Source organism: Acomys minous (genome assembly GCF_964271855.1).
Source record: "Acomys minous genome assembly, chromosome: 11".
In the NCBI taxonomy this organism is placed as follows: Eukaryota; Metazoa; Chordata; class Mammalia; order Rodentia; family Muridae; genus Acomys; species Acomys minous.
In genome coordinates, this window is record NC_140492.1 from 68,904,445 (window position 1) to 69,047,737 (window position 143,293).

The window sequence follows — 143,293 nt, forward strand, 5'->3', positions numbered from 1 at the left end:
CATAAGATCTAAGAGCAGAGCATTGGCAGGAGGGAAAGTGTCTTGGCAAACAAGCCAGGAGAGGGATATGCCTCACCCCCCAGCACCCTAGGCAGAGGGTCAGGAAGATGCATTCAACCTGACCTGCTGCTTCATAAGAAACCTCAGACATCCGTGTGTGTGTGTGTCTGTGTGTGTGCGCGCGCGCGCTCATGCATGTATGGCACCTAGAGGACATTCTTCAGTGTCATTCCTTGGGCATGATATTCCTTCTATTTTCGCTCTTTTTTTTTTTGTTTGTTTTTTATTGTTGTTTGTTTGTTTAAGACATGGTCTCTGGTCTGGAACTCAGCAAGCAGGCTAAGCTAACCTGCCAGAGAGCCCCCAGGGGTCCCTGTTTCACCTCCTCATCACTAGGAAGACGGGTTTGCACCTCACTGCCCAGATTTCAGGCATGTTTCCAGACATCTCACATGGAACCCCAGTTTCCCCCACAGCAAGCTCTGCATTCGCGCTGCCCGTGAGAGGGTTTGGGGGACATTCAACGTGACTCACTGTATGTGAGGCATCTACATGGAGGATGCTCAGGAAATACAATTTCTTTTCCTGACGTGGGTCTCATGAAGGCGTATGCTGCCGGCCCAGGGTAGGTCAGAAGTCTAGGCGCAATCTCTGGAACAAGTTCCCAGAGAACTAGTCTTGTGAGAGTGGCAGATGGAGAGCCAGGAGCCCAAAGGCAACCTGGGACACAACAACACACAGAGAGGCAGCAGTAAGGCCGTAGAGTGCTGGAGGAGAACAGGACCCACTCAGGATCTACAGTTGGCTCCTGACTGCGACTCCTACCTGCTACGTGTCCTTGGAAAACATTTCCCTAACCTTTGTGCCTTGCTCTTCCCATCTAGAAAATGGGAGAATAATGGGATACATCCCATAGCACTGACAGAAGGATCAAGCGGGTTATTTTAGGTCAAGCCTTCGAGCGGAGCCTGGGTCTCCCAGCGCTGGCTGCTGTCTCTAAGCACACAGCTTCTAGGGGCCTGGGCTGCACAGCTTAGTGATTACCTAGCAGGCTCTGGGGGGACCCCTGTGTGTTACACTCTCTGTACTGTTATTTCTGGGTCCCTGTGACCAAAATACCTCAGTGAAACAATGGAAAGGAAGGAGGATTCATTTTGGCCTTCAGTTAGTGAGTTCCAGCCTGGCAGAGCAGGATGGGCAGCTCTGTCCATGGCTGCCAAGAAGCAGTGAGGGCACCTGAAGCCAGGGGCTATGCTGTAACCCCTAAAAGCCTGTGCCCTGGAACCAACTTCCACCACCTCCTAAAGATTTTGCAGCCCTCAAAGTAGTACCACTAGCCGGGGACCACTTGCTGAAGACAAGAGTCACTTGAACTGTACCACTGTCCTGCTCTGTGCTGGCCCCGTGATCTTTTTCTCTGTGTCTCAGCTGCCTCACCTCCAGAAAGTGGAGATGGTCATTATAGTGCAGGCCCTCAGAGGCAGTGTAGGTTGAAACGCTGGTGATTATGTGGCCCTGAACAGAGGAAGCTTCTAGTAACTGTTGGATCCCACTCTCCCCTGGCTGTAAGTGTTAGGTTTCTGCTTCAGTGTCTCTACCTGTGATGTCATTGCCTCCCCGTCACAGGGGCGTGGGCCTGCCCAGGGCTGTGTAAAAGGATAGTCCTACCTTGTCCCTCCCTCTCACACTTCTTCTTCCCCCTGTACCCCCTTTCTCTCTTCCTCGGCTCTCTCTCTCTCTACTCTCCCTCTCTACTCTCTCTCCCTTCTCTTCTTCTGTCTCTGTCTGTCTCTCTCTCTGGGGTACCCCTCTCCTCTGTCTGTCTCTCTCTCTGGGGTACCCCTCTCCTCTTTCCTTCTCTCCCTCATGATCACTTAATAAACCTCACATAATCTAATATCTGGTATCTTCTTATCATTTTCTTATATAGTAAACATAATTGGTACCTTTTCTCTTATTGCCTTATATCTTATATATTAAACATAAAAGTAAGGAGCCCTAAAAGCAACAGGATACCTATTAATTTAAAGAAACATAGACCATGGAATATTTTCTCTCTCTCTCTCTCTCTCTCTCTCTCTCTCTCTCTCTCTCTCTCTCTCTCTCTCTTTCTTCTGCATAGCCTTAGCTATCCTAGACTTGTAGGCCAGGCTGGCTTCAAATTCACAGAGATCCCCCTGCCTCTGCCTCCCGAGTACTGTGATACAGGCGTGCCCCACCATGCCCAGTGGAAGACTGAACTCCTGATCTTGCCTTCAAAGAAAACATCTCTGTACCATTTAGTCTTTGTCTTTAAATCCTTTTCTCCACACTATAAAAGAAGAAAGAAACTTGGGTTTATGTGGCTGCACCCCAGGGCCGTACTGAACACAGTGCTTCTAACTGGGACAGGAGACACAGGAGACATGGGGACAACATGGCCACTTCCATCAGTTCGGATACCAGCTTAAAGCTTGCTTTTGGGAGACCATGTAGAAAGCAGATCTCTGAAAGGAAGCAAGCACCCAGGCTTGGGCTTCCTCTCCTCCCATCCCCCACTCGTCATTGTTTTCTTCAACTGACACTAAACTGAATGCGAAGAACAAGAATTTAGTTTCTCATTGTGACAAGTTTTGCTACTGCCCAAGGACAAAGGCTAGATTGACACAAGATGAATGTGTGTGTGGGGGGGGGGGGGTTGCGGCAGGTCTATTTTGTTTTCTTTTCCAGTTCTGCTTCTCTCCTGGAGGAGAAGGAGTGCTAATTAGAGCGCTTGTTCTACAAATCCCTCTATGTAAATATGTTCTTAGGAGCGAAGATCCAATGTACCAGACAAGAAACGTCTTGGTACTGACCTTAACTCTCATATCTGCAAAGATAACAGGAGAAAGAGAACGGGGTGGGGACGGCGATGGGAAAGCCAGAGAGGAGTCAGAACCCCTTTTTGGCCCCTGGACTCTGTGTAGGCAGATGTTCTCGCTATGTGACTTGCTTAGCCCAGTCACGGGTGGGACTCGTGGGGGGGGGGGCGGGGGTGTGTGTGTGTGGGTGGGGGTGGCTCTGGAGTGTGACCTCTTCTTATCTACTTTCAACACTGGGAGGACTAGTGCTGCCGCCTTAGCTTCTAATCTGTAGAACGGGGATATTAATACTTCCCAATGCCTCGCTAACTGTGAGGATCGTCTGTCTGTCTGTGGAGAACCATGTGACTCTGGGCCATCCAAGGCAACCTCTGGGCCATCCAAGGCAACCCCTGGGCCATCCAAGGGAACCTCTGGGCTATCCAAGGCAACCTCTGGGCCATCCAAGGCAACCTCTGGATCTCATCCATCCCCATAACACTATTTATTTATTTATTTATTTATGACCTAGCACAGGATCTGGCTGAGTATTTGGTACAAACTAAATGTTTGCTGTATGACTACATTGTTCATTGTTAATTACCAATAGCTTTAATGAAGCATAATTACTGACGTATGGTACTGTAGCTGTCACCTTTCCTCTCTTCTATAGTGCTGGGACTATAACCCAGGACCTTGTGCCTTCTAGGCAAGTTCTTCTTCTCCTTCATCATCATCATCATCATCTTCTTCTTCTTCTTCTTCTTCTTAATTAATTAATTTTTGTTTTACGTGCATAGGTGTTTTACCTGCGCATATGTCTGTGTGAGGGTGTCAGATTCCCTGAAGAACTGGAGTGGCAGACAGTTATAAGCTGCCATGTGTAGGTGCTGGGAACCGAGCTCAAGTCCTCTGGAAGAGCATCCAGTGCTCGTAACCACTGAGCCATCTCTCCAGCCCCTCTAGGCAAGTTCTTAATGATGAGCTATCTTCCCAAACTATGACAACCACCCAGGACTGGTGGCACATGACTGCACTCCCAACAGTTAGGAGGAAGGGAAGAGCAGGGAATTGGAGGTGACTCTGGGCTACGTAGTGAGTTCCAGGCCAAGCTGGCTGCATATCAAGAATCAATCAAGTAGGACTTATAAAACCTTCCCTCATCTCAGGAAGCCCCTGTTTGTTGCCACACAACCTATCCATTTCCAATTTATCTGTCCATGGAGAGGAATGGAGAGCTTTGGTCTGAAGCAAAGGTCACAAGCACCACACTCCAGGCATGGAGCATAGGAACGGGGCAGAATTACTATGAAGTGACCTGCACTGTTTTCCTGTAGCTTTTACAGCGAGCCACGAACTTTCAGAGGGCTGCGGCCTGAGACAATTAAGCAAAAGGGACTAGTTAACTCTTGAAGAAAGTCAACCAGAGAGGAGGCTGGCCTGGTGTGGGAACAGGGCGGGATGGGGGTGGGGTGGGGTGGGGTAGACCAAGCTGGCTAGGGAGAGTCTGCGAACTAGTGTTGCAACTTGCAAGAAGCTGGGTTCAGAGCCTCCGGGGAGTCAGAAACAAGCTGGGAGCACAAATACGAGAGGGCAAAACCTCCAGCCACTAACTGGAATCGTTAAGCCACTAACTTGACCAGTGCTCAAGCAGGAAATGAAATATCAAGGAACTGCTCGTCAAAAGTTCAAAGCACCTTCCCACAACATCAAACTGTGGTACCCTTGCCAGTCTCCTGCAAACCCGATAGATAACTCGGCCCGCTGAGCCTGGGTCCAGGTCTCTTCCCCCCAGCATTCAAACTGGTCAAGGACTGTAATCAACACACCAAGTGCGAGCTCTGATACATAAGCGGGGGCGAGGTGGGGGTGGGGGTAAAAAAACCGCTGAGACTGGAAATCCACGCCGCATGTTCCACCCGTGGTATAACAACTTGGAATTCCCTTAGCTGAGGCTCTCTAAAACTTTGGCACCCTGCTCTCCGGCTTGCAGAGACTAGAACTCGCTCACAAGCGCCCTAGCATCCCTGGGAAGAGAAGAGAACGGCCAGTGTCCTTAGCAGGAGCGGGACGAGGAGGTGGAGCGGGTAGAGGATGTTTATTTGTTTCCTGGAACAGCCTGTTAAGAATCTCAGCAGTAGCTGTCAGTGCCCGATCCTTTGGCAAGCAAGGCTGCTTCTCCCAGGTCCCAGCCACACGCGATCTAATTCGCAAACACACCATCTTGCATTCAACACTTAAATGGAAAACAAGCAGCCCGGGAGGGAAGGAAGCGGTCTCACTCTACACGCACGTTTCACAGGGATTTGTGTTTCCAAGGCCCTCTACCGGTCCGGTGCGGTCCGCGAACCGGGATTTCTGGCTGGAGCCTCTTGCCTACAGGGCTCAGAACCATCGGGCCTTCGGCTTTGCCGACATGAAACAGCAACTAAAATCTGGAAGAGCTCAGGTTTTTAAAAAGGAAGATAAAATGCTTATTCTTTCCACTGGAAACCTGGTTGAAAGAAATTAAGGCCTCTCTCTTCAAGGTAGCTAAGATTAGAGGGCTCGGTTTCCGTTTTCTGTGTTTCTATGGGCCGAACGCCCAGGCGGGTCAGCGAGTTTCTGTGTGTGGAATGACGAATTCCTCTCGCCTGAGTTCTAAAATGATAACTTAGCCCGCTGCTGCAGCTGCGAACGCCTGGCGCCAAGCGGCCCCGCGCGGGGGTGGCGGGAGGAGCGGCGCAGGCGGAGGCCAGGGGAACTTCGCGAGTGGCCCCTTTAAGAGCTTCACTGACTCAGCTAAGCTCCCCCTCAGGTCGCGTTTTTTATGAATGAAAAACGTCCTTACATTCATTATATAAACAAGCCGGTGCTGATTGGTCAATGGCGCCCAGCGCATAAATTATGTAAAACAGACCTCTGAGGGCGTTGAGAGAGGCTGACCGTTAGCCAATGGGCGCCGCAGTTGATGGGGCGGCCCGGCTGGATTTGCCTGAAGACAGGGTAAACAAGAGGTGATGGGCAGGAGCGGGGGCCGCAGCCGACCAATGGGAACGTGTCTACTCTGGGCCGCGGGCCAATGGCGGCGGGCGGAGCCCACGGGGGGCCGGGCCAGTGCTGCAGCGGGTTGCAGGGCGGCGCAGAGTCCGGAGGCCGGCGCGCGGAGCGGTCCTCATCCCCGATCGCTGCGGCCCAGCCCGCCACCGAGGCGCGCAGGCGGGCGCGCGGAGTGGCCGCTCAGGTGCGGGCTGGTTCCGAGTCCTCAGTTGGACGCGCTTCGGGTGACTCCCGGAGCTCTCCGCCCCCCTCCCCCTCCCCCAGGCCCGGTTCGGTTCGGTTCGGTGTCTGGGAGGCATCGGGCGGGGGCGGCTAGCGGTTCCGGAGCGAGCGGAGAGCTGCTTTCCGCACGTCGCCGAGGAGGCACCCGGGGGGTGCTGGAGCGGGTTGCAGGGAGCGGGGTGCGGGGCGCGCAGGTTGCGGGAGCGGGGTGCAAGCACGGGGTGCGGGGCGCGGAGTTGTGGGCCCCCGAGGGCCCTGGGAGGCTCGCGAGAAGAAACGCTCCGCGACTCTTATGTGGGAGGGGGGCGGGCAGCAGTTTCAGGGGTGCTGCCTCAGATCCCCGAGAGTTAAATGACACGGACATGTGAAGCCTGCGGGATCTGCCCGAACTTCTGCAGGCCTGGCAAGTTGGAGACTGGGCAGCGGGTCCTCGGTCCCCAACTCCCTCCTCTAAGGCTTGAGGGTACCGGGGTCACCGGAGCTGTGGCCTGGGGAGGAGAGAGAACCGGGGCCGAGCCGGCCGAGAGTGATGCTGGGGCCTCATGCTTGATTCGTGGTCTGGCTTGCTTGCATGGGGTAGAGTGTTTGAGTAGTGGGGGATGATGGGGGGGGGGAGGGCGTGTGGGGTCGGGAGTAAATTAGAGGCGGCTGGTAGCGTCCAGCGCTGCACTTCGTTTTCTGTATGTGGGTGACTTTATGAATGAAGCAGGTTTCTTTCGTGGGCTCCGAGCTCCCTGCGGCTTTTTTTTTCCTCCTTTTTTTGTGAATGAAGCATTGAGCTTTCTTTCTAAAACGCTGGGGTGAGGGGCCTGCGTCGGAGCCTAGGCGTGCGTTGGGAGTGGGGGCGGGGGCGCAGCTGAAGGAGTTTTCATGAATGGAAAGGCTGGGAATTGGGTGGAAGTGTGTCTTGTTTTGTGAATGGGGCCCGGCGCGAGGGATCTAGTTACAGCCTCTACCTGCGGTGGCGGCCGCGGCTCGTTCTCCCATTCATAAAACCAGGCCCGCTGCGCGCCACGGGGAGGGGCCTCGATTCGGTTGCTGCGCCCAGTTAAAGTTTTCCTGGGGGCACCCGGGATTTGGGGAGAGGGGGGGTGAGCACGACTTCGACACAAAGGAAGTGGTTTAAACTCCAGGATGAACCCGAGCCTTCCCTGCAGGCTTTAAAAAGATACTTTGAACACACTGTTTCCAGCCCTTGAACTCTTCAGGGCTGCTTAGAAGATCGTCGACGCTACTTTTGGATTCTCTTAGGGCAGTTTCTTTTACCGATTTTTTTTTTCAAAAAGGTATTTTTTTGCGGATCATGAGGTTCTAAAAATATTTTACCCTCTGGTTTCCTACACGTAGTCCTCTTAGCCACAACAGACATTTAAGAATTTCTGAGGCCACAATTTAATCAGGTTTTTTAATACAACACAATTCTTTCATGCTTCTTGACGCTGTACTAAGGTTTCTTAGATTTGGGTGCTGTTGGTGACATTCAGGAGAAAGAGGCCTTATTCTGAACGATGTTTGCACTGTGTGGAAGGCAAGCTGGCAGGGGCGTTTTTCTAGGAAGTTGTGAACTCTCTTTCCTTTGACTTTGAAAATATCTGATTACTTGGGCCAAGTGCTGGCTGTGAAGGGTTTTCATGTACCCTGCTCACTTAAGAAAATTTGATATGGTGTTCACAGCGTGAAAAACAAGGCAGATGGAAATGGCTACTGTGAAAAGAAAAAGTCCCCTAGTTTCTGTACAAGTTAAAAGAAAATGCCATTTAGGCATTTCTATTATTTAAAACTTGGGTGAATGAATTCTTGTAACTCTGCCATTGTTTTGACCTAAGTTTTTAGTTGGAAAATTCAGTGTTTAGGAAGGTGATACCTCCTAAACTTGCTAGTTAATTCCTCCCACATTAGAAGTGCCTCCTCTCTTGATTTTGTTGCCCTCTCCCAAGCCCAGTTCTTTACTAGTGTTCTTTACCACTATTTGTGTTGGAAATTTGATGTAACTGTTAGAAAAGGGAGCATTTTCCCCCATAGATCTTTTTGCTTTGAAAAGTGTGTGTGTGTGTGTGTGTGTGTGTGTGTGTGTGTGTGTGTGTGTTAATTGTTTTTGCTTTTGGTAGAGATGCTTAAATACGTGCAGTGGAATGGAGTTTTCTTTATCTTTTATAGATGTTTTATTTTAGAAGTGAGTAGATGGCAGATCATCTTTGTAAGTTGCCATGGAGACGCTTACATCATTTCAGGTGTACACACCTGTTTGGACAGAAGGTTTAGATTTTAAATAAAAAGGAGTGTGTGAAGAAAGTCTACTTTTGATCAGTTTGTTCCTGGAACTGTACTTCTTGTTTTTACCATAGACCTATAAATAGACCTACAAAATACTTTGAGAAACACCATGCATCCTAGTTTCTTTTCTTTCTTTTTTTCATTTTTGAGACAGGGTTTCTCTGTGTAGTTTTGACTGTCCTGGAACTCACTCTGTAGACCTGGCTGGCCTGGAGCATGCAGAAATCTGCCTGTCTCTGCCTCCTAAGTGCTGGAATTAATAGGCGTGCGCCACCCACAGCCCAGCCGCATGCTAGTTTCTTAATTGCCAATAATTTAGAATAGTTTACCCAATTTCTCTAGTTTTGTCACATATAGTAACAAAACTTAGTTTAAAACTTATGCTTGCCAGGCATGGTAGTGCACGCCTTTATTCCCAGCACACAGATCGCTGTAAGTTCAAGGCCAGCCTGGTCTACCGAAGCCAGTCGAGGACAGCCAAGGCTACACAGAGAAACTGTCTTGAAAACAAAAACAAAAACAAAAACAAAAGGGGGGGGAGTGGCCTAGGAGGGCACCACAATGAAAGTAAAGTTGAGGGATTTGCTTGCTTGGTTGGTTTTGATTTTTGTGGGGTAGAGAGGTAGGCAGGCAATACTAAATTGTGTGTGTCCATCCTTGAGTAGGCTTTAGGGAGCTCAACGAGGGGAGGTGACTGCAGAGGCAAGAAGGGAAGAATAGTATAAAACTACTCCATCCGCCCAACCACACTGCACACTCTTCTTACAGGAGGATCTTCACCACTCCCAAGAAACTGCTCAATGCTGACGCCTCTCAAAGCGGCATCAGAGACTTTGGAAGCACCATGGATGGGTTTTGTGATCAGCAGGTCCCTTTTATGGTCCCAGGGGTGAGTTGGTGGAGTCTGTGCAGTTTGGTCCTTGGTTCTCTTCTGGGGAGTCCTCCTCTTCTTCCTGGAGAAGTGGGTGGACCCCCTTTGCCCCTCTTGCCCGCCTTTGAGTCTTCATTTGTTGTGCCTCTTTCAGAAATCTCGGTCAGAGGACTGTCGGGGGCGACCTGTGATTGACAGAAAGAGGAAGTTTTTGGACACAGACCTGGCTCATGATTCTGAAGGTAGCCTAGCCCTCCCTGCATGCTGGCGGTCCCTCAGCTCACGGTGTGCATATTTCTGTGCTTCCCCTTAGCACAAGAAATGGCCCCCTCCTGTTTTGAGTTTTTTCTTTCTTTCTTTCTTTTTTTTACAGAGTTGTTTCAGGATCTTAGCCAACTTCAAGAGGCTTGGTTAGCTGAAGGCAAGTTCCTTGACTGTCATGTTTTCCATGTTAAAAACATTCTACCATGCCTTTTAGTAAGATGCAACGATCTAAACCAGAACTCTTTCCACAGCTCAAGTCCCCGATGATGAACAGTTTGTCCCAGATTTCCCGTCTGATAACTGTAAGTACCTTTCTGTTGGTGACACATTTGTTCTGAGATGGCTTGGTTTAGGATCAGTCGCATCTCGAATACATTCTTTAGCTATAGCCAGAAGATTTGAACAGTGGTATTCATGCATTTTAATAATTCTGGGTTAGTTCTGAAGACTTTCATTTCTTTTTTTTTAGTGAAATAATTTCTTGCTCCGTTGAAGGCAAGGTTTACCCATCATAATTTCAGTTTAAAAAAAAATTTTTTTTGTTTTAACCTTAACAGCTTGAACTCCAGAATTTTAAGTTTGTGTCTTAGCTAAGATCTCATGTCAAACATCTGCTTGTTTTTAGATTTGTCTGGGGTGGGCACATGTGCTTGCACACACGCACACACCTGTGGAGCTGTGGGTACTTATAGAGGCCAAAAAAGGGTGTCGGCTCCCCAGAAACTTGAGTTACAGGTGGTCATAAATGGCTTTTAGTGGGTGCTGGGAACTGAACTCAGGTCCTCTGGAAGAGCAGTAAGTGCTCTGAACCGCTAAGCCATCTCTCCGGCCCCCAACTGCTTATTAATCATATTTTTTTCAAACTCTCTTTTGTTTGTTTCTTTTTTTTTTTTTTATGTATACAGTGCACATTATATCACATTACAGATGGTTGTGAACCACCATGTGATTGCTGGGAATTGAACTCAGGACCTCTGGAAGAGCAGTCAGTGCTCTTAACCACTGAGCTATCTGTCCAGCCCTCTTGTTTCTCGTTTTTATAAACTGAGACTTTGGGCTGAGGACATAGCTCACTGATACAGAACTTGCCTACCATGTACAGGGCTCCAGGCTCAGTCACTAGCATCACAAAAAGGTGGGGGGGGGGGTTATAAAATAAGGCAAGGCCAGTGATGAATCTGACATTTCTCTTCCTTTGAAAGATACAGCACAAACTGAGTGGAAAATTCCTGTTGACTGTGGCTCCACCTAACATGTCAGTTTGTTTCTTCTATGTTAATGAAGGGTGGTCACAGAGTAACTTGATTCACACTTACTTTTCATGTCGTTATTAGGCCCTGACTGTTGAGTAGAGCGAAGCCTTTTTCTTAATCGTCTTTGGGTACTTGGTCCTTAAGATAATAAATGCAGCTATGAGTCCCACAAATGGCTCCTTATGCTGGCAGGGCATGGGTAGCTTTGTCCTGATCTTCCTGGCCTGTCCTCAGCGCACGTTTGGGAGCTTTATGGTCCAGGCAGAGCTACCAAGGACAAAGCTGGCTGATGAAATCGGAGCAGCACAGGGCCGCTCTAGAGAGCATTAGTCACTGGCGAGTGAGCAGGTTTAAGAGAGGTCTGGAGAATGCTGCCTCTCTGGAGAGTTGCATCATAGAGAAATTCATGCGTCTTAGTCATAGTTTATAATAGCAAGCACCTGAGCCAGGCTGGGATTTGATTTTCTCGCTTTGCACCAACAGATGATTCTTCTCAGCTTCGTTTTATCTCTGGGGTGTATGTGTGCATGTGTGTATAAAAATGCCACTGGGGGAGGTGGGGGGGGGGGGAGAGAGAGAGAGAGAGAGAGAGAGAGAGAGAGAGAGAGAGAGAGAAGAGTGAAGAGGAGAGGAGAGAGAGAGAGAGTGTGTGTGTGTGTGTGTGCTTTTAAAAGCAAGATTTTCTAAAACTATTAGATAAAAGAACAGAGGTCCCAGCAGCTAAAGCGAGCATTCTGTAAGGATAGGCCTTGTGTTCAAGGCACAGTGCCATGAGGCTTGAAAGGGAATAGGCTGCAGCCCATAGATGAATGGCTGGCTACCTTAGCCGCCTGTGAAGATTGTCTGTGCAAAAGGAGATGCTTGCTACTGCCCTTCTGGGTGCTCCCAAGTGATTGAGAAGCTTGCCGCTTAAGGGCCAAGTAGAGAGAACCTGTGCGGCAGGGGTGAGGGTGAGGGGGTGGGGGTCGGGGGTGGGGGTGGTTTTGCCTGATGAGGGACAGAATCTGCCCCCAAACCTCTTTCTGTCTTGGTAATTTGGCTCCACCTTCTCAGTTCTTACCCAGAGTAGCTTAAGCTGCAGTCTCTTCCGGAGGTGGCTTTCATGGCAGAGGTTCTTTGAAAAACAACAACAACAACAACAACAAAAAGCTTTTATTACACTTGTTTGTTTCTCAGTAGCCCCAAAAAGAGTTAAAAAGGGAGGTGAGACAGCTGGGCTTAGATTGATTGCATGCATTGCCTGTGTTGGTGTGAGTGTGGGGGGTGGGGTGGGGGGGTTTCCGTCAAGCACGATTTCTATCTGAGCAGATTCTTATCTTTGGGCATGGGCAAAGAAATCAATCAATGTGTGTCTGTGCTCTAGAAAGAATTCCTGCTCAGCAAATAGAACGCGCACTAGGTTCTCTAATTAAGATACCATGCCTTAAATAAGGCAGGTGCTTTGGGAGTTCCCTCTGCCCACCAAATAGGATGGGGGGGGGGGAGGAGGTTTGCTTATTTGTTTGGTCTGCTTGCTTTTTTGTTATAACTGCTTAAAATTTGAGCTTGTCTGTATTTTATGGATAAAATGAGTGGTTGAGTGCCTTTAAAAAAGCCTCTTGAGCCAGGTGGTGGTGGCACATACCTTTAACCCCAGCACTCAGTGAGGCAAAGGCAGGCGGATCTCTGTGAGTTCATGGACAGCCAGGGTTACACAGAGAAACCCTGTCTTGAGTGGGGGTGGGGGTGGGGGGTGGGATGGGGCGGGGTGGCAAGCCTCTTAATTCCCTCATGAGCCAGAGCTTGGGGAAGGGTGGAGTCAGGTAGGCTGACCAGCCTGGAGAGTTGAGGCTGGAGCCCAGCATGGTTCTGGAAGCCTGGAACCCTTCTTTCAGGCTATTATGTTTGGTTGTAGTTCAGGTTCAGACTGACGGGGGACGGGGTCTCTGAAGGAGCTGGTGGAGCCCACAAGTGTCAGACTGCATACCTTGCTTCCCTGTGAGCACGCTCCCTCCAAAGGCCTTGTGTGGAGGACCAGCTCCTCTGACTGTCTTCTGGAAGAACCGTGTGTGTGAGGGGCACAGAATGGGCTGGATTTCTGAAGGAGACTATGTAACTCTTCCAGACTTGGGTACCTTGCCTTAAAAATCTACCCAGAAATGAGATTTAAGGAAATGAATCCACTATTAAGTTTAACAGAAGCACTTAGCTTACCTCTAGCTATGCAGAATTTGCCTCTCTCATGGATGCCTTATGTAGAAGCACATTTTAAAAATTATATTTTATTTATTCATTGTGTGTGTGTGTGTGGATGTGTACATTGGAACAGCTTGCTTTCTATCTATCTATTTATTTATTTTTGGTTTTTCAAGACACGGTTTCTCTGTGTAATAGCCCTGGCTGTCCTGGAACTCTATTTGTAGACCAGGCTGGCCTTGAACTCACAGTGATCCACCTGCCTCTGCCTCCCAAGTGCTGGGATTAAAGACGTGTGCTAGAACAGCTTTTTTTATGGTGGCTGGAGAATAAAGTTTGGGAGTGGTTCTCTGCACTATGTGTGTGGGTCGTCAGGCTTGGGTTACAAGCACTTTTATCCTCTGAGCTATCTTGCTAGTTCCTTGTTGGAAACTTTAAAAATTAAAATCAAGAGAACAGAAAGTGCATCCTCTAGACCAGTGGTTTCTTATTTTGTTGCTGCTACTTAACTTTAATTTTGCTATGTAAATACCTGATATACAGGATATCTGATATTCGATCCTAAAGGGCTTGCAAACCACAGGAGCTCTCAGCCTCACCGCTTCCCCCACCCGCACCCCAAATAATCCATTGTTTCTGAGGAGTGACTTGAAGATTGTCTGAGCTAGAAATCCCTTGTGGAGATAGTCTGGAAAAAGTCAACATGCAGTTTGAGGGTAGCTAGGAAGAAATGTATGAAATAAACAGAAACGGCTTTTACAATAATCCAGTCCTCAAGAAAAGCTGTAGTCCTGTTACCAGCCTGCTCAGGTGAGTCAGGGCTCTCATTTCAGGTCATTTAGGGTCCGGAAGGTGACTTTTAGAAAAGTGCTAAGGAAGCGGCTAGCCACCCTGTCCACACTTCATTGTTGCACAGTTGAGTGTGTAGAGTGCTCCCATTTAGGGCTTGGAAGAGATAAAAAACTGATGTAGTTCCATAAAGAAGATGAGTTCCTATATGGAAAGTTGTAAAACTGCACGTCATGCATCGTGTGTGTGTGTGTGTGTGTGTGTGTGTGTGTGTGTGTGTGTGTGTAGGTGTGTGTGTGTAGGTGTGTAGAATTAGTGTTATAGACTGCATTACACCACACCATGAGCAAGCGCGCGTGTGTATAGGTAGGTAGGTGTGTAAAATAACTCATAGACCACATGTTATCCCATGAGCGTGCGTGTGTGTGTGTGCGCGCGCGCGCGCGCGCGCGTGCGTGTGTGTGTATAGGTAGGTAGGTGTGTAAAATAACTGTCAGAGAGCACATGTTACACCATGAGTGCACATGTGTGTGTGTGTGTGTGTGTGTGTAGATGTGTAGAATAACTATGTCGTAGAACATATGTTACACCACACCATGCACTCTGGAGTCTCTAGATCTTTCCACCCGTATCCTATGTATTGTCACAGACTCCAGTGAAAGCCACGGACAAGACTGGAACCCTGACAACATTGGGGCTTTGATATCAGCATGAGGAAGCCGGCACCTACATTTCTCTGAGCTGACTTCCTTCACTAATGAGTGTTTTTTTAAATGTAGCTTTCAATTCTGACTTTTTTTTTAAACATCTCATTTGTTCAGTGGTGGCATTGTGAATAATTACCAGCATATTTCAGTACCGTAGCTGGTTTATGCTAAGTATTGGGAAGGATAAATCTCATTGTAGAGTCATAACTCTGTACCAAACGTACAAAATTTATCTTAAAATCCAAATGACCCCATTTCTCCTTGAATTCTTTTAAGGTCTGTGTTTAAAAAAAAAAAAAAGGCAGAGATGACTGGAGAAATACAAGTAATTTCCCAAGGACCAGCTAATTAACTGTTAAATATCAGCTTTTCCTGAGTACAGTGCAGTGGATGGTCAGGAAGCAGTCTTGACGGCTGTGTTACCCTAGGAGCCTCAAGCAGCAGATTAAGGTAGTGACACTGGGGTCGATCTGGAGAGAACACAGTGGTCTAGCCATGGGCTGTGGGGAGGGGGCGCTGGGGGCACCCCTTCCTCTGTGGAATGAGGCCACTTGGAGGTATAAGAAACCTAAATAATAATAATTATTATTATTATTTCATTTTTTATTTTTTTGGTTGTTGTTGTAGTAAGGCAGGAAAGAAAACTCAAGGTGGCTTGAAAGAGGTAGCTTGGGTGAGTCGAGGCTGTCAGTATGTTTTGCTTTTTGTTTTTTGAGACAGGGTTTCTCTGTGTAACCTTAGCTCTCCTGGACTCCTTTTGTAGACCAGGCTGGCCTCGAACTCACAGAGATCTGCCTGCCTCTGCTCTCTAAGTGCTGGGATTACAGATGTGCGCCATCACGCCCGGCTTTAGTGGTATGTTTTTCAGGAGGCAATAGTACTGAAAAGTGAGGGAGAGGAAAGCTGATGGAAGAGTAAGGGGAACCATGGACACACGATTGACTCCCCCAGGCGGTTAGAGGTTTTCCGAGGGGCCTCTACCTTGCTGCAGAATGGCCCTGAGTGGTCACTGGGCATCCCTGGCTGCGGAGCCTCTAGCATCCGTATAACTGTCAGTGACCTAAGACCAGTGAGCTACAGGAGAGCCATATGGTCAAGTTAGGCTGATTAAAAACAGGGTTTTTTTCTCTTACTCTTCTGGAAGCCTTTCCAACCCTTTGTATTTGATGAAAAAAAGGCCCTGAGAGGGGGAATTAGTCAGTCTGCCAGGCAGATCAGTCCTGTAGGTGCCAAAAGTAACAAAAGTCCTGGCATCCATCAAGAAACCATTTAGTCTCTCTTCTCCAGCCTCCTTCAGTTTTATAAGATGAAGATACAGGGACTGTGTAGCTGCGAGCTGGTGCTGTCTGCTGTGTCTTCTGTCTTACAGTATTGTTATTGGTGTTACCAGCCCCAGAAAAGAATATTCCTGTGGGTGAGGGAGGTTTGGGTGTGTGCGAGACTGACTGTACTGCATTCGGTTCTTGAGTTTCAGTGGTGGTGGGGAACTAGCCTGCCTTAGGCTGACATCCCCCTCTTGGGCACACGCTGCCCTTGAGCAGCTTGCGCCCCATCTGTGCCCTGGCACTCACTGCTTCTCCATTTGGAATCCAGGGAGCTCAGAGTCTCGTCATGTTGCGGCTCCCGGCTCTTGGATGGATGCCAGGCTTGCTGATGCCATTACCGGATTAGGTTGCTTTTTAAAAAATTCATTTTGTGAACTCATCAAGCGCATTTAACAGGCTTTGGTCGTCAGTTCCTACTGTAGTCCTTTCTCTAGCCTTCTTTTGAAAGAATGGCCAGAAATTAGGGTCCCTGGTGTGGGGTACACACGTGTGTGTGGGCATGAGTCAGAACTTTTAAGTCCATTTGGGGGCTTGGTACATATGAGAGTGGGCTGGCGCTCAGGCCTTACTTGGAGAAGAGGCCCCACCCCCACCCCACCCCACCCCTCAAAAAACAAAACAAAACAAAACAAAAAACCCTGCCCAGCAAAATAACTGAGCTTCTCCTTAGAAAGGGGAAGCGAGAGAGTTGCAGAGGGTGGAGGATCTCTACAGCAGGCTGAGAGCTGGGCCAGGAGTTCCAGGCTCACCTAAACAGACCAGGTATAGTTTGTGAATTTGATACCACGAAAGATCTCAGAGAAACGGGGACAGGCAGTGAAAAGCAGTATACAATAAGACATTGGAAAGTAAGCATGCGTGCCCAGCATCATGGCACAAGCCTTCGTTCCAGCACTCAAGAGGTGTATAGGCGGCAGATCTCCGAGTTTGAGGCAAGTGATAGCCAGGGCTACGCAGAGAAACCCTGTCTCAAAAAACCAAACCAAACAAAAAAACACACACACAAAAACAAAAACAAGCTGGGCGGCGGTGGTGTACGCCTTCAATCCCAGCACTTGGGAGGCAGAGGCAGGCCGACAACTGTGAGTTTGAGGCCAGCCTGGCCTACAAAGCGAGTCCAAGATAGTCAAGGCTACACAGAGAAAGCCTGTCTTGAAAAACCAAAACAAACAACAACAACAAAACCCAGAGGAAAGTATGCTTTGAAGAAAACAGCTTATGAGCTCAAAATTATCTCGTTTGATTTACCTGAAAAAAAAGAAAATTACTTTTCCAACTGAGCAGTGGTGGCACCACGACTTGAATCAATCCCAGCACTTGGGAGGCAGAGGCAGGCGGATCTCTGTGAGTTCGAGGCCAGCCTGGTGGTCTACAGAGCGGGTCCAGGACAATCCAGGCTACACAGAAACCCTGTCTCCAAAAACCAAAAAGAAAAATACATTTCCTTAAAATCAGGCTTGGTTGTCAGACAGGCTCCCACTCACCCTCGGTGGTAATTACTGAACATTTGGGGGGGGGGGACCAACATACCAAACCAGTTTTTAGCCTTGTACACTGTGAGGTCTTGGGGGAGAGATTTTATCCTCCCACTTCAGATCTGCACATTTGTCCCTTTTGCTGCCTGGACATCTAGGAGGGTATGCTTGGGGGTCACTCAGAAGCCAAGAAACAAAATTCCTAGTACCTCCCAAGTGCCTCTGCCTTGGGCTCCTCACGTTGGCTACTAGGGATAAATGGGGGGAAAGAAATCTGGCAGGGCAAGCTCTTGGGGAGGGGGTGCGCCCCTTAGGTTACCAGGGCAATAGAGTTCTCCTTGGAAGCTCTGGTGAGGTGATTTTTTAAACCGCAGCTCCAGTAGTCCAATTTATTCCCTTACCCTTTCGCCTGAGGGCGCTTGCCCACACCTCTTCTTCTAGCCTTGCAGATTTCAGCAATAATCCTAGCCATTTTGGATCCCAGGGGAGGGGGCAGACCCAGCCAGCGCCCCCTGCTGCGGCTGAATTTCTTACATAAACACAGCACACTGGGCGAGCTAGCTTCTCTGCAGGCCGGCCGCAGCTGAGCCTGGGGCACAAATTGTAGGTCTGTCCCAGTTAGCTGAGCTGCAGACTGACTCCCCCCCCCCCCTGCCTGAATGGAGCATTCCAAATTGGTTGTGAATGGAGGGCGGGGCCTACTGGCAGACTTTTTCAATGAATAACCAGACCCCATTGTGCAGCCTGTGGAAAAACAACCAACTCCAACAACGCCGGGACTGTTAGAAATATGCCTGTGATTGGCAGCTTGGAGGGCCTCCAGAATTAGTTTCCTTTGGCCTCCTAACTGTTCCCTGCTCTCCAAGCCTGAGCTTAATGGGGTATGAGTTTTCTTTTAAGGGCTGTCTTTTAACTCTCTCCCTACCAGGCTGATGACCTGGCCTGAGAGGGAACAAGCTACAGAGGCTCCGCGAAGTCCTGAGCCCTCTCTCCTTGCTTCGCCAGCCCTCTTTTTTTTTTTTTTTTTTTTTTTTTTACTGCCACTGTCTAAAGGAAGTGGTGGTAGACTTGAGGGTGAGCTGGCATCTCCAGAGAGACATCTGAGGATGTCATCCTTTTATCTCCTCTGGGGCTATGGCATCAAGTCGTGGGGTCCAGTCCCCCCTCCCCACATGGCTGTCAGCTCTTCTAAACTACTTTTTATTCCAGGTCTGAAGGATAAGGTGTTGGCAGGCCACATGCACGTATCTTGCTAAGTCTTTCACGGGAGCCAATAAAAATGTACTTCTTCCTACCCCTTGGCCTCCCTCTTTGAATTTTTTCCCCCTTATGCTCGGAAAGTGGTACTTTAAAATGATGTTTCTCAAAGTTTAGTCCTTGATGACAGGCTACCCTCGCTATGGTGTGCCTGCTTCCCAGACACCAAAGGAAGGGATGGCCTCCCCAAATAAATATCCAGGAAGTACCAAAAAGAACTCTGCCTTCGAACAGCTCCAAAGCCAGAGGAACCTCCTCATGCAGGAAGTACTCTGGGCTTTTAGGAGTACGGAGCTCAATAAATACGCAGCCTTAAACATCTTTCAACTGCGTGGCTAACGGCCAGCTCCCAGGACACTCCCAAAGAGGGAACTAGGCTAGCTCAGCATTCATTGTAGGACACATAGTTAAAGGGCACAGCTTACCTAGTAATGACCAATGTGGTTTCCTCGGGATTTAGTAATAAAGTTATTTTTGTTTTGTCTTAAGGGTTCTTCACCCCAGGTACGTCCCTGACAGTTGGCCCTGCCTGGATAACCTCCTTTTTCCTTGAAGAACACACCAGGGTAGATTGTCATTTTTCAGTACTGTCAGTACTGGTGGGAGCTTTCCCTGCTGGCTTCTCGTGGACATGAGCCATTCAGCTGTAGGCCTGGAAATACACAGTTGCCTGTGCTGAAGACCAGGGTCTGGATCCTGCCCTGGTTCCCTAATCTTAATCTTTTTGGGTTTTGGCGGGTTTTTTTGTTTTTTTTGTTTTGTTTTGTTTTTTGTTTTTTTGTTTTTTTGTTTTGTTTTTTGAGACAGGGTTTCTCTGTGTAGCCCTGGCAGTCCTGGAACTCTCTGGGTAGACCAAGCGAGCCTCCTCTGCCTCTGAGTGCTGGGATTAAAGGCAGGAGCCACCATAACCCACCTTCCTGATCTGAATTTTAATGGAGAACGGTGAGTGGAGATAATTGCCCGCTGTTACCTGAATAGCCTCAGTTTCTACCTTGTCCTCAGGCCTTTGTCATTCAACCCTTTCCTCTATCACCAGCCTAGAATTTTCTATAGAGATGTTGAGAAAAAAGTTTGTGTGTGTGTGGGGGGGGGGGAGGCTTAACGTCTTTTTAATTTTAATTTTTTTGGTTTTTTGAGACAGGATATCTCTTGTGTAGCCCTGGCTGTCCTGTGTAGCCTCGCTTTGTAGACCCGGCTGGTCTCAAACAGTAAGAACACAGAATCGTGTAACACAACCTCCACACAAACCGAAGTTAGAACTGCTGTCCCCAGCCCGTGTGCATGCTGCAGCCTCTTGTCCCCAAAGCTTAGCTCCATGTCCCCAGAGGAGACATGTCCTACCAAGCCCCATACGTGCTGTAGCACACACACGGTACAGCTCAGCACCACTGTGGTGTTGCCTTGAGTCCACAGCCTAAAGGTAAGGTCATCAGAGAGAAACAGGCAACGGGAGGACAGTTCACGCAGCATCGCGGCGCCGTCTTAGCTTATCTGTGGTATCGGTTGACTGTTGAGCCGAATGGAGGAGGAAGGCCCAACAGCTGTTAGTTCCTGTGTCTTCGAAGAGAGACCCTACCTCAGACGGCTTCATGGGACTGCCTCAGACGGTCTGCTGACTCAGTTTCAGAGTTGGCTCAGTTCTTTTTTATCAGCTCATTTTTTCATCTTCAAAACTCTTTTAACTCTTTCCGTATGGAGACGCCAGGTGTCCGTGTTGAGAATTCTAGAGCAGCCTTGCACTGTCCTCACACTCCTGTGTTTCTGCCACATCCCACATGCAATCAGGGTGACCTCTGCCCCCTCCCCATACCCAAGGCGTCTTTCAAGGTGCCTAGCATTTATAGGTAGTTCATCAATGAGCTTCCTAGGCTTGTACCCCCCAAAACACTGCCCCCAAAAAGGTCCTGGCTCTTCAATTTCTAAAAATTTGGTATAGCCCTGTATGTTCTTAGGGACAGAGTCTGTGTTCTTCCCTCACTCAGTTCTTGCTGCAGCAAGATCTGGCTCTTGTGGCTTTGATTATTTCCTTCTGTTTGACCCCCCACCCCCACCCCAACTAATTTCTTTCCTTTTTTTTTTTCTTTTTTTCTTCCTCTTTTTCAAAACCTTGAACCTCAGTTAGCCCAGGCTCTCTTTGTTGCCTTTTCCCATAGTCCATGCCCTGGCTTTACATTCAAAGCCTTCCTTCAGCTAATTATGTTACTGGTTTCTGTGTCTGAATCCTAACATTTTTGGACTTCCATTGTCTTGTTTTGTTTTGTTTTGTTTTCAAGACAGGGTTTCTGTTTTGGTTCTGTGTGGTTCTGGCTGTTCAGGAACTTGTCTGTAGACCAGGCTGGCCTGGAACTCGGAGATCTGCCTGTCTCTGCTTCCCTGGGAATTGAAAGGGTGCGCCACCAACCTCACATTTTCTCTCCATACACTCATTTCTGAAGCTGCCGCTGCTGACTTGTAGCATTTGCCTTGGTGCAGAGAAATCTGACTCCTGGAGTCTAGTGTTCCAAAAAATAGCTTTATTGGTTCTTTTTTGATTTTTCGAGACAGGGTTTCTCTGTGTAGCCTTGGCTGTCCTGGACTCACTTTGTAGACCAGGCTGGCCTCAAACTCACAGCAATCCACCTGCCTCTGCCTCCTGAGTGCTGGGATTAAAGGCGTGTGTCACCACGCCCGGCCCACTTTATTGGTTCTTGATTTGGCTATTTTGTTTATTGTACAGAGCGTGGTACGGGCCATGTTACAAGGGCTTCTGCAGTTGTTGGTTGGAGTGTTCTGCTTCCTTGTGATTGAGTCGACATCCGTAGCTAGCAGCACCTGGGTGACAGTGACTTCAGAGGTCCTTGTTGAGATGGCATATAGGACAGATAACTCACGTAGGCATGGTGGGAGGAACCTTTGACCTCAGCACTGAGGAGGCTGATGCCGGAGGATCACAGAAAACTGGCTATAGGGTCCCAGGCCAACCGAGATTACATAGACTCTTGTTTTGGGAAGAAAGGAAGAAAACCATCAGAGAATATGAATATCCAATAGTATTCGATGCTAAGACCCCCTCATGCCTCCATGGTTGATGAAGTCCTGAAGCAGCCTTTCCCAGTGCACATAGGGAGCAAATTCTGCCCCAGAGCAGAAACTGCTTTCTCCAAGTAAGACTTTGTATGGGCTGGGTGTGATCAGTCCCAGTACTCACTGAGGCAGAGGCAGGGGGATCTCTGTGAGTGAGGTTGAGGCCAGGACAGCCAAAGCTACACAGAGAAACCCTGTCTGGAAAAACCTAAATAAATAAAGGCTTCAAGTGGGACAGATACAGCTGGCCTTGTAGTTTCAGACCACAGAATGAGCCTCCGTAAACTTTCAGCCTTTCTGTGACGTACACCCACCTCTGTACTTACGGTACCGGTTGATTGTGCTGTCTGCTGTTTGTTGTCTGGAGAGCCTTGGTGTCGTACCAGGACTCTACCGCTATCCTTGTTTCCTAAGGTGACTATCTCACTATGTAGAGGTGCCTGGCTTGGAACTTTCTATGTAGCCCAGGCTGTCCCCAATTTGCATTTAACTTTCTTAGAGGCGTAAGTCACTGCACACAGCTCAGCACAGCATTTTTGTTTTTAAATGACATTTAGATCTTTGGCTTCACATCTTTTTCCAATCCTGCTGGGTCCCTAGGATAAGCTAGCCAGGGTCCTCAGTAATACTTACCTCACGACTCAGGCTCCCTCTCCTTGCTCTTCTCCTGGTCTTTATGAGCAGAGGGGGCCAAGCCAGGTCCTCAGGAAGAGACTGAGGAGAATGTCAAGGAAGAGATTGTGAATTTTTGAAGTCTTCAGTTAGGCTAGGCTGGCACTGGCTGCTTTGTGCTCTCTTGGGCTGTGGGCGTGAAATCTAATGAGCTGTCCAGCTGGGCTAGTGGTGCTGGAGGTCGGATATATATGGTGTGTGTGCGTATATATGCATACATATGTATGTAGACACACACATATATAGACACGCGCAAGGAGAGGAAATTCTTGTGACTGCTTGTGGTTCTGAGTTGGACATATGCTTTAGTTCCTGCTCTATCTTGTTCCATATGTGTATGAAGTTACTAAAAGGTTTTATTTCAGTCATTCTGTACTTTGCACCAGGGCAGCAAGAGTTGTGACAGTGGCCATTCTCATCTTGCCCTAGCTAGAATATTTTCCCCAGGTTTGTTTTTTTTTCTCCTTCTCTTGAGCAAGGGTCTCTCTATGTAGCCTTGGCTGTCCAAGTGCTGGGATTAAAGGTGAGCACCACCACCGCCACCACCACCACCACCACCATCACCATCATCACCATCACCATCACCACCACCACCACCACCGCCACCACCACCGGGCCTCCTTATTTTTTCTAAGTGAGTCAGAGCCAACAAAATATTTGAGAACCGCAGTCTTAAGCAGTAGAGTACGGTCAATATTTGTTCTTGTGTGACTTGAGATTTCCAAGGTTACCCTGCACGTCTGGTTTGGTAGCACGCCAGGGTTGGCTTTCCTCATGGGTAAAGTGCATGGGATTCGAGATTGTTTTGTTTCCATCTCCCTGTGTGGACAATGTGTTGTGTGTGCAGGTGTACATGGCCGCACATGGATTGATGGAAAAACCAAGAAGAGCTCAGCCTGGGGTACCGTCCTCTTCTGCTCCCCACTTTATTTATTTGTTTTTCTTGAGACAGTCTCTTGCTGAAGAACCCTGTCCTCCTCTGTTGGCTAGAGCTGGGGTTACAGGTGCATGCTGCCATGCCTGGCTCTTTAAATGGGTACAGTGGTACAGCAAGCGTTTTGTACTTAGTATATGTCTTCCCTGTGTTCAGGTGTGATGTTCTTAACTCTTGACCACAGATAAAAGATGGGGTGGGAGGGAGATACTTGTTTTCCTGATTTGTTTTTAAAAGCAGGTCGCTACGTTTTATATTTGTTTCATTGCATGTTCTCCCCCCCCCCACCCCATTGAATCATTTAGAAGTAGGTTGTAAAAATAGGGACATTTCCTCCTCCAAGTACTTCAGTGCATATTTCCAAAAATTAAGGAAATTCTTTGCTAAATTCCATGTAAAGTAACATGATCCTATTCCAAACTCCCCGGCAATTGTCCCCAAGAATTTTTTCTTGTAAGTTAATATTTGACACTGCTTGTGATTTAGGATTAAGAGTCACCCACCCATTGCATGTGTATGCCTCATTGGGCTTTTTGTTTGTTTGTTTGTTTTGTTTTTTGAGACGGTTTCTCTGTGTAATAGCCCTGGCTGTCCTGGAACTCTCTTTGTAGGCCAAGCTGGCCGTGAACTCACAGAGATCCGCTTTTCTCTGCCTCCCGAGGGCTGGGATTGAAGGCTCGTGTACACATGCCCGGCTGACTATTTCATCTATAACCGTCTCCCTGGTGTTTTGTTTTGTTTTGCAGCATGGCCTCATGCATCTCAGTCCTGCTCCCCCCCCCCCCCACTCCACTCACCCATATTTTCCCCAAGAACACCGGCTTTCTTTATTAAGACATGGTCTTGCTATGTACCCTGTGTTTGCCTCAAGTTCATAATCTTGTCTCAGTCTCCCAAGGGCTAGGAGTGCAGGAGTGTGCCATCAGAGTGATTTAAGGAAGTTGGTAGTTGCTGACCCATTTAAGGGGTGCATTTAAAAAGAGCGTCTAGAAGTGAAAACAACATGTGAAAAATGCTAATCTCGGGGTTGGAGATCTCTTGCACTGTTGATCCTTTCACTTGGTGTTCCTGTTTCTCTGCTGAACTTAGAATAGCACCACCAGACTATCAGAAAGAGCTTGTACATGCTTGAGGAGGGGGTTTTGGGAAACTTTGCTACAGATTCTAACGTAAGGCTGAGGACATGCCCAGCTTGCTGTGCAAGCACAAGGACCTGAGTTCGAATCTCCAGCAGCCAAGTGAAAAGCCAGGTGTGACTATGCATGCCTGTAACCCCAGTGTCCAGGGCATGGGGAAGGGAGAATGGCTGGGTTTGTTGATAGCCTAGCTCCTGATTCAGTGAGAGTCTTATCTCAAAGGAATAAGGCGGAGAGCACTACAACAGGACCCCCAGTGCCCATCTCTGGCCTCCCCATTGGTGATGCTGTACATGCACCTGCGTGGGTACCATGCATACATAATAAATTAATAAAGTCAATTTTTAAGAACTTTGCTGAGCTCATCCAATAATTGATTCCAGTGTTATGAAACTTGAGAGTTTATGCTTATAGAGGTTAGCAAATTAGGTATGAAAATGGTTCCAACTACTTCTTCCAGTTCTTCCTTTAAAAAAATTTTTTTTAAAATTTTAATTTATGTGCATTGGTGTGAGGGTGTCAGATCTTGGAGTTACAGACAGTTGTGAGCTGCCATGTGGGTGTTGGGAATTGAACCAGGGTCCTTTGAAAGAGCAGACGGTGCTCTTAAGCACTGCGCCATCTCTCCAGCCCCAGTTCTTGCTTTTTTGTTGTTGTTTTTTCTTGTGTTTTTTGGTTTGTGAGATGGAGTTACTCTGTGTAGACTTGGCTGTCCTGGATTCGCTTTGTAGACCAGGCTGGCCTCGAACTCACAGAGATCCATCTGCCTCTGCCTCCGGAGTGCTGGGATTAAAGGCGTGCGCCACCTCGCCCAGGCCAGTCCTTCTCTTGGAACTTGTGCTCCCTACCCCTATCCATGGTAATGTTCCCAGCTTTTCTACTTTTGAGATAGTTGCCAGACAGTGGAAATTAGCCATTCTGCCCATCTGAACGTACCTCTTGCTGGGTTTGGGAATCTTAGATAACGTCCTTTTCCAACTATCCCCTTCAAGGGACAGAACCTGTCTGCTTAGCTCGTCTTCCCGGGTGGGTGTTGCCTACTGCCACTCTGTCCCTGCCATGTACTGGTGCTGCTGCTACAGCTGCTACCACTGGTGCTGCTGCTACTGAAAGGATGTATGTGGAGGGTGTGATCATGTGTGTGGCGCCTAGCTGGTGCACTCAGGCTCTCCCAGCAGCTTTGGCCGTCTGCCTGAGACCTGCCCAAGATCACGCCAAGTCAGTAACCTTGGAGGTATAGCTGCTTAGTAGGTTATGGATCCTCACACAGGAAGCACTACCTGGATTTAGCGGGTTATTTAAATAAAAAGAATAAAAGCATGAGGATGTGAGAAGCGTGTGCGTGCGTACGAGCGATATGTGTGTGTGTGTATGTGTGTGATGTGGGTGTGTGTGTCTGGGATAGTGGGAGGGATGGCAGGGAAAGTTAAAGGTATGTATGATTGTGATGCATTGTATGTATGAAATTCTCAGAGAAAGTGTGTGTGTGTGTGTGTGTGTGTGTTGCCTGAGAGAAGTTTGTAATTCTGGTAACATAGCTAAGAGACAAGCCTCTTCCTAATCCTTCTCTGTTAATGAGCAATGCGACCTGAGCCTCCTTTCTGACAGTATGCTCCGCTCCGCCCCATAGGTTAGCTTTGTCTCGGGAAAAAAAAAAAAGCCTTTGTTTGGAGATTGATACAGCGTGTCTGCCTTTATGCCAGGCTCATTATGTTTAGCATATTTGTGAGACTCAGCTCTGTAAGTAAATGCAATTGTAATTTATTCATTCTAACCTCTGTACAGTGCTGAGGTTTTGCCTGGTGCTACATTGAACCCTTAGGTAAATCTGAGGAGAATTGATGTCTTTACGATACTAAGCTTTCCAGTCCGTGATACAGCCTTTCCTTTATTCTTTAATTTTTCATAGCGCTTTGGGGGAATCTTTGATTAGATTGTTTTTAAGTAAATGATATTTCTGTTACTATTACAATTCCTGTTGCATTTTCATTGTCGGGGGTGGGGGCCACATGTGCTATAACATGTATATGGCAGGCAGACAGCTTCTGGGAGTGGGGTCTCCCCTGTCGTATGGCTGTCAGGTCAGGTTGAGGGGTTCATGCTAGTTGGCAGGCACTTTTAGCCAGTGATCCCCTTCAGTGCCCCTAGATGTATTTTCTTCAACTTTTATTAAATTTATTCATTTTTAAGTGTGCTCTGGCTGCATGTATGTGTGCATCCATACTACATATGTGCTTGGTGCCCTCGGACGGTAGAAGAAGGTATTGGATCCCCTGAAACTGGAGTTTCAGAGGATTGTGACCACCATATATATGTATGCTGGGAATCAAACTCAGGCCCTCTGCAAGAAGAACAGTTGCTCGTCACAGCAGAGCCATCTCTCTCTCTTTCCACCCCCCTAAATGTCTTTTCTTATTTCATATTGCTTTGGTTATGGGATGTAGAGACAGTTCTTTTTGTATATTGACCTTGTAGCACACAGCCATGCCAGATGAGCCCGTTGCGTTTCGTTCTCTGTGGATTTATATTTATATTTTCTGTGTTCTCCTCCACCCACCTGTGAAGAATGGCAGTTTGGTTCTTTTCTGACCCCTCTGTATGTGTGGGTTTTGCTGTTTTCTCTTCCTCCTCTTGTTGAGGACAGGCATGTTGGTTAATCCTGTGTCTCTTGCAAGGCTTTTCCTAGTCTGATAGGACAAAAAGCTATGAGGTTAAGTTGTTTGGTAGGTAAACGCAGTATCTAAAATTTAAAGTGCTGTTATGGTGGGCTCGGAGACAGTGCTGTACTTGGTAATGAATGCCCAGATGTGGGCTTAATTCAGTGTTACCATCTAATTTTGTGTTTTGGGCATGGATCTTTTGTTAGAGTTCTTGTAGTCACATAGGAACCTGGAGAGTGGATTCAGTCACTGTTCTTGGCCTCAGAGGTGGCTTTAAGAGAAGGTTGTCAAGATATGCAGGCCTTCCAGGGTGTTGGCAGTTGGCTAAGTGAGCAGACGGCTTTGGCCAACTGGACTGGAGGAGGAAGAATGAGAGAGACCTCGTAGGAGGAACACTGACTGGAACAGAAGGCACGGATCGCAAAGAGTGGAGCTGTAGGAGTGGGGAAGCTTGGCTGCCAATAGACGCGAAGGAGGATCGGGTGGCAGGGACAGGGAAAGGCGTCTGTTTCCCAGTGGGTTAGGAGTCAGGTGTGCCCCACCTGGACGGCCCACCGTGAGAGCACGCGGCTTCAGCCTTGTGATACGGCAAAAAACATTTATTTTCATGTTTTTTTGATTTGACTTCCTTCTCCATCCCTTTTTTTGCTAGTTTCTTAATCTGCCTCTCCGGAAATAGGAGCTTGCTTTTCAGCCTATGGTGACCTTGGACTCTGTCCTCCTGGCTTTCGAGTGCTGGGACTATAGGCACATCCCACCAGGCCTGCCACCGTGGCTTGCATGACTGGCTTTCTCCACATCTCCCCACCCCCCTTAATACATGCTTTCATATAGTCCGGGCTGGTCTCAAACTTGCTATGTAGCTAAGGATGGCCTTGATGCTCCCAGCTCCCAGTTGCTGGTAAGCTACTCCACACATGAGCTGCAGTGCCCAGCTCCATCCATATTTCTAAACAGTCTTTTCTCAGACTACCTTCCGAGACTATAATAGGATGCCGAAGAACCGTTTGGGTGGAAATCCTGGCAGCTTACTAGTGGAGAGACCGAAGCTGGCTCCTTAGGCTTTGTTTTCCTATCCGCAAACCGGAAAGAGTGCAAGTAATATTTTCCATTAGGTTGGAGGGACACCTGGCGCACAGGGAGTCCTGAGGGGGTCCGCCTGTTGTCTCTCTCCCAGACTGTCTCTTTCCTCCTTCCCAGAATTGTTGGTCCTTGTTCATTCTCCTTTGTTCAAGAGTACATTTTAGGGGAGGGGAGATGGCTGGGCAGGTGAGAGCGCTTGCTGAGCAAGCATGAGGCGACATGAGAGCCAAGAGTGACTGTGTGTGCCTGTAACCCTGGTGTTGGGGGGGTGGGGTGAAGGGGTGGGGGCTGTGTGTGCCTGTAACCTCACTGTTGTGTATGTGTGGGGCGGGGTGCGGTAGTGACTGTGTGCCTGTAACCTCCTTGTTGTGCATGTGTGGGGCGGGGTGGGGTAGTGACTGCATGTAACCTCACTGTTGTGTATGTGTCGGGTGGGGTGGTTACTGTGTGCCTGTAACCCCGGTGTTGTATATGTGTGGGGTGGGGTGGGGGAGTGACTGAGCCTGTAACCTCACTGTTGTGTACGTGTGGGGCAGGTAGGGAGGGGCTTCCTGACTGCTAGGCTAGCCTCAGGTTCAGTGAGAAATTCTGTCTCAAAGGACCTCAGAAAAGTAAGACAGTGATTTAGCAGGATACCTAATGTCCTTTCCCCTGCTCTCCACATGCACTCACGCACACATGCATGCATCACACCCACACCCACACAGTACTTTCAGCTTGTCATATTTTTATTGTTTTAGGTTGGAAAATTTTTTTGTCTTCTATTTCTTTTCTTTTTTTTTTTTTTGTTTTTTGTTTTTTGTGGTTTTTGTTTTTGTTTTTGTTTTTCAAGACAGGGTTTCTCTGTGTAGCCTTGACTGTCCTGGATTCGTTTTGTAGACCAGGCTGGCCTCGAACTCACAGCTCCATCTGCCTGCCTCTGCCTCTGCCTCTCAAGGGCTGGGATTAATGGTGTATGCCACCACCGCCCGGCTTTGTCTTCTATTTCTTTCTAATAGACAAAGTAGGTGATTGGTAGAAGGCTGAAAGAATGACAGTGTGGAGAGACTGACTCTATTTCCCAGTAGCCCCAAGGCTCTGAACAAATTTTTCAACTCCTTGGGCCTTGGGGTTCTTCCTCCTCCTCCTCTTCCTCTTTTTTTTCCCCCTTTCTTCAAGACAGGGTTGTGTGTGTGTGTGTGTGTGTGTGTGTGTGTGTGTGTAGCCTTGGCTGTCCTGGACTCGCTCTGTAGACCAGGCTGGCCTCGAACTCACAGAGTTCCGCCTGCCTCTGCCTCCCAAGTGCTGGGATTACAGGTGTGCGCCACCACACCTGGCTCTCCCGTTCTTGTGTGTAGGAGACTGAACAAGTGGACCAAGGCCCAGCAACCTCTCAACAGCTTCTATGAGAAAAACACTATTAAAAAAAAAAACCAAGTGTGAACTAACGTGCATATGCCAGGAGAGGATCTCTCTGTTTTGCTCACTCTCCTATTGTCAGCATTTCAGGAATATGGTCTCATTAAATTTCCAAGAAGGGAAGTCAGGAATGAAATCTTCATAACCCTGAAGGCGGTTCATCAGGAATTATGGTTGAGGCAGCTGACCTTGCGAGGCCATTTTCCGTACGCTGAGCACAAGCGTTTCTGACTAGAGGTGTTTATCAGCTCAAATAGCCAACACTGAACATTTCAGGATTCTCTGGAGTTTGTAATCCTTCCCAAGCTAAGCCCGTTCCACCCTTTACAGTCACAGATGTCTGTCATTGTTTAGTAAGCCCGCTGTGGAAAGGCAAGCACTTTTCTTCGCCCCATCCAAGAGGTTCTGCGCCATTTTCTTTACTCTTGAGGGCAGCTTCATCTTACATATGAGGGCACACAAAAGCAAGGTGCATTCCTTGGCTTTGGAACTCCTGGCTTAAGTTGACTGGTCTGTGACAGACAAATGCCAGAGGTGGACCCCTGCACACAACCCCCACCCAGCAGAACTGTGGGGAGCTGGGCCTTCCTCTGAATGCTCTCAGGCCCCACTGGCTCTCCTGTCAGCAGAGATCTGTGAAACTAGCCACTGTGTTTCTGCCATGCCTTTTCTCTCAAGATCATTGATTGGGAGTGGAAGGGACCATTCATTTATAGCTAACCTGTGCCTAGAAGCACAGAGTAAATGTGGACCCTGCCTGCAGTGTTAAAAGTAATATGATCAATTCATAATTTGTAACGGAGAGTGAGTTGGAGTGGTTTGGTTTGGTTTGAAGAGGTTTTGTCATGTAGCCCAGGCTGGCCACAAACTGATCCTCCAACTTCCTGAGTGCTGGGGATTGTGGGAGTGCCACCGTGCCTGGTGTTACCCTGCCTGGCTATTCACTCAGATTTTTTGAACTCCCCGTTTCTGTATAGAAAAAGTGTCATTACCTAACAGGCTGTGGTAGAAGACACTGAGGTGGAGACAGCAAGCAGCACAGGTTCCCTTTTAAAAATGGATTGTGCTTTTCCTGAAATTACAATGGAGTTTTCTCCCTGGACAGCTTCATTTTTTCATTCTAGAGTTTGCCTTGTCAGGAAACCTGGTAATTGTAATAAGATTGGAAAAGTGGAGACATTTCTAAAACCTGACAGGAGAAAATCAAATATCGCTATAATAATTTACTTTCCAAATTTAGGTAAAGCAATGATTATAAACTGACAATTTTTAGACGAAGAAAGGTTAGACTTTTAAGCCTATACATAATTTTTCTTTAAATTGGAGTGTTGCTACTGTTCTGACTTTTTACCAAAACTTTTGACAATAAGAAAGTACAAAAGAAGAGATCGTGACCAACGGGGTCACTCTGCAGGCTGCCATAGTTTCCTTTTTGTGTCTGAGTATCTGAAAACATTTGATAACAATCGACTCTTGGCTGCCATGATGTCACCATCAAAAACTCATGATGAGATTCTAATATTAGACTTCTAAATATAATCTGCTAGTTCTTAACTTATTTCATGGATTCTGGAAAACACAGTTTGGCATTATGTAAGAAAGGAATTATGAAAACTTCTCTCCAGTCTGTTAGCAAGACGTGTGTGTGTGTGTATTGCACACACATGTTAGAGGTGTGTGTACATGTGAGTATGAATGCGTGTGTGTGCCTGTGCATTTGTATGGAGATCAGAAGACTTTTCGAAGTCAGTTCTCTGTCCACCTGTTTTGGGGGTCGAATTCAGGTTGTCAGATTTGAAGTTATAAGGGAAACCAGTGTAGTCTGGAAGATTGTTGGGGTCTTAGCAGATAGAAAAGGACAATTACGCAGCCAATCATTAGATTTTAGCCAGAATCCTAACAGCAGCATTTTAGGAGTAGACATTGAGTCAAGGAAGAGTTTGGTGGGTCACAGAGCACTGTGGTTTGCTGCTCGTGAGCCTTGTAATGGAATGGCTGAATAGTCCTCAGGGAATGTTACCCCAAGCCCTGCAGCCAGGTAGCTAGGCAGAGAGTAGCCATTTAAAAATCCTTGCTGGAAGGGACAGGTCTTGTGGTACAGTTATTTGTGTTAAGGTTTGTCCTACTCTGGGGAAAAGGGCCTCCCAGAAGCAATTTAGTTTGTAGGTAAGAAAGAAAGGACAGACTTAGTTTTCTGTACTCGGGAGTGTGGACCACTCTAAATAAGGTGCCTTCATTTCGGAAAGTCTTGGTTTTTCGAGCTGGGCATGGTGGCGCACGCCTTTAATCCCAGCACAATCTTGGTTTTTTTGCCCTCTCAGAATCCTATGTGGTGCTGGATGTGGTGGTGCACGCCTGTAATCCCAGCACTCTGGGAGGCAGAGGCAGCCAGCCTGGTCTACAAAGTGAGTCCGACAGCCAGGGCTACACAGAGAAGAAATCCTGTCCTGCCCATCCCCACCCATGTGGAATCTGTAGGCTTCCAAACACAGCCCCGGTCACGTGTGCTTGTCCTATAAATTCAGGAGACGCCACTTATCAGTGTTAGTCCATTTTCTGCTCCTGTAACAGAAAAATACAGACTGGGTGGGTTGTTTTGTTTTGTTTTTATGAGACAGGGTTTCTCTGTGCAGCCTTGGCTGTTAATGGATCCACTTTGTAAACCAGGCTGGCCTCAAACTCACGGAGATCCGCCTGCATCTGCCTCCGGAATGCTGGTATTGAAGGTGTGCACCATCACTGTTTGGCAGGCCTGGGTTATTTATTAAGAGTACATAAAAAATATGTGTGTGTGACTGGTGTAACTGTATGTATATACATACATAGTTTATAAAGTTAATTTGGGTTACGGTTCTGAACACTGAGAAGGATCAGGTGAGGTCTGTGGAGAGCAGAGGGAAGGGGGGGAGTGCATGGGAGGAGACGAGACTAGGAAGCACGCTGCAGCGTGGAGGAGATGCTCCATCCCTTCTCCCGGGTGGAACAAACCCTCAGCGGCCCAAGCACCTCCCTTCAGCACCATTACACTGGGAAATGATTACATTGCAACATGGGTTGCGGGGTGGGGTGGGGGGGCGATGGACGGACGACGACGAGACAAAGCAAATCCAAACTATCACTGGGTACCATGAAGGACTTGGGAAAGGCTAGGAGCAGATACTGTGGGCACACAGGCCTCCACAGATTTATTGGTCGTTAGCTTCTGCCTAGAGGGTTGCTAAGTTGTTTTGTTTTACTCCTTCATTCTTTTTTTTTTTTTAATATTTATTTATTTATTATTTATACAGTGTTCTGCCTGCATGCCAGAAGAAGGCATCAGATCTCAGTGTAGATGGTTGTGAGCCACCATGTGGGTGCTGGGAATTGAACTCAGGACCTTTGGAAGAGTAGTCAGTGCCTTAACCTCTGAGCCATCTCTCCAGCCCCTACTTCTTCATTTTTAAGAGCTTTATAATTCCCCTAAACCTGAGTGTTTCTTTTTTTTTTTTTGGTGTGGGTTTGGTTTTTTGTTTTTTTGTTTTTTTTCAAGACAGGGTTTCTCTGTGTTAGTCTTGGCTGCCCGATCTCATTTTGTAGACCAGGCTGGCCTTGAACTCACAAATCTGCCCTCCTTTGCTTTCTGAGTGCTAGGATTACAGGTGTTTGCTACCGCGCTTGGCAAGTGTTTCTTAAAACTCACAACTGGTATTTAGAGTTACTTGAAAAAGACTTCAGAAATCATATTTATTTTGGAAAGATGCTTGTGACTAAGAGCCCTAGTGGTGGTAGTGGTTGGTGGCGCATACCTTTAGTCCCAGCGCTTGGAAGGCAGAGGCAGGAAGATACTGGTCTACAGAGGAGTGAGTTCCAGGACAGCCAGGGCTACACAGAGGAACCCTGTCTTTGGGGGTGGGGTGGAGGGAGGAGCAAAAAGCAAGCAAGCAAGCAATGTATTGCCACAGCCTTTTAATGTCTTAGAGAAGCTAATGTGTGGTGGCTACCACCACAGCTTATAGGCTGTTTTCTCCATTTTTCAAGAAAGAATTCTTGGGGTCCACCTATATTTTCTTCATTATTACCACTAGGAATTTTTTAAGGACTTCAGAAATTGGGAAACAAGACCCATGACTAAAGAAATGGGAACAGGGATTGCTCATTTAAAATGTCAGGTGGTGATTTCTGGTTTTGTGTTTTGTTTTGTTTTTGAGAAGTCTCACTCCGTATCCCAGGCTAGCCACAGACCCGCCCTAAGCACTGAGGTCCCAGGTGTGCCCCAGCGAGCCTCACTAAGGAACTTTTAATTGTTTTCTTGACAAAAGGTTGCATATTTAGGTGGGGCGGCTTTCGTTGACCTTGAGTTCTAAGAGCGATCAGCACCAGCCTTTCGCATGAAAGAAGCGATGTATTAAATACTGTCCTCTTGTCTCCCGCCCTTCAGTGGTGCTTCACGCTCCACCCCCCACCAAGATCAAGCGGGAGCTGCACAGCCCCTCCTCTGAGCTGTCATCCTGTAGCCATGAGCAGGCTCTTGGTGCTAAGTACGGAGAAAAGTGCCTCTACAACTATTGGTAAGTGTTGGAGGCGGGCCGCATAGGTTGGCAGGAGGGTGGAAAGGCTGAAGAGCTGCACAGAAGGTTCTGGAAGCCTCAGCAGGTGTTACCTAGCATGGGGGCGGAGGAGGTCAGGGAAAGCACGCCTGCCTTGCGCTGTGATCTTCATGGTGTAGCTCATCCCACTGGGGCCATTGTACGTTATGCATGAAAGGCAAAACTTTCATTAAAATGCCGTGGCTCGACAGGGAACCAGGGCCAGCTAGGGCAAGAGCCTGGGATACTGGGCCTTTTGATCTGTACCTTTGGGGCAGGTAGTATATACACTTCCTGTCTATCCTATGTTAATGTGAACTTTAAGCACCATGGAAGTAATCTTCAGATGAGAATAAACAAAAAAAAAAAAAGCCCCCACGCTTGTGCCCTTTACTTAAGAATATCCAGGCCCTAGGAATGAGACTTGAATTTTAATCATTCTTTGCACTTCCAGGTAAACACAGATCTGCCTGGAACCAGCAAACGCTTGTTTAATTCAAGCGCTGTGGCCTTCCGCAAAGATTCTGACCAATTCCTGGGAGCCCTGGAATACCTTAGAGAGGGGACCAGAGAAGGCCCATACATTTCCAGCCTCACCCACCCGCCCCTGCACCAGCATACACAGAGAATTCTTTTAGAAGGAGGGGAAAAAAAAAGGAAACCGGAAGCTGAAGCTAAAATTATCTTTGAGAAAAATCACTAGAAGTGTTAAACAAGTCCTTTGACGCAGTGTATTTGTCACATTTCAGAGGTACAAATATTCCCCCAGGACTGTCGCAGTTTAACTATGCTAATGATGTCATTTCCTGGCAACAGTGGTCTGCAAACTGGTGTTTCTGCTGGGCCCCCGGTTACCATGCAAATCCTCTCTGCAGCTTAATGGGTCTCTCCCTTTCTTTTTACAGTGCCTACGAAAGGAAGCCTCCCTCTGGGTTCAAGCCATTAACCCCTCCTTCCACTCCTTTGTCACCCACCCATCAGACTTCCCTATTCCCCCCACCTCAGGCAGCTCTGCCTGCCTCAGCTCTTGCCCCTGGAGCCGGCCCAGTTCAAGGGGTGGGTCCTGCTGCCACCCCTCACTCACTTCCAGAACCTGGATCACAGCAACAAACGTTTGCGGTCCCCCGGCCACCACATCAGCCCCTGCAAATGCCAAAGATGATGCCGGACAGCCAGTATCCGTCAGAACAGAGGTGGGTTGCGACTGCCTTTTAGTTCCCTCTCTCCTGTGTTCCTAGTCATGTTGGCCAGGCACCTATAAAGTTGTCACTCCACTGAGGTCTCAGTGAAATAAGACTACCAATATACTATGGCTATGGGCTAGTTACATAGCACCCTGTTCCAGACGTCCTCAGCACGGTTCATAAGATTGTAGCATTCTTAGGAAACCCGTCTGCCCACTTCCAGCCTGGATGGATGGATGACTTGCCCAGGGTGTACAGTCAGTTGACCTCCACCCACAAGTTTCTGGGCTTCTCATGAGATACTGCCTGTAAAACTGAACTTCAGTTTACGTTACTCTTAATTACGTTATTGTTCTGTTTGCATCGAGGGAAGGTTCTGAGTTAGAGGAGGCATTATTTATTACCCATCCGGCTTCAGCATAATTTCTGCAATAGAACGAGCTAAGGATGATGTTAGTGGTAACGTCTTCTTTTGAGGTAGAAATTTCATGATTTCCCCTCTAGGTAGTTTTATGTATATTTCCAACAGTTGAGGCATCAGGGGAAATTTATCTAGGATCCTTCATTCATCAGAAATAAAGGTAGAGAGGGAATCTGGCTTTCTAAGTCCATGGTCTGTGGTATTCTAGAAACTTGGCCGCTTCTGGACTTAATGCACGTCAGATGTGTGTGCACTGCATCATGAGACGCAGTGACTCATCTGTGGTGTTACCAAGCACTGCAAGATGGAAACCGCTCCTCCTCGAATCTATCCCATGCTGTATGGGGAGGGCGAGGGGAATCCAGGGCTTGGGGGGGCTGTGTAGAGGGGTTCTTGTTTATGGTCCCACTTCTTCTGACCTGTGCGATGCAGCTGGCAGATGTCATTCCCTGTTCAAGCCAGGAGCCACAGAGAAGGAGTTGTGCTACATAAGGGACAAAGGGTGATCTCCAATTTGGGGGTGCCTGACTTGTGTGGCATGGCAGACACACTGGCTCCTAAGCTTCTGTTGCCACGGAGGGCAACAGCCGCCAGCAGGCTTTGGCAGTCTCGTGTATTATAACCTTGTTCTTTTTCAAGAGAATTGATATTTATTTATGAAAAAAATACGTTTTTCGGGTTAAAAGTAGGTGGCCATTTGCCATTTTCATTTTACTGATTTGGGCGTTATGTGTGTAAAGAGCATCTCGCTGGTTTCTTGGAGGAGTTATGTTTCTTTTCTTTCTTTCTTTCTTTCTTTCTTTTTAAAGATTTATTTATTTATTATTATGTATACAGAGCTCTGCCTGCATGTACACCTGCAGGCCAGAGGAGGCATCAGATCACAATATAGGTGGCTGTGAGCCACCATGTGGTTGCTGGGAATTGAACTCATGACCTCTGGAAGAACAGTCCGTGCTCTTAACCGCTGAGCCATCTCTCTCCAGCCCAAGACCCTTGTTTCTATCCTGAGCTGTGTGACAACTGGTCAGCGTTGAGGGGGAACTATCTCCCTGGGGTCCATATCTTGTCCCCCTGGCTGACTGAGGAGCCCCTAGTGTCAGTTGTAGAGTAGACTCGTCCAAGAAGGAGGAGCCTTAGACCCCTGGGGTTGATGACTCTGCCCTCTGCCCAGAGGAAAGGCACACATGGGCATCTCTTCCTGTCTGTCTTGAGCTTCCTGCTTCTTACCCTTTGCCTGTACTAATGATGGTTCCAAAACAGGACCTCACCGAGGTAATGGAGACTCTAGGAAACCTGGGGTGAAGGGTGAGGTAGTGTGTAGGCTTCTGAAGCAACCGAAGAAGAGCTGACGGTGGACAGGGGGCCCCAGCCAGCTATGAGGAGGTGGAGACAAAAATACTGTAGCAGGGAAGGGCTGCTCCGTACACACTGGGAAAGCCTGGGGAGCTTACCTGGATTCTCAGATCCTTTGTGGAAAAAGCCAGCCATGATGGTGCCTGCTTGGAATCCTACTGCGGTGGCAGGGAGAGGGGTGGGGGTGGGGTCGCTCAGTGACAAGCAGAACCCTTGGGACTCGGTGAGGTTCAGGTCTAGTCAGAGACCCTGGCTCAAAAAACCAAGAGGGACAGAACTTTCTGTATCAGCCGCAGCGTGTCTTTGTGCGAGCAGGCGCACGCAATCGCACATTCCCTGTTCGCCCCAAGCCTGAGTTGGTGGATCTTGGGCGTGTCCCATATGTTACCATAACACTTAGCCCCATCTAGTATACGTCTTTGTTAAGTGTAGATTGTTTTGTAGGATAAAGGGAACCTATGCTTGTGGCCAAAGCAGAAGTTTGTTGTTGTTATTTTTTTAACTTTACAGTGAGAAAGCAAACCATGAAATACCGTTTGCTTGGCTGTCCCGGACTCGTTTTGTAGACCAGGCCGGCCTTGAACTCAATAGCGATCTGCCTGCCTCTGCCTCCCTGAGTACTGGCATTACAAGCTTGTGCCACATCGCCAGCTCTTTGTTTGGTTTTCAAGACAGGGTGTCTCTGTAGTCCTGGCTGTCCTGGACCTTGCTCTGTAAACCGGGCTGACCTTCCCCTGCTGAGATTAAAGCTGTACGCCAACCAGCGAGATTGTCTTTGAGTTGCAAACATCCACTAGGGTCCATAAAAGGCTGAGGTGACCTTAGTGAGACCATTTTGTCCTTGAACTTTATTCCTCTCGTGGGTGGCAGTGTCTTTGGAGTCTCGATTTTATCTCTTCCAAGCCCAGGTCTAAGCCTGTGGGGACAAAGGTGTCTTTATCTTGGACACGCTTTGCCTGGTCTGTTCAGGTGGTGAGCCTAAGATCCATAGACTGAATCTTAATTATTGATTGTGGCGGTCATTTTCTGTGGTCAAGCTTCAAACAATTAAAATAAAATGTAGTCAAAGTTATGTTTCTAATGTTTCATATAACCTGCCTATATATAAAATCCTTCGCAACTCAGTTTATTTTCAGAAGATAAATACTGTATTTGAAAGCTGTGATTTACATTGGTGGTCCCTCCCACATGCTGTAGGAGGAGATCACGTGCTTGGTGTGCTCCAGCATCTTCCATTTATACTCCTCGAAGCTGTGTGGTTTTTCCTCCGGAGAGATCAATCCTGACAGTCATACAAGCTAAGAACTTAGAAGCTGTGTTCTACCCCCTGCATGTGGGCTTTGGTTTTGTTTTTGGTTTTGTTTTTCCTTCTATCATATCTCAACTTGAAGAAAGCCTCACAATTTAGCTAAAGAGACTTTACTGGGAGGGGAAAACAAAAAAACAAAAAAACAAAACAAAAAAATCTCAAGACATATAAAATACTGTGCCGTCTCCCACACTCGACATCCAGAAAAACAAACTGAGGATAAAACTTAAGAAAATGTTCCAGCCGAGCATGGTGGTGCACGCCTTTAATCCCAACACTCCAAGGCAGAGACATGCGGATCTCTGTGAGTTCGAGGCCAGCCTGGTCTACAAAGTGAGCCCAGGGCAGCCAAGGCAACATAGAGCAAACCCTGTCTTGGGGGGGGGGCGGGAAACGAAAAAAGAAAAAGAAGAAAGAAAGAAAAAAAAATGTTCTTATAGTAGGAAAACAAAACTGCTCTGGGTAGTACAAAGAGAGTATGCATATTATGGCGTTTACTCACTATATGAAGTACCTAGGCACGGGGAGGTCAGCCATGGTGGTTAGTACCTTTTGAAAGAGGAAAGCACCAACTTACTGAGAAGTCTCCTGCTGTGTGACCACAGCCTACAGCTTGGCTTGTCCTATTTTCTTGAACTTTGATTTTATAGAAACTGTGGTGCTTGATAAATTACAAGATGTACTTCCTCTTGGGAGTCGGTCCCTCACAAGCTGCCATTCGCCGTCACCCTCCGGATCTTGTCACAGGAAAGAGCTGGCTTAGTGTCTGGCCAATAGCACGTGTGTGTGTGGGAACATGGGTTCATTTGGGATCTAACACCAAGCTGCTTGGATTCTTTTTTTTTTTTTTTTTTTTTTTTTGAGATAGGGCTTCTCTGTGTAGCCTTGGCTGTCCTGGACTCACTTTGTAGACCAGGCTGGCCTCGAACTCGCCTGCCTCTGCCTCGCAAGTGCTGGGACTACAGGCATGCGCCACCACGCCCAACCTCACTGCTTGGATTCTTAATGAAACTTTCTTGACAAGAATGAGTAACTTTTCTCCTAACAGTTGAAATAGAGGATATTCTGACCCTTAAAGCTGTGTTTATTATGTATATTTTACCTTTGTTTGTTTTTAGTTTTTCGAGACAAGAGTTTTTCTGTGTAGTCTTGGCTGTCCTAGACTTGCTATGTAGACCACGCTGGCCTCGAACTCCCAGTGATCCACCTGCCTCTGCCTCCTGAGTGCTGGGATTAAAGGTGTGCACCACCACACCCAGCGTATTTTACCTTTGTTATGCTAAAGGAAATTTCCTTCTACCCTTCATGAAAAGTTAGCAAGAATCAGTGTTGAAATCTGTTAAGACAATGTTTTTGTCTCTACTAAAAAGGATCAAATTATTTTTCTCCTTTAATGTGTATTACACTGACTTACATGAAACCAGCCTTGCAGTCTTGTGATAAACCCAAGATGTTTATTATTTCTTACTTAGTATCTTATTACTTTCTTAATGCATGTGTTTTTGTGCACTCGTGACACAAAATGTATATGGAGGTCAGAGACCATTTGCAAAAGTCAGTTTGTTCCTTCCACCCTAAGGTTCCAGGGATTGCCCCAGGCTGTCTGGCAGGGGGTGCCAGGTCCTTGCCAGCTGAGCCCTGTTCTGGCTCTGTCCTCCGTCCTCCATAGTCTGCAGTTGCTGAACTTGGTTTCTTCTTATGCATGTGTGTGTAGGACCTCTGCATCTAATTTGTGATTGAGAATATGTTTTTTTCTTTCTTGCAGGGACTTTGGGTTTAGCATTGAAGTTGTGCTCATAAAATGAGTAGAGGATGTCTTTATATTTGGAATATTTAATGTAAAATCTGAGTTATTTGAAACTGTTTGAAAAAAATTTACCAGTAAACTTACTCTTGACATTCTTGTTGTGGGAAATGATTTTACTGGCTTTTCTTTTTCTTTTTTTTTTTTTCTTTCTTTCTTTCTTTCTTTTTTTTTTTTTTTTTTGTCATCTTTTAGAGTTTTGCCTTAAATTTCTATTTAGTTTAATACATCTAATCAAAAGGTTTAAGGGCTTTCCCCATGCATGTGCTTAAAAAATTAATTAGCACAAAGTTGCCCATGATATCTTTTTAAAACCTAGAATATGCCGTTCTGTCTCTGTGTCTATTTGTCTGTCTGTCTCTGTGTGTGTGCATGTGTGCCTCTGTCTGTCTGTCTGTCTGTCTCTTTTAAATTTAGAACTTTTGAAGCCTTGGCAGACGCTGCTGACTTCTTGGCAAATAACATCTAGCCTTGAGAGTCAGTTGTTGTCTGTCCGTCTGTCTGTTGTAGTTTCACTCTTCGTGGACCGTCTGGTTCTGTTCTCTGTAAAATTGCACCCACTTAGGCAACTACCTCAGTCCCAGTTGCTTACACAAGCCCTCCTGTACATATATTATTGCCTAGGTTATGATTTGTGGAGGGTTTTTTTTTTTTCAGCATTTTAAGTGTTTGCTATCATAGCTTTCAAACTTTTTTATAATTTATTTTCCTTAGTTTACAAAAATAGTGTTTTCTGGTACGTGGACCAGTCTAATTTGTGCTTAGATGCCATCAAAAGGCTACTGAAAGGTTTTTGTGGAAACGATTTAGGTGAGACAGGAGAGATGGCTGTGTGGTTAAGAGCACTTGGCTGCTCTTGAAGAGGACCAGGGTCCTGATCCCAGCATCATGTCACGCAGCTTGTCACTGTAGCTCCAAGGGGTCTGTGACTTTTTTTATGGCTTCCGAGGGCTCCTGCACACACAGGCACAAACAAGTAAAGATATTAAATATGTGTATTTAAACTGTAGGTTTGTGGCTCTTACCCAGACTGACCCCCAACTCTGTTACTTGGGGGTGAGGTGTGCTGGCCACCGTGCAGTTGGCTTCCTGTGTCCACGTACCGCAGTTCCACAGGCCGTGTCATGCCTAGCTATGTGCTACTCACCTTTCTTTTTTCTCACTTTTCAAATTTATTATGTGGAGGTGGGGAATGCTTACATAGCTTAAAAGCCAACAGAGTCCACCGCCCGCCCCCCCCCCCCCCGCCCCTTCCACCTTGGCGGGACCTGGGGAGCAAATTCACATGGTCTGGCTTGGCAAACATCTATTGCTGAGCCATCTCACACTGGCCCTGCATTTGACTTTTTAAACATCACTTTGGGACCAGTGAGATGTCACAAGAGGTACGTGTGTGCTACCCAAGCCTGACAACCTGAACCCGGGTCCCTGGAAATTCGTCCATCTGAGGTCTGTCCCCATGAACCCGTCCCAGCACACATGCCCACATAATGACTTTCTTTATTTTTATTTTTTGACTTAGCTTTTTGGATACCGCAAACGTAGATACTTAAGTTACTGTATTTTTACAGTTCTTTGCTGTGTTTCTTGCTGCACTTTCACTGGTGTGCTTAGGCTTGTGTGAGAAGGCTGCCTCGGCCGATGTTCCTGCAGCATGCTGAGTCAGCATTACTGTTCTTCTCAGGTGGGCATGAGTGAGTCACTCAAGAACAAAACTCAATAGTCTGTCTCCCAGAAGGGGACTGCATCCTGTGGGCAGCTCAGGGCTCTGACTTTGGTGTCTGTGGCAATCTCCTTGTCCCCACGAGATTTTTTTCCGTTTGCAGAGCTTGTGACTTTAACTGGGAGAGTGGAGGTCGTGTGTTTTGAGAACTTAATGTGCTGCGTCCAGTTAACGTGCGTTATCTTATGTAATCTTCACAGCAGGCCTTTGGGGCAGGTGCCCTGGTCATCCTTACTCTGCTGATGAGAAAATGAAGGCTTGGCCATTACGTAACTTGCCTAAAGTCACGTGGGGAGTCAGTGGTGAAGCCTGGCTTTCGGCTGGGCTTGTTCTGACCTCACAGGCAGGCTCCTGTTTCCCTCTGCCGATTGTCTGGTTTCCGTCAAGTTCTTTTAGCTGGAACAGTGAGATAAAAGCATGAGGTGTGCTTCTAGTTAGTTGCGTCTTACAAATATCTTGAAGGCGACCTCTGAACTATCACTGGTTTCACCTGTTATGGGCATGCTGTGCCCTACATCAAATCTGCACTTTTTTTTTCCTTTTATTCCCGTTAACCATTGTGTTTACGCTGTGTGTTGGCAGCTAGGACCAAAAAGGAAATGCAGAAAAAGAATCTAACAGTTTTCATAACGTAAACCAAATGTTGGTGGCGTGGGCGTGTTCTCCGGAGGCAAGGCGCTAGCTGTATAAATCTGACAAATAAATAATCTGTCCCTTTAAATAAACTGGCGCTTGGGAAGCCTTGCTTAGTAGTCTGTCTCTCTTTGCTCAGCAGATCTGAGTTCATTCCTTGTAAGCTGCACAGGGGTCACGGGTGGGGTGGGAGGAAGAGAGACTGGCCAGCCTAAGCTGCTGCTCCCTTGGGAATGGTTGGTCCCAGCAGCCTCTTGGCTGTTATGTAGGCTACACGTTCTTAGATAACTTCAAAGAAGATTGCTGGTGGGAGGTGGGGGGGGGGTCTGGGGTTCAGATGGAGGCCAGTGAGTAAAGTTCACAGGATGCATTTTGAGGACAAGGACTGAATTACTTTTAATTTGTCTCTGCAAATACCAATTACAGCAGCAAGCTAGAGCCGTGTCCCCCCCTTCAGCCCCCCCCCTCCCCCGCAAGATATGCGGGTCTTGTGACCTACCCCAGGATCTCCTTTGCCACACTCCAATATGCAGTGCAGAGCAATGCTGGTGTTTGTGATCTATCCATGCTTTGGGGGGAGGGGCGGGCGGTGAAGGGATGTTGGGGGGGGGGCTCATTTGGAAGCATCCCTTCCTAAAGGAGGCCATCCCAGGCCAACTCTAGAGTTACATTCTGGAAGCTGAGAAGATGAGCACTGAGCGGAAGCAGCGCCCTTGGTTGCGCCAGCTGCCGAGGCTCTGGTTACAGAACTGAGTGGGGCAGGCCATCTTGGAGCCATCAAAGGAACTGACTTGTAGGGGGTCACCTTTGCCGGTTCTAACTTGGTCACAGAGGGACCAGGAAAGAGAAAGGGGGAGGGACTGCCCCTCCCCGCTTCCGTTTCTTTCAAACAACAAGGGGTTTGGGCTGCTGGTGAGAAGGAATGAGGTCTCCGGAATACGTTGGCTCTGCTTGAGGTTGAGAGCCCCGCGGCTCATACCTGTATTCAAGATGTCACGCCTGAGTTGCAAATGTTCGCTTGCTTGGAGACCCTTCAAGGGTCTCTTAAATGACAGCGACCTTAAACCCAGGTTTCTGCTGAGGTGGTATGTCCGCGCAGACTAGACTTCACAGTTCTGGAATGTGTTCTGAGGAGTACTGGCCTGGCAGATGAGACAGGGACGAAGGACATGCCTGTGTAAAGTTGCTCAGGGGTCAAGTCATAGTACGGTGATTTGGGTGGAGGTCCTTCCTGCAACGGCATAGTAAAACCTCACCGGGAGCAGTTCCGTGCTCTGCGGTTTTATCTGTACCCAGATCTCTGGTTTAAGTCTTTAGTGCTGTAGAAGTCTGTTAGCCACCTGTTGACACACAGACCGATTCAAATCTAAGCCCAACTTTTTGGTTAAGTCTATTATTAATAAGAACCTTGTCGTTTGTTTTCTTAATCTTAGCGGCTCTGAGTGGGGTGAGAGAGAGAGTCCCAGTGTCATTTAGTTTGCTCTGATGGCTAAGAGCAGCCAACACTTTTAAACCTTCTAGCCCATGTTTAGCAGCATTGTTTGTTTTCTCGGCATTTACTTTTTGTTCTTCATATATTCTGGATACTAATCCTCTGTCAGACATAACCTAGCAAAGACTTTCCCCATTCAGATGACTTCTTTGGTAATAAACAGCTCCCACTTCATGGAGTCCCACTTTTATGGTCTTGTTTCCTGGATGAGTTGAGCCCTATTTATAAAGTCTTTACGTAAGCCTGTATCCTGAAGTGTACTCTCCCCACCTCTTCTTGAGCGTTTCAGGTCTGACGTTGAGACCTTGGATCCATTCAGAGTTGATTTGAGTGCAGGGTGAGAGGGAAAGTGATGTTTCCTCCTATGTGTAGCTGTTTGGTTTTTGACCACCACCATGTTGTCTTTTCTCCTGTGTGTCTTCCCCCCCCCACACACACCTTTGTCAAAAAATCAGGTGGCTGGAGGGATGTGCACTTAATCTGGGTCCTCTGTCCTATTCCACTGATAAATGTGTCTGCTTTTGTTCTCCTAATGTGGTGGCTTTACTTCTTACCGCACGTCTAACTTGAAATCAGGGTGGTGTAAGTTCCATGCAGTTTGTGTAAATTGGGATGGTCCTGGCTGTCTGTTTTTATTGTTTCCATGTGAATTTCAAGAATTTTTTTTTCAATTTCAGTGAAGAATTGAGTTGGTTTTGTTGTTGTTGTGTTTGGTTTTTTTTTTTTTTTTGTAGACAGGGCTGTCCTTGAACTCACAGAGATCCGCCTGCCTCTGCTTCCTGAGTGCTGGCATTAAAGGTATGTGCTGCCGTGCCTGGTGAGTTGAAATTTTGGTGGGGTTTGTTTTGAAGCTCTATTGCTTTTGATATGATGGACATTTTCACAGTGTTCATCCTGCTGATCCATGTGCCTAGGAGATCTCTCCATCTTCTGGTGTCTTCAAATTCTTTCTTAAATATTTTTAAATGTTCATAATACAGGTCTTTCACTTCTTTGGGTAGGCTAATCCCAAGGTGTGATTTTTGTCTTTAATTTTTTTTTTATTACATTTATCTGTCTGTTAGTGTGTACACCATGTGGGTGTCTGGGACCAAACCCCAGTGGTAAAAGCCTTTCCTACTGAACCATTTCACTAATCCAACTGTTTTCTTTCTCTTTATGTATCTATGTGTGCAGGTGCCCATAGGGGCCAGAAGATGTCCAGTCCCCTAGAGCTGGGACTTGAGAACTGCCCAGTAGGGTTTTGGAGAATGCTCTTACCCTCTCAGCCCTCTCCTTGCCCCTCCCCCCTTATTACTAGTAAGCTTTTTATCTATGGCCCTTAGCATTTCTTTACTGGTTTTCCTGTTTGTCACACTCACCAAGTGGCTTAGTCACTCTTTTGTTGCTGTGAAGAGACACCATAACCAAGGCAACTCTTTTTATTTTATTTTATTTTATGCTTTGGTGTGGGGATGTCAGATCCTTTGGTATTGGAATTACAGACAGTTGTGAGTTGCCATGTGGGTACTGGGAATTGAACCAGGGTCCTTTGAAAGAGCAGACGGTGCTCTTAACCACTGAGCCATCTCTCCAGCCCAACCGAGGCAGCTCTTACAAAGTAAAGTTCACTATAGTTTTGGGGGTTCATAATCATCATGGCAGGGAGCATGGTGGCCTGTGAGCAGGGTTTAGGAGAGTAGTCAAGGGCTACACCCTGATCATAGGCCTAGAGAGACTGTGGCCTTCGCATGGGCTTCTGAAGCCTTGGAGTCCACCCCCAGTGACACACTTTCTTTAACAAGGCCACGCCTCCTAATCCTTTTAATCCTTTAAGTGGTGCCCCTCCCTGGTAACTAAGCATTCAAATACGTGCTTATGGGGCCATTCTTACTCAAGCTACCACACTGAGATACTGACCTTCATCATCAACATTGTTGCATTCTGTTTTACTCTTGATTTTGTTTCTGGCATTTTCTGACTATTTTTTTCCTTCCCATTTTCATGTTTTCCCTTTGACTTTGTGTCCATGTGTTATCTTGATGATTTCTGCTGTTAGTATGATAACTTAAAAAGTTTTCTCTCAAGCCTGGCATGGTTTTTTCTCTCAAGCCGGGCATGGTGGCGCATGCCTTTAATCCCAGCACTTGGGAGGCAGAGGCAGGTGGATCGCTGTGAGTTTGAGGCCAGCCTGGTCTACAAAGTGAGTCCAGAACAGCCAAGATAACATAGAGAAACCCTGTCTCGAAAAACAACAACAAAAAAGCTTTCTCTCACCCCCACTTGTTTAAGTTCTCATATACTTTTACTTTATTGTATGAGATCTTTCATCCATGTGAAATTTACTTTAGAATGCAGTATAAAATAAATAGAGCCTAAACTTCCCTACAAGTTAAGTAGTTTTAACAGGTAATAAAAGAATATTTTGCAGCCAGGCATGGTGACACATGCCTTTAGTCCCAGCACTGGGGAGGCAAGGGCAGGCAGCCTGGTCTACAAGGCGAGTCAGGACAGCCAAGGATACACAGGGAAACCGTGTGTGTGTGTGTGTGTGTGTGTGTGTGTGTGTGTGTGTGTTTTGCAATATTTTTTTAAAAATATATTTTATTAATTTATTCATATTACATCTAAATTGTTAGCCCATCCCTTGTATCCTCCCATTCCTCCCTCCCTCCCACTTTCCTCCTACTCCCCTCCCCTATGACTGTGGCTGAGGGGGCCCTCCTCCCCCTGTATATGCTCATAGGGTATCAAGTCTCTTCTTGGTAACCTGCTATCCTTCCTCTGAGTGCCACCAGGTCTCCCCATCGAGGGCACATGGTCAAATATGGGGCACCAGAGTTCGTGTGAAAGTCAGACCCCAGTGTCCACTCAACTGTGGAGAATGTCCTGTCTGTTGGCTAGATCTGGGTAGGGTTTTGAAATATTCTTGACAGTTCTTGATTTAAAAAAAAAAAAAGTCAGTTCCTTTGATCTACCAATCAGCTTTGCATTTCTTACATTATAATTATGGTAGTTTTATGATATGCATCAATACCAAGTAAGATTCAAAATTAATTCATGGGCCAGTGAGATGGCTCCACCATGAAAGGTACTTGCTGTGTGAGCTAACATGACCTGAACTCAATCCCAGGAACCTATGGAAAGGTGGAGAGAGTTGACCCACCCACGTGCAAACATGTACACGCCCATGAATAATAAGCATTTCACATCAATACTAAGCATTTTTTAATTTAGAAATTAAGTTATCTTTAAAAAAAAAACCAGATGTTGCGGCTAATCCTGAGTGCTGAGTCATAGTAAGTGTTCATTTTGTATTAAACAATATGATTTTTTTTTTTCTCTTCCAGATTTCAGCGACAGCTGTCTGAGCCCTGCCACCCTTTCCCCTCTCAGTCGGGAGTTCCTGGAGATAATCGCCCCGGCTACCACAGGCAGATGTCAGAGCCCATTGTCCCTGCAGCTCCCCCGCCCCTTCAGGGATTCAAGCAGGAATACCATGACCCACTCTATGAACACGGGGTCCCTGGGATGCCTGGTCCCCCTGCACATGGGTTCCAGTCACCAATGGGAATCAAGCAGGAGCCCCGAGATTACTGTGCCGATTCAGGTCAGCATAAGCCCCCCTCCCCCCACGCTCCGGCTTCTGTATTCTCATATTCAGCTGTCTGATCAATGTTGAGTCCCTCTGCGGTCCTTTGGGGGTCATTGTATAAGAATTGCCTTCAGGGGCTGACAGTGTGGCAGTATAGTATCCTGGATTCCATGGCCAGCACCTCCAAAAAGCAAAACAAAATACAACAAAAACAAAAAAAGCCCAGTACTCTTCAAAGAGTTTAATGAACTAGTTAATGGTATTCAAAAATGTGTAACATACTCTCTTGAGGCCAATCTGAAGATTGCTGAGCCCATACTTGGGTGGTACCCTACCCTTAAGTGTACTGGATGCGAAGAACACAAGTTGTGTGTTTTAGTGTATTGGATATGAGGAACACAAGTTGTGTTTTGGGCCTTTGTTATCAACACAACAGACTCAATAGAATCATAAGGAAAAGAGTTAACCTCTAGGACACAGTTCTGTGATCTGACCGATTGGAGACACGCCTGATAACCCGCAAGTGCAGAGGGCTGCTGGCTCCGATTTGCTGTTGCATTGCTCACGTGGTTGGGACTCATATCCTGCAGAGGCTGTTAGCCCTGCTGCCTAGGAGCCTCAGCTCAGGAAGCTGAGGCTGTCCGACCTCTGTCTCATTCCTGAGACCCTCAGAGGAAGGCAGACCTGGGACCTTGCAGTGTTCTCCCCACTTTTCGCTTACAGTTAGGGTCAGGATGACTGGGGAGTGGTTGGTAGGTTTCCTGCCTTTCACTGGGCGCTCTTCTGAAGCCCCTTGGGAAGGTCGGAGCAATCTGACGCTGAATGACTCCGGTGGGTAGAGCGGGCTATAGGATCTGTGCCCGGTCTTAGAAATAACATAATACATTGATGGTGCTGAATAGAATCTAGTTTTGGGGAAACCTGAGAATACAGGTCAGGGGAGAAATTTACCACATTGTGCTAGGAAAAACAATAGCTGCTGATGTTATACAAATTGTCACTGAGTTCTTTGTAAAAAGGCTTTGAAGCATTTTTCTCAGAAGGTCTGGTGGCAACGTTTTTTTTTTTTTTCCTATTGACTTTAATATATATTAAATATTATAAATATAATAAACACTACACGTATAATAAACACCCTCCTCTCGCATAGGACGACTGGGCAGTTTTTAGTTTAGTTATGTGTCTGTGTATGTGAGTGCTGCAAAGACCACAGCAGTCAGATCTCCCAGCTGGAGTTGCAGGTGGTTGTGAGCTGCCTGGTGTGGGTGCAGGGATTTGAACTCAGGACCTCTGGAAGAGCAGTATGTGCTCTTAACCACTGAGCCCTCTGTCCAGCCCCCAGGATTTGACATTTTAATATACCCAACCATTTTCTTTTTAAAAATCTCATCCTATTCATTTGAAAGGCAGTCAACAAATGTTCACATCAGAAGCTCTGTCCCCAGGGTACACCCAGGCCACTTGTCTGTCCTGAGACCTGAAGAACAGCTCGCTTGAGCGTGGTTTAGTTTCAGCATAACAGATCCACCCTGTCCAAAAGATGCTTGCCCAACTACAGTACCCAGCCTGCCTTTCAAAGCCTTAGTTCTGCTAATCCCTCTGGCCTTAAAATACCTTCACCCCCGGCAACAGAATTGGATGCCTGCATCAGGAGCCAGAGGAGCAGCTTGGGAAAGTTCTAAAGCAGTGGTCTCTCCCTCCCCATCCTATAGTTTTCTCATCAAATGCATTGCTATCTGATTTCTAAAATGAGTGAATGAAGACTCTTTCTCCTGTGCCTCTTGATGAGAAGGGTCTTGCTTGCAGGAGGTGGGTTGTAGTGTTTACCATATTGGGTATTAGCATGGTACGCATCCACAGATCAAGGCCCCAGAGACCTGTCCTTTGTTTTAGATGCATCATCAAAATCACCTTGGTGTTGCAGGGGTGGGGTTGAGGATGGGCTGTTTGGCTGGGGTGGGGGTGGGGTTACAGCCCATCGTCACGGAGGGGTGCCAAGGCAAGAACTGCTGCAGAGACTATGGAGCAGAGCGCAGCTTACTGCCTTGGTTTTTCCATGGCTTACCCAGCCTGCTTTCTTAAGCCCTCCAGGAGTACCAGCTCCAGACGGGGACCTCCCGCAGTGGGCCAGGCTCTCCCATATCAATCATTAATCAATAAAATGCCCCCAACAAAAAAAGAAAAAAAGAAAATCCGGGCGTGGTGGCGCGTGCCTTTAATCCCAGCATGAGGGAGGCAGAGGCTGGCAGATTGCTGTGAGTTCGAGGCCTGGTCTACAAAGCAAGTCCACGATAGCCAAGGCTGCACAGAGAAACCCTGCCTCGAAAAACCAAAAAATTAAAATAAACAAACAAACAAACAAATAAATAAATAAAATAAAAATAAAATGCCCCACAGTTGTGCCCATAGGCTAATCTCATAGAGACGATTGCTTGGTAGAGGTTCCAAGTTACTCTGACTTGTGTCATGTTGATGAAACCTAAGTAGCACAACTTGAGTTGTGAGGTTTCAGGCCCTGCTCCTGGGCGTGGCCTGTGTGCTGTTCTGCAGGAGCTGTTGCTAAGAACACATCTGTGCTTCCCTTTCAGAAGTGCCTAACTGCCAGTCGTCCTACCTGAGAGGAGGGTATTTCTCCAGCAACCATGAAGGTAAGGAGCTTGCTTTTGCCCTTTAAAAAGTAATTTATTTGGTGGGGGGGTGGGGTGGGGTGGGGTAGGACTATATGTACAGCACACGTTGGAAGTTGGAGGATTTTTTCTTCCTCTTTCTCTTTTTTTAAAAATTAATTTTAGTTCTTTGGTAATACACGTGCTTAACTTAAAATTACCATTTCTAGGCTGAGCTGAGAGATTGATGATTAGACCTCCCTTAGCGTGTGAGTACGAGAGCTAGGTGGTAGCTAGCCAGTCCTCAGTTACTTTGGGAAAAAAAGGGGGACTGGCGCCTGCCTTTGCAGCTACATCCGCCTGAACTGAGACGGAGGGTTTGAGAGGGTCCGAGGGAGGCTTTCGGGAAGACTTTGTGATTTTTCCCTTAGTTTGGGTGGGTGGCGCCCCATTGTAATGATTATGTAATGGGCGATTGCCAAGTTTACTGTGAGAGGGAGATCTCAGGAGATCTTCTCTGGCCTTGAGAGGGCTAGAGAGGTAGAGGAAGAGAGCTGGCTGAGGAAAGGGGGGGGGCTAGGAAAGTTTAAAGCTGTGCAGAGGTAAGCTGTGCACACGACACTGAAGCACACAACAGACGTGTTTTCAAATTGGATAGACTAAGGGCAGCTCTGAGATGAAAATACAAAGTGATCTGCCAACAAGCATGGATTTAATGTCTTGATTGTTTACTGAAGGCACATTGAAAGCAGTGGTTCTCAACTGTCTGTCTTGACCTCCTCCCCCACCCCACAGGATGGTGCATAGTGAATATCCTGTATATTAGATATTTACATCATGATTTATAACATAGCGAATGAGAATAATTTCATGGTTGGGGACCACCCACCACAACACGGGCAGCAGTGTTAAAGGGTCACAGCGTTAGGAGGGTTGAGAACCACTGAAAAGGTTTAGAGATAGATAGATAGACAGACAGACAGACAGACAGACAGACAGACAGACACACACACACACACACACACACACACACACATACATACATACATGGATGAAAAGGCTTAGTGTATAAGGCGCTTGCTGCCCAAGAATGAACCTCTGGCTTCAGATTCCTAGTACCCAGGGGGAAAGCCAGGCATGCCAGTGCCTGACGCCTACCTATAGTCCCAGCACTGGAAAGCAGAGGCTGGAGGATTCTGGGACTTGCTAGCTAGCCACTCTAGCCAGGTCACAAACTCCTGACTTCAGTTTGAGACCTTGTCTCAAAAAATAGGTGATGGTGATGAAGATGCCCGACATTGACCTCTGACCTCCGTGTGTGCTGTATGGTTGCATACAAAGCATATACGTAAAAGATAAATGTTGTATGCTGTCTATTGAGGTTTTCTCTTTTTGTTTGTTTGGTTTTTTTTTGGGGGGGAGGGGGGTTCCAGACAGGATTTCTCTGTGTAGTCTTGGCTGTCCTAGACTCACTTTGTAGACTAGGCTGGCCTCGAACTCACAGCGATCCACCTGCCTCTGCCTCCTCAGTGCTGAGATTAAAGGCGTGCGCCACCATGCCTGGCCTTCTATTGAGGTTCTTAAGCACAGTTCCTTTAGAATCAACTAATTGACCAAGTATCTGGGACACTATAGTTAGGAGCAAGAGGCAGTGGTCAGAGTTGGACCTGTGACCTTATCTTTCCTACTGCTAACCTGATTGGGCAATCAAGATGCTGGGCTGGTGGTGTGGCTTGCCTGGTGAAGTGCCTTCCTGCCAATTAGGAAGCTCTGGCATAGGCTCTCAGCCCAGCAGATAAACTCAGGAGAGGGAGGCAGGAGGGTCAGGAGTTCAAGGCCATCCTTGGCTACATACTGACATAAGCCTAGCCTAGTAACACGTCATACTCTGTCAGAAACAGAATGAGGGTTAGCAAGATGGCTCAGAAGTTAAAGGTGCTGGCAAGCCTGCCAACATAATCATCAGAAATGGTGGGTTTATTTGTTTTTGAGACAGGATTTCTCTGTGTACCCTTGGCTGTCGAGGACTTACATTGTAGACTAGGTTAGCCTCGAACTTAAAGGGATCCGCCTGCCTCTGCCTCCCTGAGTGCTGGGATTACAGGGGTGCATTACCAACCTGGCTTAGTTTTTTTAAAAAAATTTTTTTTTAATTTATGTATTCATTATGTATGTAATGTTTTGCCTTCATGTACACCTGCAGGCCAGAAGAGGGCGCCAGATCTCATTAGAGATGGTTGTGAGCCACCACGTGGTTGCTGGGAATTGAACTCAGCTCAGGGCCTTTGGAAGAGCAGACAGTGCTCTTAACCTCTGAGCCACTGTTTCTAGTCCCTGATTTAAATTTTTTAAGTGGACTATAATGGAATTGTTTTGTTTGGTTTTGGTTTTCTGAGACAGGCTTTCTCTGTTTAGCTTTTGCTGTCCTGGAACTCATTTTATAGACCAGGCTGGCTGGCTGCCTCTGTCTTCCTCAGTTCTGAGATTAAAAGTGTGCACCACCACGTCTGGCCTTAGAATAGAATTTTTAGAAAGATTGATAGCATAGAGCCTCAAGGAAACGGTCAGAACAGACCTGGCGCCCAGACCTGGAGAATCTTGCTCTTGGGTTTCTTTTGTTCACGGTACAAACTTTCCACCTTATTCTTTTGTAAGCAATAATAAGTGCAGATTGCACACAATTTAGGGAGTATAGACAAACAGAAATAAAAAGCAGGTTTCACTATCCATAGGAAGTCATGAAGTTGCTTTTCTGTGCATACGTCCGTACAGAACTGTACTGATTGTACCAGGATTCCTTTGTCAAGTCTTTCAACAGGAGTCATCAATTCATTGCGTGTTTCCTACGTTCCAAATTCTGTCCTGAGCACGCAGGTCATTTAGTCACCTAGCAGTCCTGGAAACCACGGACACTCCAAGAGGTCAGAAGATTGACTGTAAAATCTGTAGCTTGGAAGGTAGACCCACAATTCTGAGACAAGCCCTCAGGGCCCAGGACCCAGCCTTCATCTGTCTCCATACCGTCTGTCCAGTGTAATCACCCAGATCTGGGCATTTCTCAGCAGTTTCATCCACAGTGGCTACATAGTGCTTACTTACTGTGTGAGGGTGCGCTTGGCTTATGACCTCTTGCTAAAATTTGAATATTCACAGATGCCTCACAGATCACTATAAATGCACAGTCCATCCCATTAAATCTTGACACAATTCTTTGACTGCTTCTTGAAGCTAATTCATGAGCCTTCTGAGAGGAAGGACCATGACAAACTTGAGGCATCTACTACTGCCAGGTTTCCTGCAGGCCGGTATTTTGTTGTCTGTTGTCAGTCAGTGTGTGGTTGGCAGGGTTTTACATTTTAGGACTTGTCTGAGGAAGTAGTTGGGTGGGAATCCGGAGGAGAGAGGGACCCCAGTGTCGGGGGATGATAATTGAGCTGTCAGAGCTGCGAGGAGCGATGCAGAACACATAGCTCCTGCATGACTGGGTGACAGTGGCAGATCAGTCAGCTCACTGGATGGCAAGGAGCCCTCTGGGGTCTGAGTAGGCACTGGGCTAGAAGCTAATCTCCTAGGCAGTGTGGTCGGGTCGGGACCTCTGTTCTGAGCACTGACACTGAAGTATTTTCCTTACGCTGGGTCCCCAGAAGTATATTTCCTTCTGTCATACACATCTGTCCATAGAAATACCTTACATCAGTCTGACTTCCCCCAAACCAGTGGCACAGGTTTCTCCTGGAACTTGCATCGTCAAATCCTCAAGAGCTACTGAGTCGAAAGCTCCAACGGGGAGCCCAGAAGTCTCCGTTTGCAAGTTTGCAAGTCACGCTCAAGCTCAGCCGTGCTGTAGACTTGCTGAGGGGGCTTTAAAGCTACTGCAAAGACTGTGGTTCGCAGCCTTCTCTACCTCTTTGACCCTTTAATACAGTTCCTTGTGTTGTGGTGACCCCAACCGTAAAATTACTTTTGTTGCTACTTTATAACTGATTATGCATGGTGCCTAGTGAAAAGGTCGTTGGACCCCCCTGAAAGGGTCCTGGCCCATAGGCTAGAACCACCGCCCTAAGTGGTGCGATTCCTAGATTGCTGGGTGCGGTCTCATCTACCTAAGGCAGTGAACACCTCCCTGTATAGCATTTTAGGCTCAGGAAGCGTTGGTTGTTCCTTACAATTGGCAAGTCGAGATCAGGATGGTTTCTTGGGTAGGCAGCTTCTCCCAGCTGGATAAGACCAGTGCCGCTGGCCCTGCCGTGTGCCCTCATGATATTCTCAGAGAGGGTCCAGACACGAGCAGGCGGGCTGTCTACTGCTGGCTGTGCAGACACAGCTGTGCGCACAGGACTCCTTCCAGATTGCTCACTGTTGATGGTGTCTGCGGCAGGCACATGAGGGGGGGAGCGGCGAAGAGGGAGGCAAACATTTTGTATAATTACAGCATTTAACAGACGAGCATGCTCTTAAGGGAAATATTTTTAGTAAGATTTTGAGTCGCCTGCTACACATAGGCCGTCTGGTGACGCCACCTCCAGCCTCTTCCTTTGCCCGATTGACCGCACGCATTGAAAGAGTTGACTCTCGAAGAAGCCAGCAGCCTCTTGAAACCGCTCTCAATTATCACGGCCTGGTTTTTCTATCCTTCCTTTACAGTCTTGACCACAGATGCCTAGGAAACAGTTATGAAAACAAGCGTTTCTGATTGCAAAGATAGCCGCCCTGCCTCGGGTGCTCACCTGGAACCCTTGTGTGGTTATTTTGGGGCCTTTCGTTTCCACTTTGCCCTTCAAGCAGGCTCTTCCTTCCTGCACCTTTATTTGAGTGCTTAGCTGGCGATGGCCACATCAGAAATAACTGCTGATGCAAACTCAGCTGACTTACTACTTAAGCCAGGAGCTCCTTCCGTGTGTTTTAGAGGGACCGCCTGTGGCAAGAACTTAGAAACCACAAAATGTCCCCGAATGATGTTCCTCATAAGCTTTTGAAAACCGAAACAAGAATTTAATCTAGTCTTGTGGGGTTGTGGGTCAATTATCTTTACCTTGGGGTGAGGGGGGGGAGAGAAACGGCTGAGAATAACACGGCTCGTTTGACAGGTGTGTAAACTTTTAAACGGTTCCACTTAAAATGACTTTATAGCAAGACCATTTAAATGGAATACCAAAACACATATGGAAGGTGAGAACTGTATCGCCTCCTGGCAGCCAAGGGTAGGAAGTGTGACGCATAAGGACTTCTGACCTGCTGATAATCTGAAGTACACCAGGTTGTCATAAAGCCAGTTTGCCAGGTGTTACACACACGCCTGTACAGCCCTAGCACTTGGGGGGGGGGGAGTTTTTTTAAAAATATATTTTATTGATTAATTCATATTACATCTCAATTACATCCCTTGTATCCTCCCATTCCTCCCTCCCTCCCATTTTCCCCCTACTGCCCTCCCCTATGACTGTGACTGAGGGGGACCTCCTCCCCCTGTATATGCTCATAGGGTATCAAGTCTCTTCTTGGTAGCCTGCTGTTCTTCCTCTGAGTGCCACCAGGTCTCCTCATCCAGGGGACGTGGGGGCAGTTTTAAGGTCAACCTCAGCTATACGATGAGTTCAGGGTAGACTGTCTACATGAGACCATGTCTTAAAGGAAAAAACTGTCAACATTCTTTGCATAAATGGTCAGATGTTGTGGTCTGTCTTGCGAGGTGCTGGGAGAAGACTAAATGCTTAAGGTATGAATGACCCTCATCCTTGAGAAAGCCCCTCCGTGGCAGGGGATGGCAAGATGAACGGTCTCAGGACTGTCATCCAGGGTTGGTTGTTGTTTTTTTTTTTGAGGCAGGGTCTCTCCTTACTACTCCTGTGTAGACCATGCTGCCCGGAAATCAGAGAGACCCACCTGCCTCTGCCTCAGGAGTGCTGGGACTGAAGGCTGTCTCACCCCAGCACAGGATCCTTCAGTTTAAGTATCATTTATCACACACTCGGGTACCAGAAGCTGTTCTTGCACTCTGTCGTAAAGATGGAGCAGTGGATCAACAGACCAGACTACACAGCAAATCATTAAGTCTTTAGAACAGCACCAGTGAGAAAACCTGGACACAGTGGAATTGACGCATTCAAAATCACACAACCCATTGGGGTCAACCTGCCTGGCCTTAGAGCCTGCATTCCTTCGTTGTGGCTCTGTGCTGTGTCATTTGTTTCTTGTTCTCATTATCTGCTTCCGGCTCTGAGTTCAGATACAAACACATAAGAACTGTATTGGCGGCTGTATTCTTGGTGCCTACCCGAATCAGCACAGTATGGGCTCTAAAACTTTAGTGGAGTCAAAAAATGTCAATAAAATATGCTTTCTTAAATAGCGTTTGTATGTGTGTGTGTGCGCGCGCGCGGGGATTTGTATTTGTCTATGGATGTGTGGGTACTTTGCCGGCATATATGGCTGTGCACCATGTGTATGCAGAGCAGGCAGGAGCCAGAAGAGGGCAGTGGGCTTCCCTGTAACTAGTCTTACAGACAGTTGAGAGCCACAATGTGGATGCTGGGAATTGCACCTGAGTCCTCTGGTGTAGTAGCCAGTGTACTTGACCATTGAGCCATTTCTTCAGCCCATATATAGTGTAGTTAATTTAAACAGAAAAATCATGCCATAGGCTTAAAAAGTAAATGACGAAAGACATAGACATCAGAAGACTGTCCCCTCCACAGCACTGAGTTTTTTTCTAGGTCCTGGCATATTATGGTGGTGCCAGGCCTGCCAAGAAGGTCCCTCACCTGAGTTGATAGCGAAGAAGCCTAGGACAGCAGGAGAAGGATTACATCTGGGATCCTTGTGAGGTTTTTGGGGTCACTGAGGGTGCCCTGCCTGTCCGCTCTGCATACCCAGGGCACACAGACCAGTACTCTCTAAGCCCGGGGACTGGGTGACTCTACCAGGGTCTGAGCCAGAGAAAAACGCAGGGATGAGGGACTGTACACCATGTGTGATACTGTTGATGCAGGGAGCATGGCATTCTCCTCAGGGAACTGTTAGCTGCCTTGGGCTTGAACCTCCAATCTAGCTGAGGAGGCTGGCCACCTGGTGCTCCAGTCACACGTGCTAGCAGTTGGCATGTAGAAAATGTGCGGCCATCTTTTCCCATGGTCCCTTTACTTTGTGCCTTAGTAATTTAGTTTTTGGTGTGTGTGTTTGAACCACTTTTTTTTCCCTCCCCACTTCCCCCCCCCCTTTGGTTTTATGAGACAGTGTTTTTATGTGTAGCCCTGGATATCTTGGAACTTGCTCTGTAGACCAGGCTGGCCTCAAACTCAGAGATTCCCCTGCCTCTGCCTCCCAAATGCTAGGATTAAAGGCGTGCGCCACCCCCCACCCGACCCATCCTGTATCTTGACCCCTCTTTCTGTGACAACTCTTCCACGATTAAAGCTTTGGTTCTTGCCATTGTGTTTGGGGACAGTGCTCTAATCCGTTTAAAGTGTGCCACTCTTCTGTGGCCCTGCGTCTGTGCCCACTTGCTTTTCCTTCCATAAGTTTTCATAGCCCATGAAGTGTATGGAGAGCTTTGACAAGTCTGTTGGGAACGTTGACTTAACATGAGCTGAAAGGAAAATGACAGCACTACACACCGAGGAAAGCAAAGCCAACGCTGAGCTAGGCTGACCAGAATAGATGGGTTACTCATAGAAATGTGGTCCCCTGTAAACTGCTGAAGATGTGAGGGGAACCCACGGTGGTGATTCAGTGCTTCCTGCAGCCCGGGCCCTGTTAGCAGGAACTGATTCAGCCCGCAGCCCAAGGTAGTGCCGTCAGAACTTGAATGCTTAAGTCCTTTGGAAGTCTCTGGAAATTCAGTCTGGCATAGGTAGGTACCACAATAGACGGTTCCCCAGGTAAAAGCACTTGCCACAAAAGTCTGGAATCCTGGGTTCAGGTCCCCAGTCCCCCTTGTAAAGAGTACCAACCCCAGAGAGCTGTCCTCTGGACCTCCACATGGGTGAGCCGCACACACCATGAACACAAGATAATAATTTAAAAGTTGTTATTAATCTAAGAATGCTGCTATAAAGCCGGGCATAGTGGTACAAGCCTTTAATCCCAGCACTTGCGAGGCAGAGGCAAGTGGATCTCTGTGAGTTCAAGGCCAGCCTGGACTACAGCGCGGTTACACAAAGAAACCCTGTCTCGAACCACCACCACCCCCGTCCCCAAAAAAGAATGCTGCTATAGTTCTCAACTCTGTGGTTTTTAGTACAGTGTGGTCTTTCTTTTTAAACTCTTTTAGGATTCACATATGAAAAGGACCCCAGGCTATACTTTGATGACACTTGCGTGGTGCCGGAAAGACTGGAAGGTAAGATGCTCACAACTAAGTGCTGAGTGAGAGGCTTGTCCATGTCAGAACTCCTCAGTCAGCCCCGCCATGTTCAGTAAGCACTGCTTTGTGTGAAAAATTCCCTGAGAAACCCCAGCATAAGCCATTACCTGTGCACCCCTGTCGCATGCAGGCAAAGTCAAGCAGGAGCCCACCCTGTACCGTGAGGGGCCCCCTTACCAGAGGCGAGGTTCTCTTCAGCTGTGGCAGTTCCTTGTCACCCTCCTTGATGACCCAGCCAATGCCCACTTCATCGCCTGGACTGGCCGAGGCATGGAATTTAAGCTGATAGAACCAGAAGAGGTGAGTCTGGGTGTGTCTGTTACTCAGCATGAATCTGGGTGGGCTGACCGCTTCAGGGAGGTAAGAGTCTGTCATGGAGGGAGGGCTGCAGGGCATCAGCACAGCAAGTGGCAGGAGAAGAAAGCCGGTAGCTCACAAGCGGAAGCACTAGCATGGTGCAAAGAGGAAATGCACTATGAATGGCTCAGGACTTTGAACCCTCAAAGCCCACCTCCAGTGACGTACTTCCTCCAGCCTCCTGGACCTCCCCAAATAGCGCCATCAACTGGAGACCTAGTGTTTAAATGCCAGAGACTAAGGCGCATGGCAAGAGATGCTGGCCGTGAGTGAGTGACTGAGTGAGCGAGCGAGCTGCTCATTTTCTTTTCAGCTGGTGGGCTCAGCAGTGTTGTTCTTCCTGTCAGTAGGACAGTTTTCTGCGTGTTGCCAAACAAACAGGCAGAGAGTTCTGTGTTGTAGAAAACGTTGAAAGTATTTTGAGGGGCTGGAGAGATGGACTGTCCGCACTTCCTAAGGACCCTGGTTCAATTCCCAGCACACACGGCAGTTCACCACTGTCTGCGATACGAGTTCCAAGTGATCTGACACCCCCCCACACACACACACACCAATACACATAAAATAAAATTAAATAATTTTGTTTGTGTGTTTGTTTTTGTTTTTCGAGACAGGGTTTCTCTGTGTAGCCTTGGCTGTCCTGGACTCACTTTGTGGACTAAGCCGGGTGTATTAAAAAAGACTGGGTGTTGTGGTACACACCTTCAATCCCAGCACTTAGGAGGCTGTGAGTTCAAGGCCAGCCTGGTCTACAAAGAGAGTTCCAGGACAACCAGAACTATTACACAGAGAAACGGTCTCGGAAACAAACAGAATGATAAATGTGTGTGTATTACATTATTTATTTGCATTTGCACGCATATACACTAAATTCATGACATGCATATGAAAGTCAGAGGACCAGTTGTTGGGGATCAGTTCTTTCCTATATGTGGATATCAGGGATCAAACTCAAATTGGCAGGATTCGTCGTGGCAGCAAGTGCCTTAATCTGCTGAGCCGTCTCACTGACCTCACTACATACCTCAAATGGGTCTAACTTGGAGAAATAAAATTACCAAAGATAAGTCTTAGAAATCTGAACACTTTTTTTTTTAAAGTATTTATTTTATGTGTATGTGCCTGGCTGTATGTAGATGCACCGTGTGTGTATGTGCATGGTGCCCATTGAAGCTAGGAGACGGCATTGCATGCCTGGAACTGCAATTACAGATGGTTGTTAGCTACTGTGTGGGTGCTGCGGGGAGGTCCATCCTGGGTCCTGCAAGAGCAGAGAAAAGTATGTTATGTAGGTTTCTGGTTGTTGTAGTTAGGGTTGCTATTGCTGTGTTGCTGTGACAAAACAACATGACCAAAGCAACTTGGGAAGAAAAGGATTTGACATTGTTCGTCAGCCAAGGAAGTCCGCGCGGGAGCTCAAACAGGGCAGAAACCTAGAGGCAGGAGCTGACACAGGTCAGGAATCATTGCTTACTGGCTTGCTCCCACCCTGACTTGCTCCTTCCTACTTCCTTATAAAACCAGGGTAGTCCCCATCCATACTTAAATGGGCCCTCTCAAACCAGTCACTAATTAAGAAAAGGCTCTACAGCAGTGGCTCCTAATGTTCCTCATGTTGTGGGGACCTCCAACCATAAAATTACTTTTGTTGCTACTGATACCATAATGTAGCTATCTGATACGCAGATGGTCTTAGGCGGCCAGCCCCTGTGAAAGGGTCGTTCACAAGGTTGAGAGCTGCCTCCCCACCAGGCTGGCTGTAGAACATTTTCTCCACTGAGGCTCCCTCCTCTCCAGTGACTCAAGCTTGTGCCAAGTTGACATAAAACTAGACAGCACACCAATAGTTAAAGGAAAGACACAAACTTCCGTTTTTTAATAGGAAACAAAACATTGTTACTTTTTTCCCCCCTAGGTCCCCTTTTGTGAACATGCAGTATAGAGAATTAAATCAGGTTATTAGTGTAACCCATCCTAAAGGGGGGGATTTTAATTTTTATTTGGCTTAGAGTTTTAAAAATTATAAATGGAAGCCGGGTGTGGTGGTGCACGCCTTTAATCCCAGCACTCAGGAGGCAGAGGCAGGCCGATCTTTATGAGTTCCAGGCCAGCCTGGTCTACAAAGTGAGTCCAGGACAGCCAAGGCTACACAGAGAAACCCTGTCTCAAAAAAAAGAAAAACAACCTATCTATATACATATATATATATATATATATATATATATATATATATATATATATATATATATATATACACATATATATATATAAGATACACATGCACACATACACACTCACTGGCTGATGTACACTTCTTTTAATGGTGCATGGTTACACAAACGCTGTCCCTGAGTTGGGTACAATAGAAATGACAACAGCAGTCCTGGGAAGCATCCCATTAAGGACTGCAGAGCTAGCAGCCGGAGGTGACAACCTGACACTTTGTTTGGAAGAAGGACATGAGCTGAAAGTTGATAGGAAAAGGAGGAGGGGGAAAAATGGATTTCAGGTTTGGGAGAAGACTATGGCAGGCTTCATTTAAAGTGGTATAAGACATATTTATGAGGCGAGGGTCAGTCGGTAAAGGGCCAGCCACACAAGAATGAAGACTCCAGTGTGTATCCCCAGCACCCATGGGAAAACCAGGCGCAGCACCACATGTCTGTAACCCCGGCACTTGGAGTAAAGACAGGCAGGGCACATCCCTGTCCAGCCTAATCAAATGAATGAGTTCCGGCTTTAGAGAGAGAAAGACAGGCCTCATCTCAGAGAGTAAAGCAGAGAACAACTGAAGAAGACACCCAGCTTGGATCTTTAGCCTCCGTATGAATGTGATAGCACATCCACACACATGCACATATGAACGTGACTTTCTCTGTGACTTGCTATCCACACGCAGCACTGCAGACAGCCTCTGCCAGGGCTCAGGTGTGTGAGGTAGAGGCTCAACCCCTACTCATGCTGGTGGCCACTGCCCCACCTGGGCTCGCTCGGCAACAGGATGGCAGCTTGACTCACTGACGCGTTTTGAAATGAAAGTAAGCCTGCCTTGTGGGCAGCCCTTATTGATTCATCTTATTTCACAAACTGGAGCTTTTATGACTTTATTGTCACCGCCTCAGGCCTGAGCCCAGGCTGGCCAGCTGCAGGTAAACTGGTTATAAGCCTCCGTAAGGCCGTTATTGAATCTTCCGCTCTCCTACCAGCAGTCAGGAAAATGATGAACAGATGGCAGAGGGCCTCCGCTTTCCTACTTAATGAAGAAGGAAACTAACATGAACCCAGAATGCTCATAAGTGACAGGCGGCTCTGAGGCACATGTGTGGCCCTTGAGCCTCTCTGTGGATTGAGCAGCAGCATCTTTATTATTGCGTTTTTATTGTGGGGGTGGCACACGGAAGTTTGCGTGCGCTGGATCAGAGGACAGCCCACAGGAATGAAGTTTCTTTCTGCCATGTGGGTCCAGGAGGTAACTCCTGGTTGGGTGCTTCCACCCACTGAGCCATCCCACCACCCCCTGCATTGTTTCTTCAGGAGTTGCTTTCTCTCTCTCTCTCTCTCTCTCTCTCTCTCTCTCTCTCTCTCTCTCTCTCTCTCTCTCTCTCTCTCTCCCTCTCTCTCCCTCTCTCTCCCTCTCTCCTCTGCTCTGACTGAGGTCCCTGGCATTCTTAAGCTCCTTCATACAAAGCCCTTCGAGATCTTTAGCACTCACAGCCTTGGCTTGTGCTATGTTTGTGTTTTCCCCCTCTGCGCTTTGTGTAACCGAGGACCTGTCCTTGTTAGTGTCAACTCCTGGGAGAAGCTGTAAGAAGTTGTCACGGGGGAGCGCAGAGGGTGAAGCAGAGGAGGAAGCTGTTGGGGATGTAATTGTAGGCAGCTGTGGGGCTGAGTGGTGCACTCTGGGTAATTAGTCGTAATATCCATTACACTGTGCATGGAAATTGTGGTTTTAGATCTGCGTTTTGGCAGGCCCCCTAATCAAATGTCTTTTGATAGTCATCCAGTTTAGCACCCTCTCAATTATGACTGACTCGGCTTTAATCTGGAGCCATTTTAACTGTGAATCTGCCTTAATGTGGATATTTGGCGTTGGGGGAGGTTGGGTTGTTGGGTTGAACATGTGGCAGATCGGTGATGCCGTGGGAGGTTTTAAAGGCTGGGTTGCTAGAAAGAGCCACTCCTTGTTCTGTGACGGCTTGCTTGCTCTTTGAAGAGGAATAGGTGAGTCCGCGTGGGCCCCCCTCCCCCACCTCTAGCCTCTGCTCCCAAACTGTACATTCTATAACGTCTTACTCAGGGAGCAGAAGGAAGGAACAAGCCGGCAGTCTGCTCGCTCGCTACTCCTGACACCAAGTAAGGACTACCCAAGCCTCCAGCTGCGTCACGCCTTGCTAGGGAGGGCGCAGTGTGGCGAGGCCACTGAATCACAGGGCACTGGCCTGCAGGATGAATCCGTAATTATAACCACCAGAGCAGCTTCGAGAGCTGCACATACACAGATCCTCTCCAGGAAGCTGTCGCATGCGCTGGCGGCACGGGGAGGTCACCGCTCAGCCTGAAGACTAGCAGAATGGTTTCCTACCGCTGAGTGAAGAGACGAAGCCAGCCTGCTAGCTGCCTTGCAAGTCCCTGTCGCTTGTGACAGGCAGGTTGGCAGTTAGTTTCAGAGTGTGGCTTTCTGTCGATCCTGGCAAGACTGAGCAGATTTCTCTTACTGATATTTCTATTGATTTAAAGATGTTTAACCCTTGCCGGGCGGGTTGGTACACACCTCTAATCTCCGCATTCCAGAGGTCAAGACAGGGTTACCTGAGACCAGCCTGGGCTGCACAGTGACTTCTAGGCCAGTCACAACTACATAATAAGACCCTACCTCAAATAAAATGCCTTCTAAAAAGGATTTGGTTTTTTTGCCAAATTTTGCCTTTTGGGCCTTTTTGTCTGTTTGTTTTAAGATAAGGTTTCTCTGTCTAGCCCTGGCTGACCTGTAGACCAGGCTGGTCTCGAACTTACAGATAATCTGGTTGCACAAGATTTGTTGTTGCCTGTGAGAGACACTGGAGTAAGCGGAAATTTCGTTTGCACGGGGTTTCCTGCAGGGCAGGTAGAAACGTGGCTGGTGGGTCACTCTGATATAGTTAGAGCAGATGAGACCTCCGCAGATGATTGTCTCTGGAGTTGTAGAATTCCGAATCCAGGAGTTTCCGTCATAGCCCCCAAACAACTGGTGTGAACTGCTGTTTTCTCATTGCTTGCCTCCATCTTTAACCTTTAGCTTTCCGTGCGTGCGTGCGTGCGTGCGTGCGTGCCTGTCAGTGTCTCAAAAGAGCAAGCTGGCCACTGATTGTGCATGTTTGTGATCCAAGCAATAGCACGCAGAGGTGGGGAAGATTGAGAGTTTGAGGCAAGCAGGGATCTTATCTCAAATATTGCAAAATTTAGAAAAACATGAAAAGGATAAGGTATGTGGGCTTTTTTGAAGTATACTGGAGTTTTTTTGTTTTTATTTTTGTTTATTTATTTATTGAGACAGGGTTTCACTTTGTAACAGCCCTGGTTGTCCTAGGCTCACTTTGTAAACTAAGCTGGCCTCAAACTCACAAACATGCATCTGCCTCTGCCTCCTGAGTGCTGGGATTACAGGCGTGCACCACCACAGCTGGCTTGCTTTTTGGTTTTTTGAGGCGTGGTTTCTTTGTGCGGTTGGTCCTGGTTGTCCTGGAACTCAACTCTGTAAACCAGACTGGTCTCAAACTAAGAGATCCATCTGCCTCTGCCTCCAGGGTGCTGGGATCAAAGCGTGGACCACTGCACCTGGCCAAAAGTGACTAAAATAAAGACCTCAGACAGTTTACATTTCTACAATTGATCTACCCTGACGGCCACTTCCCTGAGTGGGATAGTGAGAGTTTAGGAGCTGGGAACCGAACCTGCTCAGCTGCCCCGATAACTGAGTAGACTCTAGTAGGAAATTTCCCTACTCTAACGCCTCTTTTTCCCAAAGCTCCAATTACGTCTCCCTATCCCTGCACCTCAAGTGCACCGGCTTGCTGTAATGCACTTTAGAACTGTGCAAGAAGCCCTGTTAATTTTTCATTAAATGGATAATGGTGCTCCGTGCTTTGCTGTCCATTCTGCGTGTCTGCTGGGAGCGAAGGGCTGGATGGCAATAGGCTGTAATGATCTGAGTCCCCCCCTTAGTCCGTGAGCTGCAATAAGTAAACATCTCCCAGCCCCTCTCCAATCTTATTAGAATTGAACCTGTGCTCTGCGGGCCCATTAGCAGCTCACTAGCATGTTCCTAATGTTTCAGGAGTGACCATCCTAATTACTCCTTATTGACTGCTACAGAAACCATAGCGCTTAATGGCAGTGTGTTAATGGTTCGTGAGTATTGGTCAATAATTCATAAATGGAGAAATAGTAGCCTGTATCCTCTGGGATGCCCACCAGGTCCTCTACAGTCTTACAGGGTTAGGAATCTTCTTCTCCCAGGTCTCGGAACTATGTCCGAGCCATCACCTTTACTTAATGTATGATCTGGAGAGAATTAAACTCTTTCCCTTTCCGCGTTAGAGGAAGCTGGTCCTTAGCTAGGGCCACTGAGTTACAGAGCATCCTGGGAACATGTCTGCATCTTTTGCTCTCTTGTCCCTTCAGGTTGCTCGGCGTTGGGGTATCCAGAAGAACCGGCCAGCCATGAACTACGACAAACTGAGCCGTTCTCTACGCTATTATTATGAAAAGGGCATCATGCAGAAGGTGAGCGACCACAGGGTGCTAGGGTCACTCCGCTGCTCCCAAAGAGACTGCCCCTGACCTCTGTAATAAGGCCGTACACAATAACTAGAAGAAAATGTGAGCCTTAGAAGTGAATCTGTGGTAGGAAGGATCCTGGAAAACAAAAACACAGCAATTATAAGACAGAGTGACGCACACCTATAATGCCAGCTCTTGTGAGGTAGAAGCAAAGAGGATCAGAAATTCAAAGCCAGTTTTACTTATATATCAAATTCTAGGCCAGCCCATGCTACGCAAGATACTATCCCTAACATTTTAAAAAAGAGATGCATGGATATTTAAAGTACCTTTACGACTGGGGAAGTGGCTCAACATTGGGAAGTATGGGGATGCTCTTTCAGGACCTCACTTCGGATCTCAGAACCCACATCAAGTAGCTCACTCACAGCCTTTTGTAACTCCAGCTACCAGAGAGCTGATGCCATCTTCTGTCCTCCAGACACTGTACACACATGGTACAAAACATACATACACTTGGATCCGCTCATGTACACATTGAACAAAAGCAGAACAAACTTGTTTTAAGAGTGCTTTTCATGCTGTTGAGTACACGGATCACAGAAGTTGCTGTGCAGAACACAAGAGGAAACTGGTTTCCTCTGCTTTTCTTAAACTGCCTCCAGGCACAAAAGACCCAGACGCTTAGACAAACTGCTATGGTATATGTAAAGAAAGACATGGAAGGCTGAGCGTGGTGGCTCACATATAATCCCAGCACTCGGGAGGCAGAGGCAGGCGGATCGCTGTGAGTTCGAGGCCAGCCTGGTCTACAAAACAAGTCCGGGACAGCCAAGGCTACACAGCGAAACTCAGTCTTGAAAAACAAACAAAAAAAGAAGACATGAAGGAATCAATTTCAGATCTCTACCCAGCCAGGAGAGGTGGCGCATGCCTTTAATCCCAGCCCTTGGGAATCAGAGGCGAGCAGTTCTCTTGAGTTCGAGGCCAACCTGGACTACAAATCAAATCCAGGACAGCCAGGATTACAAGAGAAAACCCTGTCTCTAAAAAAATAAAAAGAAGAAAGACACCATTTCAAAGAGTTAGAAGAATAAAATCTGTTTGTCATTTAAACCTGTACAGTCTGGACCCAGAGTTTGTCAAATAGCAGCCACAGTCATTCAGTAAGGGATTTTTCTTTGCAGAATAGAATATTAAAAGTATATTTTGAAAGAGCCAGTGTAGAGTCCTTATTAGAGTAGGGGTTAAGGGACCTCAACCATAAAATCCTGTTGGGAACTAGAAGATGGGACAGATGGTGCCTTTCTGAAGTACTACGTATATGCTGTACAGCTCCTCAGATGCTAGCATTTATTTACACACTGGGGCAGCCACAGGCTCTGTATCCTTCCCCAAAATGTGTGGGACAAGAAGCATTTAATGTTTGAAGTTTCCAGAGTTTTTAGAGTCTTTGCATCAACTTTAGTCTATTTTATGGTATTCTATCCACCACCACCCTTAAAAAAACAAAAAAACCGTATTCATTAGCCGCCCGTCCCCATTTTACCCTCCAACTCACTTAGTATCTCATCAGGTCAAATGTAAATGCAAGAAGTGTTTTTATTAGGTGCTTTTCTACTGCTCTGACTGGAACGCCATGACCAGGGCAGTACATAGTAGAGAGAGTTTATTAGGGCTTTTGGTCCACAACAGCAGGAAACAGCAGGCATTGCAGCAGGAGTGCAAGCTGAGGGCTCACAGCCTGAGCCACAAGCGGGATGCTGAGACAGCAAACTGGAAGTGGCGTGAGGCCTCCCCAGTTAACGTACTTCCCCCATGAGGACACATCTCCTAAGCCTCCCCAAGCAGTGCTACTAACTGGGAGCTAAATGCCCACATGCCTGAGATGATAGGGGCATTTCTCATCCCAAGGCATTCCAAGTGTCAGCATGCTCACATCATTCCCAGATCAAATATGAAAGACCAATTCAAGGCACGCTCTTATTCGGTAGCCTGTACAGCCACATAACCTCATATCCCTTACGGCGAAAATGTAGCACTCTACTGTAATCAATACTGTGCTACCAGTTGCTTTATTGTGACCGTGGCTGAATGAGACGGTTAAAAGGTGAAATAGCCTGTCAGTGCCAGAGGGTGTCCATGCCCTGTGTTCCTGAATGGAACAGTTAAGACAGTGATGATTCCAGAGCTGGAGACCATGCCGTCCTGCCTCGCTCCACACAAGAACTGTGTGTGTGTACACACACACACACAACACACACACATTTATATGTGGTCATATTATCATCACCTGCAAATGTGTGTGGAGGCTAAGGCAGGGAGTTTAAATTCAAGGATAACCTGAGCCACATAGCGAGATAAGCCATCCTGGAACTTGCTCTATAAACCAAGCTGGCCTCAAACTCGCAGAGATCCGCCTGCTTTTGTCTCCTGAGTGCTGGGATTAAAGATGTTCACCTTTGCGCCCCTCCCCTCCCCCTACTCCCTAAAGCTATTTCATCAAGTCCTGGCTTTGATGAAAGGGTCCCTGCCTCACAGAATGAGGTGAAAGGCATGACTGGGGAAACTTTCTGATCTCAATATGCCTTGTGGGCATGCATACACACACACACACACACACACACACACACACACACACACACACACACACACAAAGAAAAGAGGCAAGGAGCTTTGAACCCTTCAAAATAGTACATCCCTCCTCCTGGGAACTGTAAACATTGGTGGTCCCTGGAAATGTGGCCTGGCACCTGCATTGTGTCTTTCCAGCCCCAGTTCAACCAGGCTGCCTATCCTGGCATGCATTTGAAATTCAAATGCCATCTTTTAAAATACTGAGCTTAGCACGTAATAGGTCCCTAGAATATGGTTGGAATAACCAACTACTAATTAGCCTTTTGGTACTTGACTCCTGAAAGATGGTGTCTTAATTCACATATTCCCTGGGCGTGGGTGGTGGGCGGATCTCTCTGAGTTCGAGGCCAGCCTAGTCTACAAAGCCAATCCAGGACAGCCAAGGCTACACAGAGAAACCCTGCCCCAGGGTTGGGGGAGGTTCTAGTTTTCTTCACTGGAGACCCATGCCTTGTGTGTGTGCTCTCGTGCAGGTGGCTGGGGAACGGTACGTCTACAAATTTGTCTGTGACCCGGATGCGCTTTTCTCCATGGCCTTCCCGGACAATCAGCGTCCGTTCCTGAAGGCAGAGTCAGAATGCCCCCTCAACGAGGAGGACACCCTGCCACTGACTCACTTTGAAGACAACCCTGCTTATCTCCTGGACATGGATCGCTGCAGCAGCCTCCCCTACGCCGAGGGCTTTGCTTACTGAGTTTGTGAGTGGCCGAATAGCCAAACCCTAGAGCTAGCAGTCCCCGTTCAGACAAATGAGGGCAGTGGTTTTGTTTGTGTTCTTGGCTGTCCCTAAAGCTTGCCCTTTGAGTATTCTCTGGAGAACCCAAGCCGGCTCTGGATTTGACACCCTTGAAGACAAACACTTTGGCTTAGGGAGTGTGGGGACAGGGAGAGACAGAAAACCCACCAAGCCCGCTGGTGATTCTGATGCGATTCCCTGGGAAGAGGTGAAAGTGGAGCCTCCTTGCCACCATGGACAATATGTGCAAAACAGTACCTTGTTCAGGTTAGCGCCCACGAGAGGGGACGAGTGTGTGACAATCTGCGTTGATCATGGACTGCTAAATGCCTTTGCATAGAAGAGTTTACTTGCACAATTCTTTGGAAAGAAACTGCACACCCATAGGAAAAGCCCATAGGCTGGGTTGGAGAGGCGTAGACCATTGTGGCTTGGAGTTTGCAAAACTCTTGTAGCTTGTTCTGAAATGTTTCCCCTTAGTCCAGAGCTAGGGAGGCCAGGACAGCTGTTAACCTCACTCACTCCGTGGTCTTTGACCGCTGCTCCTTGAGCCTTTCCGCCGAGTGGTCACTAAATAGATCAAGCCCCTCTCTCCTCCCAGTCACGTGGCCGAGTACCGATGGCGATTAACACTTGACAGTATTTTGTTTTGCTTCGGTTTGGGGCGGGGGGATTATTTTGTTTTCGGTGGTTGTTTTGGGGAAAAACAGTTTATATAAACTGATTTTTGTAGTTTTGGTATTTAAAGCAAAAAAAAAAAAAACCACACAAAAAAAAACCCAAAACCTTTTTTGGTAACTGCACTGCATCCTTTAGGCAGGGCCGTGCCCGCTTACAAAGACGCTGCAGCCTGGGTGGGGCTTTGCCGGGGCTTCCCCTCCGTGTGTAGAGGCCTGCTTGGTGCTTTCTGCACCGTACAACCTGTTAGGACATCTACGCCTGGTTTGTACATTTTTGAAGTGTGCAGGGCAGCCTGCACACAGTTAGACTTCTGTGTGGATCGCTCTCCATGCTCACCAACCTGCCCTCTCTGGGAAGCAGATGTACATATTTTCATGTCCTGTCCCTGTGACAGCTGGTCACCTGGTGGGAAGCCCTAGGCGTCAGTTTCTCTTCCTTTTTCAGTTTTGGACTTTTAGCCCTGCATAATGGTACCCTAGGGTCTGAAACTTACCTGCCCTTGACAGGTAAAAGTGCTAGCTAGCTAGCTAGCATTCTGGCTTCTTGCTACTTTTTAAAATTGTTATTATTATTGTTATTATTATTATTATTATTATTCTGATTGCTGTATTATATTGGGAATGTTCTAAATAACCAAACTAAAGCTGTATGAAAGGTCACCTCGCTGCCTGCCGCCCTGTTGACGGGAATCTGCACTGTCCTTGACACTCCACACATGAAAAGTGGTCCTCGTGTGCAGGGCGCAGCTAACCGAGTGTGGGACGTGCACTCCACACAACCCCTCTCATGGCCCACAGCACACTTGTGAATACATTCACAGGGATAAGGGGTGTGTTTTATAGCTATGGGAACTGAGGTTTTCCTGTTAAAAGGTAGTCAGCCCACAGAGGTGTCAGACCCGAAGCTTGGGCCTTAGTTAGCATTGTACTCTAATGAAAGGACTCTTTCTAAAGCCTATTTATAGCTTTCTAATCTACACATAGTCTATACATAGATGCATATTTTACCCCAGCTGGCTAGAGATTTATTTGTTGTAAATGCTGTATAGATTTTCCCCCCTCCCCCTTTTACTTAATACTGGTTTGGGGTTTGTTTTTTGTTTTGTTTTGTTAAATGAATTTATGCTGTTTTATTGGGTATGAAAAAGAATCTCCTGTAGCCTGAGCTGCCCCTCCCCTGCTGTGACTGTACAGCCTGTGCGGTCAAGGGACACAGAACAGCAACATCATTTTGCATTCCCGTTGGATTCATGTACCTCCCAGATAGCTGTTTCCTTCAGGGTGTGTGGGGGTTGTTCCTTCGTTCATTTGCTTCTTTTCCAGAGTGTGGAAAGTCTACAGTGCAGAAAGGCTTTAGCCTGCCAGTTGATTGGAAATACTCCCCCCCCTGCACAGGGCTGTGTACATCCTGCCGAGCTGCGATATATTCTGTACTGTGTACAATAAAGAAGTTTGCTTTCCTTTACACGCTCCTGAAAGCTGTCTCTTTCTTGCTCTTTCGCCCACCTCCCTACCCTGCCCCCATTTCATCTCTGGAGCCTTACTAATGGCTGATGGGGTTAAAAGAAGTTAGGACTAAAAAATCTAATCCAAGGGAGTAGAGGCAGAAGTCCTTCCCCAACCAAAGGTGAGGTAAATTGCCCCCAGGGCCACTTAGTAATTTCCCCCCTAAAAGCTAATTCGTTTGCACCTTTGTTTCTGTGAAAAAAAATTTAACTGGGTAGGACTTTTTGAGTCAGAATTTCTTTAATTCAGGATCTTCAGTTGATATTTTAGAAACCACTAAACAAAAGCTACCTCCCAATTTTTCTCCTAGTGAGTTTGCGGGGTGTGTGTGTGTGTGTGTGTGTGTGTGTGTGTGTGTGTGAGAGAGAGAGAGAGAGAGAGAGAGAGAGAGAGAGAGAGAGAGAGAGAGAGAGATATGACAGTAAATGTCTTAACGCTGTCCATATCTTGCTATTGGGGGAAAATACATTACAAGTAACATGCATGTAACACTTGGGATACGTGGAAGGAGTCTAGCATCCTGTGCGCAGGCTTCCTGTTTCATCCTTGATATGCCCTTTTAATTTGGGGCTTTCAAGACTCCTATTACAGAAGAGAAACAGGAGTAGAGCCCGGAACAGAAAGCTTTCTGTAAGTTACCTACTATCTTTCTTTCCCCGTTTTTACAAGCCTTTAAGTGGAGAAGCATCCGAGACTGAGGTGGTACACAGCCGCTTGAATGGGAACGTGTGGGGAGTGAGTGTCTGCCGCATTAACCCCATTAGCTTGGACAGATGAAGAAAAGACACTCAGGGAAAGAGGGCAGGGTGTGCAGGACAAAGAGCCTGTCCTCTCGGATCCCTGATGATAAAGCTTTGACAGCCAGCTCCGAGCTGTTCTCCGCCTCATTATCTCGCCCAGGCTCAAACCCAGATCATTAACCCAGTGCCCGAGGTCACCCAACACTGCCACCCTGCTAGTGTTGGACGCTGGGGTAAGGAAGCCAGAAAATGTGAAGCTTGTTCTTCGTGGTGTCCCCTTTCACTGGCCAAGTTGGGGGAACAATCGATGTCCGTTCAGCTGTTAGATGACAAAGAGGTAGTCTGAGGGCAAAAGAATGTGGTTTCAAAGCCTGAGCTCACAGTCTAAATTGTAATGCATCTGGCACTGAGTAATGGGGAGAAAGACTCAGCCAGTGGGAAGCTTTAGGGGGGGCAGTTTGCCCAGTGGCCAGGTAGTTGGAGCACAGTGTGTCTCAAAAACACAAGCCAAAGACGGTGGGGAGAATCCTAAAATAAATAAATAAATGTATATATTCATTCTAAGTCAGGCGTGGTGGCTAATGCCTTTAATCCCAGCACTCAGGAGGCAGAGGCAAGTGGATCGCTGTGAGTTCAAGGCCAGCCTGGTCTACAAAGTGAGTCTAGGACAGCCAAGGCTATACAGAGAAACCGTGTCTCAAAAAACCAAATAAATAAATATACAAATAACATATAATACGAATGTAAAGTAAACACTGGTTGTCTTTGAGCTAAGTGCATTTATTGTGCTTCACACTGCTGGAGGGATCTGTGGTGGGACATAGACATGCGGTTCTGGCAAAGAAAGGGACCCTTGAATGTCCACTCTTCCCATGGGCCTTCCAGCCAGCTTTCAGTTTGTTGACCTTGGTGATGATCCTCAGGCTACCAATTTGATAGCACTTTACAGTTTATAGAACACTTTTTAAAAGTAAAACTCTCCATTATCTTCTTGGCGGGCTTTTTTTTTTTCATTAAATGAGAACACTTGGTTGAAATCAAATTGAAAATATGGCTCTCAGCCTCCAAAATCATTCTCTTCAGTGTTCACAGCGGCTACCATAGACAGGAGGCTGGCCTTGTGGGTTCTGGCCTAAGCTTGTGATCTCAGAGGGCATCCTAGGTCAGTGAGGGCACTGCTGAGGTGCCTCTGCCCAGAACTCTTAGAAGGCAGGGGACATTTTGTAGGAATTTAAGGTGTGTGTGCACTTCTGGTTGAGGATAAACAGAACAGTTTAAGCGTCTCACTGTTTTGCCCGGTGTGGTGGCGCACGCCTTTAATCCCAGCACTCGGGAGGCAGAATCAGGTGGATCTTTGTTAGTTCGAGGCCAGCCTGGTCTACAAAGCAAGTCCAGGACAGCCAGGATTACAAGAGAATCCAAAAGAAAAGAAAAAGAAAGAAAAGAAATTGGAAGTCTAAATCAGATGGCGGTGGATGGTGCATACTTTTGATCCAGGCACGTGGGAGACAAAGGCAGGCAGATCTCTGAGTTCAAGGCCACCCTTGATCTACAGAGAGAGTTCCAGAATAGCCAGGACTACACAGAGAAACCCTCTTGGGGGGGGGGGGGGTAAGAAGTCTGTGTGTGTATGGGAATGTTATGAGCTGAGACTGGCACATTCTTGACACCGGAGACTAGGTGAATGTCCGTGGTCCATGCTGTTGCCAGAAACCGTGTGAAAGTCAGAACCAGTGCTCCCCTGACTGAAAGAGGCCAGGAAGCTACATTTGCAGTGGTGCTGATGACTGCAGACTCACAGTTGAGAAAGAGCCATAGAAAGCTTCTGTGTCAGCCCCCACCCCACCCCACCCCCACCCCTCCAAAAAGTAACAGCCTAGACAGGAAGCCATCAAAGAGAAACGCTTTTTTAAAAATTGTGATAAGGGTGCTGAAGTGTAGCTCTTTACAGTTGGTGGCTTCTGCCAGGGGTGCAAGGGGGGCAGGGGATGGGAGGGTGGGGGAGGGGAAGGGACTCAGTTTTCTTGAAGAGGCTGGCCACTGGGAGTTTGACCATGTTCCATCGAGTGTGTATATATGGGCAACACAAACTAGACTTGGTCTTGTTGTTTGCTTGTTTGGGTTTGGGAGGGAAAGGGTGTCACCAGGTGGGGAGGTGACCTGGGAGGACCGGGAAGTAAATGTGATGGGGTGCATTGTGTGAAACTCCCAAATAATCGATGAAAATATTACGTTGGAAAAACAAAAGAAGAGGAAGAAGAACTGAAAGTAAATGGAACCACTAGGGGAACAAGCATAGAGGACCCTGACCTTCAGATGCTCCCTGGCTAAGACATTGGTGGTCAACTAGGGGCTGGCCGGGAAGGGAGGGAGGTGCTCTCTGCTCTCCATATGCTTCCGGTGTGACAGAGCGGAAGTAGCAAGAATAGTCTGGGTTGGCGGCGAAATTTCCCCCGGATAGCGGACCTAGTGTCTCAGTGCTGCTGGGATTCAGGGCTGGAGTACAGACCGGAGGAAGCCCTGTGGATTTTAAAATCTTAGCTTGAACTCAACTCAGCCTCTTGCACACGCTGCAGCCTGCGGGCACAATGTCAGAGTGAGTGTGCTAGGGCCCACAAACTCATAGAGTGAAAGCCTTTGTTTTGTTTGTTTTCGAGATAGGGTTTCTCTGTGTAGCCTTGGCTGTCCTGGACTCTCTTTGTGGACCAGGCTGGCCTCGAACTCACAGAGATCCACCTGCCTCTGCCTCCTGAGTTCTGAGATTACAGGCATGTGCCACCATGACTGGCCTAGTTTTATGTTCTTAAAGTGCATTCCTGTTTTGCGAACATTAAATGTTCGCAGTTACCTTCTTTGTAATTTATATTTAGCATATGTTCTTTATGAAGTTTTCAAAAATCCATAACCGAAATTTAAAACTACTTTAAAAATGCAAACTAGAGATGGAGTTTAACATCAGGGCACATCTTACTCAGTTTTTAAAATACTTAAACTTGGGCTGGCAAGATGGCGGAGAGGAGAAAAAGCATTGCTGCCAAGTCTGAGGACCTGAGTTTAATTCCCCAAACCCACATGGTTGGAGAGACTCAACTCCCAAAAAGTTGTCCACTGCCATCCAGGTGTTTGCTGTAGAAAGGGCTTAATTACCTACGTGTGTGCACGTAGACTGATTGCTCAATTAACTTTTTTAAATGCAAAAAAAATTGGCCACTACTACATTGTACATAGTTTTGTAACTTGTTTCTTAAAGAACATATTTTAAAATCTTTCTATATAAAAAAAAAATATATATATATATGGGGCTGGAGAGATGGCTCAGCAGTTAAGAGCATTGACTCCTCTTCCAAAAGATCTGGGTTCAATTCCCAGCACCTACATGGCAGCTCACAACTGTCTGTAGCCCCAAGCTCTGACACCCTCCCACAGACATACATTCAGGCAAAACATCAATGCACATAAAATAAAAATAAATAGATATAAATATGGGGAGATAGCTTAGCTCTCGTACAGTTTTGAGACCTGAGTTCAAATCCATAGAAGTCATGAAAAGTCAGGTGTGGAATCACACACTTCTACAATCTCAGAGGCTCATAGGCCAGCTCCTCTGAAGTAAATGGCAGATGCTGGGCATTCTAAGATAGTCTCAAGCCAGGTAGAGGTTTGGACCAACACTGAAGGTTATGTTTTGATCTCTACATATGTGCTGGGACACGTTTGCCCTTGTGCACATGCATAGATATATATCATACATACACAAAAGGCTTAAAAATATATTACAGTATATAAAGCATATATACAGTATCGCCTGCATGCTGGTCCATAGAACATGATTAAGGAGTCACATTTGCTGGGGATAAAGGGGTCACAAAATGAAACCAGGTGTCAACACCCATGAAGACCAAACAACAGGAACCAACTCTGGTTCATTTTGACCCTGAGTATCTCTCAGATCTGTCTCCATTATCAGTCCCATAACTCAGTCCCCTGGCCTGTTGTGGCAAGCACTCGGCACTTTCACCTCCTTCACTCTTGCCTCCCACAACCTCTTTTCCAAAATCTACCGAAAGCCATCCTCATGGACGAAGAAGTTGTGGTTACACAGACAAATGATACAACGTGTGTCTACAAAGTATGGATGTCACACAGAGCACCTGAGTGGTTTTTTTTTTTTTTTTTTTTTTGGTTTTTCGAGACAGGGTCTCTCTGTGTAGCCTTGACTGTCCTGGACTCTCTTGTACACCAGGCTGGCCTCGAACTCACAGCAATTTGCCTGCCTCTGTCTCCCGAGTGCTGGGATTAAAGGCATGCACCACCCTGAGTGGTCTTACAAATACTGTGAGCTAAAAAACATGAATGGCAAACAATATCATATGATTCTATTTATGTGAAATCTTAGCTATAATGAGAGAAATCGGAAAGTCATAACGGGATTGAAGGGTGATCAGGTCCATATTCTGATTTAGTTAAGTGTTACAGGCTCACTGTCAACACTCACTGAGCTAAACACCCAGAGTCTGTCCTTCCTGCAGCTGCCCCGTCCCTGCTCCCCACCGGGACACTCCCTAGGCACACAGTGTTACAACAACCCTATCCCTGACCTCCAACTCCACGTGACCACACCTCACCCAAGAAGAAGATAACCCATGAGTCTTGCAAACACCAATTAATCCCCTGTTGTTTGCTGTTTTTGGTGGTTGCTTCACACTGTTTAATTATTCACCCCTTTGCAATATTAGTTGTTTTTCCCCAAACAGTATAAACTCCATGAAAGCAGAACATTTTTATCTGGCTGATGGTGTTATCTCTAAAACAGAAATCCCTAACTGAAGGGTTGACTCAGCACTTGCGTGCTCTTCAAGAGGACTTGGGTTTAATCCTTCCGCACCCAGAGGTCAGCATCCACAGCTGTCTGCAACTCCAGTGCCAGAGAGTCCGACCCTCTCTTCTGACCCGCATGCACGTGGCACACAGACAGATGCAAGCAAAACACCTTTACACTTAGCAAATAAAGTGTTGAAAAATATTTTGCAAAGTCTCCAACTCGGTGAACATTGTAAAAGAGCATCGTTGTTCACGTAGGCTTTGGGGATGTGTTACTTCAAGAGGCTCTGCCTCTTCTGGCTTCACCAGACACTTGTACATGTGTGGCATATACACACTTACCCACATGAATAAATTTTTTTAACTAAATATCTTCTAAAATTAAATATATTTATTTGACAACAAGGCTATATATTTTTAAAATCATGGTTTGCTGAGTGCTTGTAATTCTATGTATTTATCAAAAAACAAATATATAACCAATTCTGACATACAATTATTAGATTAAGCATTCATAACTGAGTCTTTCAGTGAAATCGATGTAGAGTTCACCCTTCATTCGTTTGTTACAAGAATAATACTGGACTCAGTGTCGGGTTCTATTCCTACTTTGCAATTTTGGGAGACGTAGTGAACATATCCTAAGAGAGATAGCTATCTACCATGGTTATTTGTCTTCTGTTCATTTAGCAGTAAGACTATAGCCAAATACCCAACCGCAACATACTTCCCAGCATCCCTTGCGATGCAGCTGTGCCTGTTACTAATACATGGCTTCTCAACTCAACGTCACCATCTTTCTTTCTTCCCATCTCTGAACTTGTTCTGAGTCCTTCAGACATTTTCCTTTAATGACTGGCTGTGTCAGCAGAAGATGCCAGAGTGATGGTCAAGAAGCAGGATTTAGCTCCTGTGTGCACCACCCTGCCCTAAGGGGTCTAGCTTCTCCAAGACTCCTGTGGCGGGTGCCATGGCCTCTCCAGCGCCTGGTTCTTGCCCTGCACTGGATCCAGAAGCACCGAGAGCTTTCCTCCCTGGCAGTTTTAGAACAGAGTTCCTCGACTGGCTTCTTCCACTACGCAGCATGGTGGATCGCAAGCACATTCCACTAGCACGGCACTCCTGGCCTTCTGTAAGCCGCAGTCACTCAAGGCCTCTTGTCAGTAAAGGATTAACTCATTCCGCCTTGTCTAAACACGGCACATTCCACAAAGGTTTGGCCCCTACCTGGCTCCTGGGAAAATAACCTTTAAACCCCTGGGATATCCTGAGTGATAAGACGATCTCCAGTCACGGGAGACATTGAGCTGCACCAAAGACTCTTTATTGACAGTATGACTCCCCGTGAGGTCTCTGGAGGAACTAGAGACCAAATAACTATGTGGACAGCCACTCAGGACCCCGCGATCAACACCAGTACATTCCAGAACCTCAAGGCTCACTAGACTCCAGTGATGGAGTCATTAGTACTTCCACACATCTTTGCTCAAAGTGTTCGATGCTGTTTGACTCCATGGGGAGGGGACAAATGGGAGCTTGTACCTGGTGTCCCCCAGACACTGTGCTATGTGCCTGTCTCCCTTGGCTCACTTCAGTCTGTAGCTTTTTACTTTAACAACCCCTCCCCTTGCCTGTCACAGCTCTTCTGGATTCTTTGAGTCTCTCTCACAAATCGCAGAACCCTGTGGTGACCTTTGACCCTCAAATGTAGCCCACTAATAAAGTCTGGATTGTGAAAAACAGTGTGGGGACTCCTCTCAAGCATCTGAGCCCTGCTTTCCCTAGGCTTGGGGACAGCCACTGCTGCTTCTCAAGTCCCCAGGAGCTAAGTAAGTCTTCGTATGAAGCTTTTCCTAAGCCAATTATTTTGTGGCTCTTCCAGTCTGGACCCTGATGGATCCAATGTTCATGTTATAAACATCTCTCTAATTAAAGATAAGCAAAAGCAAGCTGGGTGTGGTGGCGCATGCCTTTAATCCCAGCACTCAAAGGCAGGTGGATCTTTGTGAGTTCGAGGCCAGCTTGGTCTACAAAGGAAATCCAGGACAGCCAGGGAAACCCTGTCTCAAAAAAACCAAAAAAAAAAAAAAAAAAAAAAAAGCAAAAAGCAAGATGTGTTATCTATGGTATAGGGCTATTAAGATGCAAGTGTGCTTCCTCCATATGTCTTCCCATTTGGACATAGATGATGGCAAGACCCCAAGAGTGGTGGAGCCCTGAGATGGAAGAATTCTGGGCTTCTTGCTCACCACATGCTGAAGAGCCAATTAAGAAATAACAGCAGTTCAGCTCACCCTATCTAAATGCACTCTGTTCAGTTAAATAAGTACGGAACAATCTCTCTCTCTCTCTCTCTCTCTCTCTCTCTCTCTCTCTCTCTCTCTCTCTCTCTCTCTGTGTGTGTGTGTGTGTGTGTGTGTGTGTGTGTGTGTGTTGCCTTCATGTATGTCTGTGTACCCAGTGCCTTCAAAGGTCAAAAGAGAAACTAGAGTTACAGTTTGTGAGCCACACGTGGGTGCTGAGAACTGTACTCACGTCCTCTGCTAAGCCAACCATCTCTCCAGCCTCATTGTGCCTTTTAATAGTAATGTCACATAAATATTTTGTATCAGACCTTTTTAATTAATTTATTTATTTTTGCTTTTTTGAAACAGGGTTTCTCTGTGTAGCCTTGGCTGTCCTGGACTCATTTTGTAGACCAGGCTGGCCTCAAACTCACAGAGATCCGCCTGCCTCTGCCTCCCGAGTGCTGAGATTAAAGGCATGTGCCACCATGCTTGGTCCCCCCACTTTTTTTTTCTGCCTTAGGGACAGAGCCAAATTTCCCACATGCTGGACAAATGCTCTGTCACCAACTTATATCTCTGCTCCCAGAGACTGTTTTTAGTGGAATTCTGGGAAGCATATTGAAGAGTATTCACCTGGTCTTACTTAGCAAATAACTCTACATGCTTGGTTGGCAAAGATAGGTTCCAGGCAGGTCCTATCAACACCCAAGGCAACTTGTTAAAAAGGCAGACCCCCCCCAGGACCCCCCATCCCAGACATGAGGAATTGGAAACTAGGGAGATGCTGGACTACTTAGCTGGACTACTTAGGAGGAGGCTGATGCAGGATAATTACAAGTTTGAGGCTAGCCTGGACAACGTGGAAATACCCTTGTCTGATAATAAAGTAAATAATAATAAGAAATCGGAACCCTGAAGGAGGCTCAACAGCCTGTGTTTTCGCAGGTGGTTCAACTGCATGCTTCAGTTGAGAGCAGTCACCACACACTGCTGCTGGTATTTCCATCTCTAGAACACCTTTAATCTGGTGGTTTCAAAATCGATTAAACACTGAGATGTTCAACACACCTTTGCTGTTTGTATTAGTTATCTATTGCTATATACAACACACCTTTGCTGTTTGTATTAGTTACCTGTTGCTGTATAAAAACAGCATCTCCCACTGGGCATGATGGCGCACGCCTTTAATCCCAGCACTGGGGAGGCAGAGGCAGGCAGATCCCTGTGAGTTTGAGGCCAGCCTGGTCTACCAAGTGAGTCCAGGACAGCCAAGGCTACACAGAGAAACCCTGTCTCAGAAAACAACAACAACAACAACAACAACAACAACAACAACAACAACAACAACAACATCTCCCAGGCCTAGAGAGATAGTCCAAAGGAAATGATAAGAACCTGAGTTCAAATCTCAACACCTACGTATGAGAGCATCTACCTGTAATGCCTGCAATGGAGAGACAGAGCTTGTGGCCAGCCAGTGCAGCTAAAGAGGTGACCAACTGCCAGGTTAAGTAAGAGACCTTGTCTCAAAAACTGCAGTACCAAGCGATTGAGAAAGATACAGTGTACATATGTATGAGCATGCACATGTATACACACACTACACATGTGCATATGTACAAGTGTGCACAGGTACACACAATGCATATCTATGAGTGTGCACATGTACACACACACAACACATATACATAGGGCAAGCACATCTAACCCAAACTTAGTGTCTTAAAAATCATACATTATTTTCTTCCAATTTCTGTGGATTTGAGCACAGTTTGGCCAAGTCCTCCACTTCACAGTCTCCAAAGGCTACAGAAAGGACAGATGTTAAATCTGGAACACAGCTGGGAGGACTGATTTCTACACTTCCAGTTGGTGGCAATGCCAGTTCTTTGCCACCTGCCAGCCAGGGGCCACCCTCGGCTCCTTGCCCTGAGGTTTGCCAACATTGTCACTCTCTTCTTCAAAACTAGCAAAGGACACTTCCCTAACAAAACGTGTTATGCCAGGCATAGTGGCGCACGCCTGTCATCCCAGCACTCAGGAGGCTGAGGCAGGAGGATCATGAGTTACGTGGTGATACTTTGTTTAAAAAAAAAAAACAAACAGAGAAAGAGAGAAAAAGAGAGGAAGAGGAGGAAGAAAGAAGGGGACAAGAAGGAAGGGAAGGAAAGAAGGAAGGGAAGGGAAAAGACCAAGCTAGTCTTTAATTGTTGTCTTTTGAGACAGGGTTTCTCTGTGTAGCTTTGGCTGTCCTGGACTCACTTTGTAGACCAGGCTGGCCTCGAACTCACAGAGATCCCCCTGCCTCTGCCTCCTGAGTGCTGGGATTAAAGCCCTATGCTACCACGCCCTGCTGGTATACAATCTTGTGTAACATTATCACGAACAACTCACCAGCCGTGCAGGATGGTGGTGACAGGCTGGCAATGCAGGCAGCTGAAGAATTCACCCAGACACCGGAAGCTGGAAATAGGGCTTTTAGTAAACACTCTGCAGTCTGGGCTGAGCATAGAGAGAATGAAGCTGCACAGAGACATTTTCTAAGGGGGTTATTTTTATGGGCACAGAGGGGTCCATAGAACACATAAGTTGTATTTCAATGTCAGTGTCCTGGAACACAAGCATTTAGGGCTTATTGTGATTAGCAACAGCCTGGCCGTCCATCCATCCTAAACTGCAGTCCACACTTAGCGCTTGATGGAGCAGCAGTGTGGGATTTTTGACATCCAAATGGAGGTTCTGGTCCTCAGTAGCTTCTTTGAGTTGAGCAGGAGCATCACCAGTTACAATTGACTCGGGGGTGTGATGAGTTATGGTGTCTCTAGATCTGGAACAGGGAAGACGGGTAGCCATACCTTCTCCTATACCTGTTTGAAGCCAGAGTTGCTGACCTCTAAATAAGCAAGCCCAATAAAGCTGCCAAAGAGAAGGCACCAAAAGTGTAGAGCGACACATGAAATGTTACTAGAGGGATGAAAAAGGCCAGCTATGGCTACGCCCATCCAAGCCATGTTGGTCAACAGCCAGTGAGAGGCAGTAACGGCAGCAGGCCTGGTGTGAAAGAGAAGTCTTACTCACGAGGAGAGTGAACAGGAAGGCATAAGCCTACCATGCCATGGAAGGAGTGAGTGTGTATGTGTGTGTGTGTGTGTGTGTGTGTGTGTGTGTGTGTGTGTGTGTGTGTGTGAAGTCCCCGCGAGGCAGAAGCAAGACAGGATAGAGGCTTAGATATGTCCAATTAGTGTGTGTCTGTCTGTTGTCCAGTGATGTTCCAGGGGTCCCCTGGGGTCTGAGACCCACTGGTGGAATTAAGGATCTGTCTTGAAGACTCCCGGGGCAATACAGGCCTGCATGCCCAGCCTGCGCATGAGTGACAAGCCCTGAAGTGACAAGAGATATTCTCCACCAATAACAAAGGAGACATTAAACAGAGAACTGGGTTTTTATTTACTCAGATCCAGACAGTTAGTTGTGGCAGAAGAATAGGATGTCTTTAGAACACTTTCCTGGGAGTTGAGGTTTGACTGAAATGGTGGCACGTGACTTTAATCCAAGCTCTCCGGAGGCAGAGACTCACCACAGTTGATAAACCCCGTTACAGGCGATCTGATTCCATCTCCTGGCCTTTGAGGGCACTGTGCGTGGTGAGCATGCCTGTAGGTGAACACTCCTACACATACAATTAAGGATAAGTGGGTATTTGTTTTATTGTTTTTAATTATGTGTAGGTATGTGTCTGTAATGTAGGACTGGAGTTACAGATCGGGGCCACTTAAGATGGGTGTTGAGAACTGAACTCAGGTCCTCTGCAAGAACAGCAAGTGCTTTTAACCACCAAACCCTCCCCAGCCCCTGGAATTGTGTGGTTAATGATACCAATTAGTTTATTCCTTGGTTACGTGTTCCTTTCTTCATGTTCAATACTGTGAAATTGATCCAAACGTAGCCATTTTCCTTTAACTATTAGTCAAGACTCCTCAGGGGATGGATGCTCCTAAAGACTTACAAGGAACTCTTGGACCTGTGACTCTCTGCCGATCATGCCATCTGCCGGGATGGGTCAGTCTTGCTGAAGACTTTCCACAGAGGTACCTAGAGGCACCAGCACCCCTCTTTGTAAGGGTGTGCACTGGTTAGAGTCCTGGCTCTCAGAGCAAGAGGGCAGATGACTTAATGGAGCTGCCGGACCCTGTTACAGGAGATTCATCACCTCCAGGGTCCTGGATGACTTTGGAAGTTAAAGGCCAAAATCTTGATTATTTTTGACCTATGCCTCCCAGGTTTGATTGTTCAATACCCATGATGGGTCTAGTAGCATCAAGGAGGAAATGGATTTTAGTCTTAACTTTTGTATCACATTTAGGCAAAGCTCAGACAATAACAAAGATTTTTATTTAAATACTGATTCTGTTAAGACTCAGTTTCCCCACTAGCTAAAAGCCTGACAAGCTTATTAAAAATATAAATAATTACCTTGATAAATCTAAGCTCTGTTTTAAAACCAAGTCTTATAAATGTTGTAACCTTGGACTGAATTTGATCTTGGGCATCTTAGTCACCTTTACGAATGCCTAAGTTTTGCATTTCGCAAACTTTCTGTGTTGTGCTGGGACTTCTGGTCTGTTATCACATCACCCTTACTTTTCCACTGTGGGGGGGAAATCCAGTCAGTTTCACCTTAGGATAAAAATCTATTTTACCACAAATTTTTCCTTATTTTACCACAAATTTTTCCTTTTTTCCTTCCTTCCTTCTTTCATTTATTTATTGTTTTTGTTATTGTTTGTTTGTTTGTCTGTTTCTGCAGGATCTTGCTATAGCCTTGGCTGGCCTTTAACTCCATAGGAATTCATTGCCTCTGCCTCAGGAGACACTAGGACTAAATGAGGGGACTAGCATGCCCACTACAAAACTGCTCTCTCTCTCTCTCTCTCTCTCTCTCTCTCTCTCCCTCGTGCCCCTTCCCTCCCCCCCCCCATCTTTCTTCCTTCCTTCCTTATTCTGAGACAGGGTTCCTCTGTGTAGCCTTGGCTGTCCTAATTTCCCTTTGTAGACCAGGCTGGCCTCGAACTCACAGAGATCTGCCTCACGAGTGCTGGGATCACAGGCGTGCACCCCTCCTTCAGCCCCCTCCCCCCTTAAAATCCTTTCTTATCTTCAAAACTACTGTCTTTTCCTTATGGTCTTATGGAAATATATCCTCATGTCCCTCCTATTTCTCCTTCCTTCTTCCGGCTCTTTTTAACTTTATCTCCTTCCTTAATGAGACAATAAGACAGACATAGCAAATATATCTTATTTTAAGATTTGAATCTGATGGCTTGTTCACATTGTTAAACTGTTATGTCCCTGTTTGTGGGTGATCTTAGGCAGACTTTATTGCCCCTTGGGTTTTCTTTTTCTTTCTTTCTTTCTCTCTTTTATTTTTATGTTTTGGCTGTCCTGGACTCTCTTTGTAGACCAAGCTGGCCACAAACTCACAGAGGTCTGTCTACCTCTGCCTCCCAAGTGCTGTGATTACAGGCCTGCACCAGCACCCTCAGCCCCTTGATTTTACTTTTATTTTTATTTATTTATTTATGTATTTATTTATTTTTGTTTTTTGAGCCAGGGTTTCTCTGTATAACATCCCTGGCTGGCTGTCCTGGACTCACTTTGTAGACCAGGCTGGTCTTGAACTCAGAAATCTGCCTGCCTCTGCCTCCCAAGTGCTGGGATTAAAGGCGTGTACCACCACCACCTAGCATGCCTTGGATCTTTTTTAAAGACTCTTGTAGTGTGTGTGTGTGTGTGTGTGTGCATGCATGCATGCATGCATGCATGTGTGTGTGTGCATGTGTACGTATGTGCGTGTGTGAAGAGTCTGAGGGTCCTAGTGTAAGTTTCCACAAGAGTTTCTGTTAAAGAATGGCCTTGAACAGCATATTGTTTTAATCTAAGGAAAAGGCAGGGAAACGCATAGAGATGAAACTGTACATTAAACCTGGGATTAAATGGCTGCATCTCCTGAGATTCAAAGGGAAGAGGTGCCCAGTGGTACAAGCCGGATAGGAGACTGGGTGTTGGGTCCATTGGTGGCAGGCTGGGCCCCATCATTTGCATTTCAGAGTATGTCAGACATGGGTAAGGTTGATGCTTACCCAAATGTCGAGCAGGTCTCCACTGGCCACCTCACGAACGGGAGGAATGTTCTCTGAGGGACTGAGGGTAACTTGGCTCCCTAGTTTCTTGGCTTCTTGAAGTTCCTGAACAAGTTTGTGATGGGAGTAATTCCGGGTGAACAGGAGAATGATTAGAGACATCCCCACAGGCAAAAAAAAGGCCAGAATGAAGAGATGCCAAAAGAGTGTGGTCCCAGCACTCAGGGGGGCAGAGGTGGGTGGAGCTCTGTGAGTTCGAGGCCAGCCTCGTCTACAAAGAGAGTCTAAGACAGTCAAGGCTACACAGAGGAACGGGCGGGGGTTAAGAGTAGAGTTGTCAGGTGGAATGGTGTGTTCTGTAGCACCCATCGCACGAAATACTACAAAGAGCGGAGCACTGTCATGCACTCATGTAACACCAGCATTCAGGAGGCTGCTGAGGCAGGAGGATCTTGAATGAGTTCAGAGAATACACAGTGAGATCTTATAAATAAATAAGATTCCTAAAGCAAGGCCAGGCATGGTGTACACCTTTAATCTCAGCACTTGAGAGGCAGAGGCAGGCAGATCATTGTGAGTTCGAGGCCAGCCTGGTCTACAAAGCCAATCCAGGATAGCCAAGGCTACACAGAGAGACCCTGTCTCAAAAGAAAAAAAAAATCCTAAGGCAGGCCAACCTGATTCAGATTGCATATAATTAATCTATCAAGTTCCAACACAGGATAACAATGGGGGTAAGGGGGAGTTATTACAATTCCCAAACTGTAAAATTGGCTCAAGTTATGGGTCATTATTATTTTTTTATTTTTATTTTGTGTGTTATGGGTGTTTTGACTTCAGCGGTCAGGAAAAATATACTGGATCTTTTAGAACTGGAGTTACATACGGCTATGAGCCATATGTGAGCACTGGGATTTGAACCCTTGTCTTCTGGAAGAACAGCCAGAGAACTCAACCACTGGGCCATCTCTTCAGCCTCTTGCGCTATGGGTTCTTATTAATGTAACTGGTGATACCAAAGGGAAGGTACCTCTCTGACAGATGGGTGTTCCCATGGTTTGTGAACTCTGGTGATGAGCTTTTGGGAATAATGTAATTAACTTACTCATTTATAAATCCAAAATAGCCTCTTTAATTTCATCAGAAGTTGTGATTAAATTTTCCATGTATTTAATGAAAAAGAAAGGTATATACTGCTGAAACTAGCTAGACGAGAGGCTAGTTTATAATCTCATTTTTCGTTAATAGGAGGTGCAGAATCTTGTTACAGCCTAAAATGAATATCAACTGTAATTATAACGAACATTTGCTAACATGAGCTGATAGAAAGGGCTGTAACTGAATGATGCATAGCATAAACATATGTGCAATCGTGTGGGGTGTCGTATAGCATGCACATTGTGTGCATGTGTAAAGGGTATTTCGTTTAGAGACTTGTAACAACTTTTAACCCTTGAAAAGCAGGAAAAATGCATAATGAGTACTAAAAAACACTCCGCTTAGCCGGGTATGGTGGTGCACACGCCTTTAATCTTAGCACTCAGGAGGCAGAGGCAGGAAAATCACTGTGAGTTCGAGGCCAGCCTGGTCTATGAAGTGAGTCCAGGACAGCCAAGGCTACACAGAGAGACCCTGTTTCAAAACAAACAAAACAAAAAACCACTCTGCTTAAATTCTTCTAAGTGCCTATTGCTCACATCTTTAATGAACTTCAGCTCCCAGATGCAAAAGCATTCCCCAGGCGTGTTGTTGAGTAGAGTGTCTTGCAAGCTGGGCTTGTTGCATGTTGGGGTACACTCCCATGCTGGGCCTCTGGTGCCGTGATTTTTGCCTGGGATACTATCCAAGTGTCAGTCGTGTGCTCCCCATCACCCCGTCTGACAGGTACAGACGGCATCACTGTCATAAATGCTGGCACTGATGACTGGTTTTGGTTATATAAGTACCTGTTTCTATGAATTGGAAACCTATGAGGGTGTCCAATGATGGATGAGCAGGTTTAAAGAAAAACATGATACAGACGCACAACCGAACACTGTCTAACTAAGTTTTCAAGTATAAATTATTAGGTTTGTGTGTGTGTGTGTGTGTGTGTGTGTGTACATGTGTGTGTGAGAGGGTCATATGTGTATACAAGTCAGAGAATAACTTGTGGCAGTTGGTTATCACCATCACATGTGCCCTGGGCATCAAACCCTGGGCATCATGCTGGGTAGCAATCACTTTTACCCTCTGAGTGACCTCACCCAGCTCCAGCCCTTAAATAATGATGATGATGATGATGATGATGATGATGATGATGATGATGAAGAAATTCTGTATTTTTTTTCTCTAACATGATGGACTTGAAAATTACAATGTTACCTGATATAACCCAAGTCAGATAGTCAAACACTGCATGGTTTTCACTAATAATGTACGTTCTAAAAAAGCTGAGGTCACACTTGCAGAGCATGAGGCAGTAACAACCAGAGGCCAGTGAGGACAGGTAAGTGCTAAACACACAGTCATAGCCAGGTAAGGGGAAGTGGTTAATTTAGAAGTATGGCCTAATAAGGGCAGAGGCAGGCAGATCGCCATGAGTTCGAGGCCAGCCTGGTCAACAAAGTGAGTCTTGGACAGCCAGGGCTACACAGAGAAACCCTGTCTCAAAAATAAATAAATAAATAAACCAAACAAACAAAAATCACAGACACCTGTTATATTTTAAAATAGCCTTGGTTCACCTGGAGCAGGGCAGATATTAATCTCCTAAACTACCTTCCATATCTCTCTGCCCCATCCCATGCCATCTGCTTCTAATAATTTCTATCAAGCTACCTCCCATCTATAATCCCAAATACTTGCTAATGTTCTTCATCTGGTCCAGATCCTCCATCCATGCCGGCCACGTGCTTCTTCACATAACCCATGGCGGCCTCCTTCCTTCTTCTTCTCTCCTGTCTCCTCTTCTGTTCTCTGATTGCCTCCCTTCCCAAGAGCCTCTCTGTCCCAAAAGCCCCTGCCTGGGTCTGTGTTGGCTTTTTATTGGTCAAACAGGAATAAGCTTTTGGGCAAGGTTACACAGTAATATCTGGGGTACATTAAAAGACAGCAAACAGTAATTAGCATCAAAATACATCAGACCAACCTCCAGCAGGGAACATTCTTGGTACTCTACCCCCACAGAAAAGTCACTCTAGTCATAAGCGTGATAGCTATTTAAAATAGCTAGGAGAAGATTTTGAACGTTCAAATCATAAAGGCTATGTTAAATGTTTGCAATGATGGACAGCCCCAGCACCCTGAGTCGTACACAGGATATTAACGTGCTGAAACAGCACACTGTACCCATGAGGATGAACAGGGTTGGTTTTTTTTCCTGGCCAATTCTAAAAATAGCACAATAAATGAATACAATCACTTATCTCCTATGTGCTTAATAATAACCCATTCCCCAACTAAATATCACCCGATGGTTTTTTTCCAGCCTCTGATACAGTCTGCCTGAATAACAACATTTCACTGTCATCACACCACTGGGCCACACTGGTTGGCAGCTGGCACTGCAGGGACAGACTCACGTCAGAATGATATGCATAGCAAAAGCATCATTTCGAACAATTGGCTTAGGGCTCATGGGGCCATGGTTTGTTCTTCACAGTCTTCTGGGAGTAGGACCTGTTATTCAAGATGACCGGCATCTCGGCACCCGAGGTTCAGCTACCTACCAGGATTTAGTGTCGCTACCACGGGACTCTCTGCTTTTCACTGTGCCGGTGTCTGCCTGAGCTATACATAGCAGTGCATCCAGAAAGCGTGGGCTCACACCTTCACACTTCCAATTCCCACAGGGGTGGGAAAAAGGCTACCTCCTCTGATGTATGACAATAAAGGTGAGAGAGCTCAGTCTCCTTGACTCTGATTGGCTTAACCTGACTTACATCCCGCCCCTAAAACCGATCACTGTGCTTGGGGAAATGGTGCCAGGGTTTATTTATATGCCCAATCCTGAAGCAGAAGTAGGATTCATTCCAAGCCAACCATATGGGCTGAGTAGGGGTCCCCAAGGAAAAAGAAGAGGTGCTGTTAATGACAGACACAAGCCCATAATCCCAGCATTTAGGAGGCTGGTGCAAGAGGATACAGGCAAGGGCAGTTTGAACTCAAATGGAGAATGGGGTGGGAGGTAAGAGAGGAAAAAAATCAACAGGTGTCTACTATAATGAATTATCCTAAGATGTTTAACCTATTTTAAAGACTAAGGTTGTGGGGAAGGGAGTGAAGCTGGATGTCCATACAGTCTACATCACATTTATTCTGGTCCTTAATTTACATATTGATAATAAAGAAAGAAGGAAGGCACGTAATATAGCCACAAAGAAAAATAAAACCATGACATTTGCAGGAAAATGGACAGAATTCAAAGTCTCAGAGAAACAAAGACCAAATGCTTTCTCTCTCTCTCTCTCCTATGGGATACCTGAATTTCAAATTATATAAAAACACCTAATTATAGGTGTTTATAGGTCACGAAACTAAAAGGATGATCATGAAGGGAAAAAGGAAGAGATCTTACAAAGGAGTGGGAGGAGCTGAGCGTGGTGGAGCACTCCTGTAAACCCAGCATTCGGGGAGGCAGAGGCAGGCAGATCTCTGTGAGTTCGAGGCCACAGAGCCTGATCTACAAAGTGAGTCCAGGACAGCCAAGGCTACACAGAGAGAAACCCTGTCTCAAACGAAAACAAAACCAGGAACAAAAAACAAAAAAAAAAATCTTAGCTCAGGCTGCTACAGCAAAACACTACAGCCTGGGTAGCTCATGGACAGCAGACATTTGTTTAGTTCTGAAATTTTAAAGTATATCATCAGGGTAGAGCACAGTGGTTTTCTGGAGGCTTCTTCCTGTGTTGTCCTGAAGCAGACACGGGCTGAAAGAGCTCTGGACACGGGCTGAAAGAGCTCTGAACTCAGCAGTCTCCTTCACAAGGGCGTTACTCCTAGCCAGGAAGGTCCATCCTCCTGACAGACTCACCTTCCAGAGCCCTACCTCCTACCACAACCACCCATGGTGTCCTAGTCAGGGTCTCTATTGCTGAGGAGAGACACCATGACCACCGCAACTCTTATAAAGGAAAGCATTTAATTGGGCCTCGCTTACCCGTTCAGAGGCGAAGTCCGTTGTCATCACAGTGGGAAGCATGGCAGCATGCAGGCAGACATGGTGCTGGAGGAGCTGAGAGCTCTACATCTTGTTCCACAGGCAGCAGGGAAAGAGAGAAACATTGGGCCTGGCTTGAGTTTCTGAAACTTCAAAGCCCATGCCAGTGACATAATTCCTCCAACAGGGCCACACCCACGCCAACAAGGCCACGCCTACTAATCATGCCACGCCTTATGAGCTTACCAGGGCCGTTTTCATCGAAGCCACCGCAGATGGTTAGGTTGTCTGCATGAATGGTGGGGGTAGAGTTCAATTCATAATACTAACAAATGAATATCTCGTCCCTCTTGACACAAAGCACCAAGGAAAACACAGTGTAGTCCCCCTTACTCTCCTGAAAAGAAGCCAAATTACATTTCAGTCCTGAGGAATCCAGTTTATCACGCATGCTCAAACTGAGGGAAGGATGAAGGGAGGGAGGAAAGGGGGCGGGGGTAATGAAAAGAAAAAGAAAAAGAAATGCCAGGCCTCACAGAAGCTGAAGCAGAAGAATCCTAAGTTCAAAACCAACTTGGATCCTATTCCTTAACAAGTCATTTTTTTTTAAAGATTTACTCATTATGCATTCTGCCTGCATGTACACCTGCCGCCCAGAAGAGGCATCAATCACATTATAGATGATTGTGAGCCACCATGCGGCTGCTGGGAATTGAACTCAGGACCTCAGAAAGAGCAGACAGTGCTCTTAACCTCTGAGCCATCTCTCCAGCCCCAAAGTCGATGTTAAGAAATACAAAGTAAAGCCGGGCGTGGTGGCACCCGCCTTTAATCCCAGCACTCCAGAGACAGAGGCAGGTGGATCGCTGTGAGTTCGAGGCCAGCCTGGTCTACAAAGTGAGTCCCAGGACAGCCAAGGCTACACAGAGAAACCCTTTCTCAAACCCTGCCCTCCTCCCCCAAAGAAAAGAGAGTAAGGAAGACAGGCTAGAGAAACAGAGCTGGAGACCTGGGATATAGGGCCCTTGCTAGAATTTTTGAGTAGGTAGCCTCTTTTTCCTCCTACTGGGTTACCACCTCCAGCTGCGATATGAGAGTTGGTTCCCAGTCTTAGTGTATCTTGTTAGGCCTTGTTTGTGGAGATTCCTAGGAAGCTTGCTCCTTTTTGGGGTGAGGGGGTGCTGAGGATGATTTGTTGGGGGGGAAGGGGGTGGGAATGGGAGGAGTAGAGGGAAGGGAAACTGTGGTCCGCATATAATGTATGAGAGAAGAATAAAAGTTAAAAACAAACAAACAAACAAGCAACACACTGCTTTCCTCTTTAATGAATGGAAAACTGATAAAAGAGAGAAAAAAATGAAGAAGAAACTGTTGGGTGATCATGTGGCAAAGATGCTTCCTGATTCAAAAACTAAAAAGATGCCTGCAGCCCTTTTCAGAGAAGTTGGTGCCCAGGGAGACAGCACAGTTGGGAGCGTCCAGGCTGAGTCAAATCAGGAGAGGAAAATAAAGGAAGGAGAAATTGGAACGGGCTAGTGAAGACGAAAGCAGATTCTTTCCTTCCAAGAAAGAGACTGGAGCCCCAGCAGGGCCGGGGAGACAAACCCAGCTTCTGCTTGGAGAGGAAGTTAGGCAAATGTCAGCGTTTCTCAAATAGCCTTGCCCAGAAAATGTGTCAACAAACACCCAGCCAAACTTCACGGATACACGCGAGGCCGAGAAAACCGGGCAAGCATCTCCTGAGGGAGAAGCGCTTGAATTGAGTTAAAAATACATTAAATTCCCAGTAACTCAAGAGCTAACGGCCCAGAGAATAACCCTGGACTTTAGCTTTGACCGTCTACGATTTCCTTTCAGGTAAGTGTTCCCGGTTGGTGTTGGGTTTTTTTGTTCTGTTTCGTTTTTTTAATAAGCGTTATCTGGTCTGCCTGGGGCAGAGGAGGACTGGCCCTGAAATGGGAAACCAGATTTCACCTTTGAGTGGAGTGGCGGCGGCGTGCTGACTGTAGTTCCAGAGGGAATTCTGGGAATGGAAGCCAGGTCCAGAATGCGCCTCTGCAGCCTGGCAGGCAGCCGCAGTTAACAGTTGCAGGTGAAAACCAGCCTTCTTTTTACAGGCGCCTACAAGACGTCCTGAAACGCTTCAGAAATCTCAGTCAATTCCTTTCTCCAACCACAAGTAGACGGACTTTGGTAAGTTTGAAAGTTGTTTGAAAATTACTTCTTTCTCTCACAAGTAAAACGCTGAGGATGGACAGATGTGCCCAAAGAAGGGCCTGGGCATTCCTGATCCTCCACTACTCCCAAGTGAGCATCTTCTTTATTTTTTATTTATTATTTTATTATTGTTGTTGTTGTTGTTATTTGTTTTTGTTTTTCGAGACAGGGTTTCTCTGTGTAGCCTTTGCTGTCCTGGGACTCACTTTGTAGACCAGGCTGGCCTCGAACTCACAGCCATCCGCCTGCCTCTGCCTCCCTGAGTGCTGGGATTAAAGGCCTGTGCCACCACGCCCAGCTCATTTTGTTGAATTTATTACATTTTAAAATGTTTGATTTTAAGGTTAGGACAGAGTTTTATTCTAGGGCCCCCGGAAGCCTTTAAGCTCAGGTTTTTGCCTAAGCCTCCAAGTACTCAGACTACAGGTGTGCCTGCCTTAATTTGGTTTCTTGAATGAGTCAAAATAAATATGATGAGCCAGGCATGGTGGCACACGCCTTTAATCCAAGAATTTGGGAGGCAGAGGCAGGCGGATCACTGTGAGTTCGAGGCCAGCTTGGTCTACAAAGTGAGTCTAGGACAGCCAAAGCTACACAGAGAAACCTTGTCTCAAATAAATAAATAAATAAATAAATAAATAAATAAATAAAATGTCAAAACCATACTGTTTAGGCCAGGCATGTTAGTTCATGGCTTAATCCGAGCACTAGAGAGGCAGAGGTAGGTAGATCTCCATGAGTTCAAGGCCAGCCTGGTCTACAAAGTCCCAGGACAGCGAGGAAAACCTAAACAAACAACAAAAAAGATACTGCTTGAGAAATTTGTGCTTCCCTAATATTTACTCATGCAAATATAAACACAAACCCAAAATCTTTTTTTTTTTTTAACAAATTCTTTTCTTTAAAAAAAAAAACTTTCTTTTAGCCAGGCCTGGTGGCACATGCCTTTGTTTCTAGCACTTGGGAGGCAGATCTCTGTGCGTTTGAGGCCAGCCATGGCTACACAGTGAAGCCCTGTCTCAAAATACTAATACTAATACTAATACTAATACTAATACTAATAATAATTACTTTCATTATTTGTGTTTGTTTGTTTGTTTGTTTTGAGACATGGTCCTGGTTGGCCTGAAGCTAAATGGACAGGCTGGTCTTGAACTCAACAGATATCCACTTACCTCTGCCTCCTGAGTGCTGGGATTAAAGCCATGCACCACCATATCCAGCTTTTATTAGTCTGTATTTATTTTGGGTTTTTCTTTACTTTCTTTCATTTATTTATTTATTTTGAGGGTTTCTCTATGAAGCCTTGGCTGTCCTGGACTTACTTTGTGGACTAGGCTGGCTTTAAACTCACAGAGATCTGTCTGCCTCTATCTCCCTGCGTATTGGGATTATAGGTCTGTGCCACTGTGCCTAGCTCTTATTTTGTTTTCTCTAGACAGGGTTTCACTGTGTAGCTCTGGCTGTCCTGGAGTCACTCTGTAGACCAGGCTGGCTTTGAACTCAGAGATCTGCCTGCCTCAGCCTCCTGAGTGCTGGGACTAAAGGCATGTATCATCACTACCCAGCCTAGTTTTTATTAGTTTTAATTATATGTAGATGTATGTTCCTACACATGATGTGTGTATAAGAGCATGGGTGCTGATAGAGGCCAAAGTGTCAGATCTCTTGGAGCTCAGGTCACAGGTGGCTGCGAGCCAACACAAGTGCTGGCAACAGAGCTAGAGTCCTCTGAAAGAGCAGCAAGTTCCCTTAACCACTGGGCCATCTCCAGCCCCCAAAGTATTCTCTACAAAATAAAACAAACAACTATGAATTGTATGTGTGTGGGTATGTGTCTGAGAGTGTGTGTCTGTGAGTGTGTGTGTGTGAGTGTGTGTATGTGTGTGTGTGTGTGTGTGTGTGTGTGTGTGTGTGTGTGTGTGTGTACAAACATGTTCATGTGGTTAAGAGATACCTCTCCTTGTGCCGTGCTTTGAGGCAGGCTCCTCCTGTTGCTCCTGGTTCCTTGTGTGTGCTCCAGATTCATTGGCCCATGAGCTCCTAAAACCCACAGATTCTTATGGCACACTTTACTGCAATGCACGGATCTATGCTCTTGACAATGCATCCTAGTGCATGCACTTTTCATGTGTTTATACAGACAATGCATTTCTACTGACATTAGATCAGACTTCTGTAACACACTTTTTTTTTTAACTTAAGGATTTGTGTGGACATTTATGCTATCATTTTTTTTAGAGGCTATGATAATTATGAAAAGCCCTGAAATATTTCAATGGCTCTCTGCCTCCCTCAGGATAATCTCTAGAATAGGAAAGAAAAATACCCTGGTCCTTGGGGTGCGGAGGCCTTGGATGCTGTCAGGCTCAGCCAGGTGAACTTGTGTGAACTTGGGTGCTGAGCCACAGATCCCAATACTTAAAAGTATTCACTCACTGTTCCAGGACTGTCTTGAGAATCAAATGAGACAATTAGGAAACAATCACTCCGTGTGAGGCTATAAAGTTCTAAATCATCTGTAGACCATGCCATGTGCTCATGCCACACACACAGAGGAGGGTGCCCTATGTTCCGATAAAGAACATCATTTGCTTACTTGGTTTTTCAGTAAATGCCTTTACACGAAATTTTTGTTTTCTAAAAATATTTCTATTGTTGTGCATTTCATATAGGTGGAGAAGGCAGGAAATATAAATAACCAAAAAGAGTAAAATTGAAGTAATCCATAACCTATTTGCATAAACACCCTTAGATATTTCATATGTACATATGTGTATGCCTGCAATTTATGAATGGTTCATATTTCACATAATTATTCTTATAATTTCCTCATGTTGAGCTGGATGCAGAGTAATCTCAACACTCAGAGAGGCAGAGGCAGGTGTATCACTGTGAGTTTGAGGCCAGCCTGGTCTACAAAGTGAGTCCAAGACAGACAAGGTTACACAGAGAAACCCTGTCTCGAAAACCAAAAAATAAACAAACAAAAACAAAAACAAAGAAATTTCCTCATGTCATACCACAATATAAATAATCTTTCTAAATTCCTAACAGTAATCTTTATAATTATCAATAGCACATAGAGTTTGGTTTTAGTAGTAAGCATACTGTGCTCTTTCCATCTACTTCATGTTGGTTGGATACCTAAGTTCTCTGGAGATTTTTAGCTATCATATGCAATCTTATGAGGCAATTTCCATGCTCAAATATCCATATAACTTGAGCTAGAGAAATAGTTTGGCAGGTCAGAACGCCTGTTGCTCTTGAGTTCAGAGCCTAGCATCCACCACAAATGGCTTGCAACAACTGCCTCTAGCTCTAGCGGACCTGATGCCCTCTTCTGGCCTTGAATGGTACCTGCACACAGGCGACATACACACACAGAGAGAGACACACTTAAAACACATAAATTAAAAATACATCTTTTTTAAAAATTCCCAGGCTGGGCAGTGATGGCGCACACCTTTAATCCCAGCACTTGGGAGGCAGAGGCAGGTGGATCTCCATGAGTTCGAGGACAGCCAGAGCTGTTATACAGAGAAACCCTATCTCAAAACAAAACAAAACAAAACAAAAGACAAAACAAAACAATTCCCATAATTTGAAGAAGTCAGTTTAGAATAGGGGTGTGTGTTTTCTTTTGTTCACCACAAAAGCTCTTAGGCACCTACCATTTGCTATGTACTGCACAGAGGTGAAAGTTACAGACAGGAAGTGTTAGTTGAGAAGGGAAAGTAGAATAAGCCTGGTTACATTCTGAGCTCACTGACCTCGCTAGGGTTCCTCACGTGCCTGGCAAGACCTTATACAACTCCAAGCCTTCCTCATGCAGCCACCTTCCACTTCCCGGCCCACAACCCTTTCTCTGTGTCACAAATATCCACTCATCTGTCAGAATTTAATACAAATACCCTCTGCTCTGTGGTGGCTTCCTGATGCCCCGGAAGAGAATCGGACGCTCCCTGAAAATGATCCTGACATGCTCCATTTGTAATTCCAAATATGCCATCTTACTTTGTGCCCCTCGCCCCACTTTCCAGCTGTGCCTAGGAATATGAATTTAAGGTAGACTGCTTTACTGAGCATGTGCTGATTGAATCGCCAACAACATGTGCTTAGTGAAATACTAAATAAACCAACTGAAGGGGCCGGAGACATAGCTCAGCCGTTAAGCGCACTGGCTGCTCTTGCAGAGGACCGAGGTTTGGTTCCCAGCATCCACATGGTGTCTTAAAGCTGACTGTACCTCCAGTTCCTGGGGATAGGATGCACTATTTTGGACTCTGAAGACACTAGGCACATGGTGTAAGGGTCCGAGAATCGAGAATCACGAAAGGAAGACCCCAGACTCAAGTAGTATGCAAAAGCAAAGAGCATTTATTCTACAGAAACAACTAGCATGCAGGGTCAACCAATCACACAAAATGGCGGACGGGGGGTGGGGGGGAGCGCGCAGGCATCTTTTAAAGCCAGTTAGGGGATTTCCAGTTGTGGTCATTTGACCTTCATTAGGATTTGTTGGGTTCATGGTAAGGGGTACTTCTTTGTTGTTGTTGTTGTTGTTGTTTTGTTTTTTTGAGACAAGGTTTCTCTGTGTAACAACCCTGGCTGTCCTGGACTCTCTTTGTAGACCATGCTGGCCTCAAACTCAGACATCCGCCTGCTGCCTGCTTCTGCCCAGCAGTAAGGGGTACTTGTATGTTCCTGGTTGTTTCTGACCTTGGGGAAGGACCAGTCACCTCATATCTAGTTTAGCCCCAGGCGAGATGTCGGGGCAGTTGTTGCTGATTGGTTGCCCCTTCCCTGAGGCTTTTCCAAGAAGCTAATGAACCCTTCTGGGAAACTGAGAGCTAAAGCTCAATATGGCTGCCTGATTCAAAACGGAGTAGGTACATAGGCAAACACTCATACACAAGCTTTTTTTTTTTTTCGCTTTAAAAATAAATAAATATAGGACTGGAGAGATGACTCAGAGGTTAAGAGCACTGACTGCTCTTCCAAAAGAGTTCACTTCTCAGCAACCACATGGTGGCTCACAACCATCTATAACAAGATCTCTTCTGTCATGCAGGCAGAGCACTGTATACGTAATAAATTAATTAATTACTTCTGGGTGAACTCACTCATTATGATAATTTCTAGTTCAATCCATTTGTCCACAAATTTTGGGAATTCCTTGTTTTTAATAGCTGAGTAGTATTCCATAGTGTAAATGTACCACAGTTTCTTAGTCCATTCTTCTACTGAGGCTATTTCCATGTTCTGGCTATTATGTATAAAGCAGCTGTGAACATGGTTGAGCATATCTCCCTGTTGTGTGGTAGGGCATTTTCTGGGTATATTCCAAGGAGTGGGATAGCTGGATCTTGAGGAAGCCCTATTCCCATTTTTCTGAGAAAGCGCCGGAAGCAAAAAGAGACAAACGGTATATACTCAGTTATATCAAAACACTAGTCCAAGGGATACGTACCATGAAAAACTTTTTTTTTAAATTTTATTTATTTATTATTATGCATACAGTGCTCTGCTTACATGTACTCCTGCAAGGCAGAAGAGGGTGCCATATCACATTACAGATGGTTATGAGCCACCATGTGGTTGCTGGGAATTGAACTCAGGACCTTTGGAAGAGCAGGCAGTGCTCCTAACCACTGAGCCATCTCTCCAGCCCCGAAAAACTTTACATACCAAGAAAGTGGGTCAGAGGAGAGGACATCCCATTGAGACTTTAGGCGAGAGTAGCATGGAAGAATGGGGAAATAGTAGGACCCACAGGGTCCTGGAAACCTACAAGAAGAACTTCATGACAGGCGGATCTGGGTCCTGGGATCCTCCTCAAACTAAGGCACCAGCCAAGGAGAATATAGGCAGTAAACTTCGAACCCCTACCAAGACCTAGCCAACGAACAGGATATTCTCCACCATTGAGTGGAGAGTGAGATCTGACTCTCACACAAACTCTGGTGCCCCTTTTCTGACCACGTCCCCTGGATGGGGAGGCCTGGCGGCACTCAGAGGAAGGATAGCAAGTTACCAAGAAGAGACTTGATATTCTAAGAGCATATATAGGGGGAGGAGGTCTCCCTCAGTCACAGACATAGGGGACGGGAGAAGGGGGGAAGTGGGAGGGAGGGAAGAATGGGAGGAAACAGGGGAAGGGCTAACAATCGAGATGTAATATGAATAAATTAATAAAAATGTAATAAAAATAAAAATAAAAATAATTAATTAATAAAAAATGAGTAAATATAACACTGAAGCTACACTATTGGCAAAGAAGGTCTGTTTACAAAGGATTATGGTCTGCAATTAGTTGAAGGGAAAGCTCAGAAGTCCTGACTCACAAACTGAGCTAGATGTTAAATTTTCATTGATTGATAGATTGCTTCTTTCTTTCAGAAAGAGGAAAAATTTCTGGAATTAGTTGTCTTCATCCTGACTGCTATATGGGGCTATGTGGGGCATAAGAATCAAACTCAGAGGCTGGGCGGTGGTGGCACATGCTTTAATCCAGGCACAGGAGAGGCAGGCGGATCTCTGTGAGTTCAAGGCCAGCCTGGTCTACAAATCTAGTCCAGGACAGAGGAGGCTACCCACAGAGAAAACTGGTCTCAAAAAAAAAAAAAAAAAAAACCAAACCAAACCAAACCAAACAAACAAAATCAAACTTGGGTCATCAAGCTTGGCAGCAGGCACCTTTATCCGTTGTGCCATCTTGCTGGCCTGAGTTTTGTTTTGTTGTTCTCTAATTTTGTCTTTGTCTTGCATCACCAAGTTTCAACACACATAGGTGGCCAGGAGGCATTGGGCCTCACAAAGGGAAGAGCTTAGGCCTAACACTCTTACAGTTGGGTGGACGCTGTTAAAGAAAAATATCCCAAGCCTGGTGGTGGTGGCGCATCCCTTTAATCCCAGCACTCAGGAGCAGAGGCAGGTGGATTGCTGCGAGTTCGAGGCCAGCCTGCTCTACAAAGTGCGTCCAGGACAGCCAAGGATACACAGAGAAATCAGGTCTCAAAAAAACAAAAACAAACAAACAAACAAACAAAAACAAAAAAAAAAGAAAGAACGAAAGAAAGAAAAGAAAAGAAAGAAAGAAAAATATCCCAAGTCAAGAATACCACATTGAATATAAAATAGTATTTATTTTAAGCAAGAAAGTGAATGACAAAAAATTACAGAGCTTTTAAGCTGGCCGATACCACAAGCCTCAGCAACCTAACACATCTTACCAATAAATTCTTTTTAAATCTTCAATTATTCTGAGAAAAAAAGAAAAGAATTTGTGTTATCTTCTAGTGCCAGAAAGCAAGGAAGTGGGGGTGATGACCTTCCACAGAACATGGGAGCTCCACCAGCGAGCCCAGTGACCCATGCTGTGAGACAATTAAAGCAGGAAAACCACCCAAGGCCAAAAAAACGACTCAGGGGAGGTGAGGGGTTGAGGAGGAGCAGGGGACGGAGGGAAAGGACAGCCGGGAGAGCTGCACACTGTGGCAATCCCAGCAAGCACTTGGCAGGTTGAGGAAGGACGGTCTCAAGTTCAAGGCCAACCTGGAATAACACGGCCAAACCTTGTCACTGAGGCATCTCTCCAGCTTCCTAAATTATTCTTGAATTGCAAAGCTTAACTTACGCCAGGCATGGTGGCAAATACCTTCAATCACAGCACTCAGGAGGCAACAGACAGACTGACATGATTTCAAGGCCAGCCTGGTCTACAAGGTGAGATCCAGGCCATCCAGGGCTCCATGGCGAACCCCTTTCTCAAAAACCAAAAACAAACACTGAACAAACAAAAAATCCCAACTTAACTTTTACTTAGTATGAGTTGGATCTTTCTCCCACTGTTTCCGGGATGTTTTAACAGATGAGAAGGAAGGGCCACCTTCCTGGTGTTGCTCAGCGCCCTCCCCTAGAACAGGTAACACAACAAAACTGTTATCTTGGCTCATCGTTTTGGAGGTTTTTTTTCAGTTTTTTTGTTTTGTGTTCCCCCCATCCCCCACCCCCAGACAGGACAGCCTTGGCTGTCCTGGACTCATTTTGTAGGCTGGGTTAGCCTTGAACTCACAAAGATCTGCCTGCCTCTGCCTCCCTAGTGCTGGGATTAAAGGCCTGTGCCACAACTGCTTGGCTCTAGTTGAACTTTTGAATCACCAGAAAAGCTCTTAAAAAGGAGAGGGAGGATGTGGAGAGTGGTGGCACACTGTAATCCCAGCACTCAAGAGAAAGAAACAGGCAGATTTCTGTGAGTTCGAGGCCAGCCTGGTCTACAAAGTGAGTCCAGGATAGCCAAGGCTACACAGAGAAACCCTGTCTTGAAAAACAAAGCAAAAGAAAACAACCCCCCCCAAAACCAAAAACAAAAATAGGAGGAGGGGAGAGGGGAGGGGGGAGTTGGGGTGAAACAGCATTGGCTTCAGCCTCTTCCCAATTACATCAGAATTGCCAGGTGTGCCTACCTGTAATCCCAGCACCAAGGAGGCTGAAGAAAAACTGATGTGAGTTCAAGGCCAGCCTGGGGTACAAAGCAGTGATCCCTGTCTCAAAGCCACCCAGAGTATACTCCAAAGGTTTCAAATCTCCCCCAGAGATTCTAAAGTAAAGTGTAACGGGACGGAGAAGCCCAGTTCTTGTTTTGTTTTGTTTTTGTTTTTGTTTTTGTTTTTGAGACAGGGTTTCTCTGTATAGTCATGGCTGTCCTAGACTCATTTTGTAGACCATGCTGGCCTCGAACTCACAGTGATCTGCCTGCCTCTGCCTCCTGAGTGTTGGGATTAAAGGCGTGTGCCACCGCGCCACCACCATTTTTAAGAATCTAGTTCTTAAATGGATGCCCCGTGGTCTCTTGTCGTCCTGGAACGGGAGAAGGAAGGGCCCCGGGAAGCCTGGAAAAGGAGCGATGGCAGCACACTTCCTAGACTGAGCTGGTGATGGGAAAAGTGGGGGCGAGGGGAGGGTGCGGAGAGCAGCGGTGTGCAGCAACCCACGCACTGGCTCGTTTTAGAACAAATCAGTTCTTCTCAGACATATGTGCTGGAGAAGCCGCCTCCTGGAAATTTCCAGGCAGAGCTTGGGACTACTCTGGGCAGAAAAGTATTCAGCCTGCATTTTCCTTCTCTTAAGGCAAAGAATCTCAAGGGTCGCTCACCCGCCTCCTTGCTCCTTGCTCCTCTCTGTATCTCTCTGTGTCTCTCCTCTGTCTCTCTCCCTCCCTGCCCCCTCCCCCTCGCCTCCCTCCCCCCTCCCCCTCCCCCTCTCCTGCTTCCCTAATGGTGCCAAGAGCTGTAAGCCTTTCGGAACAGGGTCTCACCATGCAGATATCTGACCTACCATTTTTACACCACAAATAAAACTCAGCATAGAAGGAGCCTGGAAAACATGCCTGAGGGAGAAAGAAAGGAAAAGCAGAAAACAGAAGCCAAGCCCTGAGCAGTTCCCCTTACACTCAGACCCCGCAGGAAAGGCATTGCTCTCTTCACTTCGCAGGAGAGGCGCTTGTTCAAACATGTCCTCTCAGGGCCCCTTAGCTTGACCGGGACAGGCAAGACTTACTGCATCTTCTCGGTGATTTTACTCCTGTTTTCAGATGAGAAAGATGGCAGCTGCAGATCATAGGTCAGATGTTCTGGGTCTGTGAGGCACCCAGGCCTCTCCTCGGAATCACAGGGCGGGTGGGTCTGGACAGCGCCATCTGCGCCACTCACAGCAGGGAGGGCTCTGGGAACTCTGTATGATCCTTGCGGCTTCCTATAAATGTGAAGTTATTCCAGAATGAAAAGTTCATTTTTAAATCGTACATATGGGCTGGCGAGGTGGCTCAGAGGTTAAGGGCAGGGGCTGCTCCTCCGGAGGTCCTGAGTTCAAGTCCCAGCATCCACATGGTGGCTCACAACCATCTTTAATATAATCTAAAATGGCACGTAATAGTAGCACACACATGTGCCCCAGTACTTAGGAGGCTGAGGCAGGAGGCTTACCCTGAGCTCCAGACCAGCCTGGGCTACAGAGTGATTTTCATCCAGGGCAGCCTGAAGGAGGTAGCCAGACCCTGTCTCAAAAACAACAAAGAAACAAAGAAACAAATAAATGGGACACACATTATACTTCTCAAGACTTTTTTTGGGGGGGGGTATAAGTAAGCAAGATAGAATTAATTTATTAAGGGCTGGAGAGATGGCTCAGCAGTTAAAGACACTTAACCTCAGCATACACATCTGGCAGATCACAATCCCCTGTAACTCCAGCTCCAAGGGATCTGAAGCTCTCTCCTGGCCATCTGACATCCACGTGTACCTGTGCACACTTATACATGGACACACACACACATACACACACACACACACACACACACACACAAGAATAAAGAGTGAAAACATTTTTTAAAAGATTTTTTAACTGTTGGCCTTTTATCTATGTATTTCAGTGCCTATCTTCTTGTTTATGTGCTTTTTAATGTATATAACACTTGAATCCACTAGCACAGCCACGCAGAGCAGCCATAGAGTCAGTGTGGCTACAAGTCCAAAGCCATGGTACTTGTGTGCGCCTGCCTCAGTTTTGGGTGTTGCCTGCGATCCCTGGTACTCCTCGGTCCACGGGTAAACCACTCTCATCCACGCTCGGGTCACAGGCACCCTCTGTGCTTTTTTTGTTCAGTTGGTTGATTTTTTTGAGACAGGGTTTCTCTGTGTAGCCCTGGCTGTCCTGGACTCACTCTGTAGACCAGGCTGGCCTCGAACTCACAGTGATCTACCTGCCTCTGCCTCCTGAGTGCTGGGATTAAAGGCATGCACCACCACGCCTGGCTCTCTGTGGTTTTCTGTGTTTCTTCTTGTCTTACAAGACAGTCACATGGGAGTAAGAACCTACCATATCCAACTAGGACCCGATCCTATGCCTCAGCCATGCCTACCCCAGAGTAAAATCCAATTCAGAGGTTCCAGTTAGAATGTGACTTTGGAGGATCATACTGGTGAGTGGTTGGGATCCTGGCTCCCCAAGATTCATCCTAGTGATGATTATTCTTGGTCACCTACTTGACTGTATGTGAAACTAACTAAAAAACCCAAGGACTGGGTCCACCTGTGCGGGATTATCTTCTTCTTCTTCTTCTTCTTCTTCTTCTTCTTCTTCTTCTTCTTCTTCTTTTCTTTCTTTCTTTTTTGGTTTTTCGAGACAAGGTTTCTCTCTGTAGCCCTGGCTGTCTGGGACTCGCTTTATAGACCCATCTGCCTCTGCCTCCCCAGTGATGGGATTAAAGATGTGCGCCACCATGACTGGCATTTTTTTTTAAAGTATCTGGAGTAGGCTTTCCAATTTGCTGACACCTACAATTACTACAGCCTCTCCTGGAAGCGTGGAGAGTCCTGAAAGGCCATGGCATGAATTATTTTACAACTTTTCAGGACAAATGCACTTGATCGTCCTGATTGACCAATTGTGAATTTGGTGACTCTGTATATAAAACTTTTGACAGTCTGTGAAAATATAAGTATAATGACGATGCTGGTTGGTTGCTCCTAGGATCTCTGGATAAACTGACAAAAGAAAAGAGGGCTGGAGAGGTGGCTCAGTGGTTAGGAACACTGGCTGAACTCTCAGAGGACTGGGGTTCAATTCCCATCACCCACATGGCAGCTCACAACTGTAACTCCAAGATCTGACACCCTCACACAGACACACATGCAGACAAAACGCCAATGCAAATGTAAATAAGTAAATAAATAAACATTTAAAAAAGGAAAAGAATGAGCTCCGTAATAAAATTAACCAACTCCTAACATCTCCAAATACAGTGAAGGACAGTTAGGAACCCAGTGATGAAACGGACCAGCTCCAGATGCACAGAAACAGTCTAAAGTTACTTTGTTTGTTTGCTTGGTTGGTATTTCCAGACAGAGTTTCTCTGTGTAGCCTTGGGCCTCCTGCATTCTTGTTTGATATGTATAAGAAAATTCTCAGGCCAATGAAAGAAGAGCTATATTGGATTGTTACAAAAGGAAATCTGAGTCTGTGAATCAGTTTCCAGACTTAAGCCAGTCTGCAGACCCAGAATCCCTTGAGTTAAGAGAATACCAGGTCCCCTGGGCTTTAATCCCAGCACTCGGTAGGCAGAGGCAGGCAGATCACTGTGAGTTCAAGGCCAGCCTGGTCTACACAGCGAGTCCAGGACAGCCAAGACTAACAAAAATAGACCCTGTCTTGGAAACAACAACAACAACAAAAGACAGAGAGAGAGAGAGAGAGAGAGAGAGAGAGAGAGAGAGAGAGAATACCAGGTCCCCCTGAGGAAGGACTTTGAAAAAAGCCTAAGAATTTTGCTGTTAGCCTTTCTGTAGCCTGTTGCAAAGGTAACAGTATCAAGTTACAATAGGTCCAGTGGGTCCCTGAACTCATCCTGTAGTCGTTTTTTCAGTCCCAGGATGTATAATTAGGATAGATATACTTAGACGTTGGCAGAGTGCGGGGGATAGTAGCACACTCTCTTAATCCTGGCACTCAGGAGGCAGAGGCTGGCAGATCTCTGAGTTTGAGGTCAGCCTGGTCTATTGATTGAGTTCTAGGACAGCCAGGGCTACACAGAGAAACCCTGTCACAAACAATAACAACAACAACAACAAAACTGGGCGTGGTGGTGCACGCCTTTAATCCCAGCACTCAGGAGGCAGACGCTGGTGGATCAGTGTGAGTTCAAGGCCAGCCTGGTCTACAAAGCGAGTCCAGGACAGCCAAGGATACACAGTGAAACCCTATCTTGAAAGAAAACAAAAACAAAAGAAAAGAAATGAAATGAAGGAAGGAAGGAGGAGGGCAGAATCTACACAATAGTGTATCCTCAGAACACAGACCACATCTTCCTCATCCCTTCCCAAGGTCTTCTGAGCTATTTCTAGATATCCGCTCCAAGTTCAAAAATCTCATGTAACTATCAAGTGAGAAAGTTTTCAATCTCATCATCTAAATCAGGATGGATGAGACTTGGGATGTAGTATATCCTGGGCGAAATCTTTCTCCACCTGGGGATCTGTGAAACTAGAAAATAATCTGTTTTCGAAACCCTGTGAGTAAACAGCATCGGGTAGACACTCCTATTTCAGAAGGCAAACTTGGGAAGAAAAAAACCTAGTCCTTGGTCCCAAGTAAGGATAAGATGCAGTCTAGGTTCACTGGGCTCCACAGGTTTCTTTACTTTGTTTCTTGGCTTTGTTTTTTTATTCTGAGATGAGGGTCCTGCTATGCTGTCCAGGGTGGTCTTGAACTGTCGGCCTCAAGCGAGTCTCCTACCTCAGCTTCCTGGTAGCTGGAATTAGAGGCATTTGCCACTATGCCTGTTAGTCTTGACTATTTTTATGTTTCTTTTAAAGTTTCCAAAATGTAAAAATGTGCCCAGAAAATGACCAGGTGGTAACATGTCTTTTAATCCTAGTACTCAGGAGGCAGAAGCAGGCAGAGCTCTCTGAGTTCGAGGCCAGCCTGGTCTACAGAGTGAGTTCCAGGACAGCCAGGGCTACACAGAGAAACCCTATCTCAAAAACTAAAACAGAACAAAAAAAAATAGATATATAAAGTAGCGATTACTTATTTTTTTTTCCCTAAGAGGTACTGATTTCTTATATAAAAAACCAAAGAGATGCATTAATATCCATCCTGCTGAGCCCAGTGCTGCCTAGCTGTAATCCCAGACACTCTGGAGTCTGAGGCAGGGGTCCTGGGAATTTGAAGCTAGTCTGGCCACACAAGGAGTTCTAGACCATTCTTCTGAATTTAGAGAGATCCTATCTCAAAATGGCATTTTTAAAGGGTGGAGACAGGGAGGTGCTCAGTGGGAGAGCTTTGCCTAGAGTGCACAAAGCCCTGTACTCCATGCACAGTACTGAAACATAATAAAATACAATTAGCCCTAAGTTGATGATCTGGCAGCTTATGTTTGATATATTTCCATATACACATCAAATCTATTTCTTTAACAAGAAAGGAAAAATTGGAGGTGTGGTGGCACATGCCTTTAATCCCAGCACTCAGGAGGCAGAGGCAGGGGGATTTCAAGACCAGCCTGGTCTACACAAAGAGTTCTAGACCAACTAAGGCTACATAGTAAGACCCTGTCTCAAAAAAGGGAGTGGGAGTGGGAGCAAAAGAAAAAATAAACTACTCTATTTATAAATAAGTGGTTGTAGTTGATGTTACAATATCAAAAATTGGAGTGGCTGTTGCTCATTTGGGAGGGTGCCCTGGGTTTGATTCCAGCGCTACATAAACTGGGCATGATGGCACATCTTGTGACCCCAGAACTTGGAAGGTATGGATATGAAGATCAGAAGTTCAAAACCATCCTCTACTCATAGAGAAATCGAGGTCTGCCTGGGATTCATAAGACCCTGCCTCAGAAAGAGAAAGAGAGAGGAGAGAGAGAGAGAGAGAGAGAGAGAGAGAGAGAGAGAGAGAGAGGTCAAAGTAATTCATAAAACAAACAACAAGAACCTATGTACATATTTCCAATAAATTGTATAATAAATACAATAAATATATATATTTGGAGTTAGAATTAGGTAATAATGTTTAAGTTCAAGTATTTAATGAAATGTTTTGTTTTTGAAAAGTCAAATCAAATCACAGTTGGAATAGTAACTGTAGCAACCTCCTGGCAGCCAGCACCCCTCTGGTTGGACCAGGCATCCTCTGCACAGGGCTGTTTTTATTAACTGGGATGCAGTCCATCTCGGTGTAACTTTATGAAATGTGTTTTGGCTTGGAGCACAGAAAACCCATTTAGACATTAATAGTCCAGTTGCGTGCTGTGTTACTCATTCATAAGAGTAACAACAGTGTGCTGGGATTTTTTTCCCCCCAGCATTTCCCCCTTAACTTTATTGCCTAATAAAAATCCAAACACTGAATCTTTTTGCCCAGAAAGTGACACCAAAGGAAAGCAGCTGCCCCCCACCCCCACCCCCACCCCCAAGGGGCTCTCTGAAAGGCTGGATAAGGCCTGAGCAGAGAGAAGGCCTGTTGTCCAGCTGTCACACTCCCCACAGGGTCAGCCAGGAGCTGTGCCCAGTCCCTCCTGGGGGAAAAAGGAAATCCACCTCCTCCCTCTGCTCAGAATTTCTATTTGATATTCAAAACGATTATATCAAATTGTAGAGTGGGCCCTAAAAAAACAAGTTACAGGAAGACGTGTCAGGATCCAACTCACTTTCTACTCTCAAAAAGCTGAACCCCTAGAACCAAAGAAGGGTGTAGCAAAGACAAAAAGCTAGAGGCAGGGTAAGAGGGGCTAGGGCACCCTGGATGAAAGGTCCATTTCTGACCCAAGGGGCAATTACACAGCAAGGTGAGGCTGCAAAGTTGTAATGTGTATTGTAGTGTGTGTGTATGTGTGTGTGTGTGTGTGAGAGAGAGAGAGAGAGAGAGAGAGAGAGAGAGAGAGAGAGAGAGAGAGAGACTGCAGGTGCCCATGGAAGCCCAGAAGCTTCAGATTTTCCGTGGAGCTGCAGTTAAGGGTAGTTGTGAGCAACCCAGTGTGGGTGATGGGAGTTGAACTTGGGTCCTCCAGAAGAGCAAGATGTGTCCCTAAACACTGAATCGTCTCTCCAGCCTTATTAAGTATATATCTTTTGCTTTGGCTTTATTTTGGTTTGTTTTTTTTGTTTCTTTGTTTGTTTGTTTGTTTGAGACAGGGTTTATCTGTCTCTGTCTTGGCTGTCCTGGACTCACTTTGTAGATCAGGCTGGCCTCGAACTCACAGAGCTCCATCTGCCTTAGCCTCCCAAGTTCTGGGATTAAAAGCGTGTACCACCACACCCAGATTTTATTTTGTTTTTTAAGATAGGGTTTCTCTGTGTAGTCCTGGCTGTCCTAGAACTCATTCTGTAGACAAGGCTGGACTTTAACTCAGAGATCTGCCTCTCTTTGCCTCCAGAGCTCTGGGAATAAAGGTATGTGCCACCACCACCTAGCTATACCACTTGATGTTTGCACAGAAACTTTTAAAGCCAGAAGGAGTTGGAAAGATTTATTCCAAGTTCTGCAAAACTACAATTGTCAACACAGGCTATTATACCCAGCAAAACTGTTAACCACTGGATGGGCCAGTGGTTGAGAGTATTGGATGCTCTTCTAGAGGACCCAGTTTGATTTCCTACACCCACACTGTGACTCACAAACATCTGTAACTACAGTTCCAGGGGATCTGATGCCTCCTTCTGACCTCTGGAGGCACTAGACACACCTGTGGTATACAAACCAGCATGTAGGCAAAACGCCTATATACATAAAATAAAAGTTATAGTAAAAAAACCAGACTAGCTGGGCAGTGATGGCAACGCCTTTCATCCCAGCACTCGGGAGGCAGAGGCAGGTGGATCACTGGGAGTTCGAGGCCAGCCTGGTCTACAAAGTGAGTCTAGGACAGCCATGGCTACACAGAGAAACCCTGTTTCAGGAAGAAAAAAAAAACAGACTAAATGAATTTATGGCCATTAAGTAATCTCTCCAGAAGATACTGGAAGGATTACTTCAGTTTGAAAAGAATAATAAACATACTCAAGAGGTTATAGAAAATAAACAATACAAGACAGTTAAGCAAAAGAGATCTAAGAAAATAACCACAAAGTCAACAAAATGACAGGAACACTCATCTTCCAATGATAACTCTTTTTGTTGTTGTTGTTGTTGATTTTTTGAGTCAGGGTTTCTCAAAACAAAACATATCTGGAGAGATAAGGAAGATCATTCCATACTCATTAAAGGGACAATCCACCAAGAGGATATCATAATTCAAAACATGTACCAAACTCAGGTGCACTCAACTTTATAAGAAGGAACCAAACTGAGGCCATTTTGAATAAAACTTCCATTTTGAATAGGGGTCAAATAGCGTTTAACTTCCCAAGACTTCCCTGGGTAACTGACATCCTGCTTGGCAGAAAGAGACATGTATGCAGGTAACTGACATCCTGGTTGGCAAGTTGAGACATGAATGCTAGGCAAGCAGCCCTGCCACAGTTGACTAACCCAACCAGTAGGTGTACCACAAAGACATGTTCCAAGGAAGTCCAGTATCTCTACATCCTGATTGGTGGGAAGTACCGTATCCCTAAATCATGATTGGTGGGAAGTCCTGTATCCTTAAATCATGATTGGTGGGAAGTCCTGTATCCCTAAATCCTGATTGGTGGGAAGTACCGTATCTCTAAATCGTGATTGGTGGGAAGTCCTGTATCCCTAAATCCTGATTGGTGGGAAGTACCATATCCCTAAATCGTGATTGGTGGGAAGTACCATATCCCTAAGTCGTGATTGGTGGGAAGTACCATATCCCTAAATCGTGATTGGTGGGAAGTACCATATCCCTAAATCGTGATTGGTGGGAAGTACCATATCCCTAAATCATGATTGGTGAGAAGTCCTGTATCCCTAAATCCTGATTGGTGGGATAACTTGGCTCAGTCATTTGTGGACTTCAGGCTTTAAAACTGTAACATTCTGGCTCAGGGTCGCAGTTCAGATCCTGCGTTCTTTGGCTCTGATCAATTGATCAGTAGCTGTGTCCCGGGTATAATAAATTTTTTTGTCATCTGCTTAAATGCTTACTAAGTTGAATGTTCAAAGATGCAGTCAGGCCTCGATCCTGACAGGTCAGTTTTGTAATTCAATACAGATCTTGCTTTGTTGGACTCTTGTGACAGCTTGGGTTTGTTTGTTTGCTTGTTTTTTAGTTTTCAGACCCCAATAACTAGAATTGAATGAAAATGAGGACAACATACCAAAAAGCTATGGGACACAATGAAGGAAGTCCTAAGAGTAAAGTTTTCACCAAAACAATTAATAACTTAATGATGCACCCGAAGGCTTTGCAAAAACAGGAACAAACAATAGTAGCTAGGAAGAGATAATCAGATCAGGGATAAAATTAATAAAATAGTTAGTCCAGGACAGCCAAGGCTACACAGAAAAACCTTGTCTCGAAAAAGCAAAAATAAAATAAAATAAAATAAAAATGTAAAATATAGCCAGGCATGGTGGTTCACACCTGTAATCTCAGCACTCAGGGAGGCAGAGGCAGAGGCAGGTGGATGTCTGTGAGTTTGAGGCTAGCCTGGTCTACAAAGTTAGTTCAGGACAGCCAAGGTTACACAGAGAAACTCTGTCTCTAAAACAAAAGAAAACAAAAACAAAAACAAAAAACAAAAAGAAAAGAAAAAGAAAAAAGAAAGAAAGGGCTCATGACAAAATGTAATATCCCCTTGTAATAGAAGTCCTGTGGATTTTAGGGATACAGGACACATCCTTTTGTTTGGTTTTGGTTTTGGTTTTTTGAGACAGGGTTTCTCTGAAAAACCCGTACAATGAAAACTTTAAGACACCAAAGAAAAACACCATAATGAGATAAAACTCAACATAAAAGAGTAGTAAAGGTAGCTAGGCGTGGTGGTGCACACCTTTAATCCTAGCAGTTAGGAGGCAGAGGCAGGTGGATTGCTGTGAGTTCGAGGACAGCCTGGTCTACAAAGTTAGTTCAGGACACCCAAAGCTACACAGAGAAACCCCGTCTCAAGAAAAAAAGACAAAAGAAAAGAAAAGAAAAGAAAGAAAGAAAGAAAGAAATTGAAGAGTATCAGAGTACACGGAGAACTTCAATCCTCATGGATCCATTCGACCAATACTCCAAAAATGGCTATTATCCCCAAAGCCATTTATAGATCCACTGCGATCTCCCTGAAGAATCGAACACAATTCTTCACAGAAGTTGAAAAACAAAAACAAAAACCCAAAAACTCCAATTTTGAACGAAAATGCAAAAAATCAAGGATAGACAAAGCAATCATGAACAATAAAAAAAGATTGGTGGCATCACTATGCCTGACTTCAATTTAGTGATAAAACCAGCATAGACACTGGCATAGAAAAGACACATTGATCAGTGGAATAGAATTCAGAACCCAAACTGTGGAGATACGTAGGAGATGCACTATGCTCCCACAGTCACTTGATTTTCGATGAAGACAATTGGTAAGTAAGTAAGTAAGTAAGTAAGTAAGTAAGTAAGTAAGTAAATAAATAAATATTGGAGAAGAGACAGCATCGCCAGCCAATGGTGCTGCCCAGACTGGATAACTACATGCAGAAGGATGAAACTGACGGAAGAGGAGCTGAAGGGGGCCTTCCCTCCAGCACAGTGCGTGAGGTGGCCTTACTGAGGAGGCAGGAAGCCTTTGAGCACCCCAAGGTTCCATGGTTGATGGATGTCTGTGCTGCTTCCCGAACCGATCGCGACACCAAGGTCGCCCTAGTGCTCAAAAGCACACAGGCCAGGGTTTAGGGACGTACTTGGAGAACGCGCCCCTGCCAGGCTTGCCAGCAGAGACCATCGGTTCCTGAGCGGCCTAGATTTGTCTTCAGGCGAATTGCATTGTTCACCAAGACCTGAAACCCAGAGAACGTTTTGGTGACAAGGAACGGGACAGTCAAGCCAGCTGACTTTGGCCTCGCCACTATCTACAGCTGCCGGATGGCCGCCCTCACCCTTGTGGTTGTTACGCTCTGGTACCCGGCCCCTGGAGTTCTTCTGCGCTTCACGTATGCAGCACCTGTGGACATGAGGAGTGTTGACTGTATCTTTGCAGAAATGTTCCGTCGAAAGCCTCTCTTCTGCGGAAACTCTGAAGCCGACCAGTTGGGGCAAAATCTTCCATCTCGTTGGATCGTTGTCAGAAGATGACTGACCTCGAGAGGCATCTCTATCTCGAGGAGCCTTTTCCAGCAGAGAGCCTCGGCCAGGCGCAGTCAGTGGTGCAGGCGTGGAGGAAGCTGGACCGCCCCTGCTGCTGCTGGAAACACTGGCTTTTAACTCACAGGAGAGAATCTCTGCCCTCCGCGCCCTGCAGCACACTTATCTGCACAAGGAAGAAGACGACCCGGAGCGAGAAGAGTGGCTGCCTTTCCCCACTTCGGGACACTTGAGTGGCAAGGACCTCGCCGAAAAGGCAGCCTCTCAGTTTTCTTACAGAGAATATTTTAAGCCTTAAACGACATTCCCCCACCCACCCATCCATACAAGGCTTGCTCTCTTACCTCCCCTCCCCCCCGCCCCCCGCCCCCGACTTCTCTACACTAAAGGGTGGGTGTGTCTCGTCTTCTTCCCTCCCTGATTTATATTGGGGACTTTTTCTTTTTATAGATACAGGAAAACAAAACAAACAAAATGGCAGGAAATGCTGGCACCGATATTGGAAAAGGGGAAAACTTAATCGCTGTTAGAGGGAGTGCAAACTTGGGCAGCCACTATGGAAATCAATCAGTGTAGAATTTCCTCAAAAATCTATAAATAGATCTACCATATGGTCCACTGTCATATATGTCACTTCTGGGCACATTCCCAAAGCATTCTATATCCTACTGCAGAGATATTTCTTCATCCATGTTCATTTCTGCTACATTCAAAATAGTTAGAAAACAAAATCAGCCTGGATGTCTATCAACGGGTGAATGGATAAAAAATATATAGTTCGTATACACAATGAAATATTATTTATCTGTAAAGTAAAAATAAAATTATGAAATTTACAGGTAAACGGGTGGAGTCGGAATGGTCATTCTGAATGAGGTAACCCAGACCCAAAAAGACCACATCGCGTGTTCTCTTTGGTATAGAGATGCTAGTTTTGGGGTTTTGAGATTTTTATTTAGTTTTCTTTTATGTGTATGGGTATTTTGTCTGTCCATCACACATATACAGTACCCTCAGAGGCCAGAAGAAGTTGTCAGACCACTTAGAACTGGAGTTATCAGCTGTCATGTGGGTGCTGAGACTTGAACCCTGATATTCTTAAAGAACATTTGGTGCTCATAAGCCATCTCTCTTGCCCAGATGCTAGTTTTCAAACACTCTGAATATATGTGTCAAATTGGAGTACCTGCCGGGTGTGGTGGCACACGCCCTTAATCCTAGCACTTGGGAGGCAGAGGCAAGTGGATTGCTGTGAGTTCAAGGCCAGCCTGGTCTCCACAGTGAGTCCAGGGTAGCGAAGGCTACACAGAGAAACCTTGTCTCGAAAATAATAATAATAATAGTAATAATAATAATAATAATAATAATAATAATAAAATTGGAGTACTCATAGATGATAAAAAATAGTACTGAGGGGCCATAGAGGAAGTTCAAGGGACTGGGGAGTGAATGAAGGGAGTACGAAAAGGGAAAGTGGAATAAAAAAACAGGAAGTGGGGATGAGGGTGGGAAGGCAGGGTGGAGGAGGGACAACCGGAACTAAAGATCTTTGAAAAAGCCATATGGAAACCCACTACTGTAGGAAGTTCCTTCAATAAACACATATACATATATAAAACGGGGTTAAGTGGGGATATTTATAGGAGCCCCCGTAATGAAGGACAATCTCTCCCCCCCCAACCCCAGACACCATAGACTATCAAATAAAAAGCCCAGTTGCAAGTACGTTATCTTGTTTTGAGTTCTTGACCACTGTAGTTTCATAGCCACCCTTCTCCCCCAGAATATTATAGGCTATTGCCTTTGCTTTCGGTTACCCTCCAGAGTTTGTCGGTAAGACTGTTGCCAGAGACACCAAATATTTATATCATAAGACAGGGAGAAATCAAGCTCCCTGGGAGCTTTACCACTACTAGACAGCTCCCATAGTGCTGCCAGTGCTTTCCATACATGCTGATAGGGAAGTCTTACCCAAATGTGAACCCCATGAGCTACAGTGACAACTAGTTTACAGATATATACTCACTGGTGCAATAGTGGCACAAGTGTGGTGGGAGCAACCAACCACTCTCTTACTAGATTTAAAGTCCTCTCCACAAGACAAAACTGTTGCTTAGTCCCCTTCATTGGGCCCAAAAACCCATGGCTAGTTAAGTCATAGGCATCACGGGAGAACCTAATACTTTTATTCTACTAAACAGACACAGTAATAAATTATGCATGTTTTAATCTTTTTTGTATGTTTTAATCTTTATACTACAGATTAATTCATTTCTCCATTCTGGGTAGTGAAGCTTCTTTTTGCAGTAGATGGCGATTAAAACCGAGAACCACAAATGTCAAGATGCACAGAAATAAGAGATGTGGGTTGGCCAGTGCTCAGTGGGACATTTGTGTTACCGCTACTGCTCAGGGAATCACCGTGGAAGAGGAGGAGTGATGATTCTCTGAGAGCCGGAGAGAGTAGAGGCCCGTAGTGTAACGGTATTTTCTGGACACGACAGGGCCTTTGTACACATGAGCTTGGAGCATCTGGGACTGCACACAAGACCCGCTCAAACCAGTTTAAGTCCCAGCCTGGATCAGGAAGGGCCCATGAAATTCTAGCTGACAAACGATGGACAGTTGGTAGCTTCTGGGAGAGTCCGTCTTCTTTAGGCAGCTCTCCAGTCTGTGCTCCAGTAGACAGTCTCACACCGCATACATACAGGTCACCCTCGGTTGCCTCAGTGGAATCGGAAGGCTGGGATTGGGTGAGGGATTGGATTAAAACACATTATATATGCATATATGAAATTCTCAAGCACTAACTAACCTCCTTAAAAACAAACAACAAAAACCAAGGTCTCCAGAATAACGTTGTCTACATCACTAGGGCAGTTGTTGGAAACGCTGGGGTACCACACACTCCCAGGTACATTCTGGCAGTTTCTGCCAGTGATGCACACTATGGTTCAGGATCTAAAGCCAAATGCAGTGGTGGCTCAAAGAAGCAGCTGTAGTGTTTGGGCAGGGGATGTCTTAAGAAATAAGTATGCCAGCCGGGCGGTGGTGGCAAACGCCTTTAATCCCAGCACTCGGGAGGCAGAGGCAGGTGGATTGCTGTGAGTTCAAGGCCAGCCTGGTCTACAAAGTGAGTCCAGGCCAGCCAAGAGTACACAGAGAGACCCTGTCTGGAAAAACCAAAAAATAAAATAAAATAAAAAAAGAAATAAGCATGCCCCCCGGGCATGGTGGTGCACGCTTTTAATACCAGCACTCGGGAGGCAGAGGCAAGTGGATTGCTGTGAGTTTGAGGCCAGCCTGGTCTACAATGCAAATCCAGGACAGCCAGCGTTACACAGAGAGACCCTGTCTCAAAAAACCAAAAAAAAAAAAGAAAAGAAAAGAAATAAGCATGGCTTTGTGAGAACTCTCAAACAAAAAAGAAAGAAAGAAATGAAAAGGAAAGGAAAATTAAGAGGACTGAAGTGAACATAATTTCATAAATAATATTTTGACTCCAATGAAGAATTTTGAAAATTCCTTATGCCGTCAGATTGTTTCTTTTCCTTCCTTTCAATTTTTGGTCTGTGAGTCTATGAAAATACTTGTTTGTATCTAACAAAGATATTGTTTTCTATTTTACTTCATTAGGATCTTTGTTTTTTGAGTCAGGGTCTCACTATCACTATGTAGTTCTGCTTGGCCTGGAAATTTCTGTGTAGACCAGGATGGCCTCAGACTCACAGAGATCTGCCTACTTCTGCCTCCTGAGTGCCGGGATCAAAGATATATGCCACCATGCCCAGCTATTACATAAACTTTTTAAAGCATTTAGAATAAAATTTGGGGAATTTATTCAGAAAAAATTTGAAGTTGTCTGTGTTTTTATTATCTTAATTTGTTACTACTATCATTGCCTTCTAGTCTTTTCTCATAGAAATCATTTACATAATTGGTACGGCAAAAGACATACATTATAGGCTTATAGTAGCACAAACATTTTTTATTATTGAACAGTATTTGTAGCTGTAGTTTTCATTATGTACAAGAGGCTAGCCAATATATTCACCACAATTTATTTACCCAGAGTAGTGAGAATTTTGGCTTCTTAAAAAACCTAGTTATGTTACGTGAATATGTTTTATTTTTAATCCCAGGTGTGGGACATCAGTTAGTCCACAGCTGTTAACTATGATTGCCTCATGCTCTAGGAGGGACTTGATTTTCTTGCCAGCTGTAGATGGTTTAATTCTGGGGACTCTGGAGAGGGTATGAGTAGGAGAGCCCTGAGAGGGTCTGTGGCCGCTTCTCCCCCACAGGCTCCCCACCCCCCACCCCCCCATCCCCCGCTCTTGCTGGTCTCTGCTGCTATGTTTGCTATTGCTGGATTGCTAGTTTGCTGGATTGCTGTCTCAAAATATTCTGATGACAGAGAGTGGACTTGCCCCTAGGAAACTGATGCTCCTGATCAGCAGGAAGTCCAAAGAGTCCTTTCCCCTTTAACCTTTCTTGCCCACCTAGGGCTGGGGGCTGGGTGTTGAAAGGGACTGGGGTAGAGAAGGGTGGTAAATATAGAAACTCAATAAAGTAGTGTCTTACCATTGGTTGCTTCTATTTCTAATTTCTCGGTGATAAACACCTTTGCACGTGGAGTGCTTTCCCCCATGTTTTGAGTTAAACTTTTAGCATAGATTTCCTTGAGTGGAATTTCAGGGTCACAGGATACAAACTGGTTTATGGTTCTCAATACATTTGGCCAAATTTATTCCAAAAGGTTCTGTACCAGTTTATATTGCCACCAGCAATGTGTGAGAATGCCAGCTTTCCCACACACACCCTTGGCAATTTAAAAGATTTTAATTAAAAATTTTTTGCCAATTTAATAAGCATAGACTTTTTTAAACCTTGTTTTAATTTGCATTTTATTACTTTACCTCACATTGCTCAGTATGTTTTTCCTATGTTGTTTTAAAATTCTCAATAATCCTTTTATTGAGGTTGCCAGGCCCTTTTAGCATTGGGTTTCATGAATGGACGTAAGGATAGAGCCATCCACGGGAAAGACCACCACCAGGAGGCTGTGCAGCAGGCTCTGGAGGGCTCCCACGAAGGACACACAGTCTTTGTTTTCAGCTTCCCTAGCAGACAGCACTATCAGCGCTCTCTGTCTCTGTCTCTGTCTCTCTCTGTCTCTCTCTCTCTCTCTCTCTCTCTCTCTCTCTCTCTCTCTCTCTTAAAGACAAAGCCTGGAGCAGGGAGTTGCTGCTGATGCCTCCCTGCCCTTCACCACCTACCATCTCTAGCCATCTCTAGCTAACTCCCCTTGATTCCTCTTGAAATTCTTCTGCTGTTCAACAACCCAAGTTCAAGCCACACCCTCTTGTGAAGCTGAGTAGGCAAACCTCCTTGCGGGTCCGGTTTCCTTCTAAACCTTGTTTCACGTTGCAGGCAGACATATCGTCCTAGGGTCTAAATATAATTTTTTTTTAAACAACTCTCTGTTGCTTTCTGGATGTAGTTCCCACCTCCCGAGTCCATTTTGAAAACCCTCAATCCTTTGGGAGAGCAGGACCCCAGCCTGCTCTTTTGTTTGGTTTGGTTTTGTTCGTTTGTTTGTTTGTTTGAGACATGGTTTCTCCATGTATCCCTGGCTGTCCCTGGAGCTCACTCTGTAGACCAGGCTCTCCTCAAACTCATAGCGATCCACCTGCCTCTGCTTTCCAAGTGCTGGGATTAAAGGTGTGTGCCACCACCGCCTGACTCCCCAGACTGCTCTTAAAGATTTATTTTTTTTTTAAGTGTATGAGTGTTTGGCCTGCATGTATGTCTGTGAGCATGTGCTGGTCTGATGCCCACAGAGGCTAGAGAGGGTGTCAGATTCCCCGAGACTGGAGTTACAGATGGTTTTGTGCCACCGTGTGGGTGCTGGGAATCCAACCTGGGTCCTCAGGGAACAGTGCTGAGCCACCTCTCTAGCCCGACCTGCCCTGCTCTTATCTGAGTGGTGCAGTGCCAGAAAGCGTGCCCCAAAACTTTGGACATCACAGCAGTATTTCCATACGAGATGGGACAAGTGTGAAAATAGGAAGTAGCATTTAGAAACTGTCACAGCAACTGGAGTTCAAGGCCAGCCTGATGTTTGAAGTGAGTTCAGGACAGCCAAGACCTTTACACAGAGAAAGCCTGTCTCGAAAAACCAACCAACTAACCAACCAAACAACCAAACAAACAAGTAGCTGAGTTTGTATTTTGGGTCTTAAATTTTCATACCTGCTTCTGAAGGGCTCAGAATAATGACAGGGCTCAAAACAGATGGGTCATCGTTGGTGTCATTTGTCACTGTTGTGCTGTGCTTTCTATATAGTCAGCGTGTGTGCGTGTGCGGGTGTGTTGACTTGTGGAGCTCAGGGGACAGCTTCAGGTCTTGTTTTCTAGACAATGTCTACACATAATCTAGGTCAGCTGGCCAGCAAGCCACAGGGGTGTGCCTGTCTCTGCTTCGCCATCTCCGAATGACAAGGGCGAGCCACCACACTTGCAGCTGTTTGTTTGTTTGTTTGATGTAGGCACCGGGGATAGAATTTATGTCCTCATGCTTGAAAGCACTTTACCAACTAAGCTATCACCACAGTCCCAATTTTTCTGTGGAGAAAAATGCCAAACACTGAATTTCTTTTTTCTTCCTTCCTCCCTCCCTCCCTTCCTTCCTTCTTCCTTCCTCTCTCTCTCTCTCTCTCTCTCTCTCTCTCTCTCTCTCTCTCTCTCTCTCGTTTTTCAAGACAAAGTTTCTCTCTATAGCCCTGGCTATTCTCGAACTCTCTAGACAGATCAAGCTCAAACTCAGAGATCTGCCTGCCTCTGCTGGGAGTTAAAGGCATGTGCCAACACCGCCCTGTACACTGAATTCTTTTGAACAGATTTGTAGTTTCACCTCTGACCAGCTGTGTGACTAAGGATGGGTGTTTTTACTTGTTTGCGCCCTGTGCTTTGCACTGTGGGCCAGAATTGTGTTGCCAGGCTCCCTTAAGTGCCGTAGGCTACAGAGGAGAATCAAGTGGTATTTTACAGCCAGCTGAGCTACTCTTTTGTGTTTAGAAATGGGCCTCTGTGGAGGCTAGAGAGACAGCTCAGTGGTTAAAAGTACTGGCTGCTCTTCCTAGAGGTCCTGATTTCAATTCCCAGCAACCACATGGTGGCTCACAACCATCTGTAATATAACCTGATGCCCTCTTCTGGCCTGCAGATGTACATGTAGACCACTGTATAAATAATAAATAAATAAATCTTAAAAAAAAAGAAAAGAAAAGAAATGGGCCTCTGTGTAGGATTTTACTAGAAGAAAGAGTTCACTGTCTTTAAATGATTGGGGGAAGTTAGGCTTCTTTTTTTCCTTCCTTTTTAGGAAAAAATTAAACATATTCCTTGACAATTTCATACATATATACCATGTATCTTGATTATATTCACCCTTAACTCCTCCCTCTGCTCCATTTGGACCCACCCCCAACAGGTACCTTGTCTCCTTCCTCTCCTCCTCCTCCTCCTCCCCTCCTCTTTCAGTTAGTGATGCCCATGTGAGCACGGACCTATCAGTGACACATCTTCAAAGGAAAAGGACTTCCCCACGCGCAGCAGTCACTCTCTGCTGGCTCTCTGTTTAGCATTGGGCCATGTAATAGCAGGTGCCTGGCTCACAGGCATAAAGGCATGTGGGGGTTGGCTATTTGCATGCATAGAAGGACAGGTAAAGTGTGTAAACGGCTACACATGCAAGAGTGAGCAAGTAGACTGTAGTATATTAGGAAGTGCCCTGTTTAAGGGCTTCTGTCTGCCGCCGCCATGTGGCATCTGAGCCTAGACATCAGCATGCATAGTCTAGAAGCTGCATATGTCTCATCTGCCTCTGAACTCTATAGATCTGAAACTCTTGGGTTGTTGTTATTGTTGTTTTTAATGCTGAATAAGTAGAACATATGAAGTGTCAGGCTGGTGGACCCATCGTCGCCGCAGTTGCTCAGTGTTGTATCTGGCACGTGATGAGCAGTATGGATGTTAGCTGTCATTATCATTGTCATCATTATTGCCTAATAATGGTGCAGCAGGCTTGGATCTGTCAATAATTGCAATGGAGCTGTCACATAATTATACAATTTTGCTCCATTCAATTTTAATTCCTCTACAAGCCATGCCATAAAACTGGAACATTTTTTGGAGAGTTATTGACAGCATGGAAAAAAATAATAATAAAGCCTCAGATGAGTTTGGGTCAAGTCCAAGGAGGTCCTGTATTCTTCTGACAAGCGTGGCCCTTCAGACCCATGACTGCTCACAAGGAGAGCGTTTGAGTGGCCAGCACCACCGTAAGGCCATTTGGATGCATTGTCTCACATTGTGTCCCCAAATCAGACCTATTCCAGTGGTTGCCCTGCCACACAGACACAAATAGGCATCTAGATCTGTGGTTTCTTTGTCACGCACACGACTGCTGTAGCCTTATGGAGCTTTGTGTAATACTGGCTCTTGGTGGGTCAACTACCTTTGATAGGGGGAAAAAAACCCAAACCCCATGCCATTTCTCACAAAAATGAGTGGATACAGGTTTTTATTGGTAGGAAGGGAGGAAGGGGCTGAGAGGGAAAGGATCATCAACCTTGCTTGGTTGTTGTGTTGCAGATCAAAACCAGAGCCTAGGTAAGCATAGGCAGCTGGTCTGGGGCAGCAGTCCTGAAGAAGAAGAACTTAAAGCAAATGAAAGAAAGAAAGATGGCTAAGAGATACGCGTGAAGAAGAAGAAGAAGGGCTGAGCATAATGATTATAAAAGAATGAGCCTAGGGATCCCAAAGATTCCTCTAGAACTTGCTCTTGGGATGGAGAGAGATCACTCGGTGGTTACAAATGTTTGCTCGTTGTTTTGTTTTGTTTTGTTTTGTTTTCAGAGTTGCGTCCTCCCGACTGGGCAACTCACAGGCCTAATTAGTCCATGTAACGATAACTAGTACACCGACCAGTCCAGCTGGTCAGTTATTGGGGAGCCGAGGGGGGTCGCAACCTGTATTTAAAGAAATGGGCGAGAGAGAGACATAGAGCTCAAGCGAACAGTTGCTTGTCAAGAGCCGTTTATTGAGGGTAATGGCAGGCTTTTTAAAACCTGCTTTAGGGAGGGCGGGGGTATGCAAGGAGAGTAGTGGAAAAGTACAAAATCTTCTGGGTTGAGCCCCGGGAACATTTGCAAGGGGAGGGGTCTTCCAGGTGAGACAAAGCAGGATGTCTCTGTGGTTATCTTAGGATCAGATCGCTGTCTTCTCAGGACTAAGCCGGATGCCTTGCATACCTAATGAGTGGCCCAGCAGGATGTTGGCTGCAAATACTGAATGAGTGGGGGTCGGCCTCAGGCCTTTTGGTCCCTGGCATCTTCACCCCTTTTGTTTATTTTGGCCTGAGGGAGACCTTACAGCCCAGCGAATGACTTTTAGGAGGTCACCAGTCATTGTTACAGGATGGCGGTATATTTGAGAATCACTATTGTCCAAGTGTTTCAGGACAACAGTTATTCTGGACCGGCCAAATTCCCAAGGAAAGGGGGCCTCGCGATGGCCTGAGCCTGCTAGAGGATCGATGCTCAATCTTACCACGCCTATGGTCTGTCCTCCCACCAAGGACCGACCGACGTCTGATAACCGAGACTTATTCGATCGCTCCGTCTCTGACTTACCAGGCACTATCGCGGGTCAGGTCAAGGTGGGCTCAGGCCAAAAGATATAGGGGAGGGCTTGCACAGGTTTACCAAAGGCACCGAGGGCACAACCAGGCTCACCATCCAGCATTCTGCATCCTCGGGAACTGCAAAGGCCGCCCATAGGAACTGCAAAGGCCGCCCATAATTAACCGACTGAGGCGTAGGTGAAATCTCCTGGATGGAAATAGAAGTCTCATTTGAGTCCTCAGTCTCCAGGCTGCGGTAGTGAACCTGGATATTCTTGGTGGCAGCTTCAACCTGACTTTTAACAAACCCTGTAAGACGGTTTAAAGTCCATGGGCCAAAGGATAACAGAAGGAGAACACCAACGAGGGGCCCGAGCAGGGTGAGGAGAAGGGTAGTAAGCCAGGGGGAGGCAAGGTTAGGGTTGGGGAAATTCCCCCTTTCAGAAAATTTAAAAATGAGTCGGGGTCATGAATAGTAAAACGGGGAAGAAGGACACACCAGTCTTTGGAGGAAAGGAAGGTAGGGGCATAGACGATCGAGGTTAAACCAGAGGAACAAGCAAAATGGGTGTTATTTGGCTCGGGAATGTAGGGGAGGGAGAGGTAGGGAATGACAGTCTGGGCACGAACGCCGCTGAGGGGAAGAGGAGGGAGCATATGGGGACCCAGGAGGCAAGTACCTATGCCGGAAACGGACTGGAGGGTAATGCGATTGTCGGGAGCTAAGCCGGTGAGGGTGGGGTAACATTAGTAAAGAGCAAGGTGGAAAGAAGAGCAATACCCTCGTAAAAGGGCGGGGAGGGGGAGAAACACATCCAACATTCAGGAAATGACAAGGAGGAGTCATTTTTCAAGGCCCATATGGAGGCATTTGCCAACTGGAGAATGACATCAGCCGAACTGGGGGGGCCCACGGGGAGGGTAGGTCGGGAGGGAGGGGGTGAAATGGACCGAAGGAGGACGTCCGAGGGGGTGGGCGGGGAGGGAGGCATGGGGGTGGCGGGTTTAGGCGGGGGGCCAGGAGCAGGAACGGGAACAGGATGATGGAAAATATGATTAGGCCCAACCACTGCAGTGCCCTTATTGGGTACCTTTTTCAGGAGGTGCAACCTGAACGTAAGTCCAAAATCGTACTCTGATTTATAAACACGGAGGCCCCATTTAAGTCCACGACCCGTCCAACTGGCACGTTTACCGGGCTCAGTGAAGCGAATGGTCAGGGGGTTGCACCAGCCATTGGTGAGTGAACGAGCTGCATTGCAAAGGTCTTTAACGGCCTCACCATAGGGCTGAGGATGAACCCAGGAATCAACAATGATGTAGTCCCAAGAAGAGGATGGCTTCCAGTTCGTGTCGCCAGTGGTCTCACACCCCCAAGAGGCACAGTAAAAATCTTGGGCCCCACCACAGCGGTGGTTATCAGGACGGGGCCGATGAGAGGGTCCTGGGCAAACATAGAGTCCTCCGGCCCAAGCAATCCCATCCTGGTGTAAGGTTTTGTGGAGCATGATGCGCTCCAGGTCATTACGGCAGCCGGGGCTGGGACCACCAACCGAGCGAGAGAAAGGGGGCGTCTCCTCGGGAGCCTTAGGCCAAAAAATGTCTTCCACGCCCCAAGAAGAGGGGCCTCCCAGGGCCAGGGCACAGAGGTCAACCTGTAAATCGGGCCACTGGGGGTTAATGCCCTGAGAGGAGGAGGAATTAACAATATCTCCCGCTTGGTTAATAATGACCCAGGTAAAATTATAGATTGTATAAGGCTGAGGTTGGCGCAGGAATGCGGCGAGAATCACTTCAGGAAGGCAGAGGCAAAGGAGCGACGCGGTGAGTAGCAACATGATGAATCGGCGGTATCTTTTTTATCCTAAAAAAGAGCACAATTACATCTTTTCCTCAGGGGAGTTCCCTGGGAGAGGGGGGTTAAAAGGTTTGATTAGGCGCTCAGGTAACCAGCGCGCATTTTGTTCTTTTTGATCATAAATGCAGGCATGACCTTTGCCCCAAATAAGGACTGGGTCGGGTCCATGCCATCGGTGGGTCAGTGGATCCTTCCACAGAGCCTTGGCATAGGTGGAGGAGGTGGAAGAGTGCCAAAGGCGATCGGCCGCCGAATGGCCAAGATCATCCTTTTGTAGAAAATTTAGGACGAACAATGTATGATTGAGAAGCAGGCGAGGCCCTGTTGTAGAGGGATATAGGATTCCTTTGGAAAACTGTAATTTATTAAGCATTGTTTTAAGTGTCTGGTGGGCCCTCTCGACAATTCCTTGTCCTTGGGGATTGTAAGGTATCCCCGTAACATGTTTAATCTGCAGTTGGGCACAAAAGGACTTGAAGGCAGAGCTTGTATACCCAGGGCCGTTATCAGTCTTTAAGGTATAGGGTTTGGGGGCAACAGTAAGGCAATACAAAACATGATCAATAACATCTCTAGTAGCCTCTCCAGCGTGCGGAGAGGCGCAAATAAATCCACTAAAAGTATCTATAGACACATGAATATACTTAAGTTTCTTAAAAGAGGAGAAATGAGTAACATCCATTTGCCAGACCTGTCCAGGCATGAGGCCACGAGGGTTGACTCCCGTATGTGGCTCGGGAAGAAAGGTGACACATGCCTGGCATTCTTTAACAATAGCCCGGGCTTGTTCCCGAGTGATGGAGAACATGTGGCGGAGGCTTTGGGAATTAAGGTGGTGGAGGGCGTGAGCCTCCCTGGCCATAGCAACGGGGTCGCTGGCGGATGGAACGGCCAGCCCTGAAAGCAGGGGGCGCGTGGCTGAGTCCACCTGGGCATTAAGTGTAGTCAGAGGCCCTGGCAGGGTAGAGTGAGCGCGAATATGACCAACGAAAAAAGGCTGAGAGCGCAAAAGAATAAGCTGTTGGATACGGGAGAAGAGAGGGGAGGCATTAGTAGCAGGCTTAATACGAGGAACCGTCTCGAGGAGTGGAACAGAGGACGCGACATAGGCACTATCAGTATATAGATTAAAGGGAGTATGGGGAAGCAATGTAAAGGCGTGTGCGACAGCTTCCAGCTCAACAAGCTGAGCAGAGGTATGGGGGGTTTGTTTTTGCAGGATAGCTCCGTCCACAGAGAGGGCAGCAATCCCGGTAGAGTAACCATCAGTAAAAACCAGGGAAGCTTGGGGGAGGAGTCTGGAGCGGGTGACTCTTGGGAAGATGACAGGTTGTCGCTGCAGGAATTGAATTAGTTTATCTGGGGGATAATGATTTTCTAATAGGCCGCAAAAAGAAATACAGGAGACCGCCCAATCATCTGAATTTTGAAAAAGCCACCTTATTTGTGTGGCCGAGTAAGGCGTGATAATAGAGTGAGGGTCCCTTCCGAAGAGCCTGGTAGCCGCTTCCCGCCCCTGCCGAATGAGAGACGCAACCAGAGTAGGATAAGTAGGAAGGACCTTAGTGGAGGAGGAGGGGAGATGAAGCCAAAAAAGAGGGGCCCATTGCCAGAGCAGTCCTGTGGGGGCAAAGAGGGAAGGAAAAATTATGAGCGCGAAAGGCTGGGTAGGGTTTAGTAAGGGGAGGGGGAAGAGTGAGCAAGGTAGAGGAGGGAAAGGTTGGCGCCGCGCGGAGGAGGCCATCATCGGAATGATATCGAGCAGCCTCCTCCTCAAGGGTGGCAGCAGCATCCGGATCCAAGGGCTCATCTGGGGCCTGAGAAAGGAAAATGGCGGAATGGCGGGAGGTGCGTGAAGGGGCGACCGACGGAGGGAGAACAGGAGAGGCTGGCGGACCGGACAGAGGGTGCCCTTTTTGGGGGAAAAACAGGGGCACAAAGTGGTGAACACCCGCGTTCCATAGCGGAAATGGGGTCCTCATAGGTGGGAGGAAGCGACGGATAAAGACGGCGGGGGGAAGGGGAAGGCTTGGACGCAGGCGCAGGGGAAAGATTTTTTAAGGGCTCCGAGGATGTAGGAGGAACAGAATCGGGGGGCATGTCAATGAGCGTAAGAGAGGAACCCTGCAGAGAGGAACAGGAAGGAACACGAGAAGGAGGGAGAGATTCGCGCAGGCAGAGTTCAGCCACGGAGAGGAGCTGCCTCTGTCCGCTTTCGTTTTCGCTGGACTCAATTATGTCCCGTATAAGGCCCCAATAAGAAAAAATACTGTTCGACACCGCTGTATTACCATCTTTTTTAATAAGTGCATTAAGCTCACGCCCCACCTTTTGCCACTTTTCAGAATGAATAGTAGGTCCATCAATCATGAACCAGGGACAGGTCTGGTCAATAAAAACAAAAAACTCAATCAAATGTTTCTTTTTTACCCTAATACCCCTCTCTCTGAGTACGTCCTTTAAGCCTCTTATGAACTTTGCTTCCTTGGACAGCGAATGGCCCATTCTTGAGCTATGCGAACGGATGACTCACCTAATGACGAAGCCGGCCGGGCGAACTCGGCTGGTCATGAAAACTCCTGTGGACCGGTCCCTTAATCCGTTCGGGAAGAAACCCGCATCTCGAGTCCCACGTCGGGCGCCAGATAATTAGTCCATGTAACGATAACTAGTACACCGACCAGTCCAGCTGGTCAGTTATTGGGGGGCCGAGGGGGGTCGCAACCTGTATTTAAAGAAATGGGCGAGAGAGAGACATAGAGCTCAAGCGAACAGTTGCTTGTCAAGAGCCGTTTATTGAGGGTAATGGCAGGCTTTTTAAAACCTGCTTTAGGGAGGGCGGGGGTATGCAAGGAGAGTAGTGGAAAAGTACAAAATCTTCTGGGTTGAGCCCCGGGAACATTTGCAAGGGGAGGGGTCTTCCAGGTGAGACAAAGCAGGATGTCTCTGTGGTTATCTTAGGATCAGATCGCTGTCTTCTCAGGACTAAGCCGGATGCCTTGCATACCTAATGAGTGGCCCAGCAGGATGTTGGCTGCAAATACTGAATGGGTGGGGGTTGGCCTCAGGCCTTTTGGTCCCTGGCACAGGCCTGTATTTTGCTCCAGGGGAGTCTGATGCTTCTGGTTTGGTACACCAATTAGGATGGCCTGGAACTCAGAAATCTGCCTCGTGGGTGCTAAGATTCGAGGCGTGTGCCACAATGCCTCTATTTTCTATTTAAGATTTGTATTTTATTTCAGTCATGTGTATCTGTGTGTATGGGGGCGGCCACATGAGTGCAGGTGTTTACAGAGGCCAGAGGCACCAGATTCCCTGGAGCTGGCGTGATGCGTGGTTGTAAACTACCCAACAGGAGTGCTTGGAACCCAGCTTGGATCTTCTAGAAAAGCAGCAGGTGCTCTTGACCGCCGAGCCTTCTCTTCTGCCCTGACACAACAGACAATTTGACAGGTACATTTGCATTAGTCCTTTCCCTACTCTCCTCTCTTTTGAGACAAGCTCTCTCCACATAGTCCTGGCTGTCCTGGAACTCACTGTGTAGACCAGGCTGGCCTTGAACTCACAGAGACCTGCCTGCCTCAGCCTCCTTAGTGCTGAGATTAAAACAGTGCACTGCCACGCCCGGCTCTGAGCCACATTCTTAAAGGAAACTCGCTCCCCCAGAAGCCAGCAACTGCCCGTAGCTCCTCAGTTAGTAGGGGAGCTCATGAATCTCCATGCTAGAATGCTTACCAGCTTGATCACATCTGGCAACCACATCTGCTATAAATTCATTAGCGCAGGAACCTAGGCTAACTAACTGCAGAAGAGACAATGGCGTATCCTTGTTCTAGAAAACCTCCCTAGAGAGTAGTTCTGTGGCCTTCTGGGCAGTTCGGGATGCACCTCTGCACTCGGGCCGGAGATCCCACTGCTGAGTAGCAATCAGAGACTTGAGGTTTCAGCTCCTAACTTTACCAGCTGCTCATTGGCGTGACCTTTAAGCCTGCTGACTTATCTAACAAGACCTGAATTTTACATTTTGTATTGATTATCTGTGTGTGTGTGTGTGTGCCTAATGGAGACAGGCATATGTGCCCTGATTCAAAAGACCTAAAAACAACAGCAATAAATAAAAATGAAATGAAATGAAATAGAACAAAATCAAGTATTACTCTGGTGGGCTTGCCTTTCTCTCTTGCTACTTTCAATATAGTTTTCTCTCTAGTCTGTGTTTATAATGTTTAAGTACAATATAGTGTAGGAATTTACTTCCTGGTTCTGCCTAGGTGGATTTCAATAGGCCTCTTATACCTAGATGGATATCTCTTTCTCCAAGTGTGAGGATTTTTCTCCTATGATTTTACTGAAAATATAGTCTATCTCTTTGAGACTGTGTTTTTCTCTTTCTTCTATGACCACAATCTGAAGATTATGTCTCCTCATAATGTCACAAAGCTCTCTCATGCTTCTGTTCATAAATTTTTATTACCTTATTGTTGACTTTTACTGAGTGATTTCGTTACCTTTTTATGCAGCCCTGATATTTTTTTCTACGTTATCCATCCTTGAGCTTTTAACTGAGGGTTTGTTGTTGTTTGTTTATCTGCCTGCCTAGAGCTTACTTTGTAGACCAACCTGGCCTTGAACTCACAACAGATCTGCCCACTTCTTCTTCCCAAGTGCTAGGATTTAAAGGTGTACACCACCATGTCCAGCTCCACTGAGATTTTTATTTGGCTCATTGGGTTTTTAATTTCAGCATTACTTCAGTTAGATTTTTCTCCAGTAATTCCCTTTATTGAATTAATTTTCGTAATTGGATTGACTTTCTTACTTTCTTTCAGCTCTTTGTTTTTGTCTTCTTTCAGTTATTTGAACATAGTTATAATCATTCTTTTGAATTCTTTGGGATACATGCCAGGTTCCTTATTATGGTATTAGTAACTTTGGGGGTGAATATGTTACCTTGTTTTTTCCTTCACTGAGACTTGGACATCTGAAGTAGTTTGTTAGTTGTATCTCTCTTTGTGTTCAAATTACCTTTCTTCTTTCTGTGTAAGTAAGTAGACAATGTTTAGGAGCAGATTAAGCTAAAGGAGAGGAAAGACCTTGTTTTCTTTGGTGGAAATTGTATTGAGGACTACAGGGCCTACCTTAGTTTTCTGAGAGTCTGTTACTGCTTCCACAGAGAGGCACTATCTGAGGGTCAGTACATCCCTTAATGGTCCTTTTCTCTGCTGTCCTTTGTCTCCATGCAAACTTCAGTAAGTTCTGGTCAACTGAAAGTCGGATGGGTGTGTGTAGTCCAAGAGGCCTGTGGAAGGTATGTGGCTCTGCATGAGCCTCAGGTGGAGGGACTGGGGTCAGTGGGGTGGGTGGGAGGTGTGCTGGAGTCCCTGGGGTCCTCACCGTGGCAGAGCTCAGGACTTTACTTCCAAAGCATTGTAATAGTAAATAAAGGTGCAAAGGGGGCGGGGGGAGAAAGAGAGAGAGAGAGAGAGAGGTCTGTTTCCTGCTTCTGCCAACGCCTTCCCCTGGATGTTTAATGCAGGAGTGGAGATACTTAGCCTATAGATAATTCAGAACATAAGCAAACAAGCTATTCATGCTAGATCAAGTAAGCCATTCCTCATGACTTTCCAGAGCCATTGAGTATATGGAGTCTTCCAGTTGCAAGCCCTTAGAGGTGTGGAGCTGTACAGAGAAAAGCAAGTTACATGTGAACTCTGCAGGCCTTTGAGTCTGTAACAATCTGGATCCTTTCAGATGAAAGTAAAGACACTGAGCCAAAGCCATGAGCTGAACAACATTTAAAATGAATAAATGTATTTTAAAAACAACCAGCACTCGGAAGGCAAAGGCAGGCAGATCAATGTGAGCTCGAGGCCAGCCTGGTCTACAAAGTGAATCCAGGACAGCCAAAGCTACACAGAGAAATTCTGTCTCAATAAACAAAAACAAAAACAAACAAATAAAAAAACCCACAAATAATGGTACTAGAGAGATGGCTCCACAGTTGAGAGAGCTTGCTGCTCTTGCAGAGGACCAGAGTTCTGTTCCCAGCACTCATGTCATGTGGCTCATAATTGCCTGTTAAGTCTAGCTCCAGGGGATCTGACACCTTCTTATGGCCTCCTCAGACACTGACCCACATACATGCATGTACATGCACGCACACACACATAAAGAAAATCAAGTTAAAACTTAGAAAAGAAGCAACATACATGTCAGTAAATAGTCTCCCCTGACCTAAGGTAAAGGTATCTCCAGGATTGTATAATACAGCGCTGAGCAATGTTCCCAAAGAGTTAAGCTTTTCTTAAGAATTTCTCAGCCAGGTGTGGTGGTGCACGCCTTTAATCCCAGCACTCAGGAGTTAGAGGCAGGCAGATCTCTGTGAGTTCAAGGCCAGCCTGGTCTACAAAATCAGTCCAAGACAGCCAAGGCTACACAGAGAAATTGTATCATAAAGCCTTTAACGTTCAGCTCCTCAGCCACCTCCCCCAGAAAGCCTACCAACGCTCCCAGGCCTGCTTGGACCCATCAAGGCTCAGCCTTTGTCCACTAAGACCTGCATGTCAGGTTTAGTATCACGGTGAGTATGTCCCCTGAGCCCCAGAGGACCTGCCACATAAAGAAGAGAACTCTTTTGCTGTTGTTCTGTTTGTTTTTGTTTTTGGAGACAGGGCTTCTCTGTGTAGCCTTGGCTATCCTGGATGTGCTCTGTAGACCAGGCCGGCCTCGAACTCACAGAGATCTGCCTGCCTCTGAGTCGCCCGAGTACTGGGATTACAGGTGTGTGCTGCCACAACCGGCTGAAGATAACCCTTGTGTCATGATCACTCCTCACTGTCAACTTAACTAGATTTAAGTCCGGTCACATTCTGGGGGGTGACTGTGAAGGCGTTTCAAGAGGGCTTAACTGAAGCAGGAAGACCCAGCCTGAATGGGTGTGGCGCCATCCCATGGTCTGCGGTCCTGGAATGAATAAGAAGGAGAAAGTGAGCTGAGGGACGACTACGGACAGGATGTGGCCAGTAAAGTAACTAATACAGTAAACTTAATTGCTCTAAGATGCTTGCCAAATGGGACCCTTTCTTAGAGACAGACACACTCACGGGGAGTAGCTAGCTACCCATGATAAACACAGGACCAGTGGGCCTGACACAGCCATAAACTCAGCCCACTGCTCTGGCTTCTCCCTGGCATCATGGGAGTCTATCCCATCAGCTTACGGCAGGGGTGGGGTGGGGTGGGGTGAGGTGGGGGGGTGGGGGGTGGGGGGGGTGGGCAGGGGGAAGTAACATGCCAAACAAGGCCCTTGGCACAAAGTGGAAGGTGTATAGTTATGAATAAGGCATAGTCTTGTCCCCAAGGTCCTTTATTGGCACACATATGAGTCTTGCAGAGTAAACCAGTGGGGTGTAAGCTTTGCCTGGAGAAGCCAAGGAAGGCTTTGCAGAAGAGGCAATATTTGAAATTGGTCCTCAAGGATGGTTGGGAGCCTACTGGGCAGAGAGAGATATGAGGCGATCTGGGCCGAGGCAGCAGAGTGGGCAGGCTAGAGTGGGCATGCCATGTCACATGTGGAGGGTGGCATGCACCCAGCTGGCTGGGACTAGTCTTTGTAGACCATGAAGGATGACAAGAGGAGAGGATGTGGTATGGCTTTTCAGGGGAGGGGCCTGAACACCCGCCGTGCTAAATGGTGACACTTGGACTTAATAAGTATTGGGGGGCCTTGAACAGCCATCATTAAAACCGGGATCAGTGTTCAGGACAGACATGGGACGAGGAGACGCATCAGAAAAAGACAGCTCTGGTTGGTGAGGACAGTGAGGGTTCTAGCCTAGAGGAGGGTAAGAGATGGCTTGAGAGACGCTGTGGGGGTGTGAGTGCCAGGAGCCAAGCCTGTTCAGCATCCTGAAGCCTTCCAAATTCCTTTTACACGCTCCCCACATGGCCGCCCGCTCCCCAGCAGATTCTTCCCTCCTTGGCTGTCAAATTCTAAGGCGAGGCGGTTCCAAATGCTGACTACATCTTCCTTGGCCCATCTCAGCGTTTGGCAAATAAATTGGTGCCGTTTCCCGCCCCCCCCCCGCCCCCCCAGAAAGCTTTTCTTGAACTTCATAAAGTTAGCAAAGGGAGAGGTGTTAACAGTATGATCCTGTTCTAATCCCAGCCCTAACACTAACCCAGCTTTTTCACTCCCTCGTGTGCTGCCAAAGTCAAAAGAGAAGGCCTGTGCCAGGCACAAGTGAATTCAGCTGAACAAGCACTCCACGGGTCACGGAGCTGCTAAGCTCGCAAAATGCTCTGCCGCTTCAGAACTGGCTTGGGGCTGTTGGTGGAGGTCCGCGAGGGTGACCCAAACGAGGCTGCGCAGTGTTTTTCTTTGGTAAACAATTACACACTGTTGATGCGGGATTAAATCAGGCAACAGGATGCCCTTCATTCAGAGAGTGGGGGAAGCAGGAAGGTGTGATCTTGGACTATTCCCCTTTTAACAAGAGGCAGAAATAATATTTTACCAGCAGCTGAAGAAAGATCAAGGGCTCTGGCACACATAACGTGCGTTTTTGTGTTCACTTCTTTAGAAACACTGCCGTGTTTAATTCCCCCAACGAACCTAGGATGCAGGTGGGTCCTTTCTGCTTCCCAGGTGAGAAAGCTGGAGTTTAGAAAGATGCATTTACTCGACAGAACATGTAAGAAGCTTTGCTGAAATACAGACTGCATAGAAGTATCCTTGCTTTAAGACATCAGAGGGGTTCGCATCTGTCCAGCTTGCAAAGGCTGTTCAGAGGCATCTGTGCTCTGATCGGCTGTGAGGAAGCCACCGAGTCGGGGGACCGAGAGTCAGCAAGGGATCTGACAGATGGAAAGCGAGACTTAAACAGACAACTAACATCTGATTCAGTTTCTTTCTTTCTTTTCTTTTTTTTTTTTTGGGTGGGGGCAGGGGGGCTCCATAAAAAGCTTAGAGAGAGGGATGGGACACACACACACACACACACACACACACACACACACACACACACGAGAGAGAGAGAGAGAGAGAGAGAGAGAGAGAGAGAGAGAGAGAGAGAGAGAGGATGGACCACCACACACATGAACTCCTCGCAGCTGTGGCTGTCTGTTCAAGGCTTGAATGAGATTAAGCCAGTCCACATCCTAGCATGGAGTTGATGAGCTATTGCCCGTGGCTGAGAAGCTTTGAACAATGGCTGGTTTCTAAGGAGGGAGAGTCAGTTTTCTTGAGGTCCGTGGCAGGTTGGCTACGGTCCAGTGGACGGCACCACATGCAGGAGTATACGAGCAACACAAATCGGAGTCAATGGATGACTAAAAATAAAAAGGACAGGAAGGGGCTGGAGAGATGGCTCAGTGGTTAAAAGCGCCGCCTGCTCTTCTAGAGGTCCTGAGTTCAATTCCTAGCAACCACATGGTGGCTCACAACCATCTATAATGTGATCTGATGCCCTCTTCTGGCCTGTAAGTGTACCTGTAGGCAGAGCACTGAATACATAATAATGAATAAATAAATCTTAAAAAAAAAAAAAAAGGACAGGAAGTTAGTGGGAAGGAGTAGGATGTAAATTTGATCAAGATAATGGTATGAAATTTTCAAAGAATTAATTTTTTTTTTAAGTGAGAACACAGGCCGGTGTTAAGTCACAACACTGAGGAGGACAGAAGGGTAGTAACAAATTCAAGGTTGGCCGGGCGGTAGTGGTGGTGGCGGCGCACAACTTCAATCCCAGCACTCGGGAGGCAGAGGCAGGAGGATCTCCATGACTTCGAGGCCAGCCTGATCTACAGAGCGAGTTCCAGGACAGCCAGAGCTATTACACAGAGAAACTCTGCCTCGAAACAAACAAAAAAACCAACCAAAACAAAACAAGTTCAAGGTCATTTTAGTCTACAGAGAAAATTTTAGGTCACACGTGGCTACATAGTGAGACACTATCTCAAAGGGACAGGAAGAGGAGGAAACGGAGCAGGAGAAGCAAAACAAAACAAAACAAAACAAAAACAAAAAAAAAACAGAGATCGGAAGTTGGTGTGTGAGAGATTTGGCCTGTGGTCCCCAATTGTTGGCCTGTATAGGAGCTGCTAGTGATGCAAACGGAGGAACGCTGGGTACATGGAGTGAGTGCTACCAGCTGGGTTGGGAATTCAGGGACTAAGAATGTCTCCACCCAGAAGAGGTGCACCGTGGTGGTGAGCTGGCCAGTTAGGGGATCATAGAGCTGTTGTAGGGCAGAAAAGGTGGCAAGAGGGTTCAGTTTCCAAACTGGTCTGATTTGCCTCCAGCAGTAGCCCTGCCCATCTGGGAGAGCTGGCTGTGCTCCAATCAGATAGTCTTTTCTTTCTTTCTTTTTAAAAAGATTTTTATATATTTTTTTAATGTATATGAGTACCCTATCTGCATGTACACCTGCATTCCAGAAGAGGGCATCAGATCCCCATATAGATGGGTTGGGAGCCACCATGTGGTTGCTGGGAATTGAATTTAGGACCTTGGGGAAGAGCAGACTGTGCTCTTAACCTGGAACTCACTTTGTAAACCAGGTTGGCCTCCAACTCACAGAGATCTGCCTGTTTCTGCCTCCCGAATGCTAGGATTACAGGCATGTGCCACCACTGCGTGGTCTTATTCTTTTTTTGCTCTACTTCCTCACCCAGTGCCTTATCTTTCCCACTTTCCCAATAAAGACACAAAGTACAAGCAAGGCAGGGCACAGTCACTAGGTGAGGAAGAAAGGCCACCTTCTGCTTCCTCCACTCTTCCTCAGGCCTCACTTTGCTCAAGACTTGCCAATGCAAGAGCTGAAAGGAAGGCAATCTTAAAGTTTAGCCTTAAGACCAAAAGCAAGAACAAACCATTCTTTTTTTAAAAAATCATCATTATTGTTTTGTTTCCTTGAAACATTTTATTGTAATTGTGGCCACATGAACCTGTACCACAGGGCGTAGTGGCACACACCTTCAATCCCAGCACTTGGGAGGCAGAGGCAGGTGGATCTACAAGTTCGAGGCCAGCCTGGTCTACAAAACAAGATCCAGGACAGCCAGGGCTACACATAGAAACCCTGTCTCAGGGCTGGAGAGATGGCTCAGTGGTTAAGAGAGCTTTCTGCTCTTCCAAAGGTCCTGAGTTCAATTCCCAACAACCACACGGTGGCTCATAACCGTCTGTAATGTGATATGGCACCCTCTCCTGGCTTGCAGGAATACATGCAGGCAAAGCAAGAGCACTGTATACATAACAATAAATACATCTTTTAAAAAAAGAAAAGAAAAGAAAAAAGAAACCCTGTCTTAGAGGAGAAAAAAAAAAGAAACACAGTTGTTGAGTTCTTGGTAGAAAGTCAACACTCTCTGCCTACCCCACCCTGCATATGGCAAAATCAGGAAAAGAAAACGAACGTTCACACAAACCAGGGACAATGGAAGGCCAACCAGCTTTCAGTGCCCCTGAGCACTCCTCTGTGCTGATACCTTCAGTGATCAAGAATCAAGAGCAGCTGACAATGAGCCAGTGAGGGGAAGTGACAAGAAGATGAGGTCCTTTGAGGATCAGGTACCTCCAACAGCGCCAGGGCACCCCAGCTGGTACACACACACACACACACACACACACACACACACACACACACACACACACACACCTGTGAACTCCCACAAAGACCGAAAGAGGAATAAGTTCAGCGCTTGCCCCTAAGTGGGCTAAGGGTTTCAAAGGATGGTCTTTTTTCTGTGTTGTGTTTTGGTTGGTTGGCTGGTTTTTGTTTTTGTTTTTCTAAGCAGACAACCCCTAAACTTACGGCTCTCCTGCCTCAACTTTCCCAACTGTAACTAAAGCCATGTGCCTTTGTGCCCAACAAACCTCCCCTTTATTTTTGTTCAAGTGTCAGTCTGATTAGATTGCAGTGTAAAAAAAACTGTACTTATATGGGGTGGCCTGAGCAGCCTGGCTTCCTGATCTGATCACACCCAGGGAATACAAGATGAACTCCAACTTCAGACAAAAGTTATTTATTTATTATTTACTTATTGAGCTAGGCCCCGCATAGCTGAAGCTGGCCCCAACATCGTTAGGGAGCCAAGGATGCTCTTGAGTTAAAGGCACGGGCAACCAAGCACTCTAACTACCGAGCTACATTCTCAGCTCCTAAATGTCTATTTCTTGCCAAAACAAGGCCCAGAAAAACTACATTGTCTACCCCCCACCACCCCAGCCCCTGGATAGGATCCAAGCACACTGGAGTCCTGGCTAGCCAAAAGCATCTGAGAGAGAGCCACTTTTGGAGACAGAAAGCAGAAAAGCCCTGATTTTCATGTTAAATCCCCATTCGGCCTCAGAAACGTTGAAAATAAACTTTCACCTGTATCTGATTTTCTTTTGTTTTTCATGGCCACTGCCATTGAACAAAGAGGTAGCAGAGGCCTCTTTGGGCAGTTCACAGAGTTCACCTCTGAGTCCAGATTGCAGGGACATGGATGATGTTGGTGGACGGATGGACAGACCAGGCGTTTCACCAGATGTCAAAGCTCTGCGGGCTCCGGAGGGTGGACCCAGGCCCTGCAGCTTGGGTCTGCTCTCCTACAGCCCTACCTAGTTCTCAGACGCCCCACTAGGCAGCTTGGGATCATCAGATTCTTTCCTCTCTCCAGTTTGCTACAGAGGCCCCGTTTCTTACCGAGGCAATATACAAACAGGAAGAGAAATTGCAGCCTAGGCACTGTGGGACTGATGCCTCACACTGGAAGAAGGATGTTGCTATGGATAGGATTTGGGCTTGAGAGTTGAGTAATCAAGTGCGTTCAAGATGGTTACTTTCAGTTGTGTAACTTTATGCAAATTACATGACCTTTAACTTCTTTGTAAAATAGGCACAAACAATACAGGCAGTGAGAACCATTGTAATAAATTAAGCACCAGCCCGGCGTGGTGGCACACGCCTTTAATCCCAGCACTCGGGAGGCAGAGGCAGGCGGATCTCTGTGAGTTCGAGGCCAGCCTGGTCTACAAGAGTCCAGGGCAGCCAAGGCTAACTGAGAGACCCTGTCTCAAAAAAACAAAAAAATAATAATAAATAAACAAACAAATAAAAAAAACACCATATAAATTACCTTTAGTACTATGGAAATTCATTTCTGGTTCCAATAGTTTGAAATATGTATTTCTAATTTGTGGGGTGTGAGGTTTTTTTTTTTTTTGGTTTGTTGGTTGGTTGGTTAGTTTTTCAAGACAGGGTTTTTCTGTGTAGCTCTGACTGCCCTGGACCAGCTTTGTGGACCTGGCTGGCCTCGAACTCACAGCAATCCATCTGCCTCTGCCTCCCGAGTGCTGGGATTAAAGGTGTGGGCCATTACGCCCAGCTTGGATTTTTTTTTTTTTAACTAATTTCAATTGTTGAGTGTGTACACCTGAGGGCAAGTGTCTGCTGAGGAGGCTAGATGCATCAGATCCCCTCAGATCTGGAGCCACGGGTGGATATAAGCCTCAGCCCATTAAAGAGATGCTTTTGTTTTTTGAGACAGGCTTTCTCTGTGTAGCCCTGGCTGTCTTGGACTCACTTTGTAGACCAGGCTGGTCTCGAACTTACAGCAATCTGCCTGCCTCTGGCTCCCGAGTGCTGGGATTAAAGACGTGTGTCACCACTGCCTAGCTCCTGTTTCACTTCTGATCCTACCGGAGCATCTATAAGTCAGTTACACAGCTGCTGCTCGCTGCAGAAAGTACTGGGAAACTTGAGGCCCAATGGCATGCCTGGAAGAGCAGGCACTGTCGCCTGAGTCTTTGCCACACTATTAATGTAGAAAAAGAAGAGGCTGACTCAAGTGCAGACCACTTTGTAATGACAAAGGCAAGAGCTGCAGCTGTCCCCATGCCCCACCCCAGCCTGACGGCCGAAGGCCCACACTTCCCTACCTACAAAGAGCAGAATCAGCCATCCTGCCTGGACGCCTTCCTCTGATCAGGCGTTTCCCACGTGATACCTACAGTGTCATGTCAACTGTACTGGCCTCAAACCCAGAGACTCGCCTGCCTCTGCCTCCCAGGTGCTGGGGTTACAGGCGTGCGTCACCACACCCAGTTTGTTTTGGTTTTTTTTTTTTTTTCCAAGCAGGATCATGCTAGGCTGGCCTCCAACTCCTAATCCCTCTGCCTCAGCCTTCTGAGTGCTGACATTATAAGTGTTCTGACAAGTCTAGCTTTGTCTTTTGTTTGCTTCAGTTTCACTCTTTGTTGCTGTTCATTTAACGGCACGGCCTAATAGATACTTATTATCAGGCCTATAATAATTATTATGGCGGTATTTTTATAACCCGCTAGCAATCAGTGAAAACCCAGGCACCTGATGTATTCTATAACCATCCTTTACCTGGGGCAAGGCAGATATTACCTCCTAAGCTATCATCCAATAACTCTCAACCCCACCCCACTCCGTGTGCTTCTAATAATTTCTATCTGTGCTACTTCCCGTTCCCTAATCCCCAAATCCCTTCTGTGGGCCACGTGGGTCTTTTTCTATCCTATGGCAAATCTCACTGCTTCCTCTCCCTCCATCCCGTCTCCTTCTCCCAAAGCACATTGGGGGGGGGGGGTAAGAGAAACACAGACACCTTAGCCACATCTGTCCCCATGCCTATCCCATTTGCCTGGCCAGGTGTGCTGGCTTTTTACTAGTCAAATAGGAATAAGTTTTTAGGCAAGGTTCCATAACAATACTTGGGGCACAAAGACAGCAAGCAGTAATCAGCATCAAAACACATCAGACCAACCTCCAACAGCACTTTTTTCTTTTTAGATCAGGTCCTTGTTCTCCCAGGCTCCCTCAGTCCTCCCACCTGGCTGGAGCAACCCTCCCACCTGGCTGGAGCAACCCTCCCACCTGGCTGGAGCAACCCTCCCACCTGGCTGGAGCAACCCTCCCACCTGGCTGGAGCAACCCTCCCACCTGGCTAGAGCAACCCTCCCACCTGGCTGGAGCAACCCTCCCACCTGGCTGGAGCAACCCTCCCACCTGGCTGGAGCAACCCTCCCACCTGGCTGGAGCAACCCTCCCACCTAGCCTCCTCTGTAGCAAAACCCAAAGGTCTTGTGTGCCTCGGTTCTGGCTCCCATAAAAGGCACTGCGGCCTCCTCCCCAAGCAAGGACTGCTCCGTCTTCACCCAGCAGTAGTTTCCTTGTTCGCCTGTGTGTTGATGTGGAAGAAAAGGGCTGTCTCTCACCAGCTACGGGAAGAATTGGTCCTTATGTAGTACAGCAGGTTGGCATCCACGCAGTGATGCTAAGATCTGTCCAAATCTCAAACTTCTGAAGTCCCAACCAATACAATGACCCAGCTCTTTCCTAGCTTGACACCTCAAGGTTCTGATACTTGAGAGACATACTCCCCAACGGCTATGTGCCTTGGATACGCCACCCAAACCCTCTAAAGTATGTTTATCTGTGAAGTGAGATCAATCTTGTTTAGGGTAGTAGTATAGTTAGGGGCTGCAGAGATGGCTCAGTGGTGAGGAACACAGGCTGCCCCGTCCAGAGGGCCCACGTTCAAGTGCTAGCAACCATTTGGCCGCTCACAGTTTCAGGGGATCTAATGCCGTCTTCTATCCTCCGTAGGTACCGCATGCACATGGTGCGCAGGCATACAGCAAGCAAAACACCTATTCACATAATAAAATTTTTTAAAAGATTTATTATTTATACAATATTCTGCCCACATATGTGCCTGCCCACCACAAGAAGGCACCAGATCACATTACAAGGTGGATGTAAGCCACCTTGTGGTTGCTGGGAATTGAACTCAGGACCTTTGGAAGAGCAGACAGTGCTCTTAACCTCTGAGCCATCTCTCCAGCCCTTCGCGTAAAATTTAAATTAAAAAAAAATTCACGTTATTCTGATTATTATGTGGTGGCTGACAAGGTTGAGGCAGGAGGATTGCCGTGAGTGTGAAGCCAACCTGGGATAGAGTTCCAAGGCCAATCCTAAAAGCTATTTGCTTCCGTGCGGCGGCGCCTCAAACGGGGCTTGTTGCCATAGCCACGGCAGTTGGAGGGCTACTCAGCCATTTTTTCTTTCCAAAATTGTTCCTGTGTGGCCTCCAGGAAACTGAGAGATGCAAGGGTTTCTGGGATGGAAGAGGATGGTGGAGACAGTCGCTCTTAGGGCCCCACAACCAATAGTGCTAAGAGCCTGGCTCCCAGGGACGGCACAGAACTCTGCGCTCTGAGCCCGTGGGGCAGGGCCACGAAGCTCTCTACACCGAAGGCGTGTCTCCTGAGGACCCCTTCTGTGTGAGTTGTGCTGGACGGAGACGCTGAAATATGCCAATTTTTTGTTGTTGTTGTTTACTTCCCTAGTTCCACATCAGACACGGGTGGACAGACACAACGTCTAGTCTAATGCCGGACCCAGAGAAGATTCCAGGCCCTTGTCCATAAATTGATCATAGAGGTGATTGAGAGAGTAGAGACAAGAGGCCCAAAGGTCTAGAACATGTCCCACATAACTCCGTTCATTCTGTTGCCCCAAAAAAGCCCTGGGGGGCGGGGCGGGGGATTTTTTTTTTTTAAGTTCTACCTGGATTGAGGTGCAAGCGACTCCTTCTCAGCTAGCCCTGCCCTGCCATCTAGCGGCAGGCACCAGGGAGCCCGGAAGAGGCCCAGAAACAGGTAGTTAAGGCAGCGTGGGAAGGCCTAGGTTAGTAGGCCGCTAGGGAGAGGGGAGTAGGTCAGGGCTCATCAGAAGCCGCGGTGGCGGTGGCGAGGGCTGATGTTAAGGAGCCTAATGGTCCTGTTTCTCCAATCGTTTCCTTCTACAACTACCACACGAAGGGTTTTTCATCCTCGCTGCATTTTGGTCCTCCCTGTACTCCTTGTGCGGCGGCAGAACAGAAGCCCAGGGGTCAAAGAACTTGATCAAGTTCATTTAGTTTCGGCCATTAAATCCAGGATTATCTGATGTCATATCTGGGGACTCTGGAGTCTTCGTGACCTTCTTTCTTCACAGAGATTAGTGACGCACACTTATAATCCCAGCACTAGGGAGGCAGAGGCAGGTGGATCGCTGTGAGTTTGAGGCCAGCCTGCACAGGAAAACTCTGTCTCGAAAAACCAAAAAAAAAAAAAAAAAAAGAATTGCCTGAAGGCCAGTAACAGGGCCCCAGACCTTAGCACAACTGACTCCATAATGGAAGTACCACTCGGTCCATAAAACTCCAAATATATTAACCTCGCCTTTTGGCTTCTGTGTTTCCCCATCTGGCTAATTGTTCTTGTTAACTGACATATGCCAACCCAGGATATGGGGTTGTTTTTTTTGTTGTTGTTGTTGTTTTTTGTTTGTGTGTGTGTGTGTGTGTGTGTGTGTGCTTGAAAGCTCACCCTGAGTCAGGCGTAGCAATGCACGCCTTTAATCCTAGCACTCGGGAGGCAGAGGCACAGATCGATGTGAGTTCAAGGCCAGCCTGGTCTACAAAGTGAGTCTAGGACAGCCAAGAGAAACCCTGTCTCAAAAAAAAAAAAAAAAACGCTCACCCTGAGAAAGGCTTAGAGCTACACTGGGACTGCAAACACCAGTGTACTCATCCGCCAGCTCATAAGGCATTTTGTTGGTTTAAATTCATATCTAAGTAGTCTTCTCTGGTGGATACCCCACAACACTCCCAAAAGAAACCTTTGTCTCTTTGACCTGGAGCCCGAGGAGAAGAAGGAGGAACATGGTTGAAATCCTTGGCCACTATCACTAAATCTCCAAATGGAGCTTTTCTCTTTTCTTTCTTTTTCTTTTTAATCTTTTCTTTTCTTTTTTTTTTTTTTTTTTTTTTTTTTTTTTTCTTTCTGGAGACAGGGTCTCACCTGTAGCTCTGTGGCCTCTGTCCTCGAACTCACCACATAGACGAGGCTAGCCTGAGTGCTGGGATTAAAGGTACCGTCACACCCGGCCATCTTCAAATGTCTTAGATTAATGTGTGAATTTCTCTTACTGCTATATGAGATGGGGGGGGTCCCTAAAGTGGGCAGTGTCACCTCCTCTGGGAAGCTCGGTTGGCCATTCTAAAAGTTCTCTTGCTTTTCTACAGCAGTGGGAGTTGGCCCGTGGCTGCCTCTGCCAGATCCCAGACAGGAAGAAGCCACTGATCACCCCGCTGACCCTGACAGCCATTTCAGGGACAACAGTCATTCTTCCTGCCTGTCCCACCCAGAGGAGTAATAAACCACCTATGTTTAGTTTAGTTTAGTTTTCGTTTCTTTTTCCCTTTTGAGCAAGGCATCTAGGCCCAGTTCCTGCACTGGGCACTTGAGGTGGCACCAAGGAAGACATCGGGTTTCAGTGCGATTTCCCAAGAGCTGAAATCTGTCGGCAGATAAAGCTGTTTGCCATCTTGAGGACCTTCTACCAAGTCGGGTCCCAGGCCAGGCTCCTAGGTCTCATCTGGAACGGCCGTCTCTGTTCTTGCACACTTCCTTCCAGGAGCATGTGTCCTATGCCTTAGGGAATTCGGGGTTCCCTGCCTCTGCAGAAATAGACCACCCCTTGCCCTTAAAGTTTTAGCTGTCTTTACCATCCCCACCATTCTAGCCTTTGTTTTTCTTTCTTGTGTGTGTGTGTGTGTGTGTGTGTGTGAGAGAGAGAGAGAGAGAGAGAGAGAGAGAGAGAGAGAGAGAGAGAGAGAGACCTCTGGAGATGAAGTCTCAAGTATTCCAAGCCTCCTTGAACTTGCAGTGTAGCCAATAACTATCGCAAATTTCTGATCTTCTCGCCTCTACTTCCTGAGTTCTGGAATTACAGGGATGCATCACCATGTCTGGTCTGTGGTTCTAGGCTAACCCAAGGCTAATGAATTGCTGTGCAATTATTTACTCTCTTGCTCAGTCAACAGTTATTGATCCCCACAGGTTGGGGTTGGGGTAAAGTGCATGAAGACCAGGTCACCTATTAGGTGTAGTGGTGTGCACACCAAGTATGCAACAGTGTCCACCTAGCTTGAAACAGCCCATACAGCCAGGAAGCTTCTTGAGCTGGGAAGGTAAGTAACTTAAAATAACTTCAGGAAGTCCCTGAAACTGGCCAGATACACCCAGCCCTTCCCTGTCAAAGTATACAATAAAAACTAAGAATTCTTCTCAAATGAAGAAAGCTGAGCTAGCTGAAAAGCCTCTCAGATGAGCCAAAGAAATCAAAGCAGTAGCTGAAAGCAGCAGAAACCAGCAAAGGTGCTCGGAAGTGGTTTAGACCAACTGAGGCACCTGGAAAGGACATTCTCTAATCCTTTGAGCTGCCTGCAGGCTGTGCAGTGTGCTCCGGGTTCCAAGCTTTTGTGAGTTGTCACCCATGCTGGCGTGAGCTTTGATGATGCAGCTGTCTTTGAGTCATTTCTGCCCCTGTAAGTAACCCCTTACCCATATTCCTGTAAGTAACTCCTCACCCATATTCCTGTAAGTAACCCCAATAAGAATCGAGGTTTACCAACTTGGACTTTGGGGGTGTTCATACTTTGGTTTGTCCTGGGCTTCCTGTCTGGGTTGAGTAG

At 46.6% G+C, this 143,293-nt stretch overlaps 1 protein-coding gene, 1 long non-coding RNA gene and 1 pseudogene across 4 annotated transcripts in view; all 3 read left to right on the forward strand.

The window, feature by feature from the left end:
- The first annotated feature begins 5,921 nt into the window (after positions 1–5,921).
- Positions 5,922–71,080, forward strand: ETV5 (ETS variant transcription factor 5). Its single transcript, XM_084802212.1, has 13 exons — positions 5,922–6,042; positions 9,123–9,243; positions 9,380–9,467; positions 9,599–9,646; positions 9,741–9,791; positions 33,834–33,963; positions 34,887–35,174; positions 47,233–47,492; positions 50,066–50,125; positions 58,353–58,421; positions 58,576–58,745; positions 65,463–65,564; positions 68,672–71,080. Exons 2-13 carry the CDS (start codon positions 9,199–9,201, stop codon positions 68,891–68,893), a joined length of 1,533 nt encoding a protein of 510 aa, XP_084658338.1. The 5' UTR covers positions 5,922–6,042; positions 9,123–9,198; the 3' UTR covers positions 68,894–71,080.
- A 20,630-nt stretch (positions 71,081–91,710) lies between these two features.
- The window catches only part of LOC311609242, a 54,547-nt gene continuing 2,964 nt past the window's right edge, over positions 91,711–143,293 (forward strand). Inside the window, exons 1-3 of one of the 2 annotated variants that reach the window (XR_014783323.1) lie at positions 91,711–92,107; positions 92,368–92,443; positions 138,562–139,189. This is a non-coding gene — a long non-coding RNA (uncharacterized lncRNA). Of the gene's footprint in view, positions 92,108–92,367; positions 92,444–138,561; positions 139,190–143,293 lie in introns of those variants that run through there. The other variant, XR_014783322.1, reaches the window with a different exon arrangement.
- Positions 111,651–112,506, forward strand: LOC311608821 (cyclin-dependent kinase 4-like; annotated as a pseudogene). Its single transcript has one exon. The product of its transcript is annotated as a cyclin-dependent kinase 4-like (transcript).

Coding starts and splice junctions, on each gene's coding strand:
- ETV5 (XM_084802212.1), top strand. CDS start 9,199: ATGGATGGGTTTTGTGATCAGCAGGTCCCTTTTATGGTCCCAGGG. Junction 50,126..58,352: donor TTTCTCCAGCAACCATGAAG/GTAAGGAGCTTG, acceptor AAACTCTTTTAG/GATTCACATATGAAAAGGAC. Junction 58,746..65,462: donor AGCTGATAGAACCAGAAGAG/GTGAGTCTGGGT, acceptor TTGTCCCTTCAG/GTTGCTCGGCGTTGGGGTAT.